At 47.7% G+C, this 122,477-nt stretch overlaps 3 protein-coding genes across 9 annotated transcripts; all 3 read left to right on the top strand.

Annotated features, from left to right (window-relative positions):
* Positions 1-7,525: 7,525 nt before the first annotated feature.
* LOC131584132 (zinc-binding protein A33-like) lies at positions 7,526-16,916 on the top strand. Of its 5 annotated transcripts, none has more exons than XM_058848934.1 (8): positions 7,526-7,553; positions 8,175-8,449; positions 9,015-9,110; positions 10,710-10,943; positions 11,320-11,339; positions 12,086-12,201; positions 12,299-12,747; positions 15,682-16,916. In XM_058848934.1, the coding sequence occupies exons 2-8, from the start codon at positions 8,177-8,179 to the stop codon at positions 15,973-15,975; spliced, it is 1,482 nt and encodes a 493-aa protein (XP_058704917.1). In that variant the 5' UTR covers positions 7,526-7,553; positions 8,175-8,176; the 3' UTR covers positions 15,976-16,916. The 5 variants fall into 5 exon arrangements, with proteins under 5 accessions (XP_058704917.1, XP_058704916.1, XP_058704915.1 ...); XM_058848933.1 differs by lacking the exon at positions 7,526-7,553 and adding an exon at positions 7,562-7,664; XM_058848932.1 differs by lacking the exon at positions 7,526-7,553 and adding an exon at positions 7,678-8,071.
* A 657-nt stretch (positions 16,917-17,573) lies between these two features.
* On the top strand, positions 17,574-75,426 carry FLT4 (fms related receptor tyrosine kinase 4). Of its 2 annotated transcripts, none has more exons than XM_058848605.1 (30): positions 17,574-17,749; positions 38,824-38,920; positions 45,027-45,298; positions 48,972-49,084; positions 49,967-50,129; positions 50,377-50,516; positions 51,182-51,350; positions 51,909-52,026; positions 52,617-52,768; positions 53,425-53,587; positions 55,328-55,472; positions 58,043-58,151; positions 59,238-59,597; positions 59,847-59,993; positions 60,647-60,778; positions 61,058-61,164; positions 61,466-61,601; positions 62,404-62,508; positions 63,905-64,018; positions 64,256-64,344; positions 64,578-64,725; positions 65,293-65,387; positions 65,730-65,852; positions 66,218-66,329; positions 66,715-66,814; positions 67,312-67,417; positions 68,353-68,492; positions 69,089-69,209; positions 69,983-70,068; positions 71,405-75,426. In XM_058848605.1, the coding sequence occupies exons 1-30, from the start codon at positions 17,692-17,694 to the stop codon at positions 71,619-71,621; spliced, it is 4,137 nt and encodes a 1,378-aa protein (XP_058704588.1). In that variant the 5' UTR covers positions 17,574-17,691; the 3' UTR covers positions 71,622-75,426. The 2 variants fall into 2 exon arrangements, with proteins under 2 accessions (XP_058704588.1, XP_058704587.1); XM_058848604.1 differs by having other exon boundaries at positions 17,575-17,749; positions 71,402-75,426.
* Positions 75,427-78,556: 3,130 nt separating this feature from the next.
* RNF130 (ring finger protein 130) lies at positions 78,557-121,203 on the top strand. 2 transcript variants are annotated; one of them, XM_058848380.1, is made up of 9 exons: positions 78,558-79,520; positions 89,423-89,617; positions 102,554-102,804; positions 106,315-106,386; positions 108,199-108,281; positions 114,792-114,888; positions 115,881-116,085; positions 118,073-118,166; positions 121,013-121,203. In XM_058848380.1, exons 1-9 carry the CDS (start codon positions 79,253-79,255, stop codon positions 121,026-121,028), a joined length of 1,281 nt encoding a protein of 426 aa, XP_058704363.1. In that variant the 5' UTR covers positions 78,558-79,252; the 3' UTR covers positions 121,029-121,203. The 2 variants fall into 2 exon arrangements, with proteins under 2 accessions (XP_058704364.1, XP_058704363.1); XM_058848381.1 differs by lacking the exons at positions 118,073-118,166; positions 121,013-121,203 and adding an exon at positions 117,915-118,064 and having other exon boundaries at positions 78,557-79,520.
* The last annotated feature ends 1,274 nt before the right edge of the window (positions 121,204-122,477 follow it).

A 122,477-nucleotide genomic window follows, 5' to 3' on the forward strand; every position in this document is an offset into this window, starting at 1 on the left:
AAGAAATTTTTGCCCAGGCTGTCACTCCTGAGATGACAAACAGGGCTATAAATGCTGGATTGCGTGATGTCAACAGGCACTGCTGGATGGGCTGATGGCAGCCTCAGCCTAAACTCTTCCAAAGCATCAAGACTGAAAGTGATGCAAGTGGCTGGAAAATTCAGAGCATGACTTGGCTTCTATGGGCGCGGTGTTGCCAAAAGGCACCAGGTATCCAGGAGCTGGGATCCAGTGCTCAGCACCAGTGTAGCAGCACCAGGATCATGTTTGCTGCTTCACTGCCTTGTTCCATCTTTTCTGTTCCTGTGGGGACCCACATCAGCTGTGGGCAGGGAGCAGGTTACCCATGCCCTGCTCAGCTCAGCAGTGCTGGGCTGGCAAAAGTGTTTGAGCACAGGAGGGTCAGATCCACTCCTGAGATAAAGCCAGGGATTTGTCTGAAAATCCATTTGGCTCAGTGTTCCCAAGAAACATGACTCACAAGCCAGTGTCTGACACTGAGAGATAGGTATGACACCGAGTGCCCCATGGGGAAAAGCTGTGTCCCCGGGGTATGAGCAGAGCCCTCCAGAGCTGAGCAGAGATCGTGCTGGAATGCACAAAGCCTTATAAAGGCAGTGCTCTGGGTTTGTCCTTCTCTCAGCTCTTCAGGCGATGAAAAGGACGACTCACAGCCCTAATTAGCTGGAACATGCTAATACCACTGAGCTTCCCTGGCCAGCAAATTTGGCACAAGGCATATGGGACACCTTCCAAACAACTGCTCAGGGGAGCACGTGCCTGCAATTTATTATTCGATGAGCGGTTTCCTCTCTGCCTTCGCTGAAGAGCTCACACCAGACACGAGGGAGGTGAGTCTGGAGCCTGCAAATCTACTTTGAAAGCCATTTCGTGCTGAAGAGAGAAGAGACTTATTTCTCCCCAGGCATTTAAGATATTTAAGGTATCAGGGGAAATATGGCTTTGCACAGCATTACCTCTGGGAGCACTCAGTGCCTTCAAATGGTGCAGCTCGCAGTGCTCAGCTTCTCATGGGGAAAAGCACGTTCCTTCAGGGTGACATTCACTCTGGGCATAAGATGCAGGACCAGAGTGTGCATTGTTATTTTGCAGAGTAAAGCAGAAGAGCACAGCCAGCCCAGGTAGCTGGAGAAAGGGGAAAGGTAGCAGGGGCTCTGGTGCTGTGTTTCCAGGACGGGTTATTCCCTCTTTTGACAACTGTCCTGGGCAAGGCAGGACAGTTATTGCCCCAGCTTATTGCCCTGAAAAAGGAGTAGGAAGGAGCCTCCTCATCTCCTATTAGAAATAAATCAGTTTGTGAGCTTTGCATGGGAAATAAAGGGCAGGCCTTTGAAAAAGATCAATTAATTCCTGTGGTAAGATCATCACTCTCAGTATTTACTGTACTGCCAAAACCAGAAGCAGGAGCTGCAGCCTCCTGAATGCCACCACTTGCCCCTGGCCTAGCCTCTAGCCTGGCTCCCATGGCAGCCCTGGCCCCAGGACTGTTCAGGACAGCTCTGACACAAGGTTTGAATGGCAGTGAGCTGCCCAACCAAGCACTGCCACAACCTCATCAGTACAGACACTGGGAAGAACTCAGGTTTGTGCAATATTCCCAGGACTACGCTGGTTTGACCTGCCCCTCTCCTTGGCATCACCTGCAGCCATCAGCTGCATGGTTGGACAGGGCACTCTGTGCTGACTAAGGGCACATCTCTCCCTGCTCCCTCCCCATCACATCCTTTGCAAACATTTGTTGTTATGGTGACAGCTCCAGAAGGAAAATATTTTTGAAGATCTTTCATATTTTTTAACAAAGATACAGCCACTTTAATTATTTTAAGAGAGATGGTTGACTAGTTCAACAGCAACTGAATTTCTTTAATTTTGCTTCTGGTGGCCACTTTGGTGATTCTCAGGCTCTGGCTTTCAGTGTGTGGCTGTAAGAAAGTGGAAGGGGGAGTAGAGCCAGGTTGTAAAGATCTGCTTTTAAATCCTCTTGGGAGCACAGGAGATGCCTCCAGGCTGAGGCTGCTGAGCTGCAGGCAGTGTGGAGTCTGAGTTTCTCCAAAATGAATGAGATTTTGGAGCACATCTGCATCTTTCTCAGATAGCAGAGTGGAAAATAAATAGCAAAGGGAAACATTTATGCCCAATAACCTGTGCTGTGTCTGAAATGCTGCACTGACAAATACTGTTCTTGTGAAATCTTCTGCAGCAATGTCCCTTGGCTTTTGAAGTCTGCATGCTGGTAAATAAATTCTCTCTGTTTCCACTGAATGGACTGAAGACTTTCATATGTGACATCAGGGACAGAACTGGGCTCTGTAGATGTCTCTAATTCAAGTAATGAATATATCAAACAGCCTCAGCCCAGCCAGGAGAAAGCAGTCTGGGTATGTGATGTGACCACAGGCGTGGATTTCATGGTTACTGTGTTCTGACCCTGGAATGTGGATGCTAATGGACAAGACTCCAGCCAAGCCTGCCCAGCCTGTTTTTGTAAGATGAAGCCATGAACCTTTTTCCCACACCCCTCCTACAGAGAGCTGAGGTCAGAAACCTAAAAAAACATTAAAAATCAAAACCTGAAAATGCTTCAAGCTCTGAAGGGGCAGCTTAGCACATCTATGAATGCTCAGCACCCTGAACCAGAGATCCAAATGAAGGAGAAGAGCATTCTGGCCATCCTGCATACAGTGACCAGCAGCTTGTCTGGGGGCTGAGACACAACCCATCACAGGGAAGGCTGAGAGGACAAAGCTCTTCTGGCCAAGCCCATGCTTCGTGTGGAGTATCAGAGAGCTCAGAGTAAACAGGCAAACAAGCAGCAGCCAGAAATGTTAATATTTGCAGAAAACTCTTGGTTTTGGCGCCTGGGTGTGGGGAGCTGAAGGATGCTGGTGGAATGCAAACGTGACGGATTCTTGGCTGCTCAGAGGGGTGGCATGGGGAATTTCACAGGGCAGGACAGACTGCCTGACAGGCCTGCTCATGATGGTTCACACGAGGAGTCCTGAGGAGGGAGACTGGGCTGAGAAGTTCAGTAGCACATGAAACTGGTCTCCTGGCATTGAGTTATTTGAGCATCCCTGGGGAAAAAAAAACAAACAAACATGATTAGGCCATGTTCATCCTCCTTTGCCTGTTCCAGACCTTGTTTCCCTCCCTCCATGCAGTAGGAGATGGATTTGTCCATGCTGATCCCCAATCCTTCTCCTGGATATATGAGGGGGAAAATGACACAAACCTTCAGACTCCTGCCCTCACTTCACCTGGGTCCTTTCATGGGGTGTTTAGGATGGTTTGAACCTGCTCAACACCTCTTGCCATCTCTACAGGGCTTTTACCTGGACCATGGCTGCCAGTTCATAGCCAGATAACTTCAGAGGCTCCAAAGCCTTGAAGGCTCTGGCTTTAGCAAAACAGTGATATCATTTGGGACTGGTAAGAAAATATTGGCAAATAATGGCCACCTCTGGTCACCTTCCTCCTGCAGCTATTTATCCAAAGATACCATATCTTGGAGCATTGCTTCATTTCCTGCTCACTTTTCTAACCGAGGCCTCTAAATCATGTCTCTGCAGCTGAGGTCACGGAGGGAAGTGTAATATCCATTAGCAGTGATGCTGCTATTACCTCAACCCTTCTTCTTTCACTCTCTTCTTTCTGTTTACAGCAACCCCTTTCTACTTCTTCCCCCTCCTGGTCTCAGTACAGGAAAGAGCTGGCAGGAGCCCACAGAAGCAAAGCTTTGGGGATGCAGCCTGCTTTTGGGAACATGGGGAGTCTGGGGATTTCTTCTGGACCAGAAGCACCCCACTCTTTCCTGACCAGAGATGCCAAGGGGAGTGGGAAGGGCTGGTTTCAAGCTACCCCATCCTCACACTGATAGAGTCCCTCACCTGGGGCTTGTCCAGGTCAGCACATGGAAAAGATCAAATCCAATTTACCCCTTTGTCCCTCTCCTGTCCCACAGCTGGGCACTGCTCAGGAGAGCCACCGGATCCTCCAGGAGAGCAGGATCCAGAGAATTAAAGTCTTTGGAGTGTATTTGCACTCAAACCAAAGTGAAAACAGGGAAATCAAAATGCAAAGCTTCTTGTCCCCTGTGGAATTTCCCTGCCTGCATCTGGAGAGCTGACACAAAGGACTGACACTGGGATCAGCAGTTGCTTCCCTTTCCCCTCGTGTTTCGCTGACACCCCAGGGCAGGTCCCCAGCAGCTGGACCCACTGCACTTCCCACGTCACCCCCCTCCTCCTGCAAGGCCAAAGAGTTCCTCCGACACCCATCTCCAAGAATACATATTTACTGCATGGAACAGAGCACGGTGAAGAGTCTTGGACCCAATCCATGTGCTTTGAGCCAAACCCTTCTCAATCCATGTTATCCTTCACCTCCCCAGTGCATAATCAAACTCCAAACACAGCATTCCCAGCCCAGAGCTTGGAGCCTCCCGAGAGGAATATGCTAAAAAAAGAAAGAAAAACATTACATTGCCAACTGAAGTGAGTGCTGAAAGGAGGGAGATGCCAGGAGCACTTAAACAGGAATCTGAGACCGGGGGATGCTCGGGTGTGTGTTTTCAATCCCCAGAAGGGAGACGTGTTCATTGGGAAATGACTGTCACTCACTGCTAGTTTTAGACATTGTAGTTGATGTCCCAGAAAGTGAAATGGCCATGACAAGGACATCCCCATCTGTATTAGAACTTTCTTCTTGGATTGATGCATGCATTGCATGGTAAAATGGTGCCACTCCTCCTTTGGCTCTGAAATCTGCATTTGCAGCTCAAACCTGCAAAGATGGAAATAGGAAATTTTACGTGAGCAACAGGTTCTGTTGGCAGCAAGGGGCGTTATTTGGGAAAACCTATACATCAGGTAGTCCAGGACTCTGTTGGGTGCTGGAGGATGTCCTGCAGCACCTGAACCCAAGCTGGCAGCTCCACACCCTGATGCAGAGCCTCTCTTCCAGGAGAGCAACATTGCACAGCGCCGTGGCAGTCCTGGGCAGGGTATGTGCTGGCACTGCCCAGCCTGGTGCCATGCCATGAGGATGCTCACACTGCACAGAGGGACCAGGACTGGGCTCCAGATGTGGCTAAAAGGGGAGCTGATGGGAAAGTTCAACATCAGCTGAGCTATCCCAAATTCTGCTGTTTCAGGGTGAAGCTTCAGTTATCCAGCTATAGCCTCTCCAAACAATGGGCCTCCAGATGCCTCAAGGAGGCTGTCACCTCCTGGGTTCCATAACGGAGAGAGATGAGCTCTGACCCCAGCACAGATCCTGATTGACAGGGACACCTTCCAGCACTGCTGGCTTGGGCTGCTGGGGGTACATAACCTGTCACAGCACATTCTAGATCTCTTCTAAAAAGCAATTATTGATGCTTTTTCCTCTCCCCAGAGCCTCACAAACAAAGGATCACTGTCCTGCAACAGGTAAGGGACCAGCATCCTGGTTCACCCTAGGCTGTGTCCTGTGCTGAGTCTTGTCTGTGTGTCTGTGCATAGTTTATAATGTCTCCTGGAGGAATAGTGGCAAAGCCAGGCGGCTGGACACAGATGACAAAGCCATTTCCCTCTCAAAAGGATGCACCTAAGGAGATGATTCAACTCCCACCCAAAATCCACGAGTTCAAAGCCTGCTGTTTCTCAGGATTGCTGTGGCAGGAGGATGGGGGGTAACACCAGCCACTGTCCCGCTGCAATGGCACTGCTCCCATTCAGCCCTGGCATGTTCGCATGGAAGCCTAGTGGAAACACAAAGATCTAAATGTGGGGACTGAGGTTTTGCTGCAGGAAGAACACAGCTGAGAGGAGATTGTTCAGGCATCCCTGGATCCTTGTGTCATCCCTAGGTCCCAGTGTCATCATCGTAGCAATATTCCCAGGGGCACTCTTCTGTGTTGTGCAGTGGAAAGGATGAAAGGGCAGCAATGGGATTAGGTTCAGCTTGCTGGAAACAATCCCTGCCCAGTGAGTTCTTGCCCTTTAGTGCCCAGTGAACAGTGGGGATTGAGCTTCCCTGTCCCAGAGCCACCATGAGTACTGGAGCAGGAGGGTGCAGCCAACACCCACCTTGCTCAGAGAGCTGGAGCAGTCCTGAGCCCGCACAATAACTGTGTGGGAGCTGCCAGCCCATTTGGCCATGACCTGACTTTGTTGGTGTCCATGGATGTCACTTGCTTGGGCAGCCAGAGGCCAAGGCATGCACCTCACCTGCCCATGGCCAACATCCCCCAGGACTGATTGCTCCTCATGCATGCAGTGGTGTTCCATGTCCAAACATCAGCACGGGGCCGTGGCTGAGTGTGTGAGCCCAAGGGGCTGCTGGGGACAAGGCAGAGGCCAACGCCTGCAGGCAGGGCTGCTGTGGCCACATGCCAGTGACCAAACACGCACAGTGTGAGAGGAAGCCTGGGAAAATCCCTCAGATGAGCAAATGAAGATGGGCAGAAATACTTTCTGCATTAACTGCACTGCTGTAATGAGAAAACCAATGAGAGCACCAAGAGGAGGAGGGCAGTAGCTGGACAGTACCCAGCACATCGCCCTTTTGGGGGCATGCTCTGGTTCTAATGGTGGTTAGGAAGGAGACAGATGGTCTGTGCAGCTCTTGTGAGTCCCTGTGTCCCCTCTCCTTTCAGTTTTGTTTTTACTTCCTGTATTGAAAGTTCTTGTGATTTTTCTCACATGTCCAGCAGTGTCTGCCACTTCCCACATTGCAGGGCCCATCACAGGGTTGAAAACTCTTTACTCTTTTTTTCTTTCGCTAACAAGCCTGCAACCCTCGTGATTTCTGAGGTAACCCAAAGCTGTGACCCCAAAGCGTTGGCCAGAGCTGTGTTCTGAAGGCACTGTGAACAGGGGAGAGAGAGGGAGGCTTTGGCCTGGAGCTCATTTCTGTGCTCTTTACTGAATGCAGCAGTGGGGCAGGGGCAGTGCAGGACAGTGTAAGGGCAGAGCAGGGGAGGTGCAGGGGCACTAGAGGGGCAGTACACGGCCAGCAAAGGGACAGTGCAGGGACAGTCCAGCCCACTACAGTCCAGTGTACTCCAATTCAGTCCTGTCCTATCCAGTCCAGTGCAGTCCAGCCCAATCCACTCCAGCCCAATCCAGTCCAGTACAGTCCAGTCCAGTGCACTCCAGCCCAGCCCAGTCCAGTCCAGTCCAGTCCAGTCCAGTCCAGTGCACTCCAGCCCAGCCCAGCCCAGCCCAGCCCAGTCCAGTCCAGTCCAGTCCAGTCCAGTCCAGTCCAGTCCAGTCCAGTCCAGTCCAGTCCAGTCCAGTCCAGTCCAGTCAAGTCCAGTCCAGTCCAGTCCAGTGCACTCCGGCCTCGCACGCGCTTTCCCGCAGGCGGCGCGTGAAGCCCCCGCAGCTGGCCCGGCGCGCTCGCACGTGACGGCGTCACACGCTGGGACCCAGCCCCGCCCCCTCGGTGGGTTCCCACCCAATGAGCTGGAGGGAGCGCTGCGTGCCCGCGCTCTGATTGGTCAGGACGGACGTCAGTCAGCGGGAGGCCCCGGGTTCGAAGGGTCGGAGGTGGGAGAGCGACGGGACGGGACGGGACGGGACGGGACGGGACGGGACGGGACGGGACGGGACGGGACGGGACGGGACGGGACGGGACGGGATCGGATCGGATCGGATCAGGTTAGACCAGGCTAAACTAAGCGGTTTCAGCACGGTGGGGTCCCGGGGATGTGGGGGAGCGGGGCTGCGCCCAGGGCAGCGGGCGGTGCGCACCGCGGGACTCGAGCCGCGGGGGTACCGCACACGGCAGCGGCGGTGCCGCACCGGCCCTGGAGCTCCTCGGGACGTGGGTGGGCGCTGACAGCCCTCGGGCCGGGTGACCGCTGCGCTGGGGCCCTGCGGGGACACAAGGCCGGGCCCTGTCGGACGCGATGGGCGGTTTTGCTGAAGGGATGGGAAACTGAAGGTTGTTCCCGTGCAAAGGGAGTGACCCTCGGCCAGGGCTGCTCTGTAATTCGGGGCTTTCCAGCGCTGCGTGCAGCCAGTGTAGCAGCTGGGCAGGCCCTGTGCCTCCCGCCCCAGGGCAGGTAACCAGACCGCAGGAGCGGCACAAGTTCGGCCCAGTGCAGGGGGATGCGGTTCCGTGCGTGGCGGTGGCAGGGAGCTCAGCTGGGACCCGTGTGCCAGCAGGGATGGCCGGCAGCAGCCAGGAGCGGAGCCTGCGGGAGGAGCTGACCTGTGCCATCTGCTGCGAGCTGTTCAGCGAGCCCGTCATGCTGGACTGCATGCACCACTTCTGCAAGGGCTGCATCCAGGAATACTGGGACAGCTGTGCCCACGTCCCCTCGTGTCCCCAGTGCCGCCGCAAGTTCCCCAGCCGCGCTTTCCGCACGCATTACCTGCTCGCGGGGCTGGTGGAGAAGGTGCGGCGCTGCGGCTCCGAGGAGCATCAGCAGAAGATGCAGGTGAGTGGCTTCTGCCAGGCTGGGGAGAAGGGGACAGGTGCCACCTGAGCCCTGTGCAGCCACCGCCCCTCCTCCCACAGGCAGTTCCCCCACTGTGAAGCCTTACCTGAGCCAAATGCAGTGACATTTGTGTCTCTTCCCTATTAGTCCCTCTCCCTGTTTCCTTACAGCTGTCTGTCTTTTGAACACTTCTCTTTTGCATTTGTTTCCCTCACTGCTGTGTCTGATTCCAACCACAGCTTTGTCGTTTCTTGTTTAAGGACATGTCCCCTAAATGAGAGGAAGATGTGGGCTGCTTGTGCCAGGTCCTCTGCTTGAGGGGACAGTCCCTTCACAACATGCAGCATTTAAAGCTTGTGCAAATAGATATTCCAGGCTGGAGCTCCCAGTGTTAAAAATAAATTGGATTCGTTACATGCACAGATACTTAATTCTGAAGGCTGTGCATCAGGTGCTTGCTTCTCCTTACAGCCTTTATATGAGATCCTGTTGCAATCTGGGACTGTTCCTGAATCACAGGAGAGTGGTGAAATGCCTCTTTACCTTCCTTTCCTTACTCCTGCAGAAGCACCTGGAAGATGCTTTGCAAGCTCGTCAGAAGGAGATGGAGAACTTGCTGCAGAGGAAGCGTGTGGTGCAGGAGGACATCTGCAGCCTGACGGTAACACCCTGTGGGAGCTGCTCTTCGGGCAGCTTCTGGGGCACTGTTCACAGAGGATGTGTGTATCACTGCAGCTGAGGTTTAGCTCAGCTTCCTGTAAAAATCTAGATTAGTAACAGTGGGGATCTACACAAATTGCCCTGCATGTAGGCCCAAGTTCATCACTGCTGGATATTCAGCAGGAGTTTTAGGAGGAGCATTAGCAGTCATTAATGCAGTTTTTACAAAGTGTATGGGTGCAGCAGAGCTGAGACATGGTGAGAGCTGTGGGCAGCCTGCTCTGGCCCTGCAGTGCTGCCTCTTTGCGAGAGCATTAACTCTTGGCAACTCTAAAATCCTCTCATGTCAGAAGGGATGGCAGCAAAGCTGAAGGAGCTGGGTCAGTGGCAGGGTTGGCACTGCAAGAGTTGTGGCCTTGTCACAAGGACAGCGTTGGGATTCACTGCAAAGCTCCGAGGTGAATGAGGAGCCTGACTGCTCTCCATGGGCTTGAGAGGGACCAGGCTCCCTGTTGGAGCAGATCCATGAAGTGAGAGCAGCCACAGGCTGACTGTGCTGCTTTCTTGGGTGGCATAAAAGCGTTAAAACCAATGAAAGAGAATTAAAGGAAAATGGAAGTAGTTCAGAGATGACAAAAAACTGAGAGGGAAAAAAACCCCTTTTTTCCAGTCTCCTGGTTGGAGGGAGCCTCTGATCCCCCAGCCTGCACCATTTCAAACCTCTGCCCTCTTGCCAGATGTGGAATAGACTTTTGAGATTAATGAAGAAGTATTAGCAAGTAATCACGTGTTTTCCTGTTGCTGTGCAAGAAACAAGAGGTGTCTCAGGAGTAAAGGAGCAAATTGCTGATCTGAACAGGGAGGCCCTGCACCTCCTCTGTGGTTCTGGTGTGTCAGCACAAACACCTGCTAGAGCAAGAGGAGGCTGGTGAAGCTTCAGATCTCTGAGGGAGATGGGTTTCTTTTCGGGAGAAAGGGATGTGCAGGAAGCACTCCTCGAGAAAGTAGTGAGGGCTAAGGTTGCACTTGGAGATTAAAAGCTTAAAGATTTAAGGAAAATAACAAGTCATTGGCTGTCTCTTGTAAACAGGCAGGAAGGCAGTGAGAACACAAGATTGGCTGGCGAGTAACAACTGGAAAAAAGTGACCTCTGGATAGAGCTGAATGGGATTTCATCAGCCCTGATGACAGAGATTAGTTTGTGCAGCTTGCCTGTCAGGCAGCTCTGCTCGGGGTCTGGAATGATGTGAAATAAATGCAAACTAACCTGAACAGCTGAGTCTGCAGCTCCACAAAATTTAAAGAGCTCCAGTCTTGCCCACAGGCAAATTCCTGGTGGTGTGGGAGAGGACAATGGCTGCATGTGGAGATTTCCTTCACTAGATACAGTGACCAGGGTTTTTTGGGTTTGTTGGCATTTTTTTCCTTTGTCTCTGCAGTCTTGAAAGTTGCCCTTGTGCCCTGTTCTCCATCCAAAAAGTCATTGCTATGTCTAAACCTCCAATTTTCAGGACTCTGTAAGCAGAGTAACAGGCACAGCCATCCTGTGCTTGTGTGTTTTAGGAGTTGGACTCACCTTCTGCCTCTTTCCTCTGCTCAGAAAGTGTCTGGGGAGCTGAACTTCAAGATTCAGTCTGAGTTTGCTCGCCTTCATCAGATCTTGGAGGAAGAGGAGAGAGCTGTGCTGGCAGAGCTGGGTGAGAAGGAGGAGCAGTCACTGGCCCAGCTGCACAGGCACGTTGGCCAGCTGGAAGAGGGGATGGAAGTGCTGCAGAGGGGCATTGAGCACATCAAGCTGACCCTGAGCAAGATGGAAAATGTGTCACTGCTGGAGGTGAGATGCTTTGCTGACTCTGGCAGGAGGCTGAGGGATGTTTCAGGATCTCACACTGGGATGTGAGAGTCTTAAATGACAGCACTAGGCTGTACCCCAGAGTTGTTCTCACTGCCATCCCTCTGGATTATCTGCCCAATCCCCTGAAGTCTGGAAACTTTAGCCACAAGGGATACAGTGACATCAGATATGGTGGGTCTTGGGAGACTTCCTCATTCTCCATGCAAGTGCCCAAACAGTTTTCCCCAAGATGTCGGTCCTGGTAGCTTGGTTTCCTCTCTCTGTGCTGTGTGGCAGCAGGAGGCAGGACAAGGAACTTATTTGTGCAGCTGCATGAATTAGAGCGACTGCTAATTCTCTCTGCTTCTCACTGCAGGTGGAGAGCCTGGATATCAGGTACGTGTCTGGCATGAAAGAAGCTGATTGCCTTTTCAGGAGCTTATCTTAGTCCCTGGCTGGGACTACATGAGAGAGACACTTTATCTCAAGTTTTAAAAGCATCACAAATTGCTCAGGAAGTTGCTGGTGCTGTGCAAGGTGGAAGCTGGTCCCCAGCATACACTGGGTGCTCTTCCCAGGGAGCATCCTATGTGTTGACGTGGCTGGAGGAGTGGGTACAGGAGACAGTGGTTTGGAATGGGTGCAAGAGCCATGCATGCTGCAAGAGGGAACAGGCTTTGGATGCTTCATCTTCTCCCTGCCCTTCCTCAGCTTCTTACTACTCATGAGGCTGCAAAAGTGACCCTGAGGTGCACGTTTGTCAGAAGCTGGGAGTAGCTGAGGGTCAGAACTGCCATAGGGGAGTGTGTCCTGTCCCCTCCCTCCCTGGAATGCAGTCTGACTCCACAGGCCCAGCCTGTTCAGCCATGCAGGAATCCTGTTGGCTGTGCTGGGTGTGGGTTTGGCAGCTGTCACTGCTCCACAAGCAGTGCTGCTGGCTGTCTTGGACACCTCTGCTCTGAGCCACTCACTGCACCGGGGGCAGAGCTGCATCAGGCAGAGCCAGCAGAGACATTTGTGTCCTGTCTTTACCAAATCTGTCACATGCAGCACTGTCCTGCAGCCCTGCCCGTGCCTTTGCTGCCTGAATTGGCAGTGGCTCAGCAGAGGGATTGACCCTGCCTTGCCTCTCTTTGCCCCAGGCCCTTGGTGCATGTTGAGATGCAGCCTGCCCTGGACCTGCAGCACTACAGGGACAGCCACAGTGGTCCCTTGCAGTACATCTTCTGGAGGCAGATGCTGCGCTCCATCTGCCCTGGTGAGCACATCGCTGTGAGGGTTGGGTGTGGTGGGCCAGGGGTGCTCTGCAGAGGGGGTGTACAGCTGGAAAAATGTCATGCTCGATGTCTCCACAGCTCCTGCCCCACTCACCTTTGACCCTGAGTCGGCCCACCCCAACCTGGTCTTCTCCAGAGATCTGACAGCAGTGACAGAGAGGAATCAGGCCCAGCCTGTCCCCGTCAGCCCTCGGCGCTTCCGTCAGTGCGTCAACGTGCTGGGCTCGCAGGCCTTTGACAGCGGCCAGCACTACTGGGAGGTCTGGGTGGGCAGCAAAACCAAGTGGGATCTGGGGGTGGCTGCTGAGACTGTGGACCGGGCAGCCAAGGTCAAGCTGTGCCCAGAGAACGGCTACTGGACACTTCGCCTGCGGAACAGGACAGAGTACTGGGCCACTGCCACCCCCTGGGTGCGCCTGACTCCCCGCCAGCCACCGCGGAAAGTGGGCGTCTTCCTGGACTGCCAGGAGGGCACTGTCACCTTCTTTGATGCTGGGAACATGTCCCACCTCTTCACCTTCCACCAGGTCTCTGCAGAGAGATACTGCCCCTTCTTCAGCACCTGCTTCAGTGACGGGAGGGACAACGTGGAGCCCATGCGCCTCTGTCACCTGGCCCTGTGAGGGACGAGGGTGCCCTGGGGACACCAGCCTGGCTCCTGCCCGGGGCTGTGCTGGAGGCCAGCTCTGCACACACAGACCATCGTGATGGGTGTTGGAGGAGCTGTTTTGGTTTCAGTTTTGGGAGGGAGGAAGGGATGAATTTCTTCCCAGGTCACATCTGTCCTCCCTTCCCTGTGCCATGGCTGTGGTTGCCACAAGGCATTCACAGAGGTTCCTGGCACCCCTAGAAGCACAACCTCCCATTCCTGAGCACGGCACAGTTCAGTAACAGCAGCCACGGGGCTGCAGGGGCGGTGGCTCTGGGTTGCTGGCACCTCCTGCCTCTCTGTGCTCCCTTGGAGGAGGGCAGCGGTCCCGGGGCACAATCGGGTGCCTCTCCGCTCCACATCCCGACCACGGGCATCCTCTGCTGGAAGAGCTTCCCGGGGCAGGGCTCCGGGCCGGCAGCAGAGGGAGCCCGGTGCGCAGCCCAGGGACTGCAGCGCGGCTCCCTCACCTCGCTCTCTATTAAAGATCATTAGAAAGCCAGTGGTGCCTGCTGGGCCTGCTCGAGGCTGGTGTGCTTGGGGGGATCTGCTGCTCTGGGGTGTGGCACAGCCTGGGGGCACCGAGCAGCCCCCGGAGCCCTGCTCCAGCTCTGGCTCTTCTGTGCCTACAGCACAGGAGGCTTGAAAGAGCCTCTGCTCCCACACAGTTCCTTGGAGCACTCCCTGCACATCTTGCAGTGGCTTTTCACCGTTTGCTGCTTGAGAACAAGGGAGAGAGGTCCTCTGAGCCTAGCCATGATCTTGGGCTACAGCACTTTAAGATTTGGCCATCTCTGGCCTGGCTGGCTCTTAAGAATTTGTACATGTGGAAAATGCCAAGTCCTAATTCTTTCCAAATTCAGCAAGAATGTGGCTCTTTTCCTGTCAGTCCCCTGTGGCCCTGCTGGCAGTGCTGCACCTGCAGGAGGGCAGGCAGGAGTCCCTGGTGGGGGCAAGTCAAGGGGGTTTGGCTGCTGTGGTTTGTGCCCAGGAGGTGCTGGCAGTGTCTCTGCCTCACGAGTCAGCAGAGGTGCTGGGATGGGTCCAAGCCTGGCTGGTGGAAGTGGTGGGTGGGAGGGGGGATGGCAGTGCCTGGGGTGGGTGGAAATGTCATGTTTTTCCCACCCAAATCCATTCTAGGCTGAAAGCAGAGGCCAGAACTCTGCAGTACTGCATAGTCTCCAGTGCTGGCTGGAGCCAGACACCTCCGGCAGCGGCTCAGCTTTCTGTGGTGTGGGAAGGGCCAGGTGTGAGGCTTTCCAGCTCCCACAGCTGGGCACAGGGATGCTTGCCAAAGCAAGGCCTTCACTGCCTGCCCTGTTCCCCCATGGTGCCACAAGGGAGGTTGCCTCTCCTGCATGCCACTGCTGCAGTGTGCCAGGGCTGGGGGGGCCTAATGCCTGTGCCAGGGCAGGAGAAGCCAGAGGTGAGGATGTCCCATGCAGGGTTCAGGCAGATGTGTCCTGTGCAGGAGTGTTGAGCACAGCCCAGGGCTGCTCCCAGTGATCAGGGAGGCTCTGCTCTGTGCAGCCTTGCTTGGGGCTTGGGTGTGGAAGCGATGCTGGGGGTTTGTGCTCCCTCCTGGTCCTCAGTGAGTGCTGAGCCCATGAGGTGGATTTGGCCTCCTCTCACAGCTCTCATGTCTTCCTCCTGCTGCCCCACAGCTTCAGCTGAAACGAGAATGGAAAAGAAGGAGCTGCTGGCTTAAACGAGAATGGAAAAGAAGGAGCTGCTGGCTTGGAAATGGTGCTGCAAGATGGGCTGTGTTACCCCCTGAAGGGCTGGAAGCCTCTGGAAAGACGAGGCTGGTTTGATCACAGCAGGGAGTTACTCTGGGGAAAGCTGAACTCCATCAGCTCCCCAGCCTGCCCAAACTGCGGCCAGGTACGGCTGGGAGGTGCCCAAGGTGTGGGGGGCAGCGGATCCGGTGAGCCCTGGCAGGGGTGAGCACAGCCAGGCTTTGTTGTGTGCCAGCTCCCACTGCCCAGCGCTGCCGTGCGCCGCTGCCGTGCGCTGCGTGGGCCAGCGCGATGGCACCGGCTGCCAGCGTGTGCCACTGCCACTGCTGCCACCTCCCACACCCTCCCCGTGCCTAAGGCAGAGCTGGAGAGCAGCCAAACCCGCTTGTCCCAAATGCTCCTGAGGAAGCACATCCTCCCTTCTCCTGCCGGGCTGTGTGTGGTGCCTGTGGTGCGCTGCTGCCAGGCAGAGCCCGTTTTGGGGTATAATGTCCTTGCCTGGCCCTGCTGCATGGGCAGGGCTGGGGGGCCAGAGCAGCTCCTACAGACAGGGAAGATGCTGCTCTGGGCTGCCACGCGTGCAGCGTTAGGCCAGTGAGGAAATGCAGTCTGCCACTAAATGCTGCCTGAAAAACAATTCTCTGGCAAACCAGAGCACCGTGGAGTAGGAACCATGGGCGTGAATGCAGTGAGTACCTGAGCTTGGCCTGGGTTCAGGCTGGAGGGGATAGGGATGGGAGAGTGGGCACCATGGGGTTAAAGCATCCCTCACCCCAGCATCCAGACTCTGCACCTGCCAGGGCTGGCTCTCGTCATCTTCTCCCAGGGCCAGGCTGTATTTTTCTTGTGGGTTGCTTCATTGCTTTGTCCCTGGGTGTTCCCAGAGCCACCCCAGTGTCCCTTTCCCGTGGCTGTGCTAGGGCTGGGCAGTGTCCAGCAGCTCCTGCCTTGGCAGCCTTCTGTGATCTGTGTGTGTCTTTATCCAGTGCTTTGGGGAAGCCTTTGCTTCCTCGGGTCCCCCCACGTCCTGGAAAGTGGACAAGATTTTAAAATAAGATCCTTTTGTTTCCCAGGGCTGCAACAATGGAAAGATCCCATCGGTCCCACAGTCGCCCTGCGTTTGTGATGGAAAATTCCCCGCCGTGGCAGGGCGAGCGCTCCGCGGTGTCCTGCCCTTCCAGCCATTAGATGGCAGCATGGACGGGCTGGTCCCGGCCACCGCCGCCTGCACCGCGCCGCCTTCGACTGCAGCGGGTGGAGGATGCCAAAATCCAGTGACTTTTGGGGTGCCAGAAGATGCCTCTCCCCTCAACCCCGTGTCAGACCCTCTGCTCCTCTCTCACTCAGCTTCTCCAGGCACGCTCTGACTGCGCTTCGGCCAGCAGTGGTGCCCTGTGATTCGTTCCCCTGTCACTGTCCAGCGCTCAGCACCGCTCACCTCTCAAGGGCGCTGACCCCGATGCTGTCCCCAGTGTGGGTGCACTGTGTGGCTGCCCCGTCTCTGATCGCAGCCCCTGGGGAGGGGTCTGATCCCTCAACTTCAGCTCTTCACTCCTTACTGCTGGGCAGTGCCGCCCCTCTGTGACATTCCAGCGCTCCCTTACCATGGCAAGTTTTGGAAGTCTCTCCTCAAGAGTGTAGGGACTTGGACACCCACCTGGGGTGAAGGGACTCGGGCGCTTTCTGCTCTGCTGAGATCCAGGAGGGAGGTGATCCAAAATGAGTGCGCTCAAGAGCTGGCACTCTGGGTTTAAAATTCACTAATCAGGATGAGAATTAGGCAACGTGAGAGTTGTGTGCACCAGAAGTTTTCCTGCCTTTTTGAAGCCATGAGCACATGGCTTTCATTCAGGCTCTTTCTTCACTGCCTACCAGTGAGCGTAATTAATAATCCTCCGGGGCGCAGCTCGGGGCCGTGTTAATTTATCTGTTCAGCGCTCGCTGGGTGCACAGGCAGCTGGCCAGGGCTGTGCCGGCCGTGCTCCCAAAGCTCTGCCATCGCCTCCGCCTGTTCGCAGCCGCTTCGCTCCGAGCCGGAGCCGCTGTCGCTGGCAGTGGCAGCGGTGTGGGGGCAGCGCCGCTGGCACCAGCGGGACGGCACCGCTCGTCTGCCAACGCCACGGGCGGGTGGGGTTCGGTTTGGTTTGGTTTGGTTTGGTTTGGTGTGTACCTGCCAGAGAACCGTGCGGGTGCCCCACCGAGCCGTGCTGAGCGACAGTGGCTGTTCCATGCTGCTGGCGCTGTGCACGCGTGGACGGCGTGAGTGGAGGGCCCTACTGCACCCCCGGTGAATAAAGGCGCAAGTGTGAGCACAGCCAAGTGCGTGTGTGTCTTTTTGTGCCCCAGGGAGTGCGGGAGGAGGGAGGTTCAAGGCGTGTGTGCAGGACTGTGTGCCTGGGTGTGTGAGGTGTGGAACTGGGGGGGTGCACAGACATGAAGGGGTGTGTGCAGGCAGGTGCGAGATGTGTTCCATCGCATGAGGTGCGTGCGTGCTGTTGTTGAGAGCGTGTTTGTGTGATTCCCACTGCTCCGAGAGGCCGGGATGTGCACTCAGGCACGGACATGAAACAGGCGATGTGCAGGCATTCTCACACAAGTGCAGGGAGATACACGCGGTGCACACAGGTGTGAAAATACACGCAGTTGTTGGGGTGCTCGTGTGCCCATGGGTCAGGGATGATGCAGCCCCACGCAGATGGATGGGAAACACATTTTTCCCCCAGATGCAGGGGATGCAGACCCACACACACAGATGGAGACAGCCAGGTGCGAAGGGATGTGCGCACCCCCGCTGGTGCGGGGAGCGCGGATTCCCCGTCAGTGCCCGGAGCTGCAGGTGCGCTCCCCCCAGCCCCCTCTGCCTCCCCGCCCGCCCCTCCCCGTCCCGCCCCGCCCGCCCGGCGCCCCGAGGCTCGGCGGAGGGCGGCGGGCGGCCCGGGCGGGCGGAGGAAAAGGAAGCGGCCCCGGTGCTCCCCGCCCGCCGCCGCCGCGCGTCGCCGCAGCTGGGGCGCGGCGGGAGCAGAGCTCGGGCGCGGGGCGCTCGCACCGCTCCGCATCGCACGGACCTGCCGGCAGCCCCGGAGATGAGGAGAGTTTGCACGCTGCCCCTCTGGCTCTGGCTCGGCATTGTCTCGGAGGCAGGTGAGCTGCCGGGGCTGCGGGCTGCCCTGCCCGCTCTGATGCTCGCTCCGTACCTGCGGGCGCGCTGGGGACGGGGCTGCTCGGACGGGACGGAACTCGGCGCCTCCGCCCGCGTGTCCCGCAGAGCCCGCAGGGACCGGCACTGCCCGCCGCGGCGTCCCTCACCCGGCAGGGGATGTGCCGTGCCCTGGCGCTGCCCGTCAGGGCTCCCCCATCCCCGGCGGGGACCGGCGCTCCCGGTCCCGGCGCCCCCGATCCCCGGCGGGGACGGGCGCAGTCCGCCCTGGGGTGCCCCGTTCTCCCACCGGCGCTGCCCGTCCCGTCCCCAGGCAGGACGCGCCTCGGTGCCGGCCCGGGTGTCCCCGACGGCGGTGACAGCCTGCCCGCAGCGACAGCACGGGACGGGAGGACCCTGCAGCGGGTCCGGGGCCGCGGGGAGCCCACGCCGTGCTCGTACCGCGGGTGTCTCGCTGCGAGCGCGGACAAACCCCGCTGGACCCTCGCGGGAGGGATGGCGCTGCGCGGGATCGCGCCCGGCTGGAGGCCAGCCCCGGCTCTGTTTATTTATTTTTTCACGCACAGAGTCATTAATTTGTGTGTGCCGGGGAGGAAGGCGCGAGGAGGCGGGGGTCCGTGCAAAGCTGTCCAGCCTGCCTGTCCCAGCTCTGGTCCGCCTCGGAAGTCACCCGAGGCAGATCCCAGTGAAATGCCGTCCCTTCCCATAGCACTCCTGTGGCAAAAGGCTGTTGGGCAGAGAGTGCAGAAGCACGGCAGAGATGGGACTACAACGCCCTTCTAGCAAGCAGAGCCCGCAAGACAGGGTAGAGCTGGGTGGGCACTGCCCGGGCAGTGGGGACAGGACACCCCAGCAGATACCCCCAGAGGAGCTCTTTCTTGCACGAGTAAACCATTTATAACCCAGATCAGAGCAAGACTGAAAGTTAGTAATGGTGGAAGCTTGCAATGTGGGGAGATGAATTTTGGGAGCATAAATAGAATTTTCTGTAGCATCAGCTCAGTGAGTCGCTATCACCAGTGGCATTTGCTGCTATCGTTGAAGTGAGCTCACAGGAGAGCTGCAGGTGTGGCATGAACAGCATCACCAGCAGTGTCACTTGTCAACCCACTCTGCCCAGAAAGCTGCTGATGGCTCTGGTGTCACGGGGCCCAAGGACACAACGGGTGGCTGGAGCCCAGAGGATGCTCAAGGAGGCTGGGCAGAAAGGAACCTGATGCCGGTGGCATTGCAGTGGGAGCAACTGTTCAAAGCTCTCTTGTTAGCAATTTGTAAAGCGCGGTGTAGCTGCTCCCGGGCTCTTTCATCTCCTGGAGGTGCAGGAGCAGTGCCTGGGAGGCTCTGGCCAGCGCAGCTGTGTGGCCTCGTCGGCACAGGGCTGAGCAGAGCTTTGAAGCTCTCGGCGCTGCCTGATTAGTGCAGCGATGAAGGGCGATGTGGAGCTCAACTGGGGGATGGTACCATGGGGATTTGCTTCCCCTCCTTCCATTCTATCAATGAGGACAATTTGTCAGTGCATGAAGGATGCACAGATTTCTCATTAACCATAATCCCAATGGGGTGCAAATATTTGCTCCCCTCAGAAGCAGGGATGTGTGTGTGAGACTGTTCCACCTGTGAAGGATGAAATAATCATCTCAGGATCATGAAAGGTCTGCTCTGGCACCACGGTGCCTGTTTAAATGGGCCAGCATTAGAGGATGCTGTGTGTAAGAGCACAAAACTCTTACACGTTCCAGCTCCATGGTGCTCCCAGGAGTGGAGCTGGGGAGCTGCCCTGCGCAGGCAGTGAGATGGGGGGAACAGGCAGAGGTTCAGTCCCAGCATTCTAGATCATCTTGGCCTCTCAGGGTGATTTGTGAATGGTGATGAGACCATGTGCTTCCTGAGCCACCATCTTCTGGACACAGAGCAGTGCTGAGCCCCCCACAGCCAAACCATCCCATTGGGGACACTGGCTTGCTGTTTCCCAGGGTGTTTGCCCATTGTGTGGGGAAAGGGCCCGTGCTTGTGTAGGACCTGAGCCGACTGTGTTGGCTGCCGCTGCCTGCTCCCCTCTCGATCACACAGAATTCCCGGCCGGGTGCTCGGACAGGCCCGTGCTGACCATGCCAGCAGCAACAGTTGCCTGTGCAGCTGGGATTTGAAGCAGTTGCTTTATTGCAAGTAATAAACATGGACCGTTTCAGCAATTCCCTTTCATTCAACAGCCCTGACTGCGCAGCATCCCCGCCAGGCTCAAGCCAGGGCCTCCCAGGGCAGCGGGTGTTTGGAGGGATGCAGCCCGTGGTCCCTGGGGGTGCCAGGGAGGGGACAGTCACGGCTGCTGTGCCCAGCTGTCTGCTTAAGGATGATTTCAGATGAGTGAGCTGCAACTACCGCCCTGGGATTTGGCTTGGGCACGCGAGCCCGCGGCTCACTGCCTGCACAAACACCCACCAAGGCGTCACTGAGCCCAAATTGACGTCTGGTCAGAGGGACACTCCCCCAGCAGCACAATGTCCCCGGCCAGTGCAGGCAGGGTGGACGGGGCTTCCTCCAGTGTATCCCGTTCCACTCTGCTGCCTCTCTCCCATGGGCTTGCTCCATGCAGGATCGCTGTCCCCAGGGTTTCTCTTGGCCCTGCGTTGTTGCGGTGTTTTCCGGGGCAGGCGTGGGAAGGGCAGGTGCTCCCGGCCAGCCAGGAGGGAACAGGCTGTTCCCGGCATCCCGAGGCAGTTCCTGGAGAAAGAAGGGGAGAGCGGGATCCCACGGGAACGGCGAGAGGAGGGAGGGGACCGTGGCCAGGGAGCAGTTTCTCCAAAGCCATAGGAGACATCCAACACACTCAGGAGATTGCCTTGCAGAGCAGGAGGGGGCTCTGGGTGGGTCCCCAGCTCTGTCGAGCTCTCAGCAGCTTTGGGGTGCAAGGTGAGCCCCGGGGATAGCACCTATCTCATTCACCTTCTCAGCCACTCCAGCTGGCACAGCAGAGGTGATTTTGCATTCAGCCTGATGGACTGAAACAGCCCCAAAACAATGGGTGCAAGGCAGGGGACTCCTCACTTCCAGTTTGGGGGGGCTGTGCATTTAAACCAGGAAGGAGGGGAAAGCTGCAATAGGCTGTGGGTGATGGGGATGTCCTGCAGGTGCAAGGAGAAGCAGAAAGCCTTGTGATGGCCAGACCCTGCAGGCTCCACTGCCTATGGAAGGTGGGGAGCCAGCAGTGCTGGTGGTTTCCGTGTGAGGAATGACTAAAGCCGCAGGGCTCTTCCGCTGGGGAAGACAGGCTGGGGCATTGTGACCGAAGGCTGCAAAATCACAGCTCGCCTGGAGAAGGCAGCTCCTGGCGGATTCCCGTGTTGGGAGCATGGTGGGAGGCTGGTGGCTTCTTGCCCGCTGCCAAGCAGCAGTGGAGCTCACCTTCACAGGGCCTTGTGGGTGTGAGATGTTTGCCTGGGTCCATGGGCCTGGGTGCATGGAAAAATATATGGGTTTGCAGGAAGAAAATCCACAGGTGATTAGTTCAAGCTGAAAGCCCCCCTCTCCCACCTTGGACTGTGAGCGAGAGGTGCCAGTGCTGTGTTTTGCCTTGACCTGCCCCATCTTCCCCTGCAAATCTCCAGTTGGGCGAGGGGCAGCAGCCAGGTACACATCCCACTCCTGCTGGGTGCTGTGGGAGGATCATGACCTCCTGGTGCATGCCACAGTTTTCTGGGGAGACCAGAGCTGAGCCTTGCCCTGGGCCAGAGATTTTGTCCTTCATTAGGAAAAGAAATACTGCTGCAGCTGCACTGGCATCTAGTGACTGGTTAAATGAATTCCAGGGGTTTTATTGCCTCTGGCTATCCCAGACCTTTGTTTCTCGTTTCACGTTGTTAAAAGAGGGGGTTAGCCAGGTCCCAGGGGGGCTTTTTCTCTTTGGTCAGAATAGTTCTGATGTTTTCGCGCAGCGTTATTGCCCATCTGCGGTGCCTCATTGTTAAGGCAGAATAGTGGAAGCGGAGGTGGCCTGTGGTCAAGTCGGCAAGGAGGCACAAGCCCTGAGCCCAGCGTGGCCGCTCCTTTTGTCCAGCAAATCGCTCCATCTCTAGGTGCAAGTTCAGCAGAAGGAGAGTGAAAAGCCTGGCCCTGCAGCAGCTGGTGCTGAAACTCCCACTAAGTTTTATAAGCTGAGGATATTAAGTGGGGAGTCTTGGAGTCTCTCCTGGAGTCATTTCCCTGCTGAGGTAGCAGAAACAGGTTTCAGCCAGTGACTTGTATTTCACCTTACAACTTCTCCCACGAGTGAATTGTTATTCTTGCTGTGTTTCTGCCTCCTCCTTCCAGGGTGAGGATCCCTCATGCAGCCTTTGCGGCCAAACCTGGAGGTGCCGTGGGACGGACGTCATGTGCTAATGAGGGAGGATCGGTTTAGGGGGTCAGGAAAAGACTCTCACTGGGCAAACAGGATGGGGGAGGCAAACTTAAGTGCTGTGGTCTCCTGTATCTGAGCACATAATAACCAGGCAGCTGCTGCTCCCCTGTTCAGCTTCTATGCAGTGAAAGGCAGCAAGGACCCAGGGCTCTTCACAGGAAGGACCACGAGAAAGGGGAAAGTGGATTGCAGATTGTCCTGGTCCCTGTTACTGATGGGCAGAGCCCTGGAGTGAGCAGAAAGAAAACACAGATAAAATTTTACCTGTCTTCAGCAGCCAGCCGAGGGCTGGTCACAGCTCCTGGCAGAGCCTGGAAAACCCCAGCTCTGTTTCAGGAGTTGGTGAAATAATAAGTTTGACTGTGCTCCTGGTGTAAGTGCATGCAAAGGGGGAAGCGATGGAGCAGCTCACTGAAGTTTGTGGGACCCCTTGTCTCTGTGTGAGGTGTAGCTGCCCACCCACGTGCAGGTGTGGAGGAGTTAAGCCTTCTGGCTGTGGCTCCAGCTGGCTGGGCAAATGCCAAGCAGTGCACCGAGTCTGCCCGCCTTGCTCTGCGGTGCCAGCAACAGTGACAGCACCCAGGCTCCGTCCCACCATGGCCACACCGCCCTGCCTGGTGAGACCACCTGCTCAGCGGGCTCCAGGGCCAGGGTATCCCCCAGGGAAGGGTTAAGCAAAGAGGAGCAGTGCCAGTGCCAGGCTGGGTGTCCAGGTTCTCCCTTGGCGGAGGTCAGTGGTGGTTCATGGGAAAGGAAAAATTGGCAGCTGGGCCGGATGTCCCTGCATTTCCCCTCTTCCTGCAGCCGCCTGAACGATGTTCCTTATTTAGCTTTCCTGACGGACAGGAGGAATCTGATGGCGGAAACTGTCACTGCCTGATAACAGTTCAGGGACCCCTTTATGATGGGCGGCACGGCAGGGAACAGGGCAGCGCTGCCCTGGCTGGGAGGGGACAGCCAGGGCTGCCCTTTGCTCCGGGTTCTCGGGGACGGCCAGGCAGGGTGGGAAGGGCACTCACAGCCTTTCCCTTATTGCTGCTCTGTGTACAAACCCCCTCAGAGCTACTTAAAAGACTCTCAAGACCAAGAAGTGTGTTTATACATCTGTAATATTGGCTTTTTTCCTTCTTTTTGGTGAAGCATCTGGGCTGGTGGAAAAGGGCCATGGATGGGCAGAGGGGAGGCATGGAGCAAAGCCACCCTGCCAAGGTCTGAGGCTAGGTAAGGCTTTGTACTCACTGGCAATGAAGATGTGAAGGGCAGCCAGGGCTGGGATGCTCCAGCAGGAGCTGGGAGTGATGATCACTGTCACTGCACACATCAGTACTGGCAGCAGATCCCATGTAAAAGTGCACTGCCCAAGCACACAGCAAACATGTGTTCATGCCCATGAACACAGCAAAGGAGATGTTCTTCCATGTTTTATTGTTCCCAGCTTTCTTTCCATGGAAGATGGCATCTTCTTAGTGTCTGAGCCATTCTCTCATATGTGCCCATGGTGATCAGCCTCAAAAACACAAAAAGTCCTGAAACACAGCTTGTAGGTCATTGTATCCATTGATTTTTTCCTTGCATCTGTGGAGGCCACCAGGCTGCTGCCATACCAGTAACAGCATTGTTTCCATGGCAATTATTGTACTTTAAAAGGGCAGAATGTACAGCAGGACTGTATTTACTCAAGAGCAAGCCCTAAGCAAAGCAGCCCTTGCCACTGGCCAGGGCATTGCACTCTCTGTGGAATGGCCAGGCTGGCTTTGCTGTGTTTTGCATTGGGATGCAGGATGTAGTGAGTTGGTTTAGCCAGGCTGGGTGGCACAGGGCTCCCACACACCTGTGCAAAGGCTGTACCACAGCCTTGTACCTTGAGACCACCATTCCTCTGCTGCTCAGAGCTCTGCATTCCCTGGGATGGTTAGAGCTGCACACTCCAAAGTGAGCCTCTGTTTCAGTCTTAGCTGAGGAATGTTAAAAATCTCACTGCAAGATGCAAAACCTCAGCAGGAACTCACAGGGGTTGTGTCAGTTCTCTCTGAGCCACCCACTGTCTGACCAGGTCACACACATGAGCATCCATGAGTTGCAAGACTGAGGTTTAGGTCATCAAACCATGGTGGTACCTCAGGACCAAATGCTTCTCACTTCAGCTGAATTCAAATTCCTTTCGTGTTTTTGGAACAAGCAGCACAGGCAGGGAGACTGGTGCAAAAGGAGTTGCTGTATCTGTCCATGTGTGTTCCTGTGCTGCCCTGTCTGTGACACAGGTGTGTGCAAGGCTGGTGGACATGGGAAGGAAGCGTGAGCTCCTGCTCCAAACCCCAGTGCATGTTTCAGATGGGCATGCTGAGGATGAGATGCCCTTGGGGAATGACAGGGATTTGCATCCTCCTGGCTATTTTGAGGCAGTAAAAGCAGCAAAATTCATTTTGCAAGTTATTTGTTTAAAGTCGTATGTGTTTTTTATGGTGTCACTTTCTAGCATGTGTCATTGCAGTGAGATGAGTTAACTTCCTGCTGTACTTTCCTGGGCAAGAATCATCTCACCCATTCCCTCACAGAAAAGTTTGGTGTAGAGCCCAAGGCATTTGCTCTGTGCTCAGCAGGGGGGAGAAAGGCATTTTTGGAGATGCTCCAACCTGTCCTCAAGGAGGCGTTGAAGTAATTGGGGAGGTGATGGCAGAGCCAGCTCCCAGCCTGCATGGTGTCTGCATACATCCACGTTCCCAAGACCAGCTCTGTGCCTCAGCCAGGTTGTATTTAACCCCACAATTTCCCCCTCTTCCTCACTGGCCACCCCAGCTCTCTCCACCTCAGCAGCTGCATGAGGGGATGGGCATGGTCTGGCTGAGGGTAAAATGTAAGAGCAACATCAAAACAACTGACGGCCCCAGCCTTGGGAGCTGAGGCGAGGAGGAGGCTGGGAGGTGGTGGGATCATTTGGAGTGAGCAGTAGACAAAGGAAGGAAGTTTTTATTACTGGGCAAAATCCTGAACTCCTTCAGTTGTATTTAGGCCAATGTCTCAGTAACTTCAGTGGAGCTTCTGAGTAAAGAAAGAAGGAAGAGCTTCAGAATCTGGCCCCCGAGTAATTGTGTCACGGTGGAAGTTTATAAAGAATTTGCAAGCTCACGGTGGCTGAGCAGCCGGTGGTAGCCAGCAAGCAGCGCCCCTGGCACCCAGGCCTCCCCCTGGGTCACTGTCCCCATCCTGCAGCAGGGTCTTCATTCCAGCTGCTGGCAGGAATGGGGCTTGGCAGGCCTTGCAGGACACAGCGAGGTGCTCTGAGCTGGGCAGTGGCTCCACAGGTTCATGAGGATCTGTCTGCATCTCCACAAGACTTGTGACACCCATGGAGGGTTTTGGTGTCCTCCATCATCCTGAGCTACAGAGGCACTCGAGCTCTTCATGTAGCAGGGAAATGTGTAAAAGATTTACTGATTTTATTTATTCCACAAAAAGGCACAGGGCTATGTAGCAGGGCCTGGAAATTCCTCCAGTAATTTCCCAAACTGATTTGGTGCACCACGTATGTGTCTGCACAGACACGTGTGTGTTGACAGTGGTTCGGCTCCAGGTTTAGCTTTCCATCTGTAACTTGTTTTCCCCATTTCTGAAGCACTGGTGTCCACTGAGATGGATATTACATGTAGTGACCTAAAAAAATAAATACTGACATAAGTGCAGGTCAAGCCAGTATTTTCCGTGATATACAGTAAATCTTGACATTTGCTGAGGCAGGAAGATTGGGCATGAATGGTGGTTTATACTCAGATTTGGAAACTGCCAGCTCAGAGTGATGGCAGCAAGCAAAACCATGTCCAGCAGAGGTGACGGCATCCAGTGCCCACAGAAATCCATCACTCACACCCTGCATCATCCCAGCCCAAGCAGAGTCCCTAGAGGGACATAACTGTGTCTGAGTGGCCATCAATCCCTCCCCCACACTGCAGCCCCCGGCCCTCGGGAAGCAAAGGGCAGAGGTTTAGCAGCATGTCCCAGAGTGTGGCAGCCAGCTGCAGAGCAGAGTGCCCCCACAGGAGGTGCACACATCCACACCAAGGAGATCGCTGCACCGCTGGGCAGGTCCTAGTGCTGGGATGAAGCACGGGGGAAGAAACTGCCTTTCCTCCAAAAGGAGTTACCTGCTAATGCCTTGTAAAGCAATTTAGTTAACAGAGTGTGCATCTGGGCCAGATGCCTCCTCACGGGGTTTGTTGGCTGTTGCCAAACTGTCAGACTTGGCAGCTCCTGGGCTGTAAGTGCTGGTTCTGGCAGTCCTGCTGATGCTGGGATGGGATCAGGGCATATCCTGGTCTTTCATCTCCTCTCTGTGCTGTGACATCCCAGTGTGCAAGGGGAGGGCAGTTGCAGCATATCCTGCAGTAGTGCCCTGTTCTGGGCAGGCAGGCAGGCACTGACCCAGGATGTGTCCCCTTGGGTGACAGCTTTGAAGTGGGATTTTCCTCACCATGTTTGCTTACTCCTGTGCTACCAGGACTGACAGAGGCACCGCTGTTCGTGCTGCACTGGGTGTAGCGCGGTGTCCACAGTTAAAACATGAGGATGGAGTTTGATGTTCCTCAAAGTCCCTGTATTGTAAGGAAGCAGGAACCTTCCCAGTGACATTGGTCACACCAGGATTGTGTCCAGCCCAAGATGCAATCCCTGCTGCCAAGGTGCCTGCATTGCCCAGTGTTGCCCCTCCACAACGTTCAGCATTTCACAATATTTATGGCTGTCCCTCACCCTTGGCTGCTTAGACAAATAAAGCTTGATGCAGCCTGAGGCAGTTAATCCCTGGCTCTCCAGACTCCCATCAATAACAAGGAGTGGGTGGCATTTGAAAGAATGCACTGGGGGAGAGGGGGAGTTCTGGGATCTATTTTTTCTACGGAGGGGGAAATCCAAGCCTGCCTTCATTGAAGATAAGCGACGTGGCTGGGCTGAGCTCTGGCTCAGAGGTTTTAGTGGTGATAGAAGGCAGAAGACTCCGCACAGTGTTGGCCCCATGGTAACCTTTGCCAAAAGAAAAACACTTCTTAATACAATAGTGATTTTAAAAAAAGGAAAAATAAACAGGACCCCACATGAACTTAGGAAACCTGTTCTGGCATACAGAGGGATGTGTATGATGAAATGAACCTGAATGGCACTTGGAAGAACTCTCGCCTCCAGACCCACATTTCTGGGAGTGGGGAAGGGCCAGTGTCTGTCCTGGCCCCTTTGGTCCACTATGGTGCCAAAACACCTCTACTCCCAAACAGCTTCTCCTGCATTTATGGATCAAGATAATGTGTCTTTCCTTCATCCACACCTTGAATTCCCAGGGGGATGGAGAGGCCATCACCAGCCTTGCCCCACAGCTCTGAGCCTCGAGTACCTCACGGTGACCAAACAGGGTGAGCCGAGGAAGTGGCATTGTTTCTTTAGCAGCGTTTCCCTGTTGGTACTTGTGCTCCTTGGCTGGAAGTCATTAGCATGTGTAAACGCTTCCTTCCCATCTCGTCCGCTTGCGTGCTCTTCCCACTGCGCTCTGTGGCAAGGGAAGCACCTTGGAGAAGGAAAACAACAGTCAGCTCTGCACACTAACAGAGAGTAACTGCGTGTTTGTGGAGCTTGGTCACCCTGTCGTAAGCTATTTTTAAAAAGCAGAAGAAGGAGGTTTAGCTTATTGGCCTTCAAATAAAGCCAGAGTCCTATAGTGCCATTTAGGCTGGGCGTTTCATTGTAGGAATTGTGCTGTGATATACAAAGTGTGACATTTCCAACTCAGCCTTTCTTGGAAGGGAATTAAATTAGTTTCATAGCTGCACAAGGGGTGTTATGTGGAGGTGGAGAGAGAAATCTGTGCAGATGTTAAACAGCCAGCTAATCTCAAGTGATGCGAATGCCCCAATACACTTTGGCTCTCAGAGATGATGATTATCATCTCCTGCTGCAGTGGGTCCTGGCTTGTGGTCACAGCTCTGTGCCAAGAGAAACTGAGAGTGTGTGCATCTGTAACTTGCCATCAATGCCCTGGACAGCCCCACAGGGCCAGACTTCCTTCCATTGCCCTGAGTCTCTGCATATCTTTGCCCAGCAGGGAGCAGATGGGATCACTGACCCAGGGCTGAGGTGCAGCAAAATCCTGTGAGGGGAGAGCTTTGCTGTGCTCTTAGAGCCCATCCCTCCTGGGGATTCTGCAGAGAACAGAATAAGATTTCATTAACCACGTCAGGGAAGACTGTGGGTTTGGGCAGCTCTGGCTGCTTTCAGGAATGGCAGAAAGCCAAGCTGAGATATGCAGTGGAGGGTTGAAATTCCTTATCTCCTATGTGCTGTAGGTGCATTTACCCCAGGGATCCCACCTCCCGTCCTGTTCGCGCCGAGGGCTCTTAGATCTGCAGCGAGCGCTCAGAACTCCTCCGTCAGCCCTCACTGCTTGTGTCTGACCTCGTACCTGAGCCTTCCTTCCTCTGCTGCTACCTCTGATGACTAATTCTTCTTTGAAGAGTGTGTGCCTGTGATCTTCCTGGCTCCCCTTGCGCCCACCCCACCCAGGGTCGTGCCAATGCTCGTGTGTGCACGTGCAGGTGCGCACGGAGAGGCTGCGCAGGGAGGAGGGCTCGTGCTCCCCATGCAGCAGCTCTCTCTGTGTCCCTGATCACTCTTCCCTTTGCTTTATTATTATTATTTTTAGATTATACTCAGTGCTTGAAGCCCCCTCTTTGATAATCAGGAAGTTTAAATTCCTCCTGCATTTTGCTTGTGCTTCCTACTTTTTGCACCCATCCTCATCTAATGTAGCTTTTTCATGTTGCATTGACTCTGGGCTAAATTAATTTTCTTTGTTCCCTGTGTACCTTTAATTAGAAGGAATAAGGATCCCTCCTCTCTTGCACCAGTATACGTTTTTCAGGCAGGGATGGAGGTACATGGAAGCTGTATGATGGCCTTCCTGGGAGCCTAGAGCAGATGGTGAGTTGAATGCAGGTTTTTGAGGGCCAAGATAATCATCTAATTGCAAAACTATTTTTTCCCCACTTACCCTGTTTATCAATCAGCTGCTCTTGCACCCTGCAGCTGGAGATCAGCTTGAGGGTGGGTTGTGCTGCAGAGAACAGGGACTGCCAGCTCGAGGGCAGCTCTTTGGTTTGAGGGCTCTGAGTTGATTTCAGTTCACAGCTAAGTAGCAAACATCTGGATGCAGACTCCAGGGACATGAAGGTGGAGAAGCAGGTCTTTTCCACTCAGTACATTCTCTCCCAACACAGCTGCAGGGCTTGCAGACCCCTGAAAAAGCCCAGCAAAGTCAGTCTGGCACAGCAGGCTGGGCAGGAGGCAGGTAGGGCACCCCAGGCTTTGCTCACATGGGGGAAACCTGCCCTGAGTGGTGTAGAGGGTTTTTTCAGTGTCCTGCTAAGTCTGTCCACAAGCAAACAGTCTTGGGAAGAGTTAAACTTCAAAGGCCAGCAATTAAGCCCACACACATCATGGAAAAGCAAACCTGTGACTTGTTTTTTTCTTTCCATATGCTACTGCCCTTTTCTCTCTGTGCTCAGTACCGACCCTCGGGCTCTGTCTGACTTCCCGGTCAGCTACCTCTGTCTCCTCATCTCTCAGCAAGAGTTGGATACTGAGGCCTCACATGGCTTAAACTCCATCTTCCCCCAACAGTACACCTGCAGTTTGCTTTGGCAGGAGTTTACCTGAGCCTCTGGAAATGGGTCACGATGGAGCTGTAGTTGATGATGTTGAATCTAAGGGTCTCTCTCCACTGTTTCTTAGTCTTTTCCCTTTCTCTAAAAATCCAGGTGCTGTGGGTGGAAGCCTCTGCCCAGGTGCTGAAACTGGTCTTGGCTTTGCCTGGACTGCCAGCAGTCTCAGCATGGGCAGTTGGGGCTCTGGGAAAGGGGGTGATGCCCTGGCATGGACAGGGAGATCCTGGATGTACCCACTCTGTTACGGCAGTGGGTGGTTTAGAGACTCCTGGACCTGGATGTCTCACCTGGATCATGGTGTGTAAGAGTTGGTAATGACTTGTCTTCTAGGAGCTTATCTCTCTTTGGGAATCTCTCTGTGGGTATCCCACAGTGGAAAAATCCACAATTTAGCTGAGTTGCATGAAGAGGTACTTGGTCATCTGCCTCGTAGCACCATCAGGTACAGTGTAAGAAGCAGTGGATTGTAATTTCATTCCATCATTTCCTTTTAACCACTGATGGGCTGCCATTTCTTCTCAGGGGCCAAAGATGTGTCCTTAGGGTTCCACAGGTTTGTACCCACTGCTGCCAGAGGTACCTCAGCCCAGCAAAGCTCCTGGAGTTACACCTGGATAGTCACAGGGTGGAATTAACCTCTGAATCCTGCAATGCCCTGGCAACTCCTGTGCAGTCCCAAATAGATTAACTGGAGGGAGCAGCAGTACAAACCTTTCCCAAAGCACTTGCCCAGAGATTCCAGACCCCCAGGGCCCACAGGAGGAGGTCCCTAGCTCATCCTGGCCATGCATTTGTGCTGGCAATACCTTATGCCAAGTAGTGGACTTGGACCAGCACTCGTTTCTCACAAGCTGTGGATCATCCTTTGCATCCCTTCAAGTCAGAGATGTAATGAACGGTATTAGCTGCTGATATCAGTCCCCTAAAACCATCCAATGTCTCTGCTCCTTCTACGGCACGTTAATCACACCCTGCTGGGGCAGAGAATGTGAGCAGGGCAAGATTTTGAAAGAAGTAAATTAAAACAGGAAGAGAAGCAACCTGACAGTCCTTAAGATGTAGGAGGATAATTTTAATTGAGTTTTGCAAGGGTTTAGCCGTGCAGTTAATAGGGGCCACTGGAAGAGGGGTGGTTATGTATGCTAAGCAGGGTGGCTCCCCCAGGACCCCTGCAGAGCCACGGCGGTGGCAGAGTGGGAGCTGCCACAGGCGTTTGGGTAGGTCTGAGGATTTCTGCCCCTTGAGGAGTGAATCCTGTGAACAGAATAGGTCCTGTTCCTGTCTGAAGGCGCTGGGCTCCCCCTCCCCTCCCCGCGCATCCCGCTGAGCCGGAGCTGCCCTCTGAAATGTCAGGGAGAGGAAGCAATCCTTGGCTTGTTAGTTTCTACAAGGAAATAAAACACACAGATGGCTCGAGCATCCTCTATCTCAAAGGCAGGAAAAGGATTCTCCGGGCAGGACCAGGCAGCCAACAAACGCGGGGCGATCCAGTGAATGGAGGACCAAACAAAGCAGCGTCTGGCCAGCCCTGGCCGCAGCAGAAAGGGTGGGCCGGCGGCCACCGAGGGGAAACCAGCCCTCTGATGTGCCGGAGCATCCCTCGCTGCAGCGAGGGCAGCGAACAGGCGCTCCCCTGGGGCCCGGGGAGGCTGCTGACAGCAGAGATCCTGGAGGAGGTCTGCAGGGTGGCCCCGGCTGACCCGCTGCCCCCGGCCGGACATGTGGCTACCTGACACGGGCTAACTTTGGCTCAGGACGGAGCCTCTCGGGGAGGATGGAGCGGGGAGCGAGCGAGGGGGGGCACGGCTAGGGAGAGGAAAGACGGCAGGAGACAGAAATGCAAACATGGCCTGACAGCCGTGGGGCAGGGGGAGGGGAGGAGGAAAAAGCAGGGTAAACCTGGCAGGATGGAGCAGGAAACCGGGCTGGAGCGAGCAGGGCGATGGTGAGATAGTGCTTCCTGCCAAGGGAGAACGGCAGACAGATAAACACTCCCAGACTGACCCCTCTTCGGGATGCTTTGGGATGACGTGGTGGCCGGACCCTGGGGCACAGCAGAGTCCCAAAAACAGGTGAGAGCATGGCCAGGCATTGGGTGTAGCCGTGCTTTGCTGCCCAGGGCAGCTGGCTCGGAAATGCCCTGACATAAATCCCTCCCTGGAGGCACCAAGGGACAGGGATACACGGGTAACTTTGGTCTCAGGACAGCCCATCCCTCTTGGAAGCTTTTGAGCTGCTCTGTTTCTCTTCCCTGATGGACGCTCAGCTCAGAAGATGAAATGTTGAAGGAGCCCAGAGAGCTTGGGCCTTTTTGCCTCCTTACCCATCAGTACAGGTGGTAATGGGATACCAGAAAAGAACCAGTTAATTAAAGTTGGTCAGTCATGAGAGGCTAAAGAGACCTGTTGGGGTGCATGCACTGAGGCCAAGCAGCTTTTCGGACTGAGGCCTGTTTGGCCAGAGCCACAGGCACTGGATGTGCAGCTGTGGAGTGCCAGGGGCTGTGGAAGCAGGGTGGAATGCCCAGCCTCAGGGTGCTGCTGCTCTGGCTGTGGTTTCTGCTTGTGCTGTGACCATGCTGCTGTCCTGTAATGTGCTGCTTATATCTCTGCCCACCCCATCCCTCTCCCCGCTTGGCTGCCAGGCGGGGGGATGCTCTGGATGGGGTCTCACCTGGTTGCAGGTGCTGAGCTGGAGGAGAGCCCTGTTCCTTCAGTCCCCAAATGCCCTGTCTGTTTCAGCACGTCCTTCCTCCTCACCTGGCATTGCTACAGACCCAGGATATTTAGGGTATGTCTGAGTCTGGTGCCAAGAGAAAAGCATTTCCACCAGCTCTGGTGGTCCTCTGGTGGCCCCTTCCTCAGCCCTCCTGTTGGTTCCTGCTCAGGGGGCTCCTGCCTCCACACACCAACTGGTCCACAGGTATTTTGGGGCAAAGATGATGTCTCACACTTCTGGTGGGGGACAGGAAGGACCAGACACCCAATAATGATGGTCACCTCTGTTTGTATTGACTGAGTTTCTATAATTATTTTTCCTTTCTGTCCCCTGAGAAAGGACACATGTCCTAATTGAAGCAATGGAACATCTGATGCTTTAGGAAAGTCCTCACAAACTGGTGAAGATATAAATCTGCCCTGCTTTGATTTGGTGTTGTTTCAGGGCTTTGAAGTCCGTGGACAAAAATTCATAGACCAAAGGACTGAGCACTGCCCGCTGTGAGAACGGGAGAGGTGCTGCCCAAGGCCTGAGTGAGCCCTGGGGTGTGGGCTCAGTTGTGTGGCTGGGACTGTGATGCTGTAGCCCAACACAGGATCAGAGGGGCTGGTCCTGCGCTGAGAAATGCAGCCCTTAACCCTTCTGAGGCAGGTCTGAACTGAGGGTCAACCCTGACTTATGGGACAAGGAAATTCTTCCATGAATCCATAAAAGAAGGAGTCTTCTCTGTTTTAACTTGTGCACATGCATAGTTTGGGGGTGATTTTCAGTTTCATATCATTATCTTTTCTCATTTGTTCATTGCTTGCTCATTAGCCTGTTTCCATCTCTGTTTTCCTCCCAGCTTCACTGTGGGCCTGAGTGGCTGTCACCCTGCCCTGGCAGTCCTTGGGCACAGGCTTCTGGGCAGAATCTGCTCTATTTTGGTGTCAGTTCCCACTATGGTTTGGGGCTCACTCTGCCCACTGTGAGACTGGAGAGAAGACACCTGGTGTTTCATCCCTACATCATCTGGAGCCTGACGTTTGTTTCTCTGCCTCATGTGTTATCTCACCTCTCTGCAAAACAAGCCTTCCTCCCTGCTGGAGAGCACTGGGAGGAGGAAGAGGAGGAGCTGACAGCCCTACTTCAAATTTCCCCTGCTGCTCTGCCAGCTGCCTGCTCCTTGTGTGACGTGACACTCACGCTTTGCCGCTCCAACCCACAGTTGGATGCTTGCCCCGTGCATGAGAACAAGTTGCTCTATGGGGGAACTTCAGCCCTGTAGGTGGGAATTTGGCCTGACTCTGCCTCTGGCACGTGGACTTTCCACATGTCTGTGGGCAACCACAGGTCCTCCAGCACGAGGGCAGTGAGTTATACCAGCACAGGGCAGGTGGGGAATTGTAACTGGAGTCGGGGGGAAATGGCACCAGAGGTGCAAGAGTTAGTTCCTGTGGGGCACATGCAGTTTTGCCAGAAAATACTGCTAATTCAGACAAGTCCAGCCTGGAAAGCAGGAGAAGTCTGCAGAAAGAACAAAGCAAGGCTTCTCCTCCCTCTGCCCCAGTGCTAGCTACTGCTGCTCTTTTGAACAGTCCCTCTTGGCCAGCAAAGTACCAGAATTTTACTGTTGTCTGTTCAGGAGCAGAGCTCATATATGCCCACAGTAACTGCTGCAAACAAAATTTTCCTTTTTAGAAAGTGCCCAAATCTTGAGTTCCTGCATTGCTTTGTTGAACAGATGCTCATTGCCTGGGAATTTTTGTCTGAAAACAGCAAAGTAGAGGTGGGGTGACAGCAGGGTCAGGGGAGCTTTGCTGGGGGAAAGGACACTCTTTTTTTCCCTTCCAGCCTATCTTTTGCCCCAGTACAGCACTGGGGTGGGCAGGCTGGGCTGGGTGTGCAAGGTGCAGGGAGACAGGCCTCACCTGGACCAGCTTTTCTTCGTGCATGTTATCTTGTAGCTCTTGTCACAGAACCCCAAGGTGTGGTGGCAGGAGCGAGAGCTGGGCCGGTTAGCTGGGGACATGTGATGGCTGTGACCAGAGCGATCCAGCCCAGAGCAGGGAAGGAAGTCAGCGAGAAGGACAGAGTGTGAACAAAATCCCTCTCCGGAAAGGCGCCCCGTTAATCAGTCAGCAGGCCAGCTCAGCAGAGAGGGAGGGAAGGGGAAGCAGAGAGGGGCTGAGGTGGTGTGTGGGGGCTTGGGGCAGGATCCGGTGCAGGGCTTCCTGTGAGTGGAAGCAGGCAGAGAGGAATGTGTCGTACTGTGCCATACCATGCTGTACCTTGTCCCAGACACAGCCTTTGCTCTATTCCCAAAGCCATAGCACGCTCTGGCAGTGCTGACTCTGGCACTGATGCCACTCTGCAGGGATTTAGCATCTGCAGCCATCGCAAGGCAAATCCAGGCCCTGTACGGGGCTTTCCCACATGCCCAAGGGTGGAGAGAAGAGGTCAGGCTGTGATATGCCCTGGGGTGGATAGCCCTTTCCAGGGTGAACGTGGCTTTCCCATGAGACTGGAAGAACCCTGGATGCAGGATGCAACTGAGAGCAGCAGTCGTGTCAGGGAGCAGAAAGAGGTAGAGGGACCTGAAAATGAAGCAGCCACCAGTGATAAGGAGAAGGCTCTCAGTGCAGCCTGGCCTCTTTCAGAGCCACGCACTGCAAGATCAAGGCAAGGAAAACTGCTGGGAAACGTGCTCCTCTGGAAATAGACAAGGTGTGACTGGCTGTGTGATCCTGCTTCCTCTCGCCACATCCCATCAATCCCCCTCTGTTTATTTTAATATCCTGCTGCCAACTTGCTTGAAAAAAGCTGCAACCATCTTGAAAAAACAAAGCCAGAGCTGCTGCATGCCTTTTTAATTACATTAATGCTCTCCCTGTGCAAGGGCACAATTGGGTGTGCGGGAGAAAGCGGGAGCTGCTCAGAGGGCTGAGGAGATAAAGCATCACAGGGGTTGGAGGTGGGGAAGGAGGGACTCAGAGGAGAGGAGACACTCCATGCTCTGGAGACATCTCCCTCTCACCCTGGGATTTGCCAGAGACACAAACCATCTGTGTGTCGGTTAGCAGAGATTTAATGGCCAAACCCAGCACCAAGTTCAGTGCTGGAGAGAGCGAAATGCAGGAGAGAGCCATGGCAGGGCATGCGCTCCCTCGGGGAGGGAAAGGGCAAGGCCAGCAATGGGGTGGATCCATCTGGCAAGCACAGAGTGATAGAGAATTTTTGCAGGGAAAGCTGATGTCTTTGAAGATGATTTTGCAGGCTGGGAATGAGTCTATGCATCACTTTGCCTGTCCTGGATGCTGTGGGTGGCTCTGGGCATCGTCACCCCAAAATGTGAGGCCTAATGTGGGGCATCAGCGTGAGCAGTGGGTCCCCAGAGTGAGCCAGTGCAGGGAGTCCCCAAAGTTCCCAGCGATCTGGGATGGCCACGAGAGCTGGCCCAGCAGTGCTGCCAGCACCAGGAGTGTCCCCAGCCCCACGCCACGGTGCTTTCGGAGTGAGCAGTGGTTCCTTTTCCTGTTGTACTCACAGAGGGCCATGGACAGGATGCATCTGCAGGAATCCCACAGCCCCAACCTGCACAGATCGTACTTTTCCTTTCTTCCCCTCCACCCCCTGGTGTTGTTTGCTAACAGGTCACCAGGCAGCACATGAAGGGAGGCAGGGGGATATTTCTGTCACTGTCCTGCTCCCCCCAGCCTCAGTGGTGCAAGACACTTCTGCCACATTGGCACTTATTTAGTGGTTCAAGCAGAGGGACTATGCCAGTTTTAAGACCTAATTCAGTGCCTGTTGCAGCCAGCCCTGGAGCTGGCTGTGCCGGGGTTTTGGGGATTACCTTTCTGCTTGCTGCCCCAGAGCACGGACAGGATGAGAGGGTTTGCAGTCCCCAGCCAGCCCCATGCAAGCCATTATCTTCTGCATTTTGGGCTGAGCACTGTGGGGGTGGCTGGCACCCCCAGCTGCTCCCTGGGACGATGGACAGGGAAGCTGTGGCCATCTGGAGAGCAGTGTTTGCACTGGGATAAGCATGTCCGGCATTAATAGGAAACGCAGCTTAGCAGACAGATTCCTTCCCCCGCCTCCTTTTTTTAATAAACCTTGTTACATTTTGAAGGGATTTTACAAAAAATGCGGTCATTTATTTTCACAGCCCCAGGGCACATTTTTTCTGTGTGACATCTGAGGTGCCCTCCTTTGGAGAAGGGGAGGTTGGAGGCACAAGGCGGGGTGTCCTCCATGGTGGCCGAGTGCACGCAGCCCCAGGGACTACAGCGACACCGACCCGTGTGTTGAGTGACAAGTGGTGGCTGCTGCTGTTGTTGTTGAGGGAGAGGTGTCTGTAGGACAGGCCGTGGCAGCGGGACACGCACACAGGAGGTGGGCCAGGACTGCCCCTGTGTTGACGCTCCTTCATGTGGGCAAGCGGAGGGGAGGCGGGAGATGGCAGAGGGAGATGGCTGTCACCCTGCTGTTGCCATGGGGGCAGCCATGGGGACACCACCTCAGGGCTGCGCGCAGGCGGGAAGGAAGTGGAGAACAATTGGGGAGAACAAGGCCGGCAGCCCGGGCCTGGCAGGGCTGGCGGTGCTGCTCCGCACGTCCCTCATCGCTGTGTCCCCCTCAGCAGCCTCTCCCGGTGGCAAGGGGGCCCTGGACACTGTGGCTTCTCCACCAGCCTGGATCCCCATGCCACCCCTGTGTCTGAGAAACTGGTGGCCATTTGTTGTCTCCTGGATCAGGGCTCCCCATAAAGAAACATTCTTAGACTCATTGGATGATTAATGCTGGAAAAGACTTCCAAGATCATCAAGTCCAGCCACTAACCCAGCACCACCGTGTTCACCACTAAATCATGTCCCCAAGTGCCACATGTCTTTTGAACACTTCCAGGGATGGTGGCTCTACCACTACTCTGGGAAGCCTGTTCCAATGCCTGACCACCTGTTCAATGTAGAAATTTTTACTAATATCCCATGTTAACCTCCTCTGGTGCAACCCAAGACCATTTCCTCTCATCCTGAGGCTCTCGACCTGTAGTCCTTCAGTCACAGTTTTGGAGGAAAGGTGTTACAGCTGCTTGTGAAACACGTGGAAACACCACATGCTTGAGACCTCTCCAACCCTGCCAGATCTCTCTGGTACCTGGGTTTGAATGTTACAAGGGAAGGAAACAGGCATACATAGAACACAGTTGCAAAAAACCTCATGTTTTTGTAGAAAGTCAAGCTAGCAGCATATTTTTGCATTCTTTTCTTCCTTAGCATTTAGCACCTACCTGAGTCACAGTCTCACATTCCGTAACATTTTTCCCCCTCTCTATTTCTGGTTAGTTTGCTTGTTTTTGCAGTCAACGAGACTGAGACTTCTTTTGAATTATCTCACATCTCCAGAAGCTGGAGTTTTAAGATAAAGATCATGAAGTAATGACAGTCAGCAACACTGTGCTGATGAAAAACAACAGTAGTCTCTGAGGGTAACCGGTACTTCGAGATGTTTTGTCCATGAGGAGCTCACTTAGGGTGCGTGTCTGGCATGCCAGAGATGCAAACACACAAAAAGTGGGACTCTCCCTGAAAAAATCTGGAAGAAGAGCATGATAATGTTTAACTGCCTGTCCCTGAGCCTGGATAATTTCACTCCTGGAATGCCTGTCTGGTGGTACAGGGAAGGGGGCTGCTGCAATCCACAAAGGTTGGTCCTAGTCAGGTGACTGTACCTGAGAGTGCTCCTCAGGAGAAGGGCATTCCATGAATGCCTCTTGGCTCCAGAGAGCATCTCAGTACACCACATTTGTGGTATTTGGGCATCTCTGATTTGTCCCCCTGATTACAGAAAGCTACATGTGTATGGAAAAATCTGCCAGACTCCCTCCGGTTAGCAGAGGGGATCATTTCAGAGCCCTGGTCCAAGCAAGCCCAGTATCATTCACCTGGTGAGGAATGGCCACAGCTGAATTTCTCAATTTCTGATCTTCTATTCTTTTTGTGGCCCTCATCCATGTCTATCAGAGCCCAGAGGCTGTCCGGCCCTGGCCCAAGAGCTGAAGAACTGCCCACTTGAGCCAGGAGGGCTGCAGGCAAACCTTTTGTGTCCCACTGAGCCAGCATTAACTACCTTGTAGGAGCAGACCCCAAGGAGATTTTCCCTTCAAAAGCCTTTGTCCCTCTCTGTGGCACCAGGATAGCTGCTGACCACAGCATTGGGCCCAGGCTTGTGCATCATCCCCTCTCCTTTCTCTCCACAGATCTGGTGAGCAGCTATTCTATGACCCCTCCTACTCTGAGCATCACCGAGGAGGAGCACGTCATCAACGCCAAGGACACGCTGACCATCACCTGCAGGTAGGCACCAGCAGGTGTGGCTCTGTCTAGACTACTCTTGCCTGGTGAGTGTTGGAGAACCAGGCAAGGAGAGCCCACCAGGGACACCTTGGCTGTAGTACTCCTGCAAATTAGCATGTCTGACTACAAATCTTCCACATCTCCCAAGTGTGAATTCATCTAATTAATTGAAAAAGAAGCAAAAGACGTCTCAGAGGATTGAGTGATAACCTCTGCTGTAGTCTTTCAGAGAAGAAGAAAAATAGAGAAACATTTTGTGTGATTGGATAGCTTTCTTGTAAGCTCTTCAGGGAAACTGGTCTTCCTGACTCTCCTTGTCTTTCTCTGATGTTGCTTATTCTCACCTCATTGGGGCCACTGAGATTGAAACTCTGCTTTCTAAATCTAGTGGGACATTTGGGGGACACTGAGAAATATCTATGGGAGAAGGCAAGGCTGTACTGAATGGTGGCTATGAGAGGCCTCCAGCTTTTCTAGAAAGGTGGGATTTAATGCTCTCCCTTTCTATATGTGGGCGAAAAGAAGCCACAGCCAGGCCAGGTGAATAACTGTGAGAGGAGCTGGAGAATTTCTGTTTTGTACACTGTGGCTCTGAGGTGGTGTGTCTGAAGTGATCTATACTGGGACACTTGGCTGTGCATGTTTTCTGGACTGCCTCCTGTCCCAGAAAGCATAAAAAAACCCCAACAAACAACCCAAAAACATAAACAAGTGGGAGAATTGCCCAAGGTCAATTTTCCTGGAGTTTCCCTTCAGCAGCTGAAAACAGATCCATGCTTGGGATCTGAATGCTGTGTCCAATGGGGATCTAAATTCAGTGTGGGCCTCAAATGGGTGTTTCTCAGTGTTATATATAACCACAGAGCAATTACTGCAAACACTTGGCTGGCATTGTGTTCATGTCTTGTCACAAACATATTTAACTTTTCCTGGAACAGATGGCATTGCTTTTCCTTTGTGAACCAGTTCATAACCAAGGGAGAAGGACAGAGGAAAGGTTGTTGATATTAATTACTGAACTGATTTCACTTGGTCTGGGAAGCTGACTGGTTGTGGGCTTGTTTTCATCTGGTGACTTGGAAAGCCATCATGTGTGCTGAGATGTAGGAAATGTGTGAGTTGGAGGTCTGTCCATGACTGTCCACAGGGGGCTGTGGTCAGCCATAGAGCCACTGTGGGAGCATAGAGGAAGAGAAGGGAGTTCGGGGGTTCCAGTGCTCTGCCGTGGTACTTTTCTCCACAGAGGGATGTGGGAACTGACAGTCTCTATTAAAACCTTGGAAGAGGTGAGATTCAGTGAGGATATTCTGAATGAGCTTAGAAGAAAGGCAGACCCTTTCTCAACAGGGGCCCAGAAAGGAATGCAGAAAGCACTTTCAAGACTGTTGTCTATAGATTGAGCCAAGGTTCAAGGGCATACTGAAGTCACAGTTGTGGTAAAAGAAAGTGCAGATGTGAAAGACTGAACTGGCTAGCCAAAGAGCACAGGACCATCTGCAAACAGCATTAAAACCCATCTACCCTCTGCCCATATTGCTCTTTGGCTGCTCCTTGCCTCTGCATCCTGCTGTCCCAGCTGCGCTCCTTGGGGCTGTGCAGTGTCCTTCACACCATGTGCAGATAGATAAGTCTCAGTATCTCCTGCATGGCTCAGAGTGTTCCCCTTTTCCTTCTGAGCTCTCAGTCCTGTGTTTGTCTGTCTTGAGGAGAGGACTTTGTGGGACACTTACTTCATTTGAATGAAGAGTAAATCTTTCCTGGTCCCTGGATCTCTAATTACACCCAGCTGCTTCTCCAACCTCTTCTCTGGACCATGGCCCACCCTGGGAAGACCTGGCTTGTGTTAGTGGGAGCTGAAGGGAAAAACATGTAGACCACCAAGAAAACAGGCAAAGGAGAGGGTGGTGGGGCAGGGTAGGGCAGAAAAAAATACGAAATCAAATCCAGGATCCAGGGATTTCCTGCTGAGCATCGTGTTGGAGGTGACTTCTGTTTGACCCTGGTCTTCCCTTGAGAACAATGTCCTCTGGCTGCTCTTCCAGCTGCCCTGGAGCCAGGAGTACAGGCTTTCTTGAAGCAGTGCTTCAGCAGAAAGATGAGCTCAAAACCCCCGTGTGAGACTCCCTGGAGACCTTTCAAGCTTCACCCACCGAGCGTGAGAGTCCTGTAGCCAACTGTGCTCTCAGGCTCCCTTGCAGCAGCCTGGATCTGAGACATCCACAGCTCTGCAGCCCTGCTCCACAGCCCACCAAGCCTCATCAGTGACCAGAGTCCATTCCAGGCCATGGGATAAGCTATGCCTCTGGAGCTGGGCGTGCTTAACAGATACCCAAAGACACAACACACACACAAGGAGCCACCAGATGCTGGGGCTCTGCTTTTGCAAATGCCACCACATGCAGTCCTGTTCCCTTGTCGCCCAGCACAAGGCACCCTTGAGAGACCCAGACAGAGCAGGGGACCAGTGCAGGAACACTCCCCAAAACAGAGATTGTGCCAGGGCTGGCTGAGAGCCCCAGGGGTGTTTTGATCCAAGCATGTGGCAGAACAGGGGGAAGGGACTGATGCCTAAATGGACAGTGCAGCTTTTATTAGCTCCTATTCTTAGAAGGAAGGAAAGAATATTGTGAATCTCTGCATTCATGCCCTCAGCAGCCTGTGTGGAGGGAAAGCAGAGAGCCTGTGCTGTTCCAGCTCATGAGCATTGGAGCAAATCCCACAGGAGCCAGCTGCACAACAGCAGAAACCCCTGGAGGGATCAGCTTGGTCCTGGCTGTGCCATCCCATCCCATCCCATCCCATCCCATCCCATCCCATCCCATCCCATCCCATCCCATCCCATCCCATCCCATCCCATCCCGCAGGTGCTGGGCACACAGGTGGGTGTCACAGTATTGTCACAGTACAGCTGGCCTGGACTGGACAAAGTAAATCTGACCATAACACAAATCCAATCCAGCTAGCCTAATTCATGCCTGAACATGTCCCTGGATAAGTTACAGGGGACCCTCAGCCAGCCCCATCCAAGCTGAGATGTAAGCACATCACTGGCCAGGAAGCTGGGCAGGGAGAGAGATCTCAGCCAATAGATATCAAGCCCAGGAGTTTTTGAATTGGGTATTTAAGTGAGTTCTGAATAATAAACGAGGCTGTCTCATGAGCACCTGGAGCACAAGTTGTGGATTTTTCATCTCCCCATCCATGACCAGCACGTTACAGATGGGGAGCAAACCAAGCAAGGGCCAGGATGTCCTTTGCTGCCCAGTGACCTGTTACCAGAGCTGACTCACAGATGTGCAAACCTGTCTGTGGCAGAGAGGAAATATTTGACCCCATAGCCCTCTTGGCTCCTGTGGAGGAAATGAGCACTGTGGCAGGGCTGAAGGAGCCTGAGGACAATATGAAGCCCCACAACCATTGCTCCAGAGTGGTATCCAGGAACACACACCACCTGCTGCTCTGTCCTACATGTTTGTGGCTGCTGTGAACATCCTCCATGGTGCTGAGAGGAATCTGGTTTATCCCAGCTAAGCCACAAAGCCACAACCAGCTTTGCCCATCATACCACACATGGGAGTTTCAAAGAGGATTGAAGAAGAGGGGTGCCAATTGCAACATCTCCCTTGAAGAGCATCTATCCTGAAAAGATTGAGGAAAACAGCTGTGGAGAAGACTACAGTGCATTTTTTTCCAGCTGGCATCAGCAGGCTCCATCGCCAAAAGGCACATTATCACTGAGCTGAAAGAAAACAACTTGGGAATAAATCTTGGAAGGTGACAGATAGGAGAGAGAGAACTATCCAAAACTCCTGCTTGGACCAAATGCACAGGGTAGATTCAGAAATAAATCCATGTGAGCCTGGCCTGCCCTCATTCCTGCCTCCTTCTGGTCCTCTTAACACACCAGTGACACTAACTTGGACTCACAGTACTGCCCACACCTTCTATGTCCTCACCAAGCCTATGGACACATGAAAGGAAATGAAAGCACATCTGAAAGGAATCCCTGGGTTGAGCTGCCCACAGGCTGGTCAGCATGTCTGTGTGCACTGGCCCATCCATGTTTATATAAACACACATCACTCAACTACTGCTGGCCTTGATGGTTAATGAAACAAGTGGATCTGATAATGTGTGAAAATCCCAGTAGGTAAACAAACAGAAAGCGGAAACGCTGGAGACTTTTACAATTACCCTCCTCCAAGTGGAGTGCCAAAAATGCCTGGTCTGAAGCTCTCAGCTCTGGGCTGAAAGCAGGGACAGCCCCATGGTCTGTGCCAATGCAGCGGGTCTGTGGACACAGCAGCAGCAGCTATGGCAGAGGCCATCAGGTGTTCCTGGTTTAGTGATCAGTTTTACTGTTATTTTCCATGTGTATGAGTAGGATGGGAAAAACTCAAAATTCAGTTCTTATTTTTATTGAAGTGTTTGTGAGACTGGTACTTGGGAGAAGTTTGCCTGTGCTTCATGAACACAAGCTGCCAGAGCTGTACTTACAGCCCTGCCTCAGGCACTGATGGCATTTTTAGTGAAAGGAGAAGTTTGAGCTGGGTAAGAGGGGTTGTGTGGCTGTCCCCAAGGGCTCATTACTGCCTCCAGAGCCCTTGTGCTTGGCAACGTAGGAAGAGTGCAGCACTCTCTCCAAACTCATCTGCAGCGAGCTGGAAGGGAGCAAAGTCTGCAGGAAGATATATCAGCTGCTGAAGACAAACAAAGGAGCAGGTCTTTCCCCCATGCTTGGACAGAAATCCTGTCCTCGTTGTGTCTGAGCCATTGTGCCTTCCAATGGCACCTTATCTCACTTCCTCCTCGCTGTCCCTTGCTGTCTGGTGATGGTCACAGTCTGGCTTTAAGTCAATGTACTTAAAGGCATCTGCCCACGGAGCTGTCCTGGCAGAGGAGCTACGTGTGCCAACATGTCTATTCCCAGCTTGCATAATAGATGAACCCAGTTTCCCCTCATAGAGCCAACGATGCTGACAAAAGACCATTTTTACCCCACAGCTGTCTCTTACGATGGCTTCTTTTTTCCCCGTTTCTTTTTTTTTTTGCACGTACTTAAGTGACTTTTAGCAATTTGGCAAACTTTCAAGTGGGGGCTAGTCCTTCCTCTGAAAGGGGCTCTGATTTCACAGAAGGAAACTTCCAGTGTGGAATAAAGGCTTTTTTTGTTTGTAGTAAACAAGTACGGTTATAACGAGCTACGGTGGCACGTGTGTGCACATGCAAGCTCCCGCTCTGGAGATCCTCAGCTGTATATAAATACACACGTGCACTTTCTGTCTGGGGGTTTCTTGAGTTCCTGGACTTTTCTGTCTGTCTTTGGGCTGCTGCTGGACAGCCTTTGTGGTCAAGCCATCAGAGAGGTGTCTGCAGCTCAGTGTCCCTGCAGAGGTGGGAAGGGGCAGCAGCTGGGGTTTTGAGGGGCTGCAGGATGCTGTGCAGAGCAAGGGAACCCCCTCCCACTGCAACGGGGAAGCAAACAGCTGGCAGCTGGCCAGAAGGCAGTCAGCTGAGCCTCCTCTTGTTTTCCCCTTGCTGTCTTTTATCCCTGACTCCCTCCTGCTTTTCTCTTTTTTGCTTTCTTTCCAGTCTGCTCTCCTTCCCCCATTCTTCTTCCCACTCCATTCATCACACAATGAGTCCCAGCCAGCAGCTACGCTGAGCCAAGGGAAATCATCACATACATGTGTTTCCCTAATAGCTCTGGACCCTTTTAATAATGAGAGGGAATAGAAAATAAATGGAACCTTTCCCTCAGGGCCCTGTGTGTTTCACTGTCCTGGCATTCATACCAGCAGGACAGAGCCATGGGACAGAGGGGCCTGCCTGTGAGTGGGCTGATACCTTACAGCTTAGCATGGCCAGAGAGGTGGCCTGGGGAAGGGGATGATGATGATTTGCTTGCCCAGCACTTAAGGAATCTGTTTGCCATTTCCTTGTGCCTGTTTTTTCCCTTGGAGGATGGCCATTCCTCCATGCCTCAGCCCCAGACTGGTGTCTGGCTGGGCCACATGCAGGTGTGCACAGAGTCACACAGAGCAATAAAACCACTGCGGTCACCATGCTCAGCCCCAAGCTAATGCTGCTTTTTGCCCATGTCTAGAGGCCAGCACCCTTTGGAGTGGTCGTGGCCAGGGGGCAAGGTGGATCCTGCTGGGAAGGAGGAGACTGAGTTGGTGGCCTCAGCAGCCCCCAGCAGCGGCCGGGCAATCCAAGAGGAGGACTGCGAGGGGACCGGCACCAAGCCGTACTGCAAAGTGCTGCTGCTGACAGAGGCACAGGCGAACGACACAGGTTACTACCGCTGCTACTACAAGTACATTGATGCCAAAATCGAGGGCACCACAGCAGTCAGCACCTACGTGTTTGTGAGAGGTAAGAGCTGTCGGTGGTGTGCACCTGCAGGCTGGGGGCCTCGGGGCAGCCAGTGCACCAACATAATATCTGAAAGATTAAACATCTCAATGTGCCTCCCAGGGCAGAGCGTGGCTCCTGCATTCCTGGGGAGGGGACCAAGGGCCGGTTCCCTGGAAGTGCAGGTGACCAATATCCATCCATGGCAGCAGCGCCTGGGATTCAATTATATCTCATCCTGGGGGCATCGCTCCAGCCGGGCTGGAATGCAGGAATTCAAGGAGTGAGAGCCTGGCCTCAGAGACACTCCACCACTAAAAAAAGCATAGGAGTTATCTTCTGGGCAGCTGGGGGCTCCCTGAGGTGCTGGTGGCCAGGGGTGGTAGTGTTTCATAAAGATGAGACTGAGAGGCAGAGGATAAGTGGTACAAACACTCCATGTGCAGCCTGTTCCCAGACCTGCTGGCCTGAGCTGCTCCACGGTGACAGATCCAGATGCCCCTCTCCACACTGCACAGGGGCTGCCCGTGCAGGCAGGGTTATGAGGCGCATTTTGGCAGAGGAGGGGATGTTCACCAGGCTTGGGGCTGGAAACTCAGCTTAGGGAGTGGCTTTGGGGCCAATACTCAGCATCTCTGTGTCCCAGAGGTTCCTCCTCTGTCGTCTCCCCCACTGCTCACAGCAGGCTCCAGCAAGATAAATGAACTCTGTCCCCTGGAAACAGTTGGCTGAGCTATTTCTCTTTCCACCCCCATTTATTAGTTGGTGCAGTTGTCATGAGCCAGGCAGGTCATGACATATAAGATGCATTTTTCAGAAGTCCCAGGGCAAAGCCAATTTTGCCTCTGCAGCTATGCAGAGAAAAATGCAGGGGCAAATCAGAAAAGCTGGGCAGCTGTTAGAGAGGAATTGAAGTCTGTTTGAGCAATTGCTTCCTCTTTCCATGGGCTATGCTGCCCACCCTAAAACAGGACAGAGCCTGCCTGGATTTCAGACATCTCTGAGTTGGACAGGGGTGTTCAGACACTCTAGAGGGCTGTATTAGGATGGAGGCAGAGAACTTCTTAGATACACTGAAAATGAGTACAACCCCACAAGCTTACATGCAGGGAGTGCTTTTGCAAGAACTGATTTTCTCTGTGATCCAACAAATGACACTTTTCCCCCTGATCCACCTTCTCTCACCTCCAGCCTCTCTGCTGCTCAGGAGCTGCTCTCCTGCTTACCAGAGTGTGCACATGGTGCAGGTTAGGGGCAATAAATCCCACATTGTTAGGGCCCGTGGGACTCACGGTGCCCGTGAACAGCGTGTGTGCAACAGATCCTTCTCGCAGCACTGCTGTGCACATGGCTACACAGCACATGTTCATAGTCAGTCCAATCAGGCTGGGCTCTCTTATGGTTATCAAGCATCTAGAAAACCTCAGTATCTGCCTTTCCAGACAGGGCAGGCTTTCAGGCAGGAGAAGGGAGATGTTAGGAAAACCCAGGCATATGGCAAGCAGAGCCACTGCAGAACGTTCAGATAAAGCCTGTTCCTGCTGAACTGGGCTGCAATGTGAGACTGTCCCTGGAGAGCTTGAAAGAGCTGATGTAAGTGTTGGGGATGTTTGGAGACAGGGTGATCAGACCACAGATTTATCCATCAAGCTCATTTCTCATGTTAAGAGCTTGATGAAATTGCCAGGAACAAAATATTTGTGCTTGCCTGGAAAAATGGGTTCTGTATATTACCTGCAGTTCAGTTCTTAAATGAACTCTACATGAATGTGTCTCCTTCACATGTGACTGGTTAGGTGTGGATTTTATTACAACTACAGATAGCACTGTAGCCACAGAATGCCTCATCAGGGTGGGATGAGCTATGTACAGCCCACATCTCATAAAGCTTAGCATGTATTAATGAAGAAGATGCTAAATTATTCCCATCTGACCCATTAAGGCAGTCTTAAGGAAATCTGTGATGTTGTCAGAGAGGGGAGTTAGTGCATGAATAACAAGCTCATTTGCAGCTGGACCAGCCCAGTAAATCAGTTCTTGGCTGCCATCTGAGCTTGAAGGCGACTTCATAGTCTCTCACCTCTGGCAGTTGTGCAGCTCCTCCTTCTCACACATCCAGGGTTAGGGAGAGGAATGAGGAACATGTTCACACTGGGAAACAAATCTTGTGGCAGTAAAAGAAAATAAAAGAAAAAAATAGGAAATAAGGTAAGAACTCTCTGGGAAATCCATGTGTTCCTAAGAGCTGACCAATACAGTTTCTTGAGTGTGGGTTGTTTCACCTACACAGTAGAAAAAGTGCTTCACACAGAGGAGAGACCTTTGCAGCATGACTATCACTGAAGCAGCAGCTTTACAGATCAAAAATTAAAGGTTTATGCACTTAACAGTGGGAGCACTGGGTTGGATTAGGTCGGGCCCAACATGATTTGAACAATAGATCCCCAAGTGAGGATCATTTCCAAATTCATCTTTGACTTGTCCCTTTAGATGGTTCTCTTTAGGGGTTTGGTATCAGAAGGAAAGAATCTCAGGTTGGACAAAGGGATGTCCTCATGCTACACTCTCTTGAAATCAATGGTTTAGCTGAAACACAGGTGAATAAAACTAAATGTAGGCCACTGGGATCATTTGGTCTGATTCCAGTGTACCACAAGCTGTAAAATCTCCCCTAGCAGGGGAGCATTACTCTGAAGCAGCCCAGTGTCTCCCATATGGAGAACAAACACCCCCTTATAAAGCCCCCTTCACCCAGGGGATGATTACCATGAATAAGGCCAATCATGACCATGTGCTGGGTGGACATTTACAGAGGAGAGATGCTGACAACACCATGCTTTTGAGACACTAGGAGCCAGTCTCTATTCAGAGCATCCCGTGAGGCATACAGCCCTGTGGAAAAGGGCAGGCAGGGCCTGATGGTACAGAATAAATCATCTGTCACTGAGGCTACCAAGCAACCTCACAATTCTTTTTCTTTTCCAATTTTGTCTTCATCCCATTTAGTCAGCCTGGGTCACTGCTGATTCTACACTGGCTGTGCACAGAGTTTAGTGTAACATCCCTGGCCTTGCTAAGTCATTTCATAATGATTATTTTTGGGTGGTTTTGCTCTTCCTGTCAATATTTGTGTTTGCAGCCGTTGGGACGCAGTGGGGTGGCAGCCCTGGAAAGCTCAGCTCATGTGTTTATCTGCTGGCCAGGATGGCTGCAGGATGACATCTGCATACCCTGCGCTGTGGATCATTTCCCTGCCCGGCAAGGTCACGCTGCACCAGGCCAGCACAGCCCCAGCAGCCCCACGCCAGCCCTGCCAGGGGACACAGCCACAGCTGGCCAGGCACCGAGCCCAGGACACCACACACTGCTTCACAAAGGGCCAGGCTCAGGCAGAGACCGTGAGGGCTCCAGGAAAGGGGAGGTCATTTCCCACACTGCCCAAATGTCACACAAGTGCTGCTGCACCCGTACGGGGTTTGGTGCGGAGGAGCCGGCTGCCTCTGCATTCCCAAGCTCCAGGTGTCTCCTCTGACTGTCATATGTGGCAGATGGGGCTGAACAGCTCTACACTGCTCCCTCTGTGAAACTTGTGCTGTGTTAAGGAAATTCAGAAAGCCTCCTTTTCTACTGGTTGTTGCCTTTCCCAGTTTTTCCTTCTTTTTTAGTAGTTGTTCTCCTTGTATCTTTTCTACAGATTTTGAACAGCCATTTATCAACAAGCCAGAGACACTTCTCATCAACAAGAAGGAGAACATTTGGGTACCATGCCTCGTGTCCATCCCAGATCTTAACGTCACACTGACCTCGGTGAGAGCTCAGCTGTTGGGAGACTCTGGACTGAGACGTATTGCATTTGTTCTGCATTTGTAATTGCCTGAGTGGAAGCATGACAGGCACTGCCAGGAAAGGAAAATGCATGGGATACATTTTCCATGGAAAGTACAAGCCACTGGCTTCCTCATTTTATTTGCTGGTTGGAGCTGTGTTGTCCAGTTCCCTTGGGCAGACACCACGGGTTTCCTGCCAACCTTGCTTCTCTTCCCTGGAGCTCCATGAAACAAAACAAGACTTTGATTTAAACCCATTTCCCCACAGCATCCCCTGTTTGCCTCGTCTCTGTGATCTACACCCCTCTAGGTGGTCGGCATCCCCACAAGGGAGGAGGCTGAAGCCCTGGGGCTCATGACTAAAAATAGCTCTCTTATCAGTTTGCTTTTGCTTTTGCCTACCCCCCCTCCTTTTTTTTGTCTTTTTTTTTACAATGAAAATACATCCTTCCAGGATGAGTGTTACTATTGTACAAAGGCCTCCAGGGACACTCTGGGGGCCAGGGGCCTTTCCCTTGCCCGGGAAGGACACTACCCAAGGTCAGCACTCATCCCGGTGGGGCTGATGTTTGGGACATCAGCATCAGTTTCCTTAGCTATCTCTAGAAATTTCCATTCCTGGAAGTCTCTGGCCCACTCTGTAGACAGGGAGGATCATGGTGCAGGATGCAGCTACTTGGGGTAGAGGGGAGGCCACAATTCCTAGATGACAAACCCTCAGGGTAGAGGGCAGGAGCATGGCATGATGCTGCATCATTTCTTCCCACCAAAGGGATGTGCTAGCCAGCATAAAGCCTGGGAGGGGTGGAGTGGGAATGTTGTTACCCTCTGATTTCAGTTGGCAAAATGTTGATTTTTCCAGCAAAATTTCTTCATCCACCCTGACGGGAAAAGCACTTTCTGGGACAACAAGAAAGGAATGCAAGTACCCACACACTTGATCAGGGACTTACTGTATGTCCACTGTGAGACTGTAATTGACAAGAAGGTCTTCAAATCCAATTTCTTCATCATCCATATAGCAGGTGAATATTTGGGAAGGTTCAGGGGAGAAATTTGGGTGGCTCTGAAGTCCATCAGTGTGGCTCATGGGATTGTTATGGTCCTCTCTAGCTACACAGACTCTGCATGGTGCTTATGTATCTTCTACTGTGTGTTGGACAGAAATACACCATGCAGCAGGAGGTTATTCCCAAACCTCCTGTAACTGCACAGTCTGAGTCAAAGAATTACTAGTTCAGAAATGTTTTTTTATTCCCTCTTCTGCATCAGGGAGTGAGCTGTATGACATCCAGCTGTATCCCAAGAAAGCCATGGAGCTGCTAGTGGGAGAGAAGCTGGTCTTGAACTGCACAGTGTGGGCTGAGTTCAACTCTGGCGTCCGTTTCCAGTGGACTTACCCTGGCAAACAGGTACCAGCAAACAGAGCAGCTCCCATGCACTGAACTGTTTCCCTCTGAACTGCCCCTTCCTGACCCTTCATCGTTCCTCTTCACACCATTGGCAGGGCTGTGCTTCATAATCCTAACCATGCTGGACATCTTGGTCATGTTTTCCCATTTTTTTCTTCTGCAGCAGAAGGAAGACCCCTTTTCCTGGCAGAAAGCTCTCCTTGTTGAGGTGTTACTGCTCTGGGGTTCTTGGGAAAACACTGGCTTCACTTTCACCAAATCCAGAGCAAATGTGGTTGATTTAAAAGGAGCTACTCTAATCAGAGAGCCCTTGCTTACCAAAAGCCTGTGAGGTCATTCCTACTGTGTTTTTCCCCTCTTGTATCCTGTGTCTTTTTTGAATGGTGAGACAGGGGAGTCTCTTGAGAACATCACTCAGTTCATGGGGCTCCCTGCCTGGTTCCTGGGTTAAAAGAGCAAAACATGGTAAGATCTGACCCCAGCCTCAGGCAGTCAGTACACAGAACATGTGTCCTTCCATCCCTGAGGATGGCAGTCAGTTGTGCAGAAACCTGTCCAGGTAGAGGCAAGCACTGAGCATCAGGAATCACAGCTGTGAAGAGACCATCCACACAGCCCCATCCCATTGCTGTCTTTCATCCCCTTCTCTCTGTCATCTCCCACAGACGCAGCGAGCAGTGATCGAGCCTGAGCGTCGGTCCCTGCAGACACACACAGAGCTCTCCAGCATCCTGACCCTCCACAACATCAGCCAGCAGGACCTGGGGAAGTACACGTGCACTGCCACCAATGGTGCCCAGATGCTGGAGGAGAGCACCGATGTCATTGTGCACGGTACAGCACCTGCCAGAGCCCAGCTGCAGCAGAGCCAGCCCCAGACTGCTTGGGCAGAGCAGCTCCTGAACCTCCATCCACTCTACTTTACTGAAACCCAGCTCTCCTCCAGCCCCTCAGCCCTCCTGCACCCCAGCACCATGCTGGGAGCAGAGTCACATTCAGTAAGGTCCCAAAAGGGAGGGAGAGGGAGATGCCAACACTTTTGGCCCAAATGCAGTGGAATGGCAGGACACACATATCTTGCAGCCCTGTAGCAAATGCAGGGACCCTGTGGCATGGCCGGAGGGGCACCAGCTGTGGGTGCACAAGGCACCATCTGCTTTGGGTGGCTGTTTCTTGGCAGCAGAAAGTCACAGGGCAGCCCAGCCTTCCTGCATCCCCAATGGTTCCTGAGAGGGAGACAAAGGCAGCTCTTCAGCTGCCAGGATCTCAGCTGCACTGTCATGACACCCCACCTGTCCTTGGTCCTTGCTGTTGGGCCCAGTGGAGAGCAGCAGAGTTTTGTGACGCCCTGTCTCTTTGACTTCTCCTCCATGGTCCCTTTTTCCCTTGCAGAAAAGCCCTTCATCACTGTGGAGTGGAGGAAGGGCCCGGTGATAGAAGCCACTGCAGGAGACGAAGCCGTGAAGCTGCCAGTGAAAGTCGTGGCTTACCCCCCACCAGACTTCCAGTGGTAACTTACCTTTCTTAGCTTGAGCCACCTTCTCCTCTCCTCCTTTCCTCTGCCAAATAGGGAAGCCTAGCCTGGCTTCCTTGCTAGGTCACTCTGTCACAAAGATTGTCACAAATGTCACTTTTTTCAACCCATGGGGGTAATTTCTCCCATGTCCTGGCTCTCAGCTGCACAGCCTGGCTTGGCAGCTCTGCACTGTCTGGAGGAGCCAAGTGGAGCTCCCACAGGAGTTGTCCCTCTCGTCCCTCTGCTGTGGTGATCACAGCTGCCCAGAGGAACAAGGTGGTGGGATGGGTTGTGCACCTCATCATGCTGGACTTCCATCAGAGCTGACTGGAGATGGGAGCTTCGCACCTGCTCACTGCTCAGGGCAGAGCTACAACACCCCCAACCCCACACACATCCATATGACACAATGTGCAGACCCATAACTTGGGTCCAGGGAAGGCCCAGGGGTCTCTCCAGAGAGGTCCTCAGTGCTAGCAAGGGGCACCCTGACTGCATTCTTGTGGGGACCAGCAAACCCTTTGCCCAGCTGCCAGTGGGACACTTCCTCCCCATGGCTGCATTTTCTCTCTGCCTCCCCGCAGGTACAAGGATGGAAAGCTAATTCCCAAGCAATCTCAATCTTCAATGCAGATCAAGGATGTGTCGGAGCAGCACGCTGGGACATACACGCTGGTTCTGCGGAACAGGCTGGCGGGACTGGAGAAGCACATCAGCCTCCAGTTGGTCGTCAATGGTAAGGGCGGGCTGGGGCTGGAGTGGGAGGAGAGTGCTGAGGCCATGGGCCCAGCCTTTGGGCTGCTCCAAGACCAAGTCCCCATTGCTGTCCTATGGCAGCTGGTACCTACATGACCTCTTCTCCCCCATGGCACGATTTTGTTCCTGGCTCCCTCACTTTGGGCAGGATATGTCATTACTTGGGCCAATTCCTGATTGCAGTTGGAGATGCTGCTGAGGGTGACCCTGACTGATGTGGACTTGGGAGCAGGGCAGCTGCCACACAGATGAAGTCTTGATCTGGAGTAGTTCCTCTGGGTGGGAAGCCCCTGTGGGGCTTTCTCACAGCAGAAACTGGTCCCAGTCATAGAGAAAACAGATGCCAGCTAAAAAAGTACTGGAAGGGCACTGCTGCCTGGAGATGTGTCTCCAGCAGGATCTGTGGCCCTGTAATTTGAGCCCTGCAGAATCCAGACAGTTCCACTCACTGGAGAAAGGAGAAACAATGTCACTTGAATCTGCTTTAGCATGACCTGCTGTGCCTTGCAGGCCTGAGGGAGGCCAGAGAGGTCCCCCTGGCTGCTATAAGGGGGTCTGGGGAGAGCTGTGCCAAGCCTGGGGGTGCAGTGGCTGAGCCTGCAGCTGCTGCTCACAATGTCACTCTGATCCTTGCAGTTCCTCCACGCATCCATGAGAAAGAAGCCTCTTCCCCAAGCATCTACTCCAAGAGGAGCCCCCAGGCCCTCACCTGCACTGTCTATGGCATCCCAGCACCAGAGGTGATCCAGTGGCAGTGGAGGCCATGGATGCCCTGTCGGATGTTCTCCCGACGCAGCCTGTAAGTGCCATTTCTTCCAACACTTGTGTCTTGTCAGGACATCATTGTGGCGTTATGAGCTTCTTGTGACCATGGCTGTGCCCCCAGCCATGTCTTGCTTTTGCTCTCCACCCACAACACAGCACCTTGTGGGAAGGCAGAGTGGAGACACTTGCTGTCCGTGTGGGAGTTTTGCCCAGGCTGGCTGGTCCCAGACATCAACAGCTTCCACAGCATCCTCTGCATCCTCAGCCACCTGCATGTGTCAGTGGATGTCCATGGCCCAGCCACACCTCACAGCACCTGCAATGAAACCACTGATCACTGTGCTGCTAAAGGGGAAACTGAGGCAGACTTCAGGAGAAATTATCACAGCCCCTTGGAAAAACCCCATGACAGCAGCTGGGGCTCACACCATTCCTGCCCTGAGGTCCCCGTGGCTTTTCTGACTTTTATCTTCTGGGAATTAAAGTGCTCATAGGCAGCTGCTGTTTGTGGGGAAGAATTGCTGAACCCTGGGGGAGTGCCAGATCTCCACCAGCTGCTGGGATGACTTGCCAGCAGGGCACTAGGTAGGCAGGAAGGGTGCAGATCCACTGCCCATGCCCTGGGAAGCTGAGGCAGCATCAGGCACGTCTGCAGTGGCATTTTTTAATGACAGTCTCACTGGAAGAAGGAAAAGGGATGCTCTGGAGTTGTAGCCAGAGCAGTCAGGGTGGAGGACATCAGGGTGCCTGGAGGAAGCCAGGTCCTGTAGCCCTGTGCAGGCTTTTGCCAAGCCAGGAACGCCAGAGAGCTTTCTATTGCATGCAAGAGCACTGTGGCCCTGTCAGGAAGCAGAGGGGCCCATGAATTATGAGCACTGTCTCTCAAGGCCACCATATTTCTGCCTAGCACAGCTCCAGAGGATGCAGGAGGCTTCTTTCTAGCTTCCTGTTGTTTACACAGCTCACCAGTGTGTTTGCCCCGCCAAGTTCTCTGCCCTACGCTGCCAGCACACACCTTTGCTACAGCTCCTGGGCCCTCAGCTCCCCGCTCCTTCCCTGTTACCCAAAGCCTCTCCCTTCTATCCCAAGCCATGTTTTTGGACAGACCCTCCCATCTTCCACCCAACCCACATTTCAAAAGCATCTTGCAGGCTGCAGCAACCCAGGTCCCTGACATATTTGGGCACTTCTCCCCACCAGCCTGTCTCAGTCTGAAGAGGTACCATCATTCCCCTGTGAGACACCAGCAGCACCTCTACCTGGGAGATTTCTCTCCTGGCTTTTGCTGAATCAAGGGCAGCAGGAGCACCCCTGGGAGCTGCACCCTTGTGTGTTGCACCATCTGCTCTCCAGGCCAGCACCAGCCAGTCAGTGACACCCCTGACTCTTGGACCCAGCAGGGCTTTAAGGCCTTGGGGCTGCGCAAAATGAGCTTTCCTAGGCACATGTGAATCGACTTCACCCCTGCCTTTCTCCACCCTTAGCAAGGAAAGATGAATTCCCAGGCCTGTGGGTGAAGACATTGCTCAAGACACCTGTATCTGTTCCCTGTCTCAATTTTCACATCTACAGATTTTCGCCTCACTGGTGGTTGCAAGGCATCCTTATAAAGCACATCAAAACTGTGTAACTGAAAGACCCAGGAAATTTTGCAGAGTTATTGCACAGGGCCATCAGTTTTCTGACACAAAGCTGTTTTTGCTGCCTTTTTCCCAGCTAATTTTCTCTCTGTCTCTCCCCTCTTTCTCCTGCTTGTCCCTGGCTGCTGGATTAGCAATAGCAGGCACCGAGCAGCAAGGCGCCATCAGCGGGACCGGATGCCCGAGTGCAAGGACTGGAAAGACGTGTCAAGGCAGGATGCTGTGAACCCCATCGAGAGCATTGACACCTGGGTGGAGTTTGTGGAGGGGCGGAACAAGGTGAGGCTGTATCCCAAACCTGTCCTGGGACAGGGATCTGGAGACAGGCACGGGACTCCTTTGCAATCAGCCAGGAAAAGTGGCCTGGAAAGGGGCCTGGCAGAGACAGATTTGGGAAGGGCTTCACACCTCTGCTTCTAAAGTAAACCATCAGTGGCAGTTCCTGGCCCTGGGGCTCCACAGTACCAGGCAGCCCCAGGGCGAGGGAGAGCTGTCATCTTTGAGAAATTACCCTGTGTCCAGAGAGGCTCCCACTGGAGCTGGCTGCACAGGAGGGATTTCATGGATTGTAATTGAGCACAAGGCATCCAGCTAGGGAAGACATGTAGGACAGTTGCTCTGGGGGCTTCCATGGCCATTTCTGAGCATTTTGCATGAACTCTGAGAACCAAACCCTGCAGAGCATCCTGGGCAGAAGAGCAGGAGTCACAAACTGACCAGGAAATCTCTGGCCTTGGGAAGGTACATGTGTCTGGTGGGGCATTTCATCCAGCTGTCCTCATCCTGGTGGGGTGAGGGTGGTTTGGAGAAGCTGGCATCCATTCCAGAGCATCACTCTGCAGCTTTGTGGGTGGGAGCAATGTGTGCTCCACAAAGCCACTTCACTATCACAGCATTTCCTCCCTGGAAGGAACATCTCTCCCTCGTTGCAGTGTGTGACCTGCTTGCAGCCTGTTTCTTTCTGTCTCCCGGGCAGCCATGAGTGTCAGGTCTGCGCCATGACGAGGTTCCTGTCCCCACTGGTGTCAGGCACCAGCCGCTCACAGAGGGATGCAGAACAAACAAATGGGCCCCTGTTTCCGAAAGTCACTTCCTGTTTTCCTACACACCTCTAAAGGCACTTCCCGTCCCCTGGCCTGGCCGGGAGTTCATCACTCTGCCAAAAGGGTGGCAAGGGCAGATGATTCTCCTACCAGAGCAGCTGAAGGGAGAGTGAGGGACTGATGTTCCCCAGGGATGCAAGCAGGAGTGGTGGGACCTCCTGGGTGAGAAACCCTTGTGTCCCACTACAGATGTGACACTAGTATTGGTTCTTTTTGATCTTTCCCTCTTTTCCCCATTTTATTTCTCCTATTCCTCAGTCTTTCTCATTCCAGCTGTCTGGTTGTAATTGTCCTGGAGCTTCAGCTTAGGTTGTGCATCCCCACGAATGTGCAAGAGCATTGGGAGAAAAGAGTTCTTCCATTTACAGTGGGATGCTACATCCTAAAATATGTTTTCTCTCTCTTGTTTTCCTTTCTACCTGTCTTCTCTTACCATTCTCCTGTTTTTTATTCCATCTGTAATGTCCAGAATGAGCCACAGGATGTGCAGTGCACAGCCATGCACTGCAGGCAGAAGGATGATGTCAGATCAAGAAACCCCAACTCAAACATAACACTGCAGATTAGAAGGAAAATCCCCAAGAAACAGGAAAGGCTGCACACAAAAGTGCCAGTAATAGGGTCACTCTGGTTGTATGAATAACCCCAAGAAACGGAAAAGGCAATGCACAAAAGTACCAGTAATAAAGTCACTTCAGCTGTGTTGAGTATGCACTGAATGAATGCCTGTTCCTTCTGGTTAGCACAACCTCAATACATTGCCCCTCAGAACGGAAATGCTTCCCAAAGTCTATGGGATGTAAAGGCTAAGAAATTCCCCTGTAGGAACATGTTCATTTTGCAATTTAAACAGCATCTCATTAGAGGGGTTTCTGCATATGTTTAACTTGTCATTTAAACTGAAGCCTCAAACTGTGAGTCTCCTCTAAGGGGAGTGCTTGTAACACATTTGGTAACTCACACATGTGCTGTGTGAGCCAGGAGGAGGAGGATAGCAGCCTTATTCCCCAGCTGCTTTTCCTGGCTTATTTGGAGGCAGCATCCTCTGAGTCCATGCTCCCAGGATGGCAGCCTGGCTGTTTGCCCAGTCTTAATCATGTCTTGCTAGAGGGAGAGATGAGGAAGCTTTTAGGACAATATCTATGTACACTTGGAATTCAAAGAAAGATGACAGCTATTCCTGAAGGGATGAGAGCTGGGATGTTTTCACAAGTTTGATTTCTCCTTATGAGTAAAAGGAGTGCTTGCAGGTCTATAAGTACCCATAAATTCCACTGAACCCTGTGGGACACTAAGTAGTCACTTAACTGCAAAGGGCTCAGGGAATTAAAGCCCTGGTGTCCTTTCCCTTTCTTCCCAGTGTTATAAATAAAGCTTGTCAGGAGCTTAACCATCCCCTCAGCCCTGCATCATGTTACTGTCCCCCTTGCTGGGCACTGTCCCCATTGTGACCTGAGGTGCTTAACAAGAAGTTTGCTCCCATGAAGAGGCATCTATGCTGACTGGACTCCATAAAAAGATCCAGAGATTTGGAATAAAATCATGTTGTTGTTGGTAGAGACAATGGATAAAGCTTGAAATGCACAAAGAGCTGTAGAATAAGGGTCTGTTTTTGCATAACCCTTTCCCAGGGTTATGCAACAACAGCTGTTGGGGGCTTTGCCACCTGCCAGAGAGCAGCAGTCATCCTACGTTGCTTCCCTGATGCTCTTCCTAACTCCTCCTTATGTTCTCTTCCCCCATCAGACAGTCAGCAAACTGGCCATCCAGGAGGCCAATGTCTCAGCCATGTACAAGTGTATTGCCTCTAATAAAGTGGGTCGAGATGAGCGGCTGATCTACTTCTACGTGACCAGTGAGTAGTGTAAAACCCCTCCCACCTGCACCAGCCAAACTCTCTGCATCAAAATGTCAGGTCCTGCCATTCACAGTTAGGATCTTCAACAATAATTGGAAAGCCAGCAGGAAAGCAGGGCTACCCCAGAGCTCTGCTGGGTGGCAAATGTCTGAAGCCCTGGCAGCTGATAGCACAGGCAGAGTTTGTCAGGCAGACCTGGGAATGAGCCACCACTGCCTGTTCCTAGGCCCTGAAGCAGTCCTGGCAGGTCCTGGGCAGGTCTTGGGCTGGGGACATCCCGCTGGCACAGGCAGCTCCCTGGGCTGGGGATGTGTCTGGTCCAAGAGCATCCTCTAGTGGCACCGCCCGACCCTATCCCAGGCCAGGTCCCGCTGGCAGTGGTCACTGTGCTCCCGGCAGTGATCCCACGGGATTTTGGTGGTGGGAGGAAGTTGATTTTGTAGGAACCAGAGTCCAGCTGTGTGGGCTGGAGTCATGGCCCATAAGGGGCTGTATGAGCCTCCTGCCAGTGGTATTCCGTCCTGACGGGAGCTTGTCCCTGTCTGCTGAGACAGGGAGCCCAGCAAGGGAACAGCAAAAGCTTATCCTATGGAATGAGAATTCCATAATAAAATTCCCAGCCCAGAAGGCTGGGCTCATGGCCCCTGTGGTAGTACCTGTGCTGTCAGAGCCACCAGCTGTTGTGAAACTAGATGAACATCTTCAGTCACTGCTTCAGTAATGCTCTCTGTGTGTCCAGGCTGCTGTGTCACTGCCTGCCCTTGTGAAAGTGAGTATGTGTGCAAACCAGAATGCTGCAGCTGAGCTGGGAGCAGTAACAGCCTAATTCAGACCTCGCGGGCTTGTTTCATTTGTGATCCCATCTTAATTTAACCATGGGACTTGAGCATATCCCATAGCACTTGCTGGATTTAAGCTGTGGTTGCCAGCAGTTTGCATGTCACAGTTCTGGTCTACTGTGGTTTCCTTTACCCTGGCTGAGGACAGGCACATCTCCGAGAGCTGAGCCCAAGGAGACAATTTCATTGTGTCTGGCAGCTCAGCCATGGAAAGTCATTCACATGTTCATTTCCTTCCTGAAAGCCATTCCAGATGGGTTCGAGATTGAGTCCCAGCCCTCGGAAGAGCCCATAGAGGGGCAGAACCTACAGCTGAGCTGCAATGCAGACAACTACACCTATGAGAACCTGCAGTGGTATCGGCTGAACCTCTCCAAGCTCCACGATGAAGAGGGCAACCCCCTCGTGCTGGACTGTAAGAACGTCCACCACTATGCCACCAAGATGCAGGGGGAGCTGCGCTTCCAGCCTGACTCCAATGATGCGACCTTGCTGCTCACCATCCCAAACATCTCCCTGGATGAGGAAGGAGATTATGTGTGTGAGGTGCAGAACAGGAAGACTCGGGAGAAACACTGCCATAAGAAATACATCTCTGTGCAGGGTGAGGGTCCACAGGGCTGGCGGGAGTGACAGAGGAGAGCTGGTGCTCTTGCTGCCATCAGCTTCCCAGTCCATCCCCAGGGGAAGCCACACAAGCAAATTAAACTCAAGGTGGCAAAGGCAGGGCACCTGGGTTCTCAAGACACCCTTCAGCAGGGGTCAGAGACCCAAAGCCCCCCAGGAACACAGATATTCTTTTGATCAATCAGTTTCCCGTTTTCCCCTCCTCCTCTTTGTGCTGCTCCTCCAGCCCTGGAGATCCCCCGCCTCAAGCAGAACCTGACAGACATTTGGGTGAACGTCAGCGACTCCATAGAGATGCGCTGTAAGGTGGACGGCAACCATGTTCCTGAAATCAGCTGGTACAAAGATGAGAAACTGGTGGAAGAAGTGTCAGGTACAGTGGGCTGGGGGTAGATCACAGGCAGGGCAGTATGTCCAGAGGCAGGAGAGCTGAATACTGCTGGATTCTGGGAGCTGCTGTGCCCTAATAAAGGCACCCGTTCTCTGAATCAGCCAGATCCTGGTTTTAATCACATTCTGTCCTAATTTGATGCAGTCTCACTGGCTAAGTCTGTGCCCTAGGGCCTGGCTCAACACTGTCTGTGCTTGTGCACGTTCAGCTGGAGAGCAGGGAGAGAGAAATCATTCATGTTCTTACTCTCAGCCCAGTGCTTGGCATCTCTGATTATGCAGGGACTGACCCAGATCTCATAGAAGGAACGTGCAAAGGATCCAGGCAGATTGCAGAGGGGAAAGGAACAAGTTCTGAAGCTGAAGCAGAACTTGACACACCAGCTGGACTGTCTGGGCACTGTCCCTATTCAGCACGTTCAGTGAGGGATTTGTACCCTCCGTACACTGCCTGGGGAAGGCCCCTCCAGGTTATTTCTGGGGCCATCAAGAAAAGAACCTCTACCAGCTGGTGTGATATCATTCTGCTATCTAAAATAAATCAGCCAAAAAATATGAGCCTTATTTTGACCCTGAGTTCAGTGTACTAATCTTCCCTCCCTGTGAGTGACCACCACATCCCTCTGTGCCTTACAGGGATTGACCTGGCAGACTTCAACCAGAGGCTGAGCATTCAGAGGGTGAGGGAGGAGGATGCTGGGCTCTACCTGTGCAGCGTCTGCAATGCAAAGGGCTGTGTGAACTCCTCAGCCAGCGTCTCCGTGGAAGGTACCAGCAGCCACAACACCCTTGGGGATGTGAAGGGATGGAATAGGAGTTATGACCAAGCTCCCAGGCATCTTCCCTGTGACAGTGGGAGGCAGTGAAAGCTCCTTGGCCTTGCTGGTGGCATGGTGCTCTCACAGGAGGATCTGTAGTCTAGAGCATGTTTAGTTCAGGCAAACATGTCTCCAATCACCCCACATCCTGATGCAGGCCATAAGGAATGGCTGAGTTGGAGCATGGAATGGGAATCTCTGAAGCTTTGATTTCTCTCCCTTCCCACAGGCTCTGATGACAGGACCAATGTGGAGATTGTCATCCTGATTGGGACTGGAGTTATTGCTGTTTTCTTCTGGATCTTACTTATTCTCATCTTCTGCAACATCAAAAGGGTAGGTGACGGTCACTGCCTCAGGCAGGGGGGTGGCATATCAGGGCTTGGGGCAACACCAGTGCTGTGATGTGGGGCTGCATGACAGCTCCTGCTAAAGGGAGGTCACTGAGTGATGCTTCCAGCACTCTCACTGCCAAGGACAGGGTGCTAAGGGCTGTGGTAAAGGAGGTGATGGGGAATGGCCTTTGCTTGAGGGGGTAGCAGGTCAAGGCAGGCAAAGAATCCAAATCCCATCTGGAAGACAGCACCCCGGGCAGGGAGGGCACCTCCTTACCCTTTGTGTTGGCTGGTTCCTGCAGCCAGCCCACGCAGACATCAAAACAGGCTACCTCTCCATCATCATGGACCCTGGCGAGGTGCCCTTGGAGGAGCAGTGCGAGTACCTGCCCTATGACTCCAGCAAGTGGGAGTTCCCACGAGACCGCCTGCGCTTAGGTGAGCCAGACCCCCTGCCTCCCTTCATGCTGCAGCCAGGGCTTCCCACCAGCCCTACAAACTCACTCTTCAGGTGTCTTAACACACCTCTGTGTATTTAATGCTTTCTCTCTGCCTCAGGCTTCCCATCCTCTTCCCCAGGCTGTCCCTAAAGCCCAGCTGTGCCTGGGAAATCTTTTAAGGTCTGACTGTAGACAGGCCTGAGCCAACTGTAAGCCCAGACTTCCTTAGTGTATCTATACAGGTATTACTGAAAACAGAAGACCCCTGGGCATGGTTTAAAACACATCCCCATATTTTCCAAGTGGGAGTCTGGACAGAACAGCCCAGTTCACAGCAGGTATCCCAAGTTCAGGATTGCATCCATTATTGTTCTCATGTTAAGACACCTACCTGCAGCCTCTTCCCTCTGTCTGGCAGAGTTTAAAGGGCAGCAGGCTACCTTTGAGGCACAGAGCAGTGACATTAGTCCTGGCTGCTGTGCTGCAAGGGGTCATTTACCTTTCCCACACACAACTTGTTGCTCGAGGGCAACAAGCAGCCCTCACTTCTTCATGGCCATTTCCTTCCTCTGCTTTGTCTATGCCAGCTCTGTCTCAGTTCCTCCCATCGTCCTTTCTCTTATTCTCACCGACACAGCAAGCAGCCACCTGAAAGGGCACATGTTCCACTCCTTCCTTTTCCTTTATGATGTTTTTTCTTTCTCCTTCCCATGATTTCCTGTTGGGATTTTTGTTTTGCTTCATTCTATTCTGCCTTTTCTGCACCTGCCTTTCTTCACACTTACTCTTCTTGCCCATAGGTAAAGTCCTGGGTCATGGTGCCTTTGGGAAGGTGGTGGAAGCCTCAGCATTTGGGATCAATAAAAGTAACAGCTGTGAGACTGTAGCTGTCAAAATGCTGAAAGGTATGTGAACAGTGAAACAAAACATGAAATGTGTGTAGACAGCAATTAATGAGGCACCTTTCAAGGAACATTCACCCTGTAATGCTTGTCTTTTCAATGGCTTCTTGGCCTACAATGGCTTCTTAGCCTCAACACAGTTGATCCTCTTTGGCTCCATTCAGCTGCACTGGGAAGCTGAAGTGTTAGAACAGACACCAAAGACTTGGGGAACTCAGCTTTCAAGGAAATTTAGCTGTCTGCAAAGGCATAGAATGCAATCTGTCTCAAAGGATGAACAAGAATCCAAAGCCCCTCTTTGGCAGGTCACTGAAAAAAGTGTGGCTCCCAATTGCCTTCTTCCAAATGTGCCTGTATTTTGTTTATGGGCCAGATCCCGAGCTGGGTAAGGAAGCAGGTTGCAGCTCTTATCCAGCTCTGAGGGCTAAATTGGCTTTGCACCGAAAGCCTGGTCTATCCAGAATGAGATTTTGAACTTTTATAGCCATGCTTTCAAAAAGGGATCCAAAACATTATTCTGTGATTTGGCACCTAACAAAACACTGAGGCAGTCTCTGGCCAGAAGTAGCCTGTACATGGAAATTGTGTCATGGCTCATCTGAACTGTATTTACTGTTTTAAGTGTACAGATCATCTGCACAGCAGAGGGGAGCTTGATGTGCAAGGTTGCTTTACAGTTCTTTGAGGCAAAGCTCTCACTTGGCCATCAGCTGCAGCTCAAGAGAGTGCTTCTGTCTCTCAGGCTAAATTTTCAAACTCTCAAGTAAATCAAAATGCATATGGGGAGGCTGAGAAGTATGAAAAAGGCACAGAAACCAGAGAACACACCCTGAGGGTAAAACAAAGGGTCAAGAATTGATGTGAATTGGACACTTGAGAGAAGATGCAGTACAGAGAGATGGCAGGAGCATGACACTATGTTTTCTATTGAAGAGGAATCATCAAAAGACATCTGAATTTGAGTTGAGACAGCTCCTATCTTCAATTGTGATAAAAAGAATCAGATACCTTTTGTTCCTAATTTTCTTTCAAATTGTTTCACGGCTCGTTATCTCTGTTTAGAGGCCAAAAGGGCAGAGATTCAAACGGGTGCATCCCAGTGAAAGTCTCAAGTGATGTTTTCCACTGCACAACTATCATAAAGAAAAATCTCTTGGGCACAGATTGTGTTGTCCTTTGTTCTGGGTCCCTGCACTTACAGAGAGCACCCTACGTGTTACAGCAGGGATCCTGGGATCTCCAGACAAGGCTCAACATTTCATGTGGGAACATGCAATAACAAAATGTACAAGGCTTTGAGGTCACAGCAAGACTCACATTAACACATTGCTAGAGAAGGGTGGTGAGGAGGAATGAAAAGCTGTGAGGAGGTGTCATGACATGGTTCATGTGTTTCCAGAGGGAGCTACTGCAAGTGAGCACAAGGCACTGATGTCAGAGCTGAAGATCCTCATTCACATCGGGAATCACCTCAACGTGGTGAATTTGCTGGGCGCCTGTACCAAGCCAAATGGTAAATATCCCAGGGTAGCAGGCTGTTCCTCTTCCTAAAAATCAGAGCTTGTCCCCCGTGTCTTTTTGCTGTCCACTTGTGTGATCACAGGGACTTGTGGAGAAGTTATTACTGTGTTTGTGTGCATTTAGAGCAAATGTCACAGCTCAGCATGGCTGCACATAGCACAGGTTGTGGCAAATTGTGACCAACTCAAGCCCTTACATCTTGCCCTAACCTTTGGTCTCTTCTCACCAGGTCCACTCATGGTTATTGTTGAGTTCTGCAAGTATGGAAACCTCTCCAACTACCTGCGGACTAAGAGGGAAGGATTCAGTCCTTACAGGGTGAGTAGCTTCCTTTGCCACTAGGGACCTGTCCCATGTCTAGGGAAGGAAGATGTGCAGCCTAATCCATACTCTGACAATGTGACAAAGATACCCTCTGCCCTCTTCCTGCAATAGTAGATGCTTCCAGGCCAGAATTACAATTTATGAACAGGAAGAGACTGTGCAGCTCATGGGTGCAGGAGTTACAGTGTGCATTGCCTGATGAGGGTCTTGGTTTGGTCCCTTGCCAGGAGAAGTCTCCCAGGCTGCGTATTCAGGTGCAGTCCATCGTGGAGGCTGTGAGAGCAGACAGGAGGAGCCGCTCTGGGACCAGTGACAGCGCCATCTTCCATCGCTTCCTGATGCACAAGAGCCGCACAGCACTGCCCATCCAGGAAGGTAACACTCCAGCCTTGGCAGCAGCTCCTCGCCTGGACCATCAAAGCTATGCCAGACTTGGCTAGCTTGGGGAATGGGCAGGGAATATCAGTGAGGAGCAGGAACCCAGCCTTGGAACCAAGCACTGTTGCATGCAATTCCCTGAACAGGGCTATCGTATTATCTGTTGTCTCTTGTAATAGACACCAGAAACCCAGAAAGGAGAATTAAATCCCTTTGGGTATTTTGGCCTGAAGAAAGGAGAACTGAGGGGGATCTTGTTGAGTCCTCCCTAGGACAGAAATAATGAGCTGACCTTCAAAGCCCCTTCCAGTCCTGTTCCCTACAACTCTGTCTCACTGACATGTGCTGGAGGCTGGACTCTTTCTCCTCACACTTGAGCAGGTTCCTGCCTTGTGCCTTCTGCCACCTAAGCAGAAAATCTTACAGGGGAGCCGATTACTCCAGTTAGGACTGAGGACTAATTGTATTTCACTGAAAAACTGGCTGTATCCTGCACTCCTGGAAAGAGGCAAAGAGGACAACAGATCACCAATTGTCTAATCATTTTCTGTTACTTCTGAACAGTGGATGACTTGTGGCAAAGTCCCTTGACGATGGAAGACCTCATCTGCTACAGCTTCCAGGTAGCACGTGGCATGGAATTCCTGGCATCCCGAAAGGTAAGTTCAGGCTTTGCTCACCTGATCTTCTGTGCATAAGAGAGATGAGAGAGACCTGACGACAGCCACCTTTCAGGTGACACACAGGGAGATTCAGTGATCTGCCTCACACTCCTTAGGAAATCTGAGACAGACGTGTGTACACAAAGCTGGGAAATCAGTTCTCTTGCATTTCAACCTCTCCTTAACCATCCCTTTTTGAAATTTTTATCTTTAGCTTCTTCCCATTTCTACCATTCCCCCATTAGAGTTCAGGCTTATGGGGGAAGGGAGATGCTGTACACTTTCTGATTATGGTTTCTCTCCCTCTTATTTTGCTCCTTCCTCTTTGTGTGCCCTCAGTGTATCCATAGAGACCTGGCAGCTCGCAATATCCTGCTGTCAGAAAACAACGTGGTAAAGATCTGTGACTTCGGCCTGGCCAGGGACATCTACAAGGACCCCGACTATGTCAGGAAAGGCAGTGTGAGTGCCATTTTTTCAAACCCTTTACAGATTAGGCCCCTGTGATGAAAAGATGAAAAAGCGGGAGTGAAATTACTTGCATGGGTGGGACAAGAAGCCATTGGACCAATGACACATCCTGTCCTCCTCCACCAGCAGATCTCTGTCTCCTTCCTTCTGTCCCTCAGCCTGTCATTAACTTACTCTTCCTTATGCTCTTTCATCCCCCTTTCAATGTTTCTGACCTAACCAATTCCTCCATTGAGAGAGGACTTGGGCTTTTGGTTCTGATTTCCTTCCATCCATTTCATCCCTTTTCTACAAGAAGGGCTGTCCTGGGACATGTTCCCAACTGAACATTTGTGCCTTGCCTCTCGCTCCTGCAGGCCCGTCTCCCACTGAAGTGGATGGCTCCAGAAAGCATCTTTGACAAGGTCTACACTACCCAGAGTGATGTCTGGTCTTTTGGGGTCCTTCTCTGGGAAATCTTCTCACTAGGTGAGTGCTAATGAGGGTCTCGTGCTGCGGAGGGAGACACCTCTACCCACATAGCAGTTTGTGGGTGAGTCTGTGCAGGACAGACAATCTGAAGCACGTCTAAGGACTGATGGGAAGCGACATTGGTGTAGATAAATAAAATATGGAGCCCATATCCACCCATGAACAGAGTGGTGGGGACACTCTGCAGGCATGCAGAGGTGGCCTCCAGCTCTCTGAGGCAGAGAAGCCTGACTCAGGCAGCACCAAGGATTGGGCTGTGTATGAGTACTGGCCAGACCTCTCCGTGTTCTGGGATGAAGGGGAGTCTCAAAAAGGCAGTCTCAAAAGGACTGGTTTCTGATGGCACATTTCATGTTCCCATCCTTCTCTGAACCTTTTTTAGGGGCATCTCCATATCCTGGAGTCCAGATCAATGAGGAGTTCTGCCAGAGGCTCAAAGATGGTACCAGGATGAGAGCCCCAGAGTATGCCACAGCAGAAATGTGAGTCAGAAACCTCAAGGATTCCAGCACTGGTCAGAGCAGAGGCCTCTGTGGGAGGGCAGAAACCTAGCAGATCCCAGCATAGAGCAGAACAGGCCCCTCTGTGGGATGCAGACCTTTAGCTGGGGTAGCTGATGAGCCAACACATCCTTCAGTCTAGGCCATTGCCTGTAGAGCAAGGCAGATGGGTTCTGATCATGGCTCTCTAGGTGTCCTTGCATGCCCATGCTGGGATGGGTCTGTAAATGAGCACTCTGCTTTCCTGCTCTGAAGGGTATCAGAGGAGTCTGACTTAGCTCCTTGTTCCCTGTTACAGTAACTGAATAACAAACCAACACCCTGCCAGTAAGTCCACCTGGCCAGAGTACTGGGGGGGAACAAGGTCTCCTTCACAGTGCAGGAACTGGCTGTCCCAGTGGGGCACCATGTGGGTGGGAGCTGTGGAGTGGGGCAGGAGGGGATTTCTGTGGTGTAAAACAAGCATCTGTTATTGGCAGCTACCGTATAATGCTGAGTTGCTGGCACGGTGACCCCAAGGAGAGACCAACTTTCTCTGACCTTGTGGAGATACTGGGGAATCTTCTTCAGGAAAACGTCCAGCAGGTGAAAACCTCTCTGTGTCCCTGCTCTGCTCTAGACAGCTCTTTCTTCTGTCATCACCAGCTCCCTCGCTGTGACTCATGCTGACTCCATGGTCACTGCAATAGTGTAGGTCACCAATAACACAGAGATTCCTGGGTCAGAGGTCTATTTCCCAGAGCTGTTGGAGAACTCATTTCTGCAACAGCCTTTTAGCTGCATCCTTATAAAACTCTGCTTCTTGCAGGGCAGAAGCCCTCTCAGTCGTCATTCTAGTACTTCCATCCTAATCCCTAGATGATTATTTGAAATTCTTGAGCTGAGTCAAGGCCCTGGTACTTCGGCCTCCTACACGCCTGCATAATGAAAACCAGGACTTGACCAGGGTTTCTGAAACTCTGTCCTCAGATTGAAATGTCAGGGCCATGTGAAGTAAACAACTGTTACATTGTTACAGCAATCAGTAATACAGATTTCTTTGAATGTATTACTAATCACTTCCATGTGGTAACTCACCAGGACATTTGACTGTGTTGAACGTGCAGCTCTGATTTTAACTTTTTCTTGATGTTCCCTTTCAGAAAATGATAGCTAAATGCTTGAGTACTGTCTCATCCTGACATTCCTGGCTTTAACCTTTCAGCACTAGTTCCCAGTACAGGCATGACTAAGCCACAAATGACATTACTCTGGAGCACAGTACTCTGTCCATGTAAACTGGAGAATTATGGGATTATTATGGGCAGTTGTTTTCCTGCTCACACACACCTCCATGCATCATTCACAGCTACTTAACACAAAGGTCACAGAAATTTCCAGCCAGATATTTTGTCCTAGAGAAATAAAATTTATAAACCAGAAATTTTCCTTCCCAGCTCTGACAGCTTCTGCCTGTGGAGCCTTTTCTTGTGGGAAAGTCCTCCCCTTCTTGTAAGGCCACTTACTGTTCTTCCTACCAGGAAGGGAAAGATTACATCCCGCTGAATGACTCTCACAGCTCAGAAGATGACGGTTTCTCCCAGGTGCCTTCCTCTGCCCAGCAAAACTCAGATGAAGAGGACTTTGACATGAGGATACGCTGCCACAGCCTAGCAGCAAGGTGAATCCCATCCAAAAAGGGCAGAGAGAGCACAGCAGGCAGCAAGAAGCCTGACTTGTAAGGGGACCAGAGGGATATGGGGAGAATCCAGATGTTTGAAAAATCACAGGTGATAATGAGTGACCCGAGCATTTAGGCCATAGCTTCTTGCTTATAAAAGCAAAATTACTTTATTTTGCTCATGAGGAAGTGCTGATTTGTAAGCCTATCACATTCCTTCTTCTCCTCCAGCTATGCTGCCGAAGTATCATGTAAGGAGCTTCATCCTATCTGTTCCTAACTGACCCAAACAATTAGTCCCAGGCCTCTCCTCTCTGGAAAACTGATAATTTGATGCCTGGGATCTATATGACATTTTCTGCTTATCTCATGTGAAGAGGTTATTGGGGCCTGATTTAGTCAGTCTAGTCTCCTCTGCAGAAGTATTATGGGGTTAAGAGGTCTAAGGTGACCCCATTACCCTCCCCAAATCTACCATTTGGGTCATCCTCCTCCCTGCATGCTTTGGTTGCACAGTGAGGAGGTTGAGTTCAGGTCCTGTTCATTCAGGACATTGACTTCTGCCTTTACTGAATACTGTATGCTTTTGTTTGCAGATACTACAACTGTGTTTCATTCCCTGGTTGTTTGACGGGAGGAAATCAGATCAGGTGTCCATCCAGGATAAAGACATTTGAAGAGTTTCCCATGACACACACAATGTACAAAGCACACCCGGTGAGTACCATCTGAGCGGATATGGGCAGGGGGCAGTCTTTTCTGACACCTTTACTGTTAAGACTGTGGAAGGAAGATCACTCCTACCTTATGTCAGTCTGTCTGTGTCATTCCTGTTCAGTCCATCCAGTCGTATGCACATTCATTTCTTCATCTGGCACACAGGGGTTTCTCTCCAGCACAGTTCACACTGCCTTAGTGGGAAACAAGGATGTTAGATATGCAAACGGGGGGACTATAAAGGACCTCAGAGAGAGCTTGCTCTTCACCCTCTCAAATCTGTGAACACAGCCTGGTTAAGCACACTGAAACCCTGCCAGGACTCGATAAACCCGGAGTGCTTATCTGCAGCTCCTGTATCTTGATCCACATGGCAGTGTGCACAAGGGACCCTCCAGGTCTCTCTGAACTGGACTGGTACTGATATTTCCTCTAGCAGCAGAACTGAAGTCATACCTTTAGTCTCAGAGGAAAATATCACCTCTCACAGATTTGATGGTAATACATCTTCCAGCCAGGGAGCACTCTTTTTTTATTCCCCAAAAATGGCACTGGACTAAGCACACAAATCATACCTTTTTATGTGCTGCTTTTAAAAAGGTACCTAAGAAAATCAGATTCAGCAAAACTATGGAGCATGCTGGTAAAGTGCTCCTACCCCCTCTTCCCCATCACACATACACGTGATCTCATCTCCTGAATGATTTCTCCTTCCTTCCCACTCTGACCAGTCGACAGGGACATTACTGATAACTCCTGTTGCTTCCTTCCAGGACAATCAGACAGACAGTGGGATGGTTCTGGCATCTGAGGAATTTGAGAGGATAGAAAACCGACACAGAAAAGAAGGTGGATTCAGGTACTCCTTAAGCCTAGTCACTGAGGCCTCCCTGCTGCCAAATGCAGTGAGACCAGGAGGCAGCTCCTGGTATCTCCCCATAGGCTGCACTGCATGGAGCTTTCAGCTTTCAGATAAGTCCATGTACTCCTTAATGAGAGGCAAAACACAGGAAGAACAGACAAGCCTGCTGTTTTCTAGGGTTTAAAAATACAAACTGTGCCCATCAATGAGAATGTGCCTGTTAAGATAATGAGGCACAGTGGAGTGACGGTGATAATGTGACTGTTAATGCTTATTGACATTTTCTGGTGAAATATATCAGGGCTTGCTCAAGCAGTGGCAGATGCGAAGGGCAGTAGCTACGTGGCTGCCACCTTCCTCCCTCAGCCCTGACCCATGGGGTACGGAACCCTGATGTGGTGGTGCAAGGATGGGACAGGCCTTAGGAATTCCCACATGCTGCATGGGGTCCGGCAAGTTGAGCTGGCACTCTCAGAGCTGAGGATGTTATGGAAAACTATGTCCTTGACCCAGGCTTTGAAACTGGGTGAGAACCCGTGCAGCTCATCTCTGCCAGAGCAGGCTGCGACCTTGTCTCTGTGACAGTGTGTTGAGCAAGCCATGTCACCTCATACATAGACAAGGCCAGTCCCAAGCCTCTTCCTCACCTCCTCTGCCTCCCAACATCAGATTGGACTGGTCATTGTCTTTTCTCTTAGCCATAGCCCTGCAGCCTTTCTGCTCTTGTATCAAACTGTCTCCTGCTTCGTGTCCTTGTCCTCTTTTCCCTAAGGCATTTTCCTGTTGTCTCCTACACCTGGTGTCCCATCTCCTGGAAAACACTACTCTTAAACCTCTCCTTGAATGTGTCCCTGCCCTTGTTCTTGTGATTTCTTGCCAGTCACCCAGTATTGTCAGGCACTGATTGAGATGGGACATATGATTTCTGTCCACATCATCATCATCATCTTCCTTTGTTTCCTTTCCCCCATCCTGGCAGTTGGTTTATATCAATTTCTGTTATTCCTGCCAGGTCTAGAAGCAATTAAGGCAATGCCTCTTGTCACTCCCTACTCATTGGAGTACCTGCATCTAGAAAGTATCCCAAAAGGTATCTAGAAGAGCTGAAATAAACGTGCCAGGTTATGTGTGGATTTGGGTTAGGGCAAAGAAAAGGGTTTAGAGCAAGGCCTGGTTTTGTGCTTTGAAATGGAGCTCCAAGTCCATTCCTGACCCTGTCTCTGCTGCATGCATTAGAAGATGAAATTTTCTGAAGCTGGGATCTCTCTAAGCAGGACAGAGGTTTTCTAGGAGTGCCAAGGTTAATTCTCTGTGTCTCTCTCCCTCACAGCAGTAAAGGGCCCAGTCGAACCGTGGAGCTGTCAGGGGAACAGTCAGACCTGCGGGGCAGATGTCGGCCATCGTACGGGTCCCAAGTCGGAGGCCAGACTTTTTACAACAGTGAATATGGGGAGCTGTCGGAACACTCTGAGGATGGCAGCTGCACCCCACCTGGAGAGGGGGCCAGTCCCCCCACTCTCCACACTTCCTTCTTTTCCGAGCAGTACTAACGGCACCAGGCCCTGGAGGCCAAGGTCCTCCAGGCACGGCATCAGGGTCACTCAGAGCTTCTCCTTCAACCTATGCCCAAAATCAACAGGGAACCTACCCCAAACGGATGGGGAACACTGATGTCCTTGGAACCACAGCATGAACCATGCAGCACCTCCAGCTGCAGCTTCCCTGTGTCGCGACTGGAGAGAGCACCTCACTGATTCCTCATGTTTCTTTTATTCCTTCACCTCAGACAGATGCATTCTGCCAGAGAGTGGGTGCCTGTGCTCAGCACTATGGCACCTTCTGCCTAACATCCAGCCTCCGCTCAGATCGGCTTCCCATTCAGAAAGCCCATTTCAGGTCAGATATAAATAGATCTGCCTTCGTCTCAAGTTTCTTCCTGGTGTGCAGCCTGAATGTTTTTCCTTGGATTGCTTCCTCCTCCCCTCATCATGATGTCAGCTGCTGAGCTGTGGAGCAGAATCAAAGGGAAGAAATCCCTAGTGGTATTAACAACAAGAGCAGGACATTTTAAAGAGGTGTACAGAGAGATCCTGAGGGATCTTTGTAAATGTTCATGCATGCTGCTCATCCTGAGTAGGTGCCAGCCTCTCCATCTCCTCTGCAAGCAATACCCACACTCCTCTCATCTCTGCGGGGGGGAAACCTGCCACTCTGCCTTATCACTAGAATTATTTTAGCCATCCCAACACAGCTAGTGCTGAGTAGGTCATCAGCTGATGGCTAAAGTGCTTCCGGTGAGATAAACAGCAATTTTTTGCAGGCCTTGTGCAAAACAGGTTCTTTTATGATCTCTGCTGGGAGCAGGTTATTCACAGGTCTGCTGCTTTTGCCTTCCCCTTCTCCCAGAATGGTGCTGAGATCATTTGTTGCTTGAGTGAGAAATTAAAGCAAAGCTAGGTTAATTTGAGCTGGCTTCTAAACATAGAGTTTGCTGGGAGGAAAAAGATCAAAAGGGCAGGGAGTGAAATGTTTATTTTCAAGCTGCTGCAAAGCATTTTGGAAACAATGGAAGGAACAGTGCTCCAGCAATAAGGTGCTCTGAGTTGCATGCCCTTGTGTGTTGACATCACTGAACACATGGAACCCAGCACCTGGCCAGGGTTCAAGCCCTGATTCTCCTGGATGGACAGTTCTGCACCACGACCTTTCCTGTCTCCCAGGTTCCCTGATTCAAAGGAGGCACTCTCTACCCAGCGGACTCCTCTCCAGTTTATTTTGCAGAGCTTCCAGCAGAGCATACCTGTGTCCAGAGGATTAAGAAACGGTTATTTGCTGAGAAAACATCTCCTCACTTTGGTCTTTGTTTCTAAGGGATACCACATGAAGTCAGAGCTCTGGGGAACCTCCGCAGCCCCTCTCTATAGATTTCTGTATTGCTGCCTCACCACTTCCCACCTACTTCTTTCTATCGTGCTCCCAATCCAAGAGCTCAGCCACAGAGCACGGTTACATCACTGCCTCAGGAGTCTGGGTGAAAAGGCTTATTTGAACAGCTTGTCATCATCTCCTCTCCCACATGCCCATGGCTGGCAGCGCTCTGTGCACCAGGACATCACAGCACCAGGGAATTACTGCTTGTGGGCCACACCTCTGTCACAGAGCCAAGGGTTTGGACTCATAAAACTGTGTTTCCTGCCAGATGTACAGCTTTCCCAAACTGTATTTCTTTTCCAGCAGAGGGTTTTACGCGTTTCCCGACGTAAGCCTGTGAGTCCTTATGGAAGATGTTGCCAAGTCTTAATTATAGTTCTCCACACAAGTGTAATGGGGAGATTTATTTAACACATGGGAAAAGCATGCCTGTCATTCAGATTCTCTAAGCCTGTGCAGCTCGTTCAATGTTCCACTCCCTTTTTGTGTCAGCAGGATGACATGGCTGCAATTTCCATGGCAAAAGAGAGGCACAAAACTAGACCAGCTTGAGCCAAACTGGCTCAGGATGTGGAATTGGAAACTGCATATGACAATGAATTCCCTGACTTCTACTGGTGTCCCCTGAAGCTGCCAGGAATTTAAGCATCTTTAAGTAATTGTTACGACTCAGTAAGAATCCTCTGGCAGGAGCTACTGGAGAGCCAGGACAAGGAAGTAGGACAGCCAACAGGGTGTAGGCCAGATCAAATTCTCCTGCCCTCATCTTGCCCTGCTTTTTGAACTGGTGGTTCCTTTGGCAGAAGGAAGGCTGCATGTGACTTGTGTTGCTAGAGGTTTCCACTGGCATTGATGGTGGTGACCAGCTGAGTTAAATTCAGGCTGCTTGCTGGGTGATGTGCATCCATAGGATCCAGAGTCTCTTGTTTCCATCACTCCATGAAGAGTTCTCTGCCTGGAAACAGCCCCATCTGAGACAGGGCGCAAGAAAGAGGACTACAAACAACATAATAGTTAAAAAAACAGATTTTCAAAGTAGCTGTAAGTCCCTGACCATATGTAAGGGATAGGTATGTGCCAGCAAAGAGTGACATTTGCTGGGCAGTGGCAGGATTCCTCATCAGAAAGGTGACAGAGGCATCTTAGTGCCCAGGCTGGTTGTCAGCATGGACATCCAGCCAGTGCAGCTGCACTTTTTCTCTAGGTTTAGCTGTAAATTTCTCACAAGCATCCTTGTGGAGAAGGGTTGTTAAATCCATTGTTAATGATCTCCTGCTTCACCCTGGGGAAAACACTTCTGTGTCATCTGATTTTTGAACATTCGACTCCACAGAAGTTTATTTTCTCTCTCTTGCACCATCTAGATGGGGGGTAGAATCAGATCCTATTGTGTCTGTGTCAACAGCATTGCATGAACAATGCAGCCTGATCAGAGCAAAAGCTGACTCCTCTTCAGACACTCCTGCTGATGAAGTACAACTGTAGTGTGGGAGATTGAAGAGCTGTTGAGACAATTGTACTTTTGCTCTCTAAAGGTATACTTAAATTAGATGTGCAAACCTGATAACCCTTCCCACTCCCTTGAATTATTTCTGGCTTTTTATTTTTACAGTCTCCAGATAAGCATGAAGTGAAGCTGGTCTGTTTTGGTTTTAAGATATGAGACAGGAATGTTGTCTATCTTTCTACAGCAGCAAGGGAGTATTTCAATGTTTAAAACCCAGGTTTTGATACTTGTGCCTGCTCTGTTCACAATGCATTCTCTCTTTTGTTTTTTGTTTTGTTTGGGCTTCTTAACGGAACTCAACATTGAAGCTAAGCTATTCATCATCATCACCTTCCTTTAAAATGGCTGCTTCCACTCTATGCTCAGTCTCACTTTCCTTTACAAAGTGTTGGTGTTGAGAGGACATTCCTCCTTCCTGAAAACAAAGTGTTGGGTCCCCTACTTGCAAATACATGTGTCTCTGAAGGAAAACCTGTTTATCAAGTAACACTACATTTATATTGCAATATTTTCGCCTGGTACCTGTGGTTGCTCTAGCAGCATTCAATGTTTCAGTGGGCTGCCTTTGAAGCAAGTAGGCTAAAACAGGGGTTATGTGTGAGTACAAAGCATGGTCTGTGTGTGTGTGAGCGTGCTGTGGGTGAATGTGTGGGTATTTGCATGTGAGTTTTCCTACCAGTGAGCGTATGTGAGTGATTGTAACTCACGTTGAGTCTAGTCTCTGGAAGTTCACGGTTATATATCAAACCAGTTAGAACACTGCTTCCTCTCCTCTCCTACTATAGTACTTGTTATCCTTTGTCATTAAGAGTTTTGTTGTAATATCTAAATGTGAAAATTAATAAAGTCGTAACTGGCAGCTGCTCTCTGGTTCCTGGGGCCACCTCTGCCCCTGGGGCAGCCCAGCCCCAGCCCAAGCCATCAGCACATTTTGGGTTTTTTATTTTTACTTTTGTGTCCATTTGCATTTCCCTGCATCCTCTCAGAAACAGCTGGATCTTGTGGCATTTCCATCCAGGATGAAACTCTGGCTTTTCTCATGGTGAAGTCACATATTCTCTTTGGTTAAGCTCACCAAGCAGAAGCAAACACAGCACCCAGCCCTTGCCCCAGACCCACAACCCTTCCCGGCCACCTCGGCCCTGGGGGTGTCAGCCCTGGAGATCTCCAGCCTTCCTGTCTTCATCCACCACAGCAGAGGAACCAGAGACCCCCGGACCCCCCTTCTCCTCAGGGAATCAAACCCTTCCTGGACGCCCTTTCTCAAGGCAATAACAGCCCCCAGACTCCCCTTCTCCTCATGGTATCAAAGCCCCCAGACTCCTCTTCTCCTCAGCACATCAATCCCCCCCGGACCCCTCTCCTTCTGGGGGCATCCAACTCCGCCTCGGACGCCCGTTCTCCTCATGGCACCGATCCCCGGACCGGAGCCCCTTGTCATTCTGGCACCAAATTCCCTCTCAGTTCCTTCCCCCTCATGGCACCGACCCCCTCCCCGTGCGAGCCCCTGGCGGTGCCGCCGGCGGCCGGCAGGTGGCGCCCTCCCCCCGGCGGGCGCGGGCCTCGGCGGGAAGATGGCGGCGAGTCTGTGGCTGTGTCACAGCAAAGCCAAGGGTGGGAGTGAGGCAGGTGCGAGGTGTTCACTGTGAAATGGGACACAAGTGCATTCATGAGCATTTCCCCAAAATAATAAAAATCACCAGGAGTTCAAGGAACGCTCAGGCACCCCTGGTGCCCCTGGGTGCACCAGTGAAGGCATCAGCACCGTTTGTCTAAAATAATGTCCCCTGAGGAGTTGTCAGTGGCAGAGATACAGCTGAGGGCACAGAAGGGGGACATCTCCGCTCCTCTCCATCGCCATCCCTTCATCCAGCTCCACCATGGTGTGAAAGCATCCAAAAGGACTTTTTAATTTTCCTTTCCCTATCCAGGGGCCTGCCCATCTGGGGAACATAGAGATTGAAACTGTTCTACTGATGAAATATTTTAGTGCATCCTGGAGCAGTGCTTGGCTGCTTCTCTTCTGGGGTCATGAGTGGCTTGGCTGCTCCTCACCTTCCTTTCAGCCCATCCATAGGACATCCATAAGAGAGGCTGGGAGGCAGGTGAGGAATAGCCTCCCAACCATGTGAGTGGGGATGGGGATAGGGACGGGGATGGGGATGGAACCAAGGAGGAAGCTCTCACACAGGCATTGGAGCATCTCTCTCCATCAGAAACACAGCCCACAGGAAACTGGATAGGGGAAAATAAAAACCAAGCATTTCATATGGTTAGCAAAGAGCTGGGGGTGCTCTGGCTGGGCTCCTTGCTTTGCTTCTAACATGGCCAGTGAATGCTTCCTCAATGCTTTTCAAAAATGCTTTGAGATCCTTCTCTGAAGGTCAGTACAGTGATAGTGAAAAATCCTTCAGGCTCCCAGGACTTCTTGGCCCCTTCTGAGGACATTCCAGCAGTAAAGCACATGAGTTTGCATCAGAATGATGCAGAGCTCTTAGTGCTGAGAAATCAAAGCAAGAACAGCTCCAAAACATGTTCTGCACACTGCAGTGTGTCAGCCACAGCTCTTGCCCTCCAGCTGGGGTGAAGTTTGGGTGATATGAGGAGGCAATCAATAGCAGGTGGTTCTTCACCCAGCATGTACCAAGAAGGGCAAAATTAAATTTAAAAAAAAAATGCAAGAAGAATATTCAGTTGCTGCTTCAGAATCATTTCCTGGACTGCATTGACATTTCTACACAGCTTTGCAGAAACAGCTTCTCAGAGGATTTTACAGAACGACATATGCCTTTAGCAGAATCCATAGGTCCCTTCTGCTGTGAGATGCAGGTTTGCAAGCATGATGCTTTCCTTGGAAATGGAACAGGTCTCTCCAAGGACAGGATAAAACTACTTGCATCTCAATGAAATAAACAGGCTGTGCTTCGACAGTGTTATCTTAGGTGTTTGACCAGGTGCACCACAAATGAATAAAATACAAAAGCTCCCAGAAGAAAAGAGATTAATAAGACACATAGGTTAAACACCAGGCTTATCGGAGGGCCTTCCTGTGCAGCTGGGGAAGTCACCAAGGAGACCATATCTTAAAATAACAGCTCCACAGCCATTTTTTCAGAAACTTTGAAAATATCCTAACGCACAGTCCTGCAGTAATTGTTCTCTTTGCTGTAACTAATTTTGAGTAAGTTTGCCTTTCAAAATCAAAGGAGGCCATTACACTATTTTGTCACATCTCCCAGGAGGCTGAAATCCTTAAAACTGTGTTAGTTGATCATTCATCAAACCCTGTTTTACAGTACATCCTGGGATTAATATTTATAATCAATATTTGAGTGTTTGCACAATTTCCCATTTTAGTGTGTCTGAAGCAAAAGAAGCGAGTAATACCAAATAGGGTGGGAATGACTGAATCCTGGCACAGAGGCTATGCTGTTCCTACCCCAAAAGCCCGTTCAGTTCTACCTGGACAGACTGCACACATCCCACCTGGTTTTCACAAACACAGCTCTTTCATCCCCTATTTCTGACATGCTTTAAAACTCTCTATCTTTTTGGTGATCAGAACTCCTGAACTGGAAATATTTTTCTGAAAAGATGCTGAGGGACCATGGGAGCCTGTATGTGTCCCAACAGCTTAAGCTGCAGCACGGAAGGTTTTGGTTGGACATTAAGAAGACTTTCTTCACAGAAAAGTCATTAGATATTGGAACGGAGGTGATGGAGTCACGGTCCCTTCAGATGTTTAAGACTGAATTGGCACTCAGTGCCATGGTCTAGTTGACATGTTGCTGTTTGGTCACAGGTTGGACTCGGTGAGCTCAGCGGTCTTTTCCACCCGTACTGGTTCTGTGATGCTGTGATCGAATTCCTTCCGGAAGCGCGGGTCGCTCCAGCCCGCTGTCATCCCAGCCCCCCCACGCCCAGCTCCCACTGCCGCCTGGCCACACCCACAATGACATCATAGGCAAGAGCCCCGCCCTTTACCTTGACCCCGCCTTCTGATGGGCGTGGTCCGAGCCCAAGCTCCGCCTCTCGCCCTCGTGGCGCGGGGCGGGGCGTGCGGCGCCTGCGCACAGCGCGGAGCTGCAGTCGAGGCGCGGAGCCGGTGGCGGAGCCGCGGGACGGTGCGAGGGCCCCGCCGCCCTCGGGGCGAACCGGGCATGAAGCGACGGCTGCCGGCTGCAGACGCCGGGCTGGGCACTGAGCTGCGCCGCCTGCCTAACTAAGGCAGCGACGAACCCCGAGGCGAACTGAGGCGGCGCGGCGGGCCGAGTCCGAGGCGAACCCCGCGGCTTTTTGCGAGCGCGACTGAGGCGGCAGCGGCGGCTTTTGCCAGCAGCCTCCTCTGGGCTGGCGAGGGGCTGCGCGGGGAGGGGGCCGCGGCGCCGCCCTCGCCTCCTCCCCTCCCCTCGCCCGGCCGGAGCTCCCCCGCGGCGGCGGGCGGGCGGTATGAGCGCGGCGCTCTGAGGGACCGGCGGAGCTCCGAGGGACCGGCTTTCCCCGAGCAGCCTCCCCTGGGAGCCGCGGCGGCGGATCGGACGCGGCTGGGACCTGCCATGACTCCCCTGGCTCCTCCCATGGCATGAGCCCGAGCTCTCCTCCCCGCTCCGCCTGCTTTTGGTCTCTCTCAGCTCCCGGGCTGTCAGATGGGATAGGACACACCCGGGCGTGCGGGGCTCGACGCTGCCGCGGGGGAGCGGCGGGGGCAAGCGGTGACGGCCGTCGGCTCGCCTGGAGTCGAAGATGAGCTGGCGGTGGGCTCGCCAGCACTGGAACGGCGGCTCCTCCGTGCTGCTGCTGCTGCCGCTGCTGCTGTGGCACGGCCGGGTCCGGCCGGCCGGCGCCGACAACGCCAGCCAGGCGTACTACACCGCGCTCATCAACGTGACGGTGCTGAGCCCCGAGCGCGGCGGCCCCACGCTGCTGCGGATCGACCGGGGCCGCTACGGGCAGGACTCCCCGAAGGTGGAGGTCAAGGGGCTGTTGGTGGCTCCCGTCCCCATCAACGGAGGTAACGCTTCCCTCGCTCGCTGCCGGGTGGTTGCTCCTTGCCTGGGCTGGGCAGGCTTTCCTCGAGAGCTCTGACAAACGAGGAGGAAGAGCTTTCCTAGAGGAAAATAAAATAAATCCATGATCTGAGAGTGTTGGCTTGAATAACGGCTCATCAAAGTATAATGTGCTTTCCAGCATGGATCCCAGTAGATTGGGTGTATTGAGCGGTAAAGGTGTTGTTCTTTAACTAATTACAGAGAGGGTAGCGATAGTTGACAGTATTTGGTTCTAGCATTGCCTTGAATCTCAGAACAGCTGCATAGCCATCTCGCTGTACATCTGGATAGCTTTGGCAACTGCATGAAGTCAGTTTTTCAGTGTGCAGTTCCTAAAAGCGCTGTTTAAGCTGCCCATCAAGGCCTGGAAGGACTGAAGCTACCAAGTTGTTGCTCTTACAGCGAGCCCAAAATGCACTTGTTTGCAGTACACTCTGGATAGAGTGCCCAAATAAGTTTTCTTTTAATTAAGTGAAGCTGTTGTCCATCAGTTCTTCTCTTGGTAAATGTTGGGGTTTATAGAGAACACTAATTTGAACAGATGAGAATATTGTCATGATTTTTGCCTGAAGTGAAACCGGTATGTTAAGTAATAGTGATGTAATTTTAATAGTATCTTATTTTGAAAACCATTCTTGACATTATCTAAACTGCCATCTTTAAGAAATGGACTGCTTGATGGAATACAGTGGTCCCAACCTGCCTCCTGGACAGTAAACATATGAATAATATATTAAGTGAAATATTGTAGTCAGTTAAAACTAGAGTCTAAGTGGTGAATACTAAGAGTGTTTTAGAAGAATTGACAGCACAAAACTACTGTATTGTTAGAAGCTTTAGAGAATTTGCCAAATCTTAAGGTCAGGAAAATACTTTGGTGCTTCTTCAGAACAAATGTATTCTGTTAGGCAGCCTCTGTAAGCTTCTGGTCCGGATGGATCAGGCTGTGCATCGGCAGGTGCTTGTCAGTCTCACTGGAGCTCAGTTTCATTAGCTCTGCAAAATATAACTAGGATGTATTAATGGTGTAGATTTTGGGGTGGAAGAGTGAGGAAGCAGAAATTGTTGAGGACATCTTCTGTAAAATTATTTTTATTTGTACTTCAAATCCTGTTTATCAGCTGCCATTAAATATGTTGCAGTCATTCTTCTGCTTTCTGATATTCCTCACTTACATCCCCACAAAACCCCCTTGAAATCAGGAGTCTGTCCTGGAAGTTTTAGGCATGTAAACACTGTTGCTGCAAATGGTTTTTTAGCAGGTTTTAAAATACTGCCTTTTAATACATGCAAATTATCAAAGCACTTTATTTTTTTTTTGAGCTGCCTTATTTGTCAAGAAAAACTTTTGATACTAATTTCTTTTAATCTGCCTCTGTAACTTTTCCTGCTTTCTTTTGATATGCCTTCACTAAGGTGCAATTTAAACACTGAAGGAGGCTTTGACAGCATTTTCACAGGCAGCTGATAACGAGAAGAGCTAAATAAAATTATGAACAGTCCATAAACAGCATTTTTATACCTACTGCTAAGTACTATGATGAATAACTTTATTGAGAAAGCACAGCAGGAAGTGTGAAAATGTCAGACTTGACATGTTTTGACATAGTGCAGTTGTTAAAACTTTGTTAGCAATTTTGGGGGAAATTCAGTTTTGCCCTTCTGTTTCATCACAGGCAAAGCAAGCACAACAGGAGTTGTCTTCCTTATTTTTAGATACTCTGAATTGCTCTGTGTAGGTTGTTATATACTTACATTTTATTTGAATTTTGCTGATATGCATGTGATTTAAAAATGTTTCATGTAGTAAGAAAGATTGGAATATTTTATGCTTTTAGTTAGGCTGTTCTTGAACATCTGCTTTTTTATATTCAGATTTGGTAAAAGATGATGCAGACTTGCTGAAAGTAATTGCTCTAATGTTTTTTTAATCAGCCTGTTAATATTGCTGTAGAACTTGTTTGCAAATTTTTTTCTAATAGCTCTAACATGAGTAGCTGCCAGCCACTGCTCTTAGAACAGTAAATGCTGTACCCCAGCTTTCATGAATCCTCAGAAGAAAAGGACTCTACAATTGTTAACAACTTTATTTGAAGATACCTTGGGTTTGAAACTGCTTTGATGTCAAGCATTCACCCATTTATGGCCTATCTTTGAAATTTTCACAAATGTGGGTGATCTGTTAGCACCTTGATGGCATGAACTGTTTTAGAGCTGAAGTGTCCTTTATTTCACATTTTTGCATGCTCTGTGAAGAATCATAGAATCACAGAATGGTTTGGGTTGGAAGGGGCCTTGAAGATCATAAAGTTGCAACCACCTTGCCATGGGCAGGGACGCTTTCCACTAGACCAGGCAGCTCAAAGCCCCATTCAGCCTGGCCTTGAACACTTCCAGGAATGGGACATCTTATTACGTCCCTTACTCATTGCCTGCAGGGAAATAATTGTGTTTACTAATTCAAGATTTAGAGCCAATGATTTGCTGCTGACCGCACACCATTTGTAATTTTCAGTGTTCTGTGATGTTTTTTGACTTTTGTTCTTGAATATGCCCAGTATTTTATGTACTGCTTTTTGAAGATGCCAATCCCATGTGGTCACCCATCCTTTAAATCTCAGTGCAGCATGATAGTCAATCACTTCTCCTGTTTCTTTAGCAAGATTTCTTTAATGGAATTCAACCCTGTCATGTTAATACATGTATTAAACCTCTTCCTGTGTTCTTTTTATAGAGCTTGTATGAAATTGATAGGGGCTTTCAAAGGCAATGTTCCCCCAGGAGTGGGGTGGCAGTAACTGGCATGACCGCCTGCAAATGTGACTTGTGAAAGTGCAGCTCCAGAGAGCTCTTGGTCACAGTTGGCTGCTGGGTGTACATTCAGCACCTGTGTGGGCATATTTTTCCAAGCACATTAAATGCACGCTAGCAGCATAGTTTTTTTATTAATCTCTCTTCTGTTCTTCTACTTTGAGTTCCTTCTCTTAACTCCTCTAACTTGTTAATCTCTTTCTTGTCATGACTTAATTTCTTACTAGAATAGTGTTTTAAACCACTTCTGGACATGTATGCTTGCAGATTAAAAAAAAAAGAAAAGGTCCTCTTGTTTTGCATGGAAGTGAAATGCATCTTCACAGCCTGATGCAGGTTTTCTGATAGTTTTGTTCAGGTTTATAGTATTCCGTCAGTGAGGTTCCAGAATACTTTTTAGTCCCTTACTCAGTTATTTGTGACTGTATGCAACCAGACATTTTCACAGAATCATAGAGTGGTTTGGGTTGGAAAGGACCTTAAGGTTTGTTTAGTTCCAAGTCCCCTGCTTTGGGAAGGGACACCCTTCTAGACCAGGTTGGTCAAAGCCTCGTCCAACCTGGCCTTGAACACTTCCAGGTCATTTCAGTCCAGTCCTCTCACAGCAGCTGCCTGATGCTCCTGGATGTCTGAACATACCCCGTGCAAGTGTTCAGCCCTGTGCCACTCCAGTGACCTGTGCTTTTACTCTTCTTTGGTACTGAGTGCTGGACACAGCTGTGGTGCAGACTTTTAGGTGTCAGGCATATTCCCCTTGCCATGGCAAGCCAAGATAGAAGCCACTGAATACTCACCTTAATGGTTCTTGGTAGAAACTGCTTTGTTACGTAGTTCTCTCAGTATCATTCTCCAGGAGGAACAGGACTCTTGTAGCTGTTGAATCTGAGTTAATGCTTTTGTTCTGTGCTTGGATTCTGGTGTGAGGACTGGAAATTCAGTCTTGTGTGCTCTTGAAAGTCCCCTTGGTGGGCTTGCTGGGAGGTAAGGTTTTGTATACCTTGGCTGGCTTGGAAAGCTGGGAACCAGGCAGGATGACCAGGACTGGTGATGGGGCTGATAGGAAGAGAAATAGCAGCAGAGTCAAACTTGAAATGTTGAAATTCATTGAGCCAGTAGGTCAGGAATGAGGGGGTGAGAAGTGCTGGAAAGGGATGGAGTCTAAAGGGCTTGTAGGGAGGTGCTGGTTGTACAAATGCAGCTTTGGAGAAAGAGCTCTTGGAAAGGAGAGTTCCCAAAGGGGTGTAAGAGTTGGGGCTGGGCAAGGAGATTGAGAATGTGAGGAAAAACATATGCTAGAAAAAGGTGAAAGTGTGGAAGAAACAATATTGGCTCAGTGTTAGGAAGGAGGTGTATCTTGTGCATAGTACTGTAACTACAGCATTCTGTAGCATCTGGCACTTCATAAGCATGTTGTGTGAACAAGTTTTAGCTGCAGAAGGTTTGAAATGCCAGTTTCCTGCTAACTGCAGGGCTTTAGGCAGCATTCAGACAGAAATTCTGGCCCAGAATCCAAACCAGTAAGGTTTAGGAAAACGCAACAAGCAAATATATCAGTAGAATAAGGGAAGAAGAATCTTGTGCCGTGCTTCTGTCCTTCATCATTGATCTTTGTATCCAGCTTAATTAGTAGTCACTGATTGATAGCAAAGGTGGAGGTTATATATTGGAGTTTATAGCCATAATTGTAGAATACTTACTGAGCTAACAAGATTAAATCTAAACTATTATAGGACTCTTCTAAGCTTCAGTGATTTTCTTTTGTTTAACTTCCTCCCTGAAACCAGATTACCTCTTGTTCAAGGAGTTTCTTTTCGTGCTAAAGGCAGCTTTAGTCAAAGCAATTACCTGAAAGAGCTATTGAAAATAAAACGTTGCTGTACATAACTCATTGATTCATTGGCACCACCTTAAGAAGTAGAAATTATGACTGGCTTGAATAAGGGCTGTATTGATAATAACACAAGTAGTAATGCATTGAAAGAAAATATGTCCGTTGTGTGTATTAAGCCCTAATGGGGTAGAAACTAACTAGTACCATTCCTTAAAATAATCAATCAGCACTACTGAGTTGCCTCTGTGAATTTCCCAGCTGAATTCCTTTTCTGGAAATTTTATCACAGGATTATAATTAATGTGTTGCACAAAGCAGTCTTATTTTACCAGTCAGGTGTTCTACATAGCACCTACCTGGGCAGCAGAACTGTAGGGAGGGAATGCTTTGGGGTGCAGCGTGTGTAGCACTGCACCTTCCCATGTTCTTCTGTGGTTTCTTTCCCAACAAGCCTCCTGATCTGTTGTCCCTCAAAATGCTAGTGGTGTGTCTCCAGCTATTGTATTACAGTGACTGAAGGTCAGACTTTAAAATGATTTCTGTATGTGTAGCTGAGACAGACCAGCTCTGGCAACTGGTGCTGGCTTTACACACTACAGTATTAGCTAAGATGAAATCAATAGCAAGATATCTGACCTTTAGAGAAAAAAAAAAAGGAAGATAAAAAAAACCCTGCATAGAATAAAATGGTTAATGCCCAGATAGTGGGATATTTCTGTGAAAAGGGGGCAAAGTCTGCAGCAGCCTTAGCTGAGGGGAATGTCACAGTTGCATTCAAAACAATGCAAGAGCAGCAGGAACAGCATGAGAAAGAGCAAACCTAGCCCCAGTTCAAACTAGGGGACAGTCTGCATTCACACAGGTGTGCGCTTGTGACAAAGCCACTGGGAGCTGCCCTTTTCTTTTTGTTTTTGGTCCACAAAATGGCTCTCCTTACAGGGAGAAGGCTAAAACATGGTAAAGCAATTGGAAAATAAGAGGGGGGAAACTACTGTGGCTGTACTGATGTGAGCTTGCCACTACTTCTTCAGTAGCTGAGGAACCTTGGTTGGATCTGTTGCATTATTAACTACTTTTTTCCCATGAATCCCTAAAATGCTGTCATAAACTTTAGTCCTTCAGCAGAAAGGGGTCTTGAATTATAAAAAACGCTCAAGGAAAAGCAGTTACACAAATTAGGCAGCACTGTGTATTCTGCAAAAGAAAATTGAAGCTCTCCTAAAGCAGAAAACAAACATGAGCCTAATGGTAGGTACTTAAATCACAGCTGATTCTTCTGTAAAGAGGCTTTGCTGTGGTGTTGGGACTTAAGGTATTACAACAACATTGTATATAGCTCTTTAACCCAGTGGGCTGCCACTTACAGCAGAAAATTGGGTTTTTTGCCAACACATGATGCATAGATAAACACAAAGACGGGCAGGGTAAATAGCTTATATTTCAAATAATGCAGAAGAGTAGCACACTTATAGGGAAACTTACTTAAATGGCTTTCTGTATGCTTATATCTTCTGAACTTCCATGAGAGGCTTCTGATCTTATCTTTTTCTGTGCAAGTGATTTGTTTTAGAATAATTTAATGTGAAGTTGCTTTTCATTCTAGCAAGTAACATCAGTTTTGGGCCTCTCACTACAAGAAAGACATTGAGATATGTCCTGAGAAGGACAAAGGAGCTGGGGAAGGGGCTGAAGCACAGGTCTGATGAGGAGAGGCTGAAGGAGGGAGCTGGAGAAAAGGAGGCTCAGGGAGGACCTTCTTGCTGTCTAAAACGCCCAGGAGGGTGAAGCCAGGTGGTGTTCAGCCTTTTCTCCCGGGTAGCAAGTGGCACAGTGAGAGGAAACTGCCTCAAGCTGTGCCTGGAGGGGATTAGACTTGATATTAGAAAAAAATTCATCACTAAAAGGATTGTCAACCACTGAACCAGACTGCCCAGAGCAGTGGTGGAGTCACCATACCTGGAGGGATTTAAAAGACTCGTAGATGTGGTACTTGGGAGCATGGTTTAGTGGTGAACACAACAGTGCCAGGTTAATGGTCGGACTCAATGATCTTAGAGGTCTTTTCCAACCCAAACAATTGTATGATGATCCAGGTAATGCTTGCAACCCGTGTGTTGTTGATACTGGTTGTACTTCGGATAGCAGATCATAGATGGCAGGGTAGTGGAGAGTGTCAATGATGATTCTGGCTGACCCTGTTCATGTGCATCCCCTTCACTGCCCACTGACATCCTGAGCTGTAAAGGAGATGTTCTGTTGTAACCATCTCACTATTCTAGAAGGGTGACTGTAATTTTAAGGCTTCCACATTTTTCAGAGTATCTTCAGTCTATTGAAAAGCCAAGCAGAACACCCCACATTTCTCACTATTGTTTTTGAATTTCATTTAGTTAAAAGTGAGACGATTACTTAACATTTGTGTGGTGTAACAGAATGCTAATGCAAAGAAAAGTGGGTTGTGACTTTTTATTAAATCTCAAGTGATTTGCAGACAGTTCGGATTTATCTAAACCAGCCAGATTTTCTTCAGTGTTTTTGTATTGTTTAAATAGTACTGAACTAATGTTGTCAGCTGTTAAATTTTTATCAGGATATACTGAATACACCTCGTCAAGAATAACATGCTGTAAGCATTTGAGTCGTGTTTGTTAGTCTATATCTGGAAAGCTTTAATCTCTTAATATCTTGTTTCCTAATTCTGTTGCTTTATCCAGTAACATTTCATAGCTCTGTCCACAGCTGAGAGAGACTTTGATCTCTACGGTGGTAGAAAATTTTGTGCTACTTTTCCCACAGATGCAGTTTCTGTTATCTCTTACTTCTTTCTCTGTTGCTTTTTAAGCTAAAAATTTTCAAGCATACAAAATTTCAAGGTGCTTACATGAATTTTAAGAATGCTGCCTCCTTGTTCAAGGTGCTTTTTGTTGCTTTTATGGTTTTTCACTGTAGTAACCCATTACCTTGTTCTTGTGGCCATTTTTGTTTTCACTTCATATCTTAGTTTTGATCATGATTGTACTGAAAGAAACAGTATGTAATCTGTAGGATTACTGTTTTTAATAATCCCATCTATTTTAGGTAAATTAATGTTGGCCAGTGTTTATTTTCAGAGTTATTTTTGGTTGTTTGAGGGGATTCTGTGGAATTGTAGCCATTTAGAAAATGGTGTTTTCCAGCAGATGTATCATACCTGAGATTCTTGGGTATGATTTCATGGGAGAAGGATGGGATTTTTAGCTTTCAAGGCTTGAGAAACTTTGTCACAGTCTACTGGTGCCTTCCTCCTTCCATGTTTTTGAGTGGAAATGTTCAGAACAAGGGAGAATCAAGCATTAAACAGCTTTTATCTTAACAGAGGGCAAAAAGATTGGTGGCACATGTGCTGTGTTGTGATTCATCCACATTTTCAAAAAGGAATGTGATTCCTTTAAAAAATATGTACTGTTCTCAAATTTAACATTACAAAGACAAGCTGCAAAAGTGCAGTGGGCATAAACATGCTCTTCTGTGATTGTTGATGTTTGTGATGGCCATCACCAGTGCTGCAAAACACGTGTGGATCAGTGCTAGCTAGCAATTTCCACAGGGATTCGAGTAATGATGTCACGATAATGGAAGAAAACTCTCTATAAAATTTGGCTTCAGGCATCTATATTTCAGATTTTCCCTCCTGCCTGTATGAAACAAAAATACAGCAAATAGCTCTCCATGTCTGAGATGTCTAACATAGGCTTGAAAAACAATCGTGAAAAGGATGTGCTGGTATCTGGCTCCCCACCCTCCTTCCAGAGGAACAGGGAGAGGCACTTCTTGTCCAAATTAAGAGACACAATGACTTCCTGTACGTCTGCCACAGTATAGATTCATCTACACCAGCTTTCTTTAGGCAACCGGAAGATTTTCCTTTCTTGTTTCAGAAAACATCTTTAGCTTTTTGAATCTCCTTTGTTACAGGTTTTAACCTCAGCTATGTTAAGCTGAGAGTGCTTAAAAGGATCTTTTGTTTTGTTTCCAGCTAATATGTTAAACTGGATATTTTTTTTGGTGGTAGATTTTTTTGCTGAAATCTCATAGTTGTGCTGAACTCACTTCTTGAAAGGAAAAAAATTATGGAAGACTTCATTTGATTTGCTCTTACATTGCAGAACTGTAATGTTTTCAGAGCTATTATGCAAATAAATTGTTTGTTTATGTCGTGAAAAAATCACTGTTTATCCCAACTATTTTTAGTAGCCAAAGATTATTATACTCTTGGCATTGGAAAGGATAAATATATTTGCATTATAAACTATCGTTGGCTCTAAATTTATAAAATCCTTTAATGATATGACCAGTGTATCAGACTCAGCTGTGTTTCCAGTTGTGCAAACAGATCTGTCTTTCACTGGTTTCAGCTGCCATGAAGTTACTTCTGCCTTGGGTTTTGTGCCTTTTGTACCTAGCTCTGTGGCTTTGGGTTGTTCCAGGAGATGTTACACCATCAGAAAGGACAAAAGAGCTTTGCACACTGTTGAATTCAGACATCTGGCATTTGCCATTTCTGTTACTCTTCCTTTATACCATCTATACCTGTTCAGCTGATGAGTGCATTGCGTTTGCAAACCTTTTTGTTTCTCTATGAATTTGAATACATTTCCTTGTAGACAAAATGTGCATGTGTAAAAATCCAATGTTGGCTGCTGGGGTTTTACAAGATCAGCTTTTAATATTGTCCTTTTTTACAGTGGCCTGCACATGGCAGATAACTCTGAAATCTTGTTTTCACAACCTGCTTTGTTTAGTTGTACTTCCCACTGCAGTGATATTTATGGCTGCATTAGGAAGAAAAAAAGACTTGTACTCCCCAGAATGACAGATAAACAGCTGTTTTGTAAATGCCTATAGCAGATGAGCCATATTCTACTGTTTTTCAGCCTCTAGGCAGGTATTGATTTGAATGTGAATTCATTGTTCTAGCTGCACTGGAGTTAAAAATAGCTTGTGTTAGTGAGCCTAATTCTCAGGCATATAGTCACAGCTTTCAATGCGTGAGACTTCTTTTTTTCTAAATCTTTTTTTCATAAGAATACAGTTATCTTTAGACTTTCTTTACAAGAGAGTAGTGGCTTCTTTGTGTGTAATATTTAAGTACTTCAGCTACTTGGATTTAGGATTTTTCTTCTTTTTCTTTGTTTTGCCTGTTAGAAGAAATTGCTGTCTGTGTAAATTTGTTTCCCATTTCAGTTGCAGATCGTCTGGGCTGTGACCCTCGAACACGTTTCCAAGTCCCACCAAACACCAAACAGTGGATTGCTTTATTACAGAGAGGAAACTGTACATTTAAAGAAAAAATATTACGAGCAGCTTCACATAATGCCACAGCTGTGGTCATTTACAACAATATATCCAGTGAAGAACCTGTCACGATGACTCATCAAGGTAAAGGAAATGTGATCTCCTTCACTATAATGCTTTTGCCGTTTAAACTATTGCTAAAGAGCCCTTGGCATTGGACAGATTGGTATTGGAAGTAGCCCATTCCCTAACGATATTTACATATATGCAATATAGTAAAATAAGCCAGTAATTCTGAAGAGTTATTTTCCTTTAGCATGCATTTAACCAATGAGAAACACTTACCTCTGCAGTGGAGGTGTGGGTGTGTTGGAGTGAGGAAGTGCCTGTAAGATTTGAGGAGCAATCTTTCAAACCTTTCTGCAGAAGAGAAGCTAACATACATATATAATGGAAGATCTGGAATTTTACAAAGCATCAAAGAATTCTGTAGCAGCATGTCTTCAGCTCACTGTTCTGGTGGGGACCTTCAGATGTTAACAGCTATATTTTGGGGGCTGAGCTTACTTTTTTAATGGCAGTTTACAGAGGGTTCTCTTTCTACAATGAACATCTGAGTGCCATACAGGAGCCAACAAAACAGTGATTTGGAGGGCTGTTGCCTCTGTAAATTGTCTAGAATAATGCTCTAAGTCTGTTTTTCTAGAGAGTTCTCTTTTTTTACAACTGCCTATGTGTAAAATTTTACTGTTCCTGGTGACTTACTTTGTTGCTGAAAGCCTCCTATGTAAACATTTTCCTTGGCTAAATATTATTTTTGCAATTCTGATAACTACCTTTTTCATTTGCCAGGTTTTCTCATTTTGGAACTATTTAGCTTAATCAGAAAAGGCATATCTCTGCATTTGGTGGTGGTACTGCTGGCTGATTTTAGGTTTTTTTTCAAACATTTTCAGTCTCTCTTAACATAGGGGGTTGCTTGGAAACTAGAATTTCTTAATTATTGCTCTGCATATTGTCACACAATTAGAATGTAATTTCTTTACTAAAGAAACACTATGGTTCTTTCTTTGTTTTTTTAACAAGGAAAATATTAGAGAGGCTTGACCTTCCCAACTTTCTATACTACAGGAATTTTGCAGGGGGGTTCTGACCTCCGTGTAGCAATTCAAAGCTTGTTGACAATTGATTTTTATATCAGGTACCTTCCTTAGACAGTTTGGTAAGTAAGCTGCAGGCAAAAAGTCACATATTCTAATGAAACATTTTTTGCCACCTTTCCTTTTTTTTTTTTTTATTTCCCCCATTTCTCTCTCTCCAGTTGTAGAGCCCTCTTAAACCTTCAGCTCTGGACTCTTTGAACTGCCTGTAGAAATATTTATATAAATATGCTCTATTTAGCAATGATTTGTAGTTTTCCTGTGGTCTGGAATACTTCAGTGTGTCAGGAAAAAAAGCTACTACTACTAATACAGCTTTAGCATTCTTGGCTCTATTACATGTTAAATCATATAATGGGTTTGATTATAACTTTAATACCTTCTTTCTCATAATGCTGTTAGATTTGGCAGTTGCTTTACAGCAGTAAGATGAGGTCTGTCTTTGTTCACTCCCTGTTTTAGCTCAGAAGACCTGTGTGTTGCCTTTGAAACTTTATCAATAGGCCCAGTAGTTCTGGTTGGTTGAAATACCATCTAAGATGTAAAATTTGAGAGCTGCTGTATAAAAGAGTGTCTTGTAAGGTAGCCAGGCACCTGATTGGGTGGTTGATATTTGGGAAAAAGACAATACTGTCTTCAGCATGATGAGTTCCAAATATTTACTCTTACTTACAGTAAGCATTAAAAAAAATGTGATTATGGGAGATGATTCATATTTTAGCTTTGTGTGTTTGAAATATTGGGTTTTAGGTGGATGCGCTCATTGTACTCTAGAATCCGCCCTGATTTGGGCTGAAGGGTCTATCTCAAAATTAATGTTGGACTTGAAGTGTTCAAAGTATGTGACAGGCTAAAAGTAATTTTCTAGAACTGAAGTAGCACCTGTAATGAAGAAAAATGTTGCTCCACAGCCTTGATTTTGATTGTGTTGTGGACATGTGAAGGATTTCCTCAGCAATCACTTTGCAGAACTTCCTGCAAATAACTTCCTGGTGGGTTGATGGAGGAACGGTAATTGTGTGTAATTGAGATGTAGACCAGTCCTTGGGTGTTAGCCTCAGCACAGGGAGGGTTTGGAATCCAGCATTCTCCTTCTTGAGAGTTATTCCAGGTGGGAGACAAATTCCTGAACCTGTGCTTACAGGATGACTCCTCCTAACACTGTGTAAAGCATACTTGCACATATTCAAGCCATTCCCTGGTCTTCTTTTTTCTGCCTTTTAACCATAGCACTGTTTGTGTGCTTTTTAGGTGGTGAAAAACCACATCAACTTAGAGGTCTCTTCCAACCTAATTGATTTGGTATAGATGTTCTGGTGCACTGCATCACTTTTCTTTAATACTTTCTGTCCCTAAAGGTTGGGATGAACTGACCCTGGTGTATTTGAGAGCTGTTCTGCACTGGTTAAGTTAATGGGTTGGAGTTGATAGTTGGCAAGTGAGGATGGAGGTGAGCCACCAAGTTGGTGTTAGCTCCATATGATGTCTATTGCTATGCAATATTCCTCTTTTCTTTAAAAATGCAGTCTTCACAAAACAATTTTGCAGCTGTTATGATGACCAAGTTAATGACTCTATATTTTCTTTCCATAGACAAAGGAGAAACTAGATCTTGTGTTATTTTATATTACTGTAACATAATTTTTGTACTGCTGCATATCAAGTCTTAGAAATATTGTCTTTCTAGTGAAGCAAAGGGGAAAGCAGCAACTGCTTATAATGCACACTGTGAACTTCAAGCTTTCCTGCCTGGATATTTGCATGAATTCCAATCACCTGCTTAGACAGTGTCTGTGGTAAAAATAAATAACACATTACACAGATTTATATATGTTGCCCACCTGCAGAGAGGTGATTCCCTGTGAAAGGAGCTTAGGAAGCACTTTTCACCTGTAGGATTAATATTTTATCCAAGCTATTTTATGCTTGAATACACATTTGAAAATTTTATTCTTATGGAAATTTGTTCATACTCAAAATATTACTTAGCAGAATGGCCGTTCCTTCTGGTGGCTGGATAACAACTGTCACTCTGGAATCAGTTCATCATCACTGTGTCAAATGAACAGTTTCTGCTGCTAATAGCAGAATTTGCTTTCTCTTGTGTCATAGTCCACCAAGTCTCTGCCCCTTTGTTTTCATCTTTGAGTTTTAAAGTAGGTAATGACCTTCAGGAATTGTCAGGTTGTTTGGTTGTTTTGGTTTTTTTTAAATACCTGTACTTCTGTTGATGTTATTTGCAACATTATTTTTTTTCTTTGTGCATATCCTTGTATATGTCACTGTATATCTATTTTGCACAATCCTGTAGATGTCTTCTATCAACCTAAGCAAAGGACACCTTTCCCAGCATAGGTTATGTCAGACTATGACATCACTGGCAGGAAGGCAGTGTTTTATGAGTGGTTTTGCTTGCTCCTTCAGTTAAAGCAAAGCTGATACTGTCTAATGTAAAAAAGAGCCTGTGTGGTGGACAAAATATGTAGTAGCTGTCTCCTTTATAGGCAGTTATGGGAAAAGGAAGAAAGTTCAGGTTAAATAACATTTTCGTTCCTTTTTTTGTTTGTGTGTGGTGGAGACAATCCTGTTAAGTACAAAATAGTTAAATTTGGGGAGGTTGGAACTGGATGATTTTTAAGATCCCCTCCAAACGATTCTGTGATTTTATGATACAGAATTTCTCTCTTAAAATCTAGACTTTTATTTGGATTTATAGAAAAGAATATATGCCAAACAAGCCTCTAAAGTTCAAATTTCATATTTAGAATTTATGGGAAAAAATATAGACAGAAAATGAGAAACACATCTAGAAGACAGTGTCAAAATGATGTTGCTGGATTCCAGCAAGTATGTGATTTCTCAGCACCTAAGAAATTTCCAGAAGTATATAAACAACTTCTAATATAACACTGTTTTTAGAAGATTTACCTGATATAGGTAAATCTTTTAAGGTCTTTTGAACCAAGATGCAGAATGTCATTAAGATCAGTCTTCATTTCTCTTCTAAAGAAACAACTCACTAATTTTCTGGAGGAGGGTGTTTCTGTTCCATGATGTGCACAGGTGATGTTCCCCTTGCCATGGCAGTGTGCAAGAGCTGTCCAACGTGGGCTCCCAGAAACAGGTTCCTTCCAAGGGAAGGATTTTTCATGATCCTCTGTTCGCTTAAAAAGCACATGTGTGTGGGAAGCAAGGGCTGCATTTGCTTTGAACTGTGCTAAAACTGCCTGTATGTTCTGTGGACTGTTTTAGGTCAGTGGGTCAGAGGCAGGAGGGACACTAAGCAATTTGAAGTTGTTGCCATCTAATGGCTGTTCCACGTTCTTGCCCTCATTTGGAGTGGGGACAATAGACTACAGAGAGCCGGCGGTCGAGGTGCCACTGTCCTCTGTTGTGGCACTGATCCCTGAGCAGCTCATCTCTTAACTCTGCTGCTTGCCTTTTTCTCACAAATGTCTCTTTATGTAACTCTCAGCTGAACTGAGACATGAAAGCTCTGATGGGGTGCACTGCAGATTATCTTGCACAAATGTGTGCTGACAAATATTTTAGCTCTACACCAAATCCACTGCAAAACTTGTCCTGGATTACTGAGGCCTACTTTTAATCCACAGGTCAAAACTAATTTTATTGTATATTACAATATTGTTATTAAAAATGTATTATTACTAATTTATCTTATACTGTTAGTGAAAAGGAAAGAGCTGAGTCATTAAAGCTGAAGCTTTATAAAAGGCAGAGTAATTAGTGGTCTAAGCATAGTTTACATATATTGGATCATCTTTTATTTATGTTTGTTAATTGAAAATATGGAGGATGAATGTCAACAGCTTTATTGGTATCCTGTTTCCCAGTACATTTCTTGGAGGTCTGTCAATCAGGAGAATCTGTCACACAGTAGATGGAGGTGTCTGACACAGAGACCTGGAGAGGAGTGTTTGACATGCTGGTTCTGGACCATAAGGAAGCACTTGTATCTTCAAGGCAATCCAGGGAAACCCCTTTACACAGCCATTATAGCCTTGGTGCCTTGCAGAACTCCTTACCAGTGTTTTTGTGTCATACATGCCTCATCCACAACTGAAATAACAGCAGTCAGGCTCATTTTAACTCAGCCAGCTGAAAGGGTAATTAGTTCTGTGACTGTGAAAAGGCCCACGGGACTGTTAGTGACTGTAAGTAATTACATTCTTTTTCTTATCCAAAGTCTGAGCTCCAGCAGCAGAGTAATTCCCCATATCTGTGGACTCAGTAGAACCAAATTTATGATATTAATCTATGAATATGCTATTTATAAATCTCTCAAAGTATTTTGTAGTGTCCTTGGGTAAGGCTGTCTTGCTATTTCTCTTTGGCACTTTACTGAATCTGTTTGGAATGACTGTCAATGTCCCAGTTGATAGATCTGTACAGAAGTCTATAGAAAAAAATACATGAGTGTGACAAATTGCCCTTTTTAGGAATCCCTGGGTTTGTTAGCTGCATAATCCATTAGTGGGAATACAAACTGCTATCCAGAAATGGCAAAATGTAAGCCACCTGCTAGTACCTGGTCACACTATGGAATGCAAAAGACAATTATCAAAATCCAAGTGTGTCTTACATTGATGAATGGGTCATTGAGGTCTACACTGCATTAATATTATTGATGAATCAAGAATGTAACACTGTAACAGGTTTTGGATGTTGTTCAAATGTATAGAAAGTAAAGAAAAGTTGTTTTCAAATTAGCAAAAATATCTTATCGAGATAGGTGGACATAGATATTTCAGAAATGCGTTAACTTGTGACACAGTTTTTTTCAGTGGTGTGTAATGTGTTAGGATCATGCCATTTCCCTAGTCAAAACTTAGTGATTCTTCAACTTTTTATCAATTTGCATTTGTTCAAGGTTTGAATCTAAAATTTGCTCTACTTTGTTAGCTTACTAATACCTTAACAACACAAGTATTTATTCCTTGAAAGAAACTGTAAATCAGTTTACTTGCCATAAACATGGTTAAATGCCATGTAAAAATGTGAGTAAAAGAAAAAAAAAATTCTGTGCACAGATTGTGGAAAGGGGATGATCAAGTGATACATTTCTTTGTGCCAGGCTTTTTTTATTCTTCCAACATTATTTAGGTGGAATGTCCGTTTCCTTTAAAAAAAGATACAACTATAGTGCAAGCAGATGCAAAGAAGCATTGCTAAAAGAGGAAAGAGTGTGAAATGTCTGTAGAGTCATTGCAACATCTGTTTGCTTTTCCCATGTCTAGGTTTGATTTTTCCCAGTGTGAAAAACCCAGAAGGTCACATGCACTAAAAAAGTATATATATAAATGTAATTCCCAGAAGATAGAAGTCCTTCTGCAGGAAGGGAATATGTGATATAAGTGGAATTATCCAAAGGATATTTATTCAAAGGAGGGGAGCACAAGAAACCCCAAGCCCCCAAACTTAATGTCCCTATAATTCTAGGGGAACTCTGCTGCAGTTCAAATTCCAGGGATTTTAAAGTCACTCCCCTTCTTGGCCCAGCCATGGGTCTGTCCTCCTGCTGCCCATCAGAAGCACTGAAATAGCATGTTTAAAGATTGACCAGAGATTTTGGAATTTGAGGGACTCTAACAATAAAGAGGTGGGTGCCTCTTGTAGCTTAATAAAGTATCTTAATTTTTCTAGCAATGCTTGGTGTCATATGACTTGGGATGGAAATAGAGAGGAGCTACTTGGGTGAGGTGGGTGAAGAGGAAATGATCTGCAGAGAAGCCAAAGCCCAGTGCCTCTTTTGCGCATACTGATGTTGTGTTGTATCTTTGAGAGGCTGTGAGTGTTGGTTTTCTGGAGTGTGTTGGGTGTTGGAGAGACACAGCTTGACCTTGACAAGCTTGAGAAATCCAGGGGTGTAGCTCCTCAGCTCACGTGTATCAGCAGGATTTGGACTTGTGAATGAATCAGGATGTGGCTGTGACTACCTGTTTTGATTGTATGCAAATTTCTTCTTAAGAAACATTTCCCTGAGTGTCAGAATAGAGCAATTGGGTTATGAAATAATGTGTCAGCAGTTATCATCTAAATACAGCGCAACTATTTTCTCAACTGGTTTTGCTATTTAGCTCTCCTTTTAGGAACTCTTGGTCAGAGTAGATTATAAAGCTGATCAAAAATACAGCAAGGACATTATACTGAGGCATTGTTTCTTGTTTAATGAAGGAGGATGGGCTTATAAATTTATTATTATCACTTATAAACTTGATGTGCTACAGGCTAGCACAGCAAGAATCTGATTAAGCTTTAATATTTGTTTTGAATTTAATTGTGTCACACCCATCTTTGAAAAGCTGCCCTTGCTGTTTCTGGTTTTCTAATCATATGCCTTGATCAATGCCTGCTTTTCTTAAAGGAGCAGGGCTTTGTGATGGTCCATCATGTCTGCAGTACAGCAGTGCCTGGCACACTGCAGAACACTGAGGTGTAATCGTGTTTACAGGGCACAGAGCAGGACGCTCGCTTTATCTGACAGAGTGAAATCTGTTGAAGTTATTTTTGCTACAAAGAAGTTTTGAGTGTTCTTCAGACTCATATTGACAGTATCTCATAGAAGCCTTTTCCTCATGGAACTTGAAATACCTACTTATTTTTCCTCTTGAATAGAGAGAATTCAAGTTTTAATTTCAGAAGCTTTTTTATTTAGGTTGTTTTGCACAGATTTGTGCTGCAAAGAGACTTGTGATGTCTGAAAATACCTACTCACTATTTTGGGAAAGTTGTTCCATTGAGGCATCCTGTGAAAGCCAAACTTTTGGATAATAGTTTCATATGCTGCTGCCCTTTATGATTTTTTGCATGGTAATTTTGTAAAATCTGTTCTGGTGTCTGACACTGCATAGGCATCCTAAACTAATTGTTTACATACAAGCAAGAATTCAACATTTTCAATATTATTAAGGCAATAGGAAGAGAAATGTTTTAAAATGCTACCAGTCTCATTTTATAATTAATGTATATCCTTGGCATTAAATTCTTGTCTAGTTTAGAATGCAGTAACTGTCAAATATTATGGTCTTTTGTTTTCAGAAGTATTTGGTTTGGGACATCTCAAACAACATATCCTACTCTTGAGATTGCTCATGTGTTGACAGCTTGGATATGCTCTTGTTTACTTTCTGATTAGATCAAAATAAAAATATGTGCAGCTAGACCGGTTTTAATGACTCTGAAGATATGCCAAAGCTCGTCCTCTTGGTGTCTGCTTTCCCATAAACCTGCTTAGAATGTAGGAGTTACAGTGAATTTCCGCATTTTGCATTGGACTAAAATGTTAAGGTACCTGATAAATGTGTGGGTTTCCCCACTGTTGTGATATGGAATTTTTATTTAAAAACATTTCTCCTCAAGCCTACTTTTTTGAGCAGCACAGCTTTGCGTATAGGTCAGTATGCTTCTCCCTTACCCTTTACCTCATGGGTTCCATGGATTATATCCTCTGTGGCTGAATCCTTTCCCTTGTAGAGGTAATCCTTGTTTCCACCTCTGTTCTCATGCAGCTCAGATGTCTTCTGGTGTTTTCACAGAACTCACAGTCGGTTGCTCAAAATTTCGTATAGAGCCGTATCTTTCATTAGTGCTTTCCTGCTTTCTTTGTCGTTTTCTGGGCTCCCAAATTCTGTTGGAGTGGTTTCACTGTTAGTTGATGTTATTCCAAGAAATCTGTCGCTCACAGTAAGAGGACTGATCCCTTTCCTGGGTATTGAATAGTAGGTGTTGCTGTCTTTTTATTTCTGATACAATGCATTCAGAAATGCTTAGCACACAGCTGCAGGATTTTAATAGAAGAATAGGGCAGTCTGGTTTTTGAGGATGGGCAGTTTTATTTCCAATTACGTTATCATCATGATGATCCTACTGCTGCGCTCAGAAAGGCAGTGTGGCATTTCACTGTCTGAATCCAGCTTTCAAGTGATTGTCTGGACCAGTCATTTCCTTTATCAGGAAATGGGGAATTTGTGTTTTCTAAGGAAGTGCTGTGAAATTTTCACCAGCAGAATTATTCAGGTAAATGTTCTATGTTTAGGTTTTTCAGAAAGAAGTGATGAAAGGACTAAGTTGCAGTTATATTTTCTCTGCAATTTAAAGAGAGGACGGTATTCTTTCACAAGCATGAGATGAGTGCAGTCTTTGTGCTTCATGCTGTGTCTGCAGCATCAGCAGCCACTGTCAGCGACTTATTGCAAGGACTTTAGCCTAAAATATCAGCCATTAGCAAATCACTGACCTTTGTTGTGAGTATCTGACTTAGTTCTCTGCAAACCTTGTTGCATCAATTCACAGCAGTTCAGTGCCTCTTACAGGTGGTCTGACAGTTTCCACACTCAAGGTGGGATCTAAGGGTTTTTTTGCCCTCCCCACGTGCTGGAAGGTGGTTGAAGCATTGCAGCCTGGTTGCCAGTTGCATTTTGCCAGGCTGCCATGCCCTGCAACCTCTGTTGGATGCTAGGAGGATTGAAGGTTTCTGAAGTCTGCTCTTTGAACCATGTCTGTCTTCAGCTTCAGCCTGGCATCCTGGGCATAGTTACCCATATTTTAAGCTTCAGATAAACATTTGGTAGTCAAGAATCAACAACAACAAAAAAGACAAAAAAAAACCTACCAAAAAAAATCCCAACACAGCAAAAGCACCACAAATATTAGCCTGTGGTGACACTTGTTACATTTCTTTGAGATGACTTTTTATTGACTTTCTAAGCATGCTCTTTTAGAATTGCTAGGAGATGTGAATAGGTCAGTGAGAGAGCAAAGCAGTTTCCTTATAAGCTCTACAGGAAACTTCTGGATGTTGCTGTTTTTCCCGTAGTTCTTACTGTCTTCTCAGCTTTTAAGTTCTTCTGTCTTCTGCTCTCACAATGTAACAATTCACAGATTTAATGATTAGTCACAACTTCATCCCTTTTAATACACAGAGTTGTATAACTATCCTAATTAAACATGCGCATGGTAAAATTGCAAGCTAGAAAGAGCTGCCTGGCTTGGATGATAGCAATTAAATAATTTATGTTTACAGGCATCAATATTTATCTTATGCCTACTGTCTGTCCTAGCTTGTCATCTGTGGTTCCATGTGTAGCTCCTTGGCTTTAGTAAGCAATCCAGATTCTTTTCTCTGGACACTGTGTTCTTGGCTGAGGAGAATATTGCTTTTCGTAAGATTATGGAGTAAGACCATATTCTGAGTTTCACAAACACTTTCAGTCTTTCTGTCTTCACCTGAGGATTTTTTCTGCTAAAGTTTCAGAAATACAAGGTTTCAAGGTGCTTAAAATAAATGAGTCACTGTCTCCTCCTGCCCCCAATTGTTCTCAAACAGGGAGTTCTTGCTAAAATTATTTAGGGTGATGCCCCTGACAAAAATACGGATGAACAAAGTCCCAGTTTCCACTGAGCTTCAGTATGTTAAACAGACACAATTTATTTTTCTTTTCTGCAGTTCTCCTTGGCTCTGGCAGGGTCAGAAGCAGCAGTAGCACTTTGGCTGTTCCCAGTTGAGTCATTTGGAATGCAAATCACTTTGCAGTGATGCCAGAGGTTCCCATTGTGCTGGGCTTTATATAAAACGCGTGACAGATTGTCAGCTTTGTCACATTCCCTGGGCAGCAGGGAATAGGTAGAGGCTTCAGCTTTGGATTCAGATAGAACTGGACTAGTATCAGAAGATCTTTGTCATCTTTGCTTTGCAGATAACTATAAATCATGTTAGAATATTACATGGAGTGCTTTAGCTTGATATTTTGATACTAACATAATTTCTCAGTGCAAATAAATTCCTACTGGGGAAGATTAGCAGAACATGTGCTCTGGGGAATACAGTCTTCCTGTACCCTTCCCTGCCTTTCTTCTCTGTCTGAACTAGATATGCAGAGCAGAACTGAAGTCTGGGGAAAATACCAAGCAATATAAATTATCTGTTCTTGATTGATCTTGCACTATCTGAGCTGCAGGGATTTGGGGTTGCAGGAGCATATTCTGCATCTATGTACAGGATCTTGCAGGAAGGATGTCTCTTGTGCTGTAAAAATGTGCTGTAAGTCTGGACAGGCACTATCTTCCCAACTGGACAAATAGGAATCTGAGCAGACTGATATGAAAATAAAGCTAGTGATGGACTTTTACTCTGAGATTTGCTATTTATTAAATATCTTGGTTATTTTTGCATGAAACCAAACTTGGCACTGAAGTGTCTCTTGAGAGCTGGATTAAAGTTGATCTTGTGTGAGTCTGTGCTATACTAGAGATTAAATAAATTGTATTGAGTTTTCACTGCTATTCAAAGCTTTTGAATTACTGTGGCACTATTTCAAAAATATTCAGAAGTAAACACTGAACTTTCTTGTCCTATTCAGTCCCATGTTAGCAGGACAAGACCTGAATGACTTTGCCATTTCAATTTTAAATAAAGAAAAGTTTTATTTCCTTGAGGAAAGCAATTTGAGGGCTGTGGAATGTTTTTTTTTTCAATTATTGTGCAAATTTTGGTTCCTGAGATTATCAGTTTTGATTATTTTGAGTAGTTCTGTCAGCACAATCCACATCACCAATTTAGTGAACTTAATAAGAAAACTGATGATAGTGACTGTAAATGTTACTACTTAGCATGGTGAATTCAAAGAGTAGCAAGAGAACATTTAAGGCTGTTGCACAGCTCTATTAAAATTCTCCATTTTAGAAAATTATGTAGCTGTCAGCCTGAGTTATTGTGCCTAGGGTTTCAAAGATGCTGCTCTTTTGGCTCTTGAACAATATTTTGTGGATATGGTAGCTTCTTAAAAATCAGGTTTTGATTAAAAGACTTTGAACAAATGCCTTGTGTTAAAATAGGACCTCATGTTCTCTATTGTCACACTAGGTTCTCTGTAGCTTAAATCCACTCTAAATCCAGAATCTTGGTGCAGAAGTCGTTTGCCTCAGTTCCTCTCTGAGAGAATGTGAATTGGAGCAAGCAGATGGAACAAGCAGATGAACAGATTTTGGAAGCATTTTGAAAATAGGTCTTGAAAGGGTTTTTAGTACAGGAAGCAAATAAGTCTGGATTAATAAGAATGGAACTTCACAAGGGTTTTTTCCTTTCTGCCTTTGGTTTTTCTAAACCTTTTCTTTCTTTGAACTTAGAATTACCCTGTGTTCAAGATACTCCTTTTTTGATGGGGCCTTTGCTTTAAAACATAGTTGCTGTCTCTGCTCTATAGGTGATTTTGTTCTTTTTCAGCAAGGCTTATGGTTTTCCTATTATCCTTGTACCAATAATTTTCCCTTTGGGACAGGAAACAGTCTAGAGGCAAGGCACTATGAAAACAGATGGGCTACACATTGAAAATGGAGCTGATGAAGCTGACAGCCTCTTTGCAATCCTATCAAGCGTGTCTTTGTATGGGTGATAAAATCAGCAGTCAAACTTCTGCCAAGTTTTTTCAATTCTCTTTTACTTTGCAGCCACATAACCACTCAGGAGAACTTGCATAACTCTACCAGCAACATCCACAGCACTGCCTATGCTAAGGGCACTCGAGCAATATTCTCACTCATCTCCTAAATGTTTTTCTGAGAGTTGCCTGTTTAGGTATTCACAGCTTCAGATCTGGAACAAATGTACTTTTGAAAGCTAATTCAGACTGCACACAGTAATTACAATGTGGGAAATACTGTATAACCAGCAGTAGAGATCTGTTACTATGTGTGGAGCTGCTGAGAGTTTGCATGTTAATGCCCTAATTTGAAAATCTGGGTTTGAAGGACAAGGCATGAGTAAAGTGCCCAGTTCCATGTGCCATAGATGGCTTAGATTAAAACCTCTTGAGTTATCAAATGGCTTTGCATTGGAAAATCTTATGAGCAGCATGCCATGTTAATTTTAAACAGAAATTAAACTTTTTTCCCCTTTTTATAGGAACTGGAGACATTGTTGCTGTCATGATTACAGAATCAAAGGTTAAGGAGATCCTGAATTACTTGGAAAAGAATATTTCTGTCCTGATGGCCATAGCAGTGGGATCCCGTGTTCCTCCGAAGAACTTCAGTCGGGGCTCTTTAGTCTTTGTGTCAATATCATTCATTGTTTTGATGATCATTTCTTCAGCGTGGTTAATATTTTACTTCATCCAGAAGATCAGGTACACAAGTGCACGTGACAGAAATCAGGTAAGGGGTCTCTTCTTTTCTCTTAAGTTATGGAGATAATATTTCTGTATACAGTAATCAGTAGAGAATAAATAAAGCATGCCCATCAAACTGGTGTTCAGAACCTCTTTGTTCCAAGGCAGAGCATGTTGCCAGACAAGGATTTTTATACGTCAAAGTGTTTTCATCTTGAGCAGCATTGGTATAGATCCTATTACATGACAGAAGAGAATAGAACTGAAGCAAAATACTTGAGTTTTGGTTTGTGTAAGTCCAAGAGTAAGATGGATTCTGTGTTGGCTGAATAATACATACCACTGTATGTTGGATGTATGTTGGGAACAAGGAGGAAAGTTGAATTGTGAATCAACTTGTGTATAGTGTAGGGGAACACTGAGCAAACATTATGAATTCTCTCCATCCTCTCAAGGTTATGTTCTCTAATAGTTAAGGTAATTTAGAAATTGTACAGAAGTATTCCCAAACCATAATTAGTCATGAATGTTAGGGTAAGAAAACTAAGGTATAGAGCTGCTTAGTGGGCTGTATTAACTTTCAACTTTATTTAAGATCACGCTTGGTAAGGAGTGCCTAATTGTCCTGGTCATATATTTTAACCAAAATTTTGTCCAGTATGCCTTTCTTTCCACTCTTAATTTGTTTAAGAACTGATTTCTTAATGTAAGGCCATACTTAGAGATCTAGACTAAATTCAGTTGTCAGCTCAAACACAGATAAACTTTAGAAGTAAATGTTTTACTAGTGTGGACTTAATGACCCTCCATAGTGTGCCTTGGCTTTTATTGAGAAGGGTCAGTAAACCTCAGGAAATCCACAATGCCCTCTTTCCCCTGTCTCTCTGTCACGGCTAACTTAGAAACCTCCTGACCTCGAGTCACTGTCCCCCGTTCCCCCAAATTGCAGCTGATACATAGCAGCTGCCTCTGGGCCAGTTCTTTGGTGTTCTGTCAGACCTAAAACAAATTCAAACTTATAAAGCCTCAGCTGTGGCACAGGATTTCCTTTTCAGTTACTATAAATAGTGTCTGATGATGCAGGTCCCAGAGGCATCCTGTAGATTTTCCTAAGGATGTCATTCTTAAATGACCACACTGTAGCTGGTACTTAGTGTGGTCCCTTGGGATAGTGAAAGTTTAAATATAACTGTAACTTAATGAATGTCTGTAGAATACAAAATTGTGCCTTCTCTATCCCCTACATGGCTCTAGGCTCCTTCCAAATGTCCATGTTTCAAAACAGTTGCTACATTGGGAAAGGGCTCTTGTGACCTTTTTCTTTCTTTAGATTTTTACAAAGGTCAAGAGAAACTTGATGAAAATTTTATGTGGTTTAAAAAGCTGAGATTATTAAACTTTAATAAGAAGGTGGCGACAGCTACAGCTTATTTTTAAAGAGCTTTGAGAGCTTTCACAAAGACTGTACTGTTAGTGATGAAATAACTTGGTTTAGGCTATGATCTTGTTTTTAAGGTATGTCAAGGCACAAGTTTTTCTATTTTTTAAATCAAAGCCATCAAAAACTTGCTGTCTTTTGTAGATAACACAAGTAGATATTGGTATTTCACATTGTTATTCTTGCGCGCTTCCGCCGGAGGTGTGAAACACTTTTGCATGTGGAAGTGACCTTTTCCATCTAAACAGTTGTGGGTTATAAAGGCAAGCATATTCTGTGTGCCTGTGCCCTAACTTAGCAAAATACCAAATCCTGAGCATTTCCAGTGTTAGAATGAAAGCGTATTTGGTAAAATTAGAAAATGGAAGAGATTGACCTCTTAAACAGAAGAGATGGAAGTTGTTATTTAACAAATTTATTTACATAAAAAAACAATACGTTGGAAGAATTCTGCTGAAATATTATGCTTTCAATGGGAAAATTATCTTTAAAATTTCTTGTGGTGCATATACAGTCACATGCATTAGAACGAAATATAGATAGTACCCACATTTGCTTAGCTGGTAGAGTTGAGCATTCAAGTGAAATGCCATTTCAGCCTTGTTCCTCTCTTAGTAATCACGTTTTTGGTTATGCCATGGTTATCTACTCCAGCAGTGTGCTCAATGTGCTCTGTGTCATTAAGTACTCAGGCTTATTTCAATATGCTTGTTCCAGGACATGTTATTTAGATCTTCTTAAATTGACTGAATTATTGCATATTGAAGTTAGGGTGAGATTTCTGACTTTAGAGGAAGCATATAATTTCCTCTCCCAGCTCTGCTTCTGATGCTGTGCTTCCTACATGGATGTACTTCACTAGCTGGGACTGTGTATCTGATTTTTTTCAAATCCTTGCTCTAAAAAATATAAAATAAGAGCTGCTGTTTTGTGAAAACCACAAGGAAGTAAAGTGCTTACATAATTCTAGAATAAGTGGTATAGTCAGTTGTGATACAGACTTCTGAGGTCATTGTGTTTCTCAAATAAAAGCAACTTTCATTGCAGTTTGCGTGCAGGGAAATGTGTGATACAGGGGGCACGCGTTATGACAGATTGGGGGTTCCATTTTATAAAAGGTGGGCACAAAACCCCACACATTCACTGCAGGCTGCAGGAGAGGTTTTGAGAGCTGAATTCTCAGAAGCAGCCCTTCCCTTTCAAAGGCAGAATACTTAGTACAGGTAGGGAAAGAGGATATACATAACTTCTTTTTTTTAAGTCAGTTGTAAACCAAGTCTGATGTCTCATGTCCCTGAAGGAAGACAATAGGATCTTTATTTCATTCAGTGCCCATTTCTGGGACCCCAGTGGGAAAACAATGACAAACAGCTGTTCTGTATTGTCTGGGAACTGGGCATTTCTGTAGCAATCAGCACTTGAATGTCAGAAAAGGCTCCTTCCATCCAGCTGTGGTGGTCATAAAGCAGCATAAACAGCAAAAAGTAACTCAGCCTCTGCATTCAGATTGAGGTTATCTTCAAACCAGTATTAATTTCAGCTTTATTTAAGTCTGTATTGGCATATTTAGATTTTGTGACCCATCATTTTTTTCTTTTATGAGATCCTGGCGGTTTTGGGTAATAGTGAGAGGGAAACTAGGTTACACTGGAAGATCTTTTGCATCTCAGAATAAGATCAGCCTGCTCAGAGGGGAAATATAAAAATAATTCAAGCTTAAGAGAGCAAGCAGTATATTACAGCACACTGAATAAAACCAGTATTAACAGAATATAATGGAAATCAGTGGGAGGGGACATTGCTTCAGCTGGGTTTAATAAGTTTTGCACATCAATGTTGATTCACTTCTGTGGACTTCTGTACAGTCTGTGAGTTTTATGCCATGCTTGTGGAGAGCATTTGAGGATTCAACTCTGGCTGACTATTCACTGCTGGCTATTTTTCCTTCTCGACAAATCTCTGTGCTTTGCTGTGTTTGCATTTTGTCTTATGTGTTGGCCTGCTGCCATAGTGTGTATTGCAATAGTATTATTGAGTCCAAATAAGTCATTATAAAGGACACTAATGAAGCTTGTTTATCAGGGTTAATTTGTGTTCTCTTCTTTGTCACTTTATTAGCGCCGTCTTGGAGATGCTGCCAAGAAAGCCATTGGTAAATTGACAACCAGGACAGTAAAGAAAGGTGATAAGGTATAATAATAAGATTTCAACATGATAAACTTGAGCATCATGTTTAATTTTTTTCCTGGGGAATCAATCTCCGTTTTTTCTTTCTGTTTGTGATTTATGACTTTGCCTTCCTTGTTGGAGATTTACTTTGTCCTGTGGCACAATATTTTATGTAACTGTTAGTTTTGATGTGTGCTCTAAGTCTGTATATTTCAAGGAAGTTTTTCTTGCTTAAATACTATCTCGCATCTGTGACTAAGGGTGGTTTTGTGTGCTGACTGACTGGGAGGGTGTCCTGGCATGGGTACACAGGGCTGGCATTGTTTATGTGGAATTCTAAGGCTTAGAACCTTATCATATGTAAGTTCTGTAAAGGAAAAATAAATTTAGACCGGTAATTGAAGATAGCATCTGAAGTAAAATATGGCTATTCAGTAAGTTAAGGGTGAGCATAAATAGGTATTTCAGTCAAAGGTACTCCAAGAATATTTCTTGCTAGTATACAAACTAAAATACATGGTGTGTTATGTCCTAAGCTTTTTCCTCTTTTGTAAGCAGTATTGCTTATTTTTGATTCTGAAAGGAAAAATTAGTCCTTTAATCTTGCTTAATTTTTTAGTTTTAATTTTCAAAAGGCAAGGGAATTCTGGCTATGATTTGATTTTTAAAATATTATTTCTTAGGGCCTTTTTATTGTAATTCCTTTTTTCTTTCTTATTGACACTATCAGCAGTGGGAGATGAGGAAGTGATAGGAAAATTTGCTTCCAGAGAGAAGGCAGAGAAAATGTCGTTCTGTTCTTCCTCTCTCCTTATGTAGTTCTATTTCAAAACAGCCCAAATCTGCACTAAATCTTTTCTGGAATTGGAGAACATACAAATTAGAGGAGCCTTTCCATGTAAAACAATGCTGTTGTCTTGACAGCATAAATTCAGAACTGGCAAGTGCTATGTAGGTTGCAGCACAGACAGCGTGGGGGGTACATGCAAGTGAACAGAGTGAGAAAAATGTTTTGTTCCTCAGAGGAGCCATCAGGATTCTCTCTGTGTGCAGCCCTGGCTGGTGCTGACCAGGAGTAGCTGTGGCCTTGCTCTGGTCCCTGTCTTGGTCTCTGGCTTGTAGCTGGTTGGCACTGAAAAGAATAACAAAGTTGAACTAAGAGAAGGCACAGCCTGTTTTGTGTGACAGGCCCAAACATTTTAAATATGTGTTGTTGATGCCATATCTGTGTACAAATGAAGTCCCCCCCTTTTCCATTTGGAATTTTAAAATACCATTTTTTTAAAAAAATCATAACTTCTGGAAAACAGGAAAGAGAGGTGCTTGTCAATCGGTGATCCTCATATTCATGTCTCGATAAGAATGATGATAATTCTGCAAGTAAGCAGCAGACACAAATGTGGGACTACTCTGCACCAAGTAAAATGTGCTTGTTCTGGCTGTGAAAATTAGCCCCAGAATTCTTATTCTGCCAAAACAAACAAACAAAAAACCTGAATAAAATAGAAATGTTAGCTCTAAGCTTGAGATAAAAAAAAAGAAATCTAGGAAAATCTCCACTAAATTTTATAATGATTTCACTGAACATTAGAATCATCTTAGGCCTTAGTTTATGTATCAAATGATGATTTACCAGCTCCAAGAAAGGGGAGTTTTGCATGTATGAGATGCTTTTCTTGCTTAAGTCATGTTGGAATATAGTAATCCAGTCATTTGGTTTATAGCTTAGTTTATAGCCACTTGGCACAGTGCAGTTCATGTGCTAGTCACAAATACTTTGACATTTGTCATAGCCTCAACTCTTGACTTGAATTCTCATTCTATTCATTTTAGGAAACAGACCCAGACTTTGATCATTGTGCTGTCTGCATTGAGAGTTACAAGCAGAACGATGTTGTTCGCATTTTGCCATGCAAGTAAGATAATAAAGTTGCTTTGTTTGGAAACTGTTCTCTTTTGGTGCTCTTTTGCTTCATTTCATATAATAGGGGCATTGTAATTCACAAATGCATTTGTTGGATGTTTCCAGTCCTAATAACAGCCACTTTATTTTAGATTATGGTGCCAGAAGGTGTGAAGGTGGGTGCTGGCACTGTTAGGACAATGGAGATTAAACAGAATTATATTAAAGATACTGGCAATGAAGCTATTGAGACTGCAGTGAGGTGGAGGGGTGCAGGTTTAAGGACCAAGTGATGGGCAGACTCAAAAAACTTCAATATAATGAGCCAGGTAGAGCTGCAGAATTCTGCACTGTAGATATGCAACAACTGGTTGCCGGTTTCTGAAACTGTGGGGAGTGGAAATGCAGTCTTTGCAACCTTCATACCTCCTGACATTAGTCAGCCACTGTGCTGTCATCTATCTTGGGTCTCTTCAATGCAGTGTGATCTTGGCTTGTGTCTGAAGATTTGTACTTGGTGGTGATACTGCATTAGTGCTTAAAATGTAAGAACTTCTTCCCACTTTTATGGCATTGTGTTGACATTTACAGGTTTTCAGTTTGTTTCCATTCCAATTCCATTCTTGAGTTGTTTTGGGACATTTTATCTTTGAGAGGTGCTTTTAAATACTTTTCCACCTGGTGGTTGATTTTGATGATTCATATGTTTTGGTAGCATTAAGCATTACCAAGGACATCTTTCCCTTGTGCTCTGAAATGCAAAGCTTTCTCATCATCTCCAGGCACAAAACACATGTGTAAATTAGTTTGTACAGCAAGATCCAGTAACTTGGCTTGTGCTTGGTACGTAAATGGTTCTGCATGATGCTGCAGAAGCAGCAAAGTCATGTGTTGGAGTTGATCTCCAGTCAGGCAGCAGCAGCACATAAGAGCTCATTATTGGTCTTTTAAATCCTTCTGCAGGCTGTTCTGAATAGCTTAAATATCTTCTTATGTGCAGGGTATTTCCATCATTGTAAAAGGAAAACAATATTATTTTATATCTTACTGATCAAAATCTGTGTGCATTAGGCTTCTGAAGCAAAAATCTAATTCAGTTTACTGTTCTCTGTGTTCCTTACCTCTTGGACAGCAGGAAACAATGACCTGTTTTAGATTCTCAGTGTTGTTTAGCTAAAGTACCCTACAACTGATTATTTAGAAACTCTCATTAAAATATTCAGGAATAGAAGAGCTTAGACTGTAAAAATTTGGGAGCTTTTGATCATGTGGATGTGTGTGCATTTCTTTTTTACAATTCAATCAGTTTTACTCAGAGTTGGTATCCTCTTGCCCTGAAAAATGTACTCCCAAGTGTAAAGATTTCAGAGTTATGTCATTTATTGCAATCTCAAGTGAAGCTTGTATAGGTGACTTAAGCCCTACTCTTTTGATATGTTATGCAGAAGGTTATTCAGAAATTAGAGGAATGTCTGGAAACTGCACACCAGTTTTGGACCACTGAGATGATCACTTTGTAAACTGCCTCTTAAGAAAGCTTCCCTTGTGTAGTCCTACTGTGAGGCTCAAGGACATGGAATGAAAGGTCACAAGTCCCACTCCTCTGTGCTTTTCTCTTGATACTGAACAAAGGGCAGGAGGTCCTTGCCGGTGAAGAGAGAATGAGCCTTCCCTGATAGGAAAACAACTGCTCCCACTGAGCACAAGGCAGAGTTGGGATTAAAAGCCAACTTGCTTAGTTAAACAACTGCCCCTGTGCAAGCAGTGGATATGTTGCTGATTTACACAGATAAATGCAGATCATTTAAACAAGGTGATCATTGATTTATTTTTTTAATTAAAAAGAAAAGAAAGAAGAGTCCTTTTTCTTCAGACATCTTTGTTGAGCTGCAGTCCTGCAGACAGGGAGCTCTGGGCTCTCGAGGATAGCTACAGCTGTTCAGGGAGCTGCTGCAGGTGCACCTGGTTGCCACCTCAGCACAACCTGCCCCAGTGCGGTCTCCCATGTAAAGGAGAGATCAAGGCTCTTGTATAGATCATTTTCTGTTCTGTTTTTCACAAGAGTGTAAGGTCAGCGAAGGCTCAGATTACATTCCTGCCAAAGGCTGTATGACAACTTTTATGTTCGCTTTCTACTTCTTTTTTCCGTCTCACTTTTCATTTGCTGCAGCCCAGCTTTTAAGTTGAGTGCAAAACCATCTAGGCTAGATACAAACAGTGAGATGGATGCTTTCCACAAGACATTTTTATATTTGTAGATGAAAAGCCAACTAGTACCTTCAATGATGGGCCAAATAAATTTCAGATTCCATGTGAGATTTTTCAGTGTTCAGTACCTGAGATGCTTCTCCCCAAATCTTATTATGGAGGTTTAACTCCTTTCTACTTCCTCATACTTCAACCTTCCATTTTAGTGCAGCATGCAATGTTATTTTTTAAAAAAAGAAAAAATAAAAAAAAGCACCCAAACAGCACACAGACAATGAAATGAAGCCTACAAGAGAGTTTCTAAGCCAGATGAGAAAATAAATTGCAAGAAAACCATGGAGAAAATTACTTGACCAAGGGGAAGCAAATAAAAGTCTAGAAGTTCTTCTTACTGTGCTTGTTGGGGAAGCTGTAATCATTAGACAGTAGGAATCACTGACATGTAACATCTTTGCTGCTTTCATCAATTTAAAAGTAGCCTTTCCCTTTAGTGGTACAGTTATTCTCTGCAGTTAAGTATGGTCTGTCACACTGTGCTTCAGCAGAGGGATCTGGTCTGGGTAGACACACAGCAGGCAAAATCTGCCAGCAGATGAGCAAGTTGCACCTAAAATTCTGTAGCAATACACCACATTTGTGCTTGTAAAGTCTTGTGGTGTGTGGGAAATTGTGGCCAATTTAAAAATAAACTAAAGTTAAAGGGGTAGAAATTCAGCTGCATTGTTTGCAGTAGTAGTTAATTTTGTGCTTCAGAGAGAGATGTTCAGTACCAGCAGCCTATGGACATAGCTATAGCTTTAGTGCACACAGGGACAAGCTGCCATCTGTTTTAGGTTTCCAAGCTTGAGGAATGTGTCTTTGTGAATGTCATTATGTAAGTGAAAAGTAAGTAGAGGAAGCAAACGGAAGAGGGATCCTAGCAAAAGACAAACCTCATGGACAATTTTACTTGTTCAGGTAATTTTATTCTACCATCACACTGTTGCGTCTAGGGGCTGAACAGGCACTAGGTGAAAAGTGATCAGGAGTGGGTAGTGTGAAGGATTACTGAGAGATAAGGGGAGAGCAAAGTGACAGGCTAGAGAAGAGCAGAAAATGACATTGTAAAGGGCAGAAAGATGACCAAGGAAGGAAGGAATTAACAACGTAGAAGAATTAAAAGAGTAGGAAATACTATAAAATAAGTGGCTTTTGAGACAAAGTCTTAATTCCTGTCCTGGTCAAGGAGGAGGAAGTGACAAAAGTGACTAAACCAGATTTTCAGATTGTTTGTTTCTGTGTTGCTGCAAATAGCTGCCTTTTTCTTTTTAAGACCAAATTAACATAGAGTCTTGATGGCATCCTTTCTGCTTCCTGCAGTGCCTTGGACCCCAGGGCCAGGAGAGCAGCTGCCCCAGCAGTAGCCAAAGATCTCTAACAGCAAAGATCCCTTTGGTGGGATGCTACACTGAGAGCAGGGAAGGGGAGCGAGCTCTAGGGTAACAGCATTTGTAAATCATTCTCCTTTTGTGATGTGTGAATTTGGAGGCCTTACCCCACCAAAAGAGATTCCTAACTCAGTTTCTCCCCTGTGAAATGCTGCAAAGAAGCTGTGTTGTACAAGAGTTGGTGTTAGGGTGTTTATTATCAGCTGGAGGGCTGCTGGATTGGGTGTGCTGACAGAGTGGAAAAATACCTGCAGGTCACCTGCCTGGAGTTGTGCCCGCATGGGAGACTCAGTGCTGCCAGCCTGGCTGCCAGCCCTGCTTCCTCCTGCCTGAGGCTGGGGAAGCTGCAGAGGCTGTGTCACACCTGACTCCCCAGCCTGTGGCTCCTGAGGGAACATCATCAGCTGTCGTGACCAGGAGCAACTCTAGGAACTCGTCACGTTTATGGTCTCAGAATACCAATGACAGAAATAGAAATATGGAGGAGGTTTATGAGAGCAGAAATTGCAAGGGCTTACTTTTTCAGAGTGAGGTTTTAAAATAATTCTCACTTGCTGTTGTCATTGCTGTATAACCGCTTTGTAACTCCTGCAAACAGAGAAACCCAGACAGATCCACAATCATGCAATCAGCAAACTTTTTAAGAGGTAGAGAAACTGTGTAAGTAGTAGGAAGATTATGTCTTAATCAATAACCTTTGGAAAATTACAAATGTTTGAAACACATTAATAAACATCCTTGAAGATTTAGGAACTAAAAGCAAAGAATTAGGAGGTCACAAAAACAATTGGGCTGTGTATATAAATATATCAAAGTGCTAATTACTTTTTAAAATAACTCATAATATTTAGTGGATGCATGCTGGCATCTATATCAGTCGCCTGCTTCACTTGATCTGAGTGCTTCTACAGCACTGATGAGCCAATAATGATATAATAAAGCTGTTTTCGTACTTCTGTGGAGTCTTGATGTCTGCTCTTGCCCAAAATATTAGATTTACAGGTTTGTTCTACTTTAAAAAAAACAGACTCCAGAGACTTAAAAGAAAACATAAGCAAGTAAAAGTCATAATTCGCCCAACTTCGAAAAATAGCATCTCTGTATGTTTCAGAATATTTCAAGCCATTATGTATCACCCAGAGTTTCTAAATACGGTTTCCTGTAGTTTTGTGAGTAATAAAAGGGATGCATCAAGACTTAATAATAATAGAAGTGAGTCTATTTTGGGTGATGATTTGAACAGAAGGCATTGTACATACCCTGATTTTTGGGATTGCCATCTTGGTAGAGGACACAGGCCAGCCAGGTGACTGAGATTATTTAAGTTTCTATTCCTGCATTTTCTGGAATAGAGTTAATCAAAATTCTTTTGCTGCCTTTCCATCCTCTGTTGACTATTTTACATCGTAATTCTGCCTCTTCAGTTAGTACAGGTGGGACGTACAGCTGTAGCTGCCTAGAATTTCATTATGTTGATGCTCTTTAGTACCTCCATCAGCCTGAGTAGACACAGACAATAATTATATACTGTCTTTTGCCATGTTTAACAGTGTCAGGAGGCCTTTTAGGTTGCTTTCCAGAGATTTAAAAGAGAATTCTCTGGTAACATGCCTCATTTGGTCTCTGGTTTTAAAATCCCAAGGGATAGGAAGCAAAGAAGTCCCAGATTCCATACTGGGATTTCTGAGGCACAGAGAACAAGTGTAACCCAAGCAAGGAGGGGACAGAGGGTATCTCAGCTTTATGCTGCCTTGGGGGCACGCATGGCCAACCTCTTCCAGATCCTGCTGATGCCTCAAATAGCAAGACCTGCTTGTTCTGTCCCTGCCCCTTTCCCTGCTGGCTCCAGAGCACAGCTCTTTGCTGACTAAGCAGCCCTTGTAATTGCTGATCTTTGTCATGATCACCAGTCTGTCGTGTTTGGGTGTGCTTGCTCTTTCTGGCTTCTTGCTCTGCAGTCAGCACCACTGGAAATGAAGGATCAAGGCTCTTATCATAGGAATTATCATCAGCAGTTACTCAGACTGGGTTATTATGAATATTTGCTAAAGCTATATTGGGTAGACAGTCTTATGATACCCATTCCTGCAATGAATATGCTCTGAAGAGCTCTTTGTCTTTTGAAAAGCTACGAGGGCATTTCCTTTACTTCCTTTAGTTTATATACCTTTTTTTGGTCTCTGCATAGTCCTTCCTTGTTATACTGGTTTATATCAATCGCAACACTTACATTTATATTCAATTATGTAACTGAGATTTTTGAATGCAATGTAGGAGGCAGTTCAGACTGTTGCCTATTGCAGAGTTCCCTGCTGTGCAAGTAAGAGCCCAATTTGCCTTTTTGTCTCTGGAAGCCCTGTTTGCTTCTCCTTTTATTTTTATGACAACCGTATGATGATGGACATGTTTTCCTACTTGATATCAAGAAACACTATACAATAAAAGACTTTTCAAAATCAAACAGGAGTGTGTTTGGATTGGTTCCACTGATATGTGAACAAAATCGACAGCTGATGGTTCTGTGCTCTTCCTACCAAGTTCATGGTCAGATGCAGCATCAAAACTGAGACAAGACTGTAGACAAGGTTATGGTGGAAATGGCGTTACCTTGGTTCTTCTACCTTACATCATCTACTCATATCCACGATAAAAGGAGGGGAGGGGTGAGGGGGAATGAAAATCTTCAAGTGTTTCCTCCTAATTGAACTGTTAGTAAAGGGTGACAACAATAAGCAATATTTTTAAATTTATTTTTTAATTACTGCAGCTTCTAAGAATTGCATGTATTTTAAAATAAAAAAAAGCAACCATCCAAAAGTTTAAGTAATTTTCATTGTATAAAATAGAATTGTTTGCAAACTATTTATGTGCCTTCTCTGTTCTTCTAGGCACGTGTTCCACAAAGTCTGTGTGGATCCATGGCTCAGTGAGCACTGTACATGTCCAATGTGTAAACTGAACATTTTGAAGGCACTGGGAATTGTGGTAAGTTGCTCGGTTGTGAACTCTTCTTCCTCTCATGTCTGAGACCTAGAATAGGAAGAATAAGTGTAGGGGGGAGAGGAGGAGGGGTGTTCCAGTACCCTTACTCAGAAAATATTTGGGGATTTTTACTAATTTCTTTGGTGCTGATTTGTTGTTTTTTCCTTCTTCCCGTGGTTGGTAATTGAGAATATATTGTTATATTTGCATTTATGGCAATTATCTACTGGAATTATGCTAGATTCTCTGTAATCTTCCTTATTTTCAAGTCCTTTCATCTCTTCCTTGACAAATATACTCTCTGAATCTCTTGTTCTTGTGGTTTCCTGTAGACAGTCTTAAATTTGCACATTAAAAGCCCCACCCTAGCCAAGGCCAGTAAGTTTTCCTCAAGCAGTTCATGTCTTACAGGCTACCCTAGGACTGCTTTCATTGACCAGCTCACAAAGGGATAGCAGTGAAACCTCAAAGCAGATTTTTTTTTAATCTTTCCTGTGTGAGGAAAAAATTACAAAGTGGGAGTGATGCTCTTTTTAGAGTAAGAGAAGAACATATGGAGAGACCGTCTAAAGTGGCTTTTGATTCAAGAGAGTGAGAATAATCAGGCCTCCATTTTTAACTGTGTCAGTCGCAAATTTGCACATTTCATAAGAAATAGTAGCAGATATTTTGTGGATGACCTGTTTTAGCAGTTAATAACATCCCTGGATTTTTAGAAGAGGATACAGAATTCAGAGTTTGTCATGGTTGTGGTAAACCATACTGGCATAGTCTATGATAAAAGTGTACTTGAGTCCCTTCCTTGTATCTCAGTCCTTTTTTCTACTTCTTCCTTCTCTTCAAGAGGTGGAAGAGTTCATTCATGTGTTTCTCTCCTGTGCGACCTCAGGACAGGCACAGCAGCTGTAAGAAGTGTGTGTGTGTGGTTTCAATCAGTGTATGGGTGTTACACACACAACATTCAGCACTGTAACGTGGAGCTGTGTTTTCCCCAGCCCAACGTGCCGTGCACAGATAACGTAGCCTTTGACATGGAGAGGCTGACGCGGGGGCAGCCGGCGAGCAGGCGCTCGGCGCTCGGAGACTTCGGCACCGACAGCTCCCTCAGCCTGGAGCCCCTGCGCACCTCGGGCATGTCACAGCTGCCACAGGACGGGGAGCTGACACCAAGGTCAGGAGAGATCAACATCGCCGTGACAAGTAAGTGTCCTTTGGCATCCTACGGCTTCCATGGTGTGTGTGTGTGTGTCCCTCTGTGCTGCAGGGCCCTGGTGATGGATGTCCCTGCAGGGACAAAGGTGACCTCAGTGTCTCTGCAAGAGGCATATGCTCCTTATTGGAACCAATAACTCTAGGTATGACGGTGCCAACACTTCCATTATTAATGGTATATCCATTTAGATCCGCATGCAAAGAACCCTGGATGAACTGAAATGGCACCAAAATAACCTTCCTGAATTCGGTAACCAGTACAAGAAGCTGGATTGCCAAAACTGTTATTTATCCCTTCAGAATACTTTACATGCAATAATTTATAGAAATATAAATATTTTAGCTGATAGCTATTTCTGCAGACATTTTTTCCCCTGAGAACATTGCTACTGGAATTCTGACGTCACTCAGCAGGTGTTTTTTCGTACAAAATTTGTGAATTAAAGAAGCATTTGATGTACCAACATTTGAGTATTGTCCAAGTGTTTTATAACATCAGAAAACTGTTCTGCATTGCTTGAAACCTCTTATCCATAAGAGCAGCATGGAAAATTTCCACATACTGGAATTTACGTAGGGTTTTTAATGTACAATAGCACTATAATAAATACAGTATGCGTGCAATTGCATCAGTTTTCCATATGCTGTACAGTCTCAACTTGATGTTTAAATGGTTGTTTTTCTGGCTGAATTGCAAAAATATAATCCATGCAGTACAACAGTCTCATTTTCTCCTCATATTTTGTTAATGTGCATCTGTGATCTATATTTTGAACTTAGTGACACTGGTTGCCACTGATACATGTAAACAAGGCAGTTCAACCAATGCAGTAAATGTCTCATTTAAAAAAAAAAAAAAAACACCTCATGAAAAATGTACTCCATATCTAGAAATACCCTGATCTGTGATGGGAAAATCCACATGCAAAATCTGGATTCTCCAAAAAGCCAGAAAGTCACTTCGCCATCCAGTGTTCAACCTCTGGGTCACCTTGCGTTCAGTTGTGTTGAGCAAGAACAGATCCATTGCTGTGCTGCTTCCTTGTCAGGGGTGGAAAACTGTAGTTTTCACTTTTTACTAATTGCCGTTCAGAGGGAGTTTTTTACTGTCTGTTCCCAGCTGTAGTGCTGCTTGTGCACAGATGGGATGCCAGGGTAAAACAAGAAATAACCATCAACGGTTCATTCTGACAATGTTTATAAAGTAAAGCTTTAGAAAGGGCTCTTGAAATGTTTGTATTTTATGGATGACACATGCATTCTTTGATGCATGAGAATTAAACCACAAGCTGTATTCAACAACCGTGTTTGTATTCTGAACTGTTACTGTATGCCAAGTTGATCCTGTGGAGAATTTTGAATAGTGAACATTCTTTAATAGATTTCTTTATATTACTTTTTATTTAATATGTGTATGTGTCTCTATGCTAGTATTGAAATTATTTTTCCATGGGTATATATGTCTATTTTGTAGAAAACTCTAGTTATGTTTTTCTGTTGAGAAATCTATCCTGATTTTTGTTGGGTTTTAAATAACACTATAACATAAATTCAGGAGGGAAGGGACAAAGGCAGTTGAAGTATCACAGTACTTTGAGTATGCTTATGTGAAAGAGCTGCAACTCACCAAACCTAACCCAACCTGACAGTCATCTTTCTGACTTGGGGGTGGACAGAGTTTTCATTACATTTTCCCTTGATCCTGCATTTTACACTGTTAAGTAACTTTTCTTTATCACTAACCCTTGGGCTCAGCCAGGAAATACTGTTTGTGCCATGCTTTTTTTCTGCACCTCTCTCCACTTCTTCTTTGCTAGCCTTCTCCCGTCAGTAACTGTGGCTTAACCTCCTTCTGCTTCACCTCCTGGGGCCAGACATGGCTTAGAAGCCTCTTGCCTTCCGCCAGTGGTGTTTGAGGGAAATATTGGCATCGCTTTCTCCCACGAGTGATTTCCTCCCTTTCCTTTGTCAACAGAAGAATGGTTTATTATTGCCAGTTTTGGCCTCCTCAGTGCCCTTACACTCTGCTACATGATCATCAAAGCCACAGCTAGCTTGAATGCTAATGAGTAAGTAAATAAATACTCAGATGTTTCTGTGCATTTCTGGTGGTTGTGTGTCATGGACAACATTGGGAATAAATACCAATAGAAGGGGGAGTATGTAGTTTTCAAGGAATCAAATTAATTTCCTGCTTTTTTCAAATGTGAGTGTCTCTGTTAACAGCAGGTTTCAGGGTAATGTGTAGAGTCCCTCTTAATTTATATTTAGCTCTGTTGTCTGAGGAAACCTCTTTGCTAAGTGGAGACATGAAAAGGGGAAAACAGGAAATATTTATGGTGAGTTTTTGATCAGTGTTCTAGGTAAACATTAGATTTCTGCCATTTAATTCCTATGTTCAAAATTCACCTGCCAGAGCCAAAACCTATTGCCAGCAGTTACCTGTTGTGGCAGTTTAGACCTCAATTTTATAGTCAAATTTCTTATTAAAAAAAATAATCCTCTATTCCTAGTTGGCATACTTTCAGCTAAGGAGGAGAAAAAAAGGTGTTTAAGCAGAAAATTACCTTTTTCCTCTTAGGTGATGGAAAGATGAAAGCAATGGATGCAGTACTGTTTCTTCGGTCTTAAATGAAGGCATGCTTGCTTCCATGCTTTCTTAACCTACATGGAAAACCCCAGCCTCCCTTTCAGGCAGGACGGACAATAAATTATCCTAGTAAATGATTTTTAGTCTTTTTTTATAATTCTATGTGTGGGCAAGATCTATTAACTAGGTCCATCTTGTTATTTTCATGTAGGTGTACAGAATATCTGGGCTCAGGATAAAAGTTTAATTTTAATTCAGTTATTTATTTGGGAAGACAAAGTGTCAACATCTTTCTTTGTCTCTGAACATCTTGACACAGCTGAGTTTCCATTAAAGTGGAATCTGATCTCTCTAGCAGAAGGGGTGTGAGATCCAAAGAAAGAAATGCAACTCAGAAATGGAGCTTTATAAACATTTTCTTGGGTTTTTTTTTTTTCTTTGAGATAAGAAAAGGGGGGTTGGATTGGTTTTTTCTTTCTTTCTTTTTCTTTTTTTTTTTTTTCTTTCTTTTATTGCTATTTGGAAAATAGAAGGTTTCCTCAATAAGATGGAAACATGTCTAATAGTCTCCAGTGTAAAATTTTGAGCAACCTCAAGCTAATGATCTTCAGGAGGGTCCGTAATATTGGTCATCAGGGATATTTACTTACCACTGATTTGCAAATCTTCCTCCTCTTTTCATATGCTGATTCCAAAAGGGCTTCAGGAAAGAAACTTTTAGAACTCCAAATAGCCCTATCAAGTCTACTGATATTTTTTTTTTCCATTTGTCAAAATCTTGAAGTTGCAGCCATCAGTCAGCAACTTGGCAGCATAGCTGTAACTGTACATAGTTAATCTTTAACCTGCCTGGAAAAGTAGATTGAGAAAGCATGGGGCAAGGAGCTGCAGAACAGGAATGTCTGCATTGCTGGGCACTTGCACATCATAGGAAGGAGGAGGAGCTGGAGCCCATGAAGTCTCATCCAGATGTGGGCACTGATAGCAGCTGCATTTCTGCCTTGCAACTCTTATTTTTGTTGCTCAGTGGGATCTGGGGCTGTTTTTACTGCAAGGACAAGCTGCTGCACATTGGCAGGGACTTCAGGCCTCCAGCAAAGTGTTTTCACAGTGATGTTCCCTCAATACAAACAAAGGGTGTGCTGATACAAGGAGAGCTCCTTTTCTGAGTGATAGGAATTGAAATGCAAACACATCAAGTGTGTACTTGAGACAGACTTGAGAAAACTCACAACCCAGAAACCAGCTTCAAAAATCACTTATTTGGGCAACTGTGATTCTTGGCTGTGGCCTTTAACCTCAGCAGCTCTTCATCTGAATCCTTTGGGATCTGAGCAGCCTGCACAAGTACTCCTGGGTTCGACTACTCATTTTAGACACTTCAAAATGACACTAATGCTAAGATTGAATGTTTCACTGACACCTTCCCAGTGCCAGACAAAGAATTTTGTGTGCCGAATATCATGCCAGATATATGGCAGCTCCTTCTCATTGCTTTTTCTATTAAACAGCATACCTGCTTTTTATGCTGCTCTCCATGTAAAAAGCAATGCTGGCATGCCCTGCCTTTCTTATGGTAGTGTTTCAAGAGGAGTCTGAGGGGATTTTCTTATTGAAAAACAACAGTAGGAAGAATGAGACCATGTAATATACTGATACAAGTAAAAGACTTGAAATTCTGCTTAAAAACGCACCTAATAACATATCCTGTACCTTTTTTTTTTTTTTTTTTTTTTTTTTTGCTATGTCCCTCTCACAGCTTACACATAGTTATTCAGAACAATAGTTCTGGAGTTGTAAGTACATACATATTTAGCTGTGTATATGTATGTTTGTGTGTATGTATAAATACACACACATGCATTTTCAAATAGTTGTGATAAAAGTAAACATTGTCTAAGTGATAAAATAAGGAACCAGCTGCTTTCTCTTGGTCTCAAAATAACCTTGCAGTACTGGTATAAAAAGTTTTAGCAGTGTTTGAAATGAGCAGAAGCAGCACAATTTGCCTTGCTTCCTAGGGAACAGTCAGAAATTACTGTGTAAGTGTAGGTTTAAGCCCAAAAAGCCCAAATATTGGATAGCACCACTTAGAGAAAGTTTTCAGTAGCAGATGGAGTATCCTCAAAAGCTTAGAAGTGCTCAAACCTCTGGCTGTCCTGTAGGAATGATGTGACAAATACAAACATCTCTTAATGCCCTGGCTTTGTATATTTAGTCATTTTTCACTAACTTACTTTTACAGGATTTTTTTTTTTTTTATTTCATATTGGCAATATTAACTTTAACATAAATATTTTGTTCCTTTTTTTTTCTGCCCCGCAGAGCAGAATGCTATTGAAGAAACGCTTTCCGGCCGATTGCCTTGGAGAGAGACACCTATTTTTATGCATCATTTATCGATCATGCAGCACAAGCAATTATTTAGTACATTCTATTTTTTCATAAAATTTGCTGATGCCAAAGCTTTGTATTAAAGAAAAAGTGGAGAAATAAAAAAAACTTTAATTATGAAATGTTACTCTGAGAATTTCATTTTTCTTGGGCTTTCTGTGTTAGTACTCAAGACTGAGAGCATTCTGTAAATTTTACAAGCTGTTTTATTTCCTTTGAATGATTTCGTCTTTGCAGATCTCTATTATTCTCCATTCATTTGGGACACAAGCTAAGTAGTGGAAATGTCATGCAGTGCCCTTGTTATGATGCTACTCAAGTGACTTAACTGCACTGAAGTGACTAAAAAATGTTAGCAATCATTCCACATCAACTTGTTCGGGAAAAAAAGCTGGGTCAAGCTGTCAATTCTGCTATAATGGACTTACCTCAATTCCAGCTGAGAATTAATTTGAAATAAGAACATTTTTTCAGTTTCCCTTCCTGTAACTCACCCAGTCACCCTGGGAGCACTGCAGTATGATTTTTGCGGCCAGGCATTGCTGGAGATTTGCAATGCTGTTGTCTCAAAACACAAATTATAAACCGTTTCTGTCTCTTATTTTCACCCCACCCTCCTTTTGATAAAAGTGAAGCTGCTCTTAACGGCTTCTTCCTTCCTAATAACAAGTGAAAATGCAGCATTTCCCCCCACTGCCATGTGTGAAGACTCCTCTCATATCAGTGGTGGGGATTAGTTTTGGTTCAAATTCAGATCATGGAAGCTTGATAACCCTCTTTAATGTAGAAACTCTGTGCAAGCATGTCCTTTCTTGCTATGGCTTCTGTACTGGTGAAGAGACACAGGGAAAACATCTTCCCCTCGCTGTCCTCACTCCAGCTATTTCATGCAAGTTATGCAAGCCCTGTGTGAGTAATTTCACAACAGTCAGTTAAAGCACATGGGCCTGAGTCGCTGCCAAATGCTAATGCTTGATTTAACGAGATGGGTAAATGAAGGTAACAAGTTGGGAAGGAAAAAGTAATTGACAGAAGTTAAAAACTATTCTGTGTTTGGTTGTTTTTGTTGTTCTCAGATCAAGATGTAGAAAGTGAATACTTTCTAATTTAATTAAATGAACAGAGAGAAGCAATTTTGCTGTGAGATTTAATTTTTTTATGTACTGGGAATTAGAGGATTTAATTTCATTTTATTTGTATGTATAGGCACTTTTAGAATTTAGGAACACAGCCAGATGCTACATTAAAATAGTTTCTTAATTCTTATTTGTCCATCAGGCTTCAGCTGAGAAGGCAGCTTTTATAATAAGCAGTGAAGAATGTGATAGCTTTAGTGCATTTAATAGAATACTTCTTCAATGTGTCCTTGTGAAATTCTGAAAGAAATATGGAAACA

The sequence above is a fragment of the Poecile atricapillus genome, chromosome 13 (assembly GCF_030490865.1).
Source record: "Poecile atricapillus isolate bPoeAtr1 chromosome 13, bPoeAtr1.hap1, whole genome shotgun sequence".
NCBI lineage: Eukaryota > Metazoa > Chordata > Aves > Passeriformes > Paridae > Poecile > Poecile atricapillus.

Coding starts and splice junctions, on each gene's coding strand:
- LOC131584132 (XM_058848934.1), top strand. CDS start 8,177: ATGGCCGGCAGCAGCCAGGAGCGGAGCCTGCGGGAGGAGCTGACCTGT. Junction 10,944..11,319: donor AAAATGTGTCACTGCTGGAG/GTGAGATGCTTT, acceptor TTCTCACTGCAG/GTGGAGAGCCTGGATATCAG. Junction 11,340..12,085: donor GTGGAGAGCCTGGATATCAG/GTACGTGTCTGG, acceptor TCTTTGCCCCAG/GCCCTTGGTGCATGTTGAGA.
- FLT4 (XM_058848604.1), top strand. CDS start 17,692: ATGAGGAGAGTTTGCACGCTGCCCCTCTGGCTCTGGCTCGGCATTGTC. Junction 58,152..59,237: donor GATCTACTTCTACGTGACCA/GTGAGTAGTGTA, acceptor CCTTCCTGAAAG/CCATTCCAGATGGGTTCGAG. Junction 61,602..62,403: donor ACGAGACCGCCTGCGCTTAG/GTGAGCCAGACC, acceptor TCTTGCCCATAG/GTAAAGTCCTGGGTCATGGT.
- RNF130 (XM_058848380.1), top strand. CDS start 79,253: ATGAGCTGGCGGTGGGCTCGCCAGCACTGGAACGGCGGCTCCTCCGTG. Junction 89,618..102,553: donor TGTCACGATGACTCATCAAG/GTAAAGGAAATG, acceptor CCCTTTTTATAG/GAACTGGAGACATTGTTGCT. Junction 108,282..114,791: donor GTTCGCATTTTGCCATGCAA/GTAAGATAATAA, acceptor CTGTTCTTCTAG/GCACGTGTTCCACAAAGTCT.